Source organism: Zootoca vivipara, chromosome 14, assembly GCF_963506605.1.
Source record: "Zootoca vivipara chromosome 14, rZooViv1.1, whole genome shotgun sequence".
NCBI lineage: Eukaryota > Metazoa > Chordata > Lepidosauria > Squamata > Lacertidae > Zootoca > Zootoca vivipara.
Window position 1 is genome coordinate 4,472,771 of NC_083289.1, and position 144,179 is coordinate 4,616,949.

The following is a 144,179-nucleotide window of genomic DNA, read 5'->3' on the forward strand; positions in this document are numbered from 1 at the left end:
TAAAAAAAATTAAAAGACTAGGGCTTGGTGTCTGAATATGTGAAGTGATTATAAAAATGTCATTTGTTTCATTTATTCCTCTTTTTAAATTTACAGTACGTTTATTTCTTAAATTTCTATAGGCCTATACTGCACCATGAAAAGCTAAACTCCCTAGAAAAGCTAAACTGTGCCCCACCTTGTCCTTCCACCAGCAGGTGAAGACCTTTTTTTTTTTAAAAAAAAGGTTTTTATTAAAGATTTTCTTGGATTACAAAAGTACATACACTGTCTCTACTTTCAAATCATAGAGTCCAGTTGTACAGTCCAGTTTTTTCCAGCAGGCTTTTGAGAACTGACAGCTTTCAATGAAAGGCGCTGGTGCCATGCTGTTTTTCTTGATTGTCTGTAGTTTTTTAATATATAGTTTTAATTCTATTACTGTTTTATCTGTAAGATACCTTGAGGAAAAAAAGGCATGGTATAAAAATAAATAAATGTTTTGAAATTAGAATAAAAACTGCCAGAACATTAAGTGGAGTTTGCCCCTTGGAACATGTAACTCAAATCTTGCTCCGGCCTTGACTGCCATGTGTTAAATGGCAGCCCAGGTTTTAATTGCATCTTTAGACAGCAGTAGCAAAATGAGGGCATCTCAAGAAATGTTTTCTGTTCACTGGGGTGTACAATCTGGAGGTGCAGAGGCAGGCAGACTTCAGGAACCAACTTCAGCCTTCTGGCTCTTTGCTCCCTATGCCTCCAGGATTGAGGGTCTCTCACATGAACTGCTTGTGACAACATTAATGGCTGTAACTCAGTAGTAGAACATCTGCTTTGGATGCAGAAGGCCCCAAGTTAAATCTGCAGGGAGGCCTGGGAGAGACCCTGGAGAGTCATCAGTCAGTGTAGACCAGGGGTCAGCAAAGTTTTTCAGCAGGGGGCCGGTCCACTGTCCCTCAGACCTTGTGGGGGGCCGGACTATCTTTTGGGAAAAAATATGAACGAATTCCTATGCCCCACAAATAACCCAGAGATGCATTTTAAATAAAAGGACACATTCTACTCATGTAAAAACATGCTGATTCCCAGACTGTCCACACGCCGGATTTAGAAGGCGATTGGGCCGCATCTGGCCCCCAGGCCTTAGTTTGGGGACCCCTGGTGTAGACAATATGGCTGAATGGACCAAAGAGGTGAATCCAACTAAGACCTTGGAGTAAACACATTCAAATTAATTATGTCTATTAGCTTCAGTTGGTCTACTCAGAGTATATGCACCATTGGTCATTCCCTGCATTGGTGAGGCTCGTTTGATAAGGAGAAAGCAAGCCTGTAATGGCATCGGCTTAGTCCTGTGGAATACTCTGCCAATAGAGATTCACTGGGCACCTTCTGTGGCAACTTTTAAATGCCTGCTGAAAACTTTTCAATTCCAAACCTATACAAGCTATTTAGATTACATCCTTCTACAATGGTTAATTGATGCCTCATTTTAACTTTTTAATGACTTTTAATGGTTTTATTGTGTGGCTTTGTTTTTATTGTGGTAAACTGCTTTGATTTTTTAAAATGATGTAACACTATCCAAATATTTTTCTAACTAACTAACTAACTAACTAAATAAACAAGCCAACACTGGATACAACTCTATTTTCTTATGTCCTGTTTGAGGTTCACCTGACCATTTTGAGGTGCGGGCAGCTGAATACCAATCTAAGAGTTAAGTACAGGACTTGAAAGGAATGTTAGTAAGGGAGAAAAATGGGCTTTTACAACTTGATTATAAACTTATTTTCTCAGATACAATCTTGCCTTCTTTCTATATCTTTGCTCTCTAATCCTCTTACGGTAGGTACCTAGTGAAGTGTTTCTTTAACCTTTTTCCTGAATTAAAAATGATGTTTGTATAATCCTATTATCTTTCCTTTCTTTAAAAGGACATCAGGACAACATACATAGTTCTCCACCATGAGGTAGGTTAGGATGAAGGTCACCTAGTGAGCTTCATGGCTAAGTGGGATGTAGAATCAGGTCTTGTCCAACTGCAGTCTCTGAATCATACTGCCTCTCAGTTTAGAAGTACACTTGAGTTCTTATTCATGAAAATATATACTTCTAAGGAGTGTAAAATCAAGAACTGCTTGTTCTCAAGGCAGCTAACCTAACTTCTGTGTGATTAATGGATTTAGGTGTGCACAACAAGGAGCCATACCACACTGGTAGATGAGTTTGTGTTTCTTAGTACAGAAAGTATTGATCTGATGTGTAGAAATCTTTCCTATTCTAATTAATTCAAGAGGGTTCTGGAAGCTTCTCTGTGTTGAAAGAAACAAGCAGAATGTTCATGATGTTTGGGTTATTCCTTCAGAGAGGCTGAGTACAGCTGGTTCAAACTGGTTGTGTTATCTCTTTCTCATGCTGACTATAATAGTGAGGCCAGAAGGAGCCTGGGTTTCACTCTCTGTCTCTCTTTCCTTCTGGTGTGGTGTTCTGTATGTAGTGTTTAGGCTTATTATAAGTTATTGTAAGTTTAAGTTAGGTCTGCTGCAACTGGATTTCTTATGGACAATGCCAATCCTTAATGTATTGGATTTGTGAGCATTATACTCATTTGCCTTCAGTAGCAGTAAAGCTCTGCTGGATTAAATACAATTGCCTCTGTGTATGTTTTTTGGGGGGGGGGATCTTGCAACGTGTTTATGTTTTTACTCTGCTAATGATACATTGGAGTTCTGCTCTGGATCAATATGAGTAGAATTCCATGACAGCAGAGTGCTTGCTTTGCTTACAGAATGTCCCATGCAAGATTCAATCCAGCAATGCCACATAGGGCAGGGACTCACCTGAAACCCTGGAAAGTCACTGTGAGTCATTGTAGAGAATACTGAGCTAGGTGAACCAATGATCACATTTGATAAAAGGCAGCTTCCGATGTTTTTGAATGGAAGACTGGGAGATTATTCTGCAATGCATGTAGCCTCTCAAAAAGAGGGATAATTCTGCATATTACAAGTGCCTGAATGATGGCATTCAGAACTACAGCAGAATTATCCCCCCATATAGACAGTTGTTTTTGTCCATGGAGTTTTCTTGGCAGGGATACTGGAGTGGTTTGCCGGTTCCTGCCCCAGGTGGATCACGTTTAGTCAAAACTCTCCACTATGACCTGTCCGTCTTGGGTGGCCCTGCATGGCATAGCTCATAGCTTCTCTGAATTATTCAAGCCCCTTCGCCACGACAAGGCAGTGATCCATGAAGGCTGGAGAAGACTCTTGAGAGTCCCATGGACTGCAAGAAGATCAAACCTATCCGTTCTGAAGGAAATCAGCCCTGAGTGCTCACTGGAAGGACAGCTCCTAAAGCTTAGACTCCAATACTTTGGCCAACTCATGAGAAGAGAAGACTCCCTGGAAAAGACCCTGATGTTGGGAAAGATTGGGGGCACAAGGAGAAGGGGACGACAGAGGACGAAATGGTTGGACAGTGTTCTCGAAGCTACCAACGTGAGTTTGACCAAACTGCGGGAGGCAGTGGAAGACAAGTGCCTGGCGTGCTCTGGTCCATGGGGTCACGAAGAGTCAGACATGACTAAACAACAACAGAAACAATAGATAGACTGACTGGAAGGAAGGCAAAGCGAAATCAGTGAAGCAAAGACAAAACAAGCAGCCTCTTGTTGGTAGGTGCCTGTTTTCTAATCTAAGCAGTTTTCTTAGGGCATCCTGGGCTGCACACTGTTTAGGGATTACTGCTCCTGTCTTTTAGATCCTAACCCTGAGGGCAGGGTCCACTCACCACAGTCCAGTAACACTTAATGTACTTGAAGTGAAAAATGAATGTGACCAAGTTTTCCATTAGAAGCTGAAGTTTTATTACAGGAGAACAGTACATAAAGCACATCTAAAATTGATGTGTTCAATGCACTTAATAAAGGTAATGTAATATTAAAGGTACAGGTTCTAAGTACAATATAACAACATTCATATTAGAATGAAAATCAAGAGTATTTAAAAGACAACATTAAATCTCTTATTTTTACATTTGTATTTACAAAATGAATCAAAATACTTTGTTCAATATCAGAATAAAATAAATGAGTCTAAGCTGACAAGTGTAAGAGTGAGCTCTAAAGAAGATCTGATAGAAGTGAAAAAGTTGGTGATAAAGGGGAAGATATAATTAGTGAAGTTTTATTACAGTATTACTTTTAATATTCCTCTCAATGGCTTATGCGTTTGTCATAGCTAGAAAATGAATTTGTACATACTGTACACGTAAGACAACACATTTTTGCATGTACAGTACAGATTCATGATAATTTGTAGTTATTTACAGAAGACTGAGTATGTTACTCAGTGAGGTTGGTGATGTTTATGTGCTTAATCCTCAAACCAATACATATTTATAATCAGCATTTATTTTTATTCTTCAGACATTTAATAACACAAGAAACATTACTCACACAAACTTGCATAATTTATAAAACAATGAAGCCCAAACAATTAGGGAAAACATTACTGGTATAAAGTATGTGACACTCATATTAGACAAATCAAGAGATTCTCTGTTTAAGAGGTGGATTGTATCAATAAGGGACTAGAAAACAATCACGGACTTGCATTTTTAAAGAAGATTGTAGCTTTTCTTTTTTAAAAAAAATCAAATCAATTATCCTGAAAATGTTTGTATTTAAAATTTCTATTCTTTAAAATATAGCCAGGGTGCCGATAAATACATTTGTATTTATTTCCAGAATAATGGTTTGTTTGCTAAATCAAAATACAGAAGCAGTGCATGGAACCAGGACGTGTGGCTTTAATATTAACTATCCTCTATTATTAAAAAGTGCGGTAAACAAACAGCTTCTTAGATTTCTCAATTATTATTTTGCTAAAGATTTTACAGCTTCAGTAATAGTACAGAAAAGAGTTGTAATAAATATTTTAAAGGTCAGTTGTTCCCCATTTTAGATATTTGATATCCAGTAGGTTTTTGCAAAAGATGATACTGGTAATGAATAACAGGACTTGAATTCTAGCTGAAATAGTCTGATTATTAAGTACTTTTTTTAAAAGTTACTATTCAACTGTTGCAGTACTTTATGGTGCCAAATTCTGCTCAGAATTAGGCTGTGCAATTTGTGGTGCCATGGAAACAACAAGTGCATATTCCAGTTCACTCTTTGGCTCTAATTTTCTTAATTTATAGCAAATTTCTAGTCAAGAGAGAAATACACATTCCCAAGCAAATGTGCATATGATTGCACCTTTAGTATGACCAATGCTTAAGTTTCTCAAGCTTTACAAACTGAGACCAAACCTCTTTTGGCCGTGTGTCTGTTTTGTTGTATTAATGGTATTACTGCATGTTGTGGAAATTCTTTATTGCATATACTGATAATTATAGGCAAGGATGGGTCAGCCCTTAGATGTATTGGCATCCAAGTGCGCTTTGGAAGCCCAGGATTGCAGAACCAGCCTGCGGCATCATAGGCCACAATTCCATTGGCAACCCATTGGCCCATGCTTGTAGTGTTGTGAGGTTAAAATAATCCACAAAAGCTGGGGCAACCAAGAGAACATAACACAGTGTAGCCATGCTAACTGTTGTATTGGCGCAATCTAGAGCAACACAGAACTGGAAATACAGACATTCTAACTTTATTGAAACGACAAGTTTATTTTGGTAAGGTGCATACCTTCTTTGATAATTACTACTGATAACACAGTAATAGCTAGAGATTTTTTTGTATACTCCTTGGTAATATTGATTCTTGTTCAGACAGTGGTCAATCCCTGCACAACTGCTTGTGGGAGTGTAAGGGGTCACCAGTGGGCTAACATTGAGTCAATAATTGTATTACATGCCTCACTGATATAGTGAGGCAACATATATGACCCATTTATATGCACCAGTTCATACAATCAATGCCTTCTGGCAGTCCCAGGTGTAATATTATTGGGCCCATCAAGTGTCTTAACCCAAACATAAGGGTTCATTGTTGTGGATCACCTAGTGTTACTCCTAATTTGTTGCACCTAATTTGTACTTTTCTCTCCCAAGTCCTTGAATCAAGACAGAACCATCTTTTCACATGGATTCTCCTAGGGGCTCCACTTCTCCCCCTCCCAATAGAATATAACTGTACCCCTAGGGTAAGGTAAAGGGACCCCTGACCATTAGGTCATCGTGACCAACTCTGGGGTTGCAGTGCCCATCTCACTTTATTGGCTGAGGGAGCCGGCGTACAGCTTCCAGGTCATGTGGCCAGCATGACAAAGCCGCTTCTGGCGAACCAGAGCAGCACACGGAAACGCCGTTTACCTTCCCACTGTACCTTCCCTATTTATCTACTTGCACTTTGATGTGCTTTCCGAACTGCTAGGTTGGCAGGAGCTGGGACTGAGCAACAGGAGCTCACCCTGTCGCGGGCATTCGAACTGCCGACCTTCTGATCGGCAAGCCCTAGGCTCTGTGGTTTAACCCACAGCACCACCCTACGGTAGCCCTCCCCATATGATTCCAGAGATGCTGAATTGCACCACTGAAGAATTTAGAATGTTCTGTGGGGGGAAGAAGGACTACTTTTTAGTACTTTAAAACATTAAAGAAAAAAGTAGTTTGACACACAAAACTGAAACCATTGGGTTCTCCTTGGCATACTTTGTTTCAGAACTACAGTGCCAAAGGATAACCAAAATGTGTTGCGGTTACAAAGTAGATGAGAGAAAGAAGAATCAGTATAGGATATCAAATATCATTACTGAGGAGTTATTTTTTTCCTGATTAAATATGCTAGAGAGAACTTTATAGAATGATAGTATATATTCAGAGAGAACATGTCCCCAGTCTAGGTACTCTGATACAGGTACTTGATTGGCCATGTGTGTAAATGTATAGCACACAGATATTCAGTGAAATAGTACAAGACCCAAATGTGGTATTGCCTAGGAGTAAAATGGGAAAGGGAGATTTGTTCATAAAATTAACTTTTATCTAGCACCACACATCAGAAAAACACAAAAATAGCACACTCTAGTTCTAAACAGCTATTTCTAAAATAGAGTATATAGTAAAACAGATATTATACAGTGTAATGTGGTATTTGATAAACAGATAAATATTTGCACCGCATAGGCTTTTAAAGTAGTATATTTTATCTATAGAGAATGAAAGCAAAATAGTTATAACCATACAAAAGGTGAGCAGAACAACATTGAAGAGTATGACTCAGAAGCTGAGACAAAGATGACATAAGAATTAGAGCAAGAGAAAATGTGTACAGGCCATTACAAGTCCTTAAATTAGTAGTAAAACAAGGAGTTGGTTGATCAAGTTTAAGAAAGCAGTAAACAAGATATTTGCATTTACATGCAGATGTCTAAAATTTGTATTTCTTTTAAATCTATGCACAAAAAGTCATTGTTTTTATTGCTCAACATTCAGTTATGGCTAGAAATTTTTTTTAACCTTTATTTTGTACTTTGGAAACAAGTATATTGTTAAAGGTGCCATAAAATGGATAGCACTGAGAAAAGTTTGCAAATAAACCACCTAACACTGCAGTTCTTCTTACATTATTAAAAGCCTTGTCTGGGGTTTGTCATATGTTAAATATATTTAAACTGGGAAAATACATCATAGCTTGAAGCCTCCCATTTGGCTCAAACATCCATACAAAAACACATCTCCGAAAAAGGAGCAGGCAGACAATACAATTACATATAAAGAAGCAGCCAGTTAATGTCCTAATAGTCAAAAGAGTTACCACTGGGGCTTTTTTTTTTTTACAAATTTGTTGAGTCAAAATAGAAAATTTTGGAGTTAGGAAAATATATATACAGTACCTCTGTGGTTTGTGAAATAATATTCACTATATTGCTTATGAATTTTCTGCATTTCAATACGAGAATAGCAAACAGATTGCAGGGTCCTGTACATTTATGCATCTTCAGTAAAACTTTCTAAGGAGTATGGGAAAGTTCAAGTGTGCAAAGTAAACACATGCACAAAATAAGGATGTAGTATAAAGCATTCTATGTGCTCAATTCTTTTTTCCCTTTTAAAAGAAGTATTCTTAAGGGGCAACGGGACGAACAGTAAAGATAAAGTGAATGCCACAGCAGGAAAAATTAAAAATTGAATGACAAATAATGATTCTTGGCTTTCAGATTCACATTGCTTCAATGCACAGGAGCTAAAATTTTATATTTGGATTAAGTTTATTTATTGCTCTGAAGAGGAACTATTATGTCCTGCTACCAATATATGTGAAAATCTAATTGACACATTTATATACATAAAGCAATGTAAAGCAACATCTTCCTTTATTCCTAGATCTCTATATATCGAAATAGTTAGAAAAGTAGACAAATAAGCTAGTTTCAACATGACAAATTATAAATGTGACACCTGCACATTCCTCTAAGAATTCGCAGTATAGTAGTATGTTCTCAAATCTTTATTTGTAATATCATTAATCAATTAGTAATTAATTGGTTGATTGTATAAGGCTTTGGTTTGATTCCTAATCACCACTTTACCAGAAATATTAAATTGAAAAAATGTAAATGGCACAAAATTTAAATTTATTCACATTGTATTAACATTTGGATTATTTTAAAAATACTTTGTCATAAGACATCTGACTTCTAAATAGCCTGGCCCTGTAAATGTACAGATGAGTTTGATTAATTGTGTTTGACTTGATAAAAATGATTAATTGTGTGAAGACCTCAAAGTAAATGATTCGTCAAACACATTAACAGATCATCCAAATATTTTACAACAATTCTTCAAGTTTATAGATGTGTCTAAGGCAATAATCTGGGAATTGAAAACCATCCACAAATAGTTGCCTTGGACACCCACGTACAAGGAGCCAGCTTTGGCATTAAATCTGTAGTTTTATCTCCAAGGGAAAGAGGTGGCAGGAAACAATTATGATGTCAATGCTTATCCATATTTACATATATTTGGGAATCTTTTATTAGAGCTCATGGTTGAATCTTTCCAATTCTTTCCAAAATTATTGCCTTAAAACTGCATCAAGAATACTTTGCACTCAGCTTTGCCCAGAATGATCACATGGCAATCATGTGTCCCTTACTGGACACTCAAAATCTGGACAATCACATAACCAGAAAAAGCATACAATTTTGCATTGGCACTGGTCCATTAATATTTCCCAAGCTACATAAACTGCGCACACAGAACAGACACTTAGGAACAAATATAAAAATAAAAATTACCGTAGATATGCTTTCTAATTAGTTCAGCTTTATGGGATTATAATCTCTTCTAGATGTACATATTTCACCCTGTAATTTTCTGATCATCCGTTACACTTTACAAACAGGCTCACTGCTTTGAAAATATTGTGAGTACCTCTTACAAAGCTGTCTCATTTTGAAGGATTAAGCTGCTAATAAATCAGAAAGAAAGAAAAAAATACTTTCAACAAACAACCACTTTTTAGTCTTAGAAGAGAACCAGGATGTAAGCACAACAGAACATGCAATGGATGCTTTATATATACTTAACGGTGGTTACTTCTGTATAAAAATAAAAATGGTTTGCAATGTTGTAGCAATTAGGAAAGAAAGCATGCGTAGAACACATGATACATAAATGGGGGTGTTGCAGTTAGAGAAGGGCATTCAACCACTTAGCTGAGATGATGAAATCAACTTCTCTTTGGCCTGACTGTTAAACAGAGTGAGTCTTAAATTCTTACCTAAGTTCCGTTTCTTTTACTGCTTGTTCTGCTTTTAATAAACATGGAAAGAGGCATAAATGCCACCCATCAAGGAAAGCTTAGCAGAGCAATTCCAACTCTGGTTGGGGAGCAGCATGGCAGAATGGAGTGGCAGAGCTCATGCCAGCCAGAACAGAATGTGGAGGGACTACCTCCCGCCCGGAAACCAGTGTCCCCCACTGTGGAAGAACATGTGGATCCAGAATCGGCCTCCACAGTCCCTCACGGACTCATTGTTAAAACTGTTTATGGAAGACAATCTTACTCAGCTACGAGTGATCGCCAAAGAAGAAGAAGACCTTTTCTGCTGCACCAGGACCAGACTGGCACAGCAGTGGCCTTAATTGGGCTCTTTATTGGAGCAGTTTAGGATTCAACAAAACTTTGGCCAGCCCAGCTCTGCTCCACCCGCTAAATGTTCCATTTTGGAGCCCTCCATTAGCTGATGTCAGCAGTAGTGACCAGTGGAGACCAGTAGAACCTATTCCCCTCCAGAAGCAAAAGCATGGGTTTAGAACTGCAGCTTTCCTTCCACACTGCTATTAGGGCCTTTTAGAACATTTTAAATACTCTGCCCTATGGTTTGGCACTGTGGCAGCACTATACTACCTTCTACATATTTATAGTAATTACTGAATTATATGGGGATTGTTATCATGCAGCTTACTCTTCCTCCCAATTTTGGTTTTATTTTGTTAAAGTAAAGCACATTCACCAACAGTGGGGGAGTTTAATAACCTGTTCTGGGCAGAATATTATTCAATTTATTCTGAACTGCATGGCTCTCATTAAAACAGCAGCTTATAACAATAGTTTTTAAGGATAACATAAACTCAGTTAAACACTGAGGATTAATTCTGCACTGCAAAATACTGACAATAAACTACATAAAAATACAAATTTAGCTTCATTGTGTCTAAAAGTGTATTGGCACCCAATGTTTTTTTATTATAGAAATTTAGAAAATTTACAGCACATTTGCTTTGGAAAATAGTGTATTGCCAGCTTTTTCAGCGTTGTCTAAAATTCTGCCCCAGAAGCCTCTGTGTTGGCCGGAACCACAAGGGTCAAGATACAGGCCCAAGATACATGCTATGCTTATTGTATAATATGCAGCAATGTTTTTGTTACTTAAATTACAGATGCAGAGGAATGCAGGATTCCTGTCATAACACATAGTGAAAGGAGGTTTACTTCTTCTCTTCCCCAGCTTTGATCAGAATAGAAACTGCCCCTCCTATATGGCTATGAGTTTCAATGGGTGGGGTGGAGGATCCCTTTGGCACCAGCCCCTTGCCATGCATGAGGAGCAGTTCTCATAAGCCTTCTGTCACCATGTGGTACATTTATGTTTGAATTTATGCACTTCTTCGTGCCTGTAATTTAATTAACAAAAATCAAAGGTTTTTCACAGTAAGCATAACATGTAGTTGGTCCCAAGATGACATATAGAAGTATTGAAGAGTATGATTAAAACATTATGAACTGGCTATCTGAAATAAAATTAAAGTATTTTGTTTCATGGGCCAAAACAAGCTCACTTCTCTAATACATTGAACAAAATACTCAGAGCATTGGAATTATTATTATTGTCTTGTGCCAATCCTTAAAAGAGTTGAGCAGTATAGGGTCTGGAAACCCTAACAACTGAAATTCACTTGGATAAAAAATGTCTCTGCCCAGTTCAGTTGTGCAATGGAGGGATAGTATGAAACTTTTGAAAAGCAATTTGTCCCAGAAGTACTGGCCACCCTGTTGAAGAGTTCTACAAGATCCCTGAGCACATTTCTTTCAGACTTTTTAACCCCAACTTCTAAATGATCGGGCATCTATTATTGATAACAAGATGGATTGTCATTCACAGTTAAGTCAATCATAAGGTGCTTATATACCCCTTTTGTTCCCCAATTTGCACAAAGAACTGTCAGAATTTTTCATTGAGAATGGCAGGGCATGAATGATTACATGATCAATGTTTTTTGGCAGTGGCGTTAGGATTATTATCTGGCTGCCCCTTGACAACAACAAGTGATTCAATCGACATTCCTTAGCAAAAAAGAAGGCCAAAAAAAATTATGTACAACAAATAAGTATTTTTTCCCTGAGGGGTCAAGGTTTAAACCCGCAAGTGCTCTATGTACATATTGCACTATAGAGGAGTGAAGTACATGTGCAAAAAAGCAACAATGACTGAAGCTTACTAATATATATATATTAAGAAAAAAAATATTATGCTATGTCCTCACACATTATGGAATGTCGGTAACACAAATAGCTTTCCTGTCACCAAAAACTTAAAAACAAAAAACCACAACCCACATCTCTACTATGGCACATTCAATGAAATAAAAACTTTTCCAAAGACAAGTAGACAGATTCCATCAACAAAAATAATACAAAGTTGGTTTGTTTGTTTTTTCTTTTTCTTTTTCTGAAAAATTACATTGCTTTCTTTCATTGTTTCACATTACAAAATCTTTTTGTTTGTTAATCTTTACACAAATCACATTTTATTGCAGGAATATTTCAAGTGCCATCAAATATTTATAGAAGGGTTAAAAAAATAGAAGTTTCTCTAAGTGGTCCAGACAAGGCTTTATATAGAATATTTTTTTCCACCTTCTATTTTTGACTTAAATATCTTCAACACATTTTCTTTATTCTATGGACACTTAATGGCCAAAAGCAACCACACACATACAATGGTACACACATTCATACCTTGATAGCCATATGATGATGGTGATAGTCTAAAAGCTCCAAAAAAGAACAACCAAACTTAAAACTGTATCTCGCATCATGTCATTTCATAGTTTAAAAGCAGTATGAAAATCCTAGAGATGCAAAAGTATATCACCATGGTCTAAGACAGGCATCCCCAAACTTCTGGCCCTCCAGATGTTTCGGACTGCCAATTCCCATCTTCCCCGACCACTGGTCCTGTTAGCTAGGGATCATGGGAGTTGTAGGCCAAAACATCTGGAGGGCCGCAGTTTGGGGATGCCTGGTCTAAGACTAGACATTTATTTTAGAAATAAATTCTACCTTGAAATATTCCAACTGTACCAGATGTCCAGCAAAATGGGATTGAAGATGAAAATCCAATACAATTTTTAACTAACAGCTCTCTGGAGTGATTGATTCTAATACCTGTAGCTATTTTATATAACTTCATCAAATTATATAGTGCAGTCCCAAAAGATTCACAAACTATACATTTGAATTTAGTCTACAGCCTGCAAGTTTTCTAATGGATTATACTACCCCGTCATATTCAGATTTTAGTCCTTTTCTCAGCTTCTTTTCCCAGATAGGTTTTGTCCCTGCTCTAATACTGGCATCTGCATACTTTCAGCTACAGCTTGAGTTCTTCGGCGTGTCCTCTCTTAAAAAGGCATCAGCAACAGTTCCCACCATTTTACCCTTTTTCAAAGCATAATTTGCTGTTAATTGAGATGAAGAAAACATGGGCTAGTTTATGCACCAATTAATGGATTTTGGAAGAAGCTATAAGTGATAACGGTGTGTCTAATGTGTAGACCTAAAGTGCTTGGCTTTCAAGACAGGAGTGAATCTGGTGTCTGCTTTTAGGGATAAGATTGGGAATGATATGGCATTGCCTACAAGTAAGGACCAATTCAATATCTGAAGATATTTTGTGTGAGCAGATAAATGTAAAATATTTACTAACAATAACAAAGGCCATGACTGAGAGTCAATACCAAATACCAAAATATAAGTATCCCTTTTACTGCCACAAGTGAATACTGTTCATTTTCCATTTGAATCAACTTGATACATTTTGTCTGTAGTAAATGGCAGGCCTAAAGCAGGTGGTGGCTGGTAGATACTGGAGTTTTAATTTAGCTGAACTTTAAAACTGAATTAGCATTTGAGGGTGGTCACATTAAAAAAACCCTCTAATTTGCTAACAGCCTGGATTTAAGCTTGGACTGCATCTATAAAAAAGAACAGAATCAACATTTACTACCAGTTACTCCAATAAAATAAACAAAATTTATGAGAATGGCAAAATTCTGTCCATGTAGCTAGCAGGATTTTCATTCTTTAGAAACAGCTCCCCTGTACTGGGGTAGAGGAAAACTGAAGATTGGGGCTTTTTCAAAATTCCATTCACTGGATGCAATTAAAGTTTATTGTGATCAGGGGTTTCTCAGGCTTTTCTGGGAATCTATATGCTATCTCTTGGCATGGGTTGCTTATAGAAAGGAATGGGTATGCTTCTATATGTGCAGAGTGCCAAGAACATATCTGAGCCAGTCATGGCACTTCCTGTGTTTGTTGAAACTATCGTAGATGTCTTCTTACCAAGTACAGTGGTACCTCGGCTTAGGAACTTAATCCATTCTGGAAGTCCGTTCTTATACCAAGGTGTGTTTTCCCTAATGAGGCCTCCCGCCGCCGGTGCCCTTCCACCGTTCGGATTCTGTTCATAGACCGAGGTAAAGTTCTCAAACCAAGACACTATTTCCAGTTTTGCAGAGTTTGTAAACCAAATCATTCTTAAACCGGACTGTTCTTAAACCGAGGTACCACTGTATCTGTGGTCACTAGAAAGGGTAAATGGCAAGAGGACAGTATTTGAATTTCCAATTTATACATTCCCAACCTAAGTGCCTCAGGAGCATAGGGATCTGCTCTGCAAGCCCAAAATGGTTGTAAAAGGCTTGCATGTTCACTTTGGTTTGCACATTAGATCCTTTCAGAACTAATTACCAGTAGGCCTCGATTTCCCTGCTAACAAACTACCAGCTGCCCTGGGAGTGATAGAGATGAAAGATTCTGCAGCTATAAGTTTGTTTCCTGTCTGACTGAACTGGGTTTACAGTTCTAATGCCTATAGACAATTTAATCTTACGGTTTGCACTGGACATGTAGGAACCCTCAAATATGAGAATTTTCAGCTGTTTATACTACATTAAATGAAGACTTTGGGGCTCAAAACAAACAGGTCCAACGGCATAGTCCCTCATGCACCTTCCTTAATAGGAATTTTGTATTATCTTGAACACATGAATTACTACTACACTGTATGCTAGAATGCAAGAGTACCCCAACAAGTAAATAATTTTTTTCATACCTTGCAATAGGTCATTTTGAAATAAAAAAATACTTAAATAATCATAATATCCAATATAAGATGATTTTTTTTTTTTGATATTTTCTTTAGGAGCCTGAAAAATCCATGTTTAGACAGCTGGATGGTTGGTCTTTTGATGGAAACTTTCAGGCACTGAGACAAGAAGATTACATCCGTCTGTATGCTTTAAATTTAAATCATCAGGATGCTAAATATTGCTATATTATAAAATCTATTTTACAAAGAGTAATTTGAATAAGTTAGGTGTAGTTTGAAGAACTCCCTTGCTTTACAAGTTATCCTGAGAAGAATCTTTTACTCTTTGATGCATTTGCTCAATCAAGGGTGTTGGTGGAATGAGGGTTAGAAGTGTACTTTGGAATAACCGAGTTCTTGACTTGTCAACAGATAAAAAAATAGCACGGTTGCCACTTCTAGCTGAGTAGGATTTAGGATTCATCACAAAAACACAGTGACCTAAGACTGTTTAAGGCTGAATAAAATACTCCAGATGGTATGTAAATAATTCCTAAAATAATAACTCAAATTAGAACTCGGGTTCTAAAATGTTTAGGTTTGTACATAACTGCTACATTTTGAATGAAGCCCCAGTATGCTCCAGAGAAATCAGGTGGAGAGAAGCACTCCCTAGCCCTAATAAATATGTATGTCCTTTTAATTTTCTCTTCAGTAACAACAAGATTTCTCAAAAGGTGTGTGGTTCACTTATACTGGAAACCACATTTGAAACAACACTGAAATGTGTCTGCTACAGACATTACCGGTAACACTTGGAAAATTCAGTATCACATGTATACATTGTGGTAGGATGTGGCCTAATTCAAAGTCATGTTTTATGATCAATTTGCTACTAAGAAAGCAAACTCTGCTGAGATTTTTCTGTGTGGAAAGCCATCTGTGTAACATAGCAGCCACGTGGTTGGCATCCATTTTAACTACGCCAATGAAATGAGGGTTTTTGCTGTTTGTAGTTAAATTGGGCCCAATCAATATGGTGTGCCTTATTGGTGGCAATGTTATTGTTTATTTAATGTATGTGGGCCTGTCTTATTCCTTGGAAGGTGGGAAAATAAGAGAAGATTGAAAGGGTCATTTTAGAGTCAGATACTTCATTTGATTTCATAATCCACTATTCACATAATTGGGCATCCTGGACAGCTTATTGAGCATTCCTCTGCGGCTAAAAAGTGCAGCACTCAGTTGGAATCAAGCTTTAGGTTTTTTTTCTGTAGGTGTAGGAACCTGCTTAAATTGCACTGTTTAGTTTATGGAGTAAGTAGCCACATGTAAACCCACTCTTTACTAAATAAAATAAACAACAGTGCCACAATCCAGGAAACAGCTATTTAGTCTTAAATACTAAAGAGATTTGGGCACTCTTAACTATATACTGGATTTAAGCCAAGGGAGACAATCCACCAGGAAACACTATTACAATTTGGTTATCTCCCATTCATTTCAATCAGGACCACAAAAAGAACTTCGTGATGGATTGTACCCTATTCTGTCTCAACAGATGACTAATGGTGCACGTGCACTTGCTGGACACACACACACACACACACACTCACTCACACACACTAAATGTAAACAAAAGTATTAGGACCAATATTTCCAAAAGATATGTATCTAAATTTGGTTTTCTGAATCCATATTTAGTCATTTAAAGAATCGGCTGACTTTTCAAATTTTTCAATAGCACCTTTAAAGTGATTAAATATAGATTTTCTCTATCCCTATGTCAGCAATCTTTTTAAGAAAAGGGATTGTTTTGTTTATATATTAAAATGTCTTTAAAAAAAACACAAGCTAAAACTAGCAGTTTAGAAACTTGTCTTCCCCCCTCCCTCCTCGTCCCATTACACAAAATCACTGAAGGTATTTCATGATATGACCGGCCTCTCTTGAAAAGTAAATGTGGAAAACAGCAGCATAAACACCTTGCAGTGTCCCTATACCTTTCAAACCTCCCACAGTTAAACTTGAAGTTCTGGTGCACATGCAGCACAACAATGAACACGCTAGCATATAATTTAAAAGAAAAAAGGTGCAAAATGAAAGTGCCTTATCAATTCAACAATAAAAGCTATACCAGTAACTACATTTTATATTAATTAAAACAATATTATAAACAATATCTCTTTTGCTATATATAGACTTCGTGCCCATTTACCCTGTAATAGATTATAATGCTATTGTCACTATTGCTATGGACCCTTTTCATGCCATTCCGCCTACTGGCAATCAACGGTAGGGTGAAAAGAAATCGTCCTTCATGAAACAATGAGCAAGTTGTGCAAACTGATGCTGAAGCCTCTGCAATGCACACCAGTCGCTGGTTTCTAGCTGGAGATTCTGTTCTTACTAACAAAACGTCGTTCTGTAAAAGTCTGTGGGCAGTGAGTTTCAAGGAAAAGGAAACCTCCTGATTTTTAGTACCCTCATTCTGCATAAACAGAGGTCAAAGACAGAAGTCAAGACAAAAAAAGGGTCCGTATCGGTAGGGATCATGGAAATCATTTGTGTGAGAACAACAAGTTCAACTTTTGTGTCATTTCCCCCATTTTTTCTGCCTGACCCCATTCGCCAGAAGATGTGCAGTGTGTTGGCTCCCTAGGTCTATGCAGGACCATATAAAGTGTCTTGGTTTCTATTATCTTTTTTTCCTTTTCTTTTTTAAAGTTTGTACTTCAGACATTCTAGAAGTGCTTAGGTGATACGTTTACCCATCCATTTGCATTGCTGGCTCAAATTCTGAAGTGAACAACTCCTTGTACAATGGAGGAAAATGAAGTCGCACAATGTCTGGGTATATTGCTCTAAACGCCATAAGCTTTTCTGTATGTCGCCCGCACAGTGCTCTTAAAGTAGACACTTTGCATATTAGCTGTAAGGAGAGAAAAGCAAAATGAATTAGATGTACAGGTATGAAAATGCTTTGGGGTCTTTTAATTTTGTTCTTCAATGCAACAAATCCTAGTTTCCTTGTAAGGCTGTAAGAATGGGGCTAGAGAATGCCTGTCTAACAGCATCCACCACCACCATTAACCATAATTCCTTCTCTTCCATAACTTAGAAAAGCCACAGGGAAAATAAGAAGAGACCTTGTTGCAACTAAATTCTGCCTTTCAAAGTGTTCCATATGGCTATTTGTTAAGGGTGCCTTGTGAAGCCTGTAAAACTAAAGTAGGAACAATTATCCATTTTAAATTGTTCCCTTAACATCAGTAACAAATAACACGTACCTTAAGCCTATATTTTGTATGACTTAATATAATTTAAACATGTATCAACAATATCTTCCATAACGTTTCCACAATCAAAGCATCATACTTGCAGCCTAACTAGTACTTAATTTCTAAAAGGTGAGCTGTTGAAGTTTAGATTCTGCTTGAATGCCATGCACTCAAATCTGAAAGCCCTTTGCCCTAATCCCACATTTGTGCATGTGTGAGGGTTGGCAGCTGGCAGGCTGTAGTATTTAGTAGGAAAAGGAATGCACATGCTCAAATGTACCTTACTCCTGTAAGTTCCTTTGTTCCACAGCAAAGCTCCCATTGCAAACTGGTTCCTAAAATGAAATCAGTCCTAGCTTAAATTAATCTTTGAGCACTGATTCAGTACTTTATGTGGAATGAATGCATCAAGCAGAGGCAAACATACCGTAATCTATTTTTGTGAAGGTATGCGACTAATTTTCCTCTCATGTATGTATGTATGTATGTATGTATGTATGTATGTATGTATATTTATTTCCATTTATAATCCGCCCTTCACAATATCTCAGGGCAGATTACAACAGAGGTCAGAATAACAATTTATTCCATATAAAACAATCTTCTAAAGCTAAACTGTAATTTAAAACAACCATCAAAGTAATAAAGCACTGAAGAGAAGGGAAGATCATTTGGTGTTCATCCTCAGCACCAAAGGCCGGGGGGGCTATGTCTTGATCTGCTCCTAGAAAGGACAGAATGATGGGACCAAACACACATTGGAGGGGAATGTGTTCCATGTTACACCACAGACAAAGCCCTGCTCTCACATGCCACCACCTCTTGAGCTTCACAGGGTAGAGGCACCACCAGCAGGGTCTCTCCTGCAAATTTTATCATTTTTACTGCTCTAATTAAGGTGACTAATATTCACCAGAAAATGGCTGTTGCACACAACACAGTAAGCCAAACTCTTGCTTACCAGAACTGTGTAAATGCATGGGGTCCTGAGGAGGAGCTAGCAGCTGGCTGGCTTTTCCTTGGTTACAGCTTATGTGAAGTCATTGAAGACAGAGCTTAACCATGAGTCCCATTTCAGATGACATTCTTAAGTGGCAGTAAAAAAAAGACCAGGGAGGACACTTACTCTGTCTTGCAAACCAGACCATTGCCAGACTCTGTAGCTCTTACCTTTGTTAAGATTCCATCTTCTCGGTGGTTCTTCTGTAATACATGTTGAAGTGCTAACTGAATCTTCTGTTGGAGCTTTTCTATTTTTACTTTCTCCTGAAGCCATGATCGGTCTAAAATGAAAATTACTCGTGTTGAAATCTTACAAATAAAACATACAATATGATTAAATCTAGTATTCAAAATGTTTTTGAAACTACCTTCCACAAACTACTTTCTACCATTATTTCTTCTTAATGCACGACTACATAAAATTGTGCAACATTTAACAACACCCAAAAGGTATTCTGCACACTGGTAGGCATATTTCCTGTGTTACATGTGTACAAAATGAATGGGACTCTTATCATACCAGAGCATACTCTTGTGTACAGTGGGGTAAAATCAAGTCATGGTGACATTAAAAAGTGATGTATTGTCAAGCAGAGAGTTGTCAAGTGATATATATGCATGTGTGAATCGGCCCATAAAGTCATGTTTTCTGGTGCTTCTCCAAAGCAACTACCGTAGCTATACATTCCATACGAAGCAATTGCACAGCAAATCCTATAGTTGTCCTAGTGTTCACACACCAATCTGTTGTCACTTTCTTGTAACATGGAAATCACTTTCACTATCACAGGGATTGTTTCTAATCAGTAGTTAAAAGGTTTTCAGTACCAGACCTTACAGAACTGACTGCTGAAAGCCACCAATTATATTTCTATTCTTCTCCTTCCAACAGTTATAAAATACAGTGACCGATACAGTGGATCAAAACTATGTGTACCCTCTATAATCACCACCACAGGTTATGTTTTAAATTTGGTGTGAAAGAAATCTTAGATACAGCTTAGTTTATGAACAACTTGGATTAAGAATGCTGCAAACCTGGAAGTAGGTGTTTTGGTTTGTGAACTTTGCCTTAGAATAACAACATATTTTGCTTCCTGTTGAGTGTGTTTCATTTGTAAATTGAGTACCCTGCTGCTATGGGAAAACACGCCTTGGTTTAAGAACAGACATCCGGAACAGATTAAGTTCATAAACCAAGGTACCACAGTACTTGGAGACTCAGGCAAAAGTTGAATAAAGATTTATTATATAGAACAATGTGGATAAAACAAAGGAAGTATCAGAAGATAATGTTCTTTCAGGATACAGTCAACCTATTAATAACGATACTGAATCTAATGGATGCCACAGGCTTCTAATCAAGCACAACTTCTTTTAAACCTCAGTTAGATGTTACAGGTTTCTACAGTAGTTGGTAAATGCTTAGCTTATTTTGAGTTATTTCACTCCATTTCCTTAATTCAGGTGTTACAGCTTAATACAGTGGAACCTCGGTTTATGAACACCTCGGTTTACGAACGCCGCGGACCCATCTGGAACAGATTAATTTACTTTCCATTACTTTCAATGGGAAAGTTCGCTTCAGTTTATGAACAGACTTCCAGAACGAATTACACCCATGCTTCGGGTTAAGTACGCTTCAGGTTGAGTACTCTGCAGACCCGTCTGGAACGGATTAATCCACTTCCCATTACTTTCAATGGGAAAGTTCGCTTCAGTTTATGAACACTTCAGTTTAAGTACTCCGCGGACCGTCTGGAACAGATTAATCCACTTTCCATTACTTTCAATGGGAAAGTTCGCTTCAGTTTATGAACGCTTCAGTTTATGAACAGACTTCCGGAACCAATTGTGTTCATAAACTGAGGTACCACTGTACTTTGCTTCTTAAACTTTCTGTCAGCTACCCAACCTTTTAACAATCACACTCCTGGGGTACTTCAAATAGTATAACAGACCCCCAGGGTCAACCACACCCCTCTTAAGGGGTTTGGGAGTCTTCTCTTTCTAGAAGATCTCTCCCCTCCTGACTGGAATGAGACCTAAGTAGACCTCACAGCTTCTACTTCTCCTGCTCAAGCTCAGCCTCATAAGATGCTAAATTCTGTTGTTCACACTAAGCTCAGAGACTCCTTTCTCTAGCTGTAGATATTTTCATCAGAACCAACCCCCTCTCCTCACTCTAACTCTCTCCCTTAACCCCCCCCCCCCACGGCAAACAAAACCCTATCTCTATCCATATCTAACTCTCTCCCTCAGAAACGGCTCCTTTTATTGCATCTCCCAAAGTGCTAGCTGCACCCCCACCCCGTGGATAGATGCCTGTAGCCAATCAGAGAGGGGCTCCAGCCCTTGGGGGGGGGATTCAGAAGGACTGCATCCCCAGACTCTGGTCTGGCTCTGCTGCCCATCACACAGGACTAGAGTATGCTTTTAGATACTTAATTCCTTACCTGCAGAGAGTAAAACAAAAGCTGAAAATAATGCAATCTCATCTTCAGTAAGGTGCATAGAACATAAGCTTTTTCCAAATTCAAAAACAAAACTAATGAAATCTTCACACCCTGCCAAAGGGGGGGAAAACAAGCAGCAAATTACACAGGGCCTCTTTCAAAAAACAAAACACTACTTTTTTTAAAAAAACAACAACAGCGATTATATGGAGAATAAATTGCCAGAGCATTTATTCACATTAGAGTGGACTGTTAGTTTTACCATGACAATATCTATGGGTCTGCTTTCCATCACTGTAATTCACACAATGAGGCAGGAACAGCATGTCCACCCTAAATCTCATGTCATCTACATGTGTTGGATGTGCAGTCTGATTTAAGTAGCCCTACAGTCATTACTGTACCCAGGTGGCGCTGTGGTTAAACCACTGAGCCTAGGGCTTGCTGATCAGAAGGTCGGTGGTTCGAATCCCTGTGACGGGGTGAGCTCCCGTTGCTTGATCCCAGCTCCTGCCAACCTAGCAGTTCGAAAGCACGTCAAAATGCAAGTAGATAAATAGGAACCGCTACAGCGGGAAGGTAAACGGCGTTTCCATGTGCTGCTCTGGTTTGCCAGAAGCGGCTTTGTCATGCTGGCCACATAACCTGGAAGCTATACGCCGGCTCCCTCGGCCAATAATGCGAGATGAGCGCGCAACCCCAGAGTCGGTCACGACTGGACCAATGGTCAGGGGTCCCTTTACCTTACAGTCATTACACAGCACTGGGCCCTCTGAACGTACATATAAGAACATGAGAAGAGCCTGGTGTATAATGCCAATGGGCCATCCAAGCCAGCATCCTGTTCTCACAGTGGCCACATAGATGCTTCAAGCAGGACCAGAACACATGAGCACTCTCCTCCTCCTCCTCCTCCACCACCACCACTGCAGTTTCCAGCAACAGGTATTCAGAAGCATTACTGCCTCAGACTGTGGGATTGCTGCCTCTAAGCATGGAGTAAGATCAAAACATACAACTGAGCAGGACAAATGATAATCCTGTTACTGTACTTTTTTGCACACTGAGAATATGCATTTTAAAGTGGGTCCAAGGCTTGTGTGTTCAAATTGACTAAAGTATCTGAATCAATCAGATATCTTAATTATACGAAAATCAGCCATTTTCCAATGGTGTCTAATAAGCAGTTCCAATATTTCAAAGGCTAGCATAATTTTGCACCGAAAGTGCATAGAAACTACTTTGTGTATTTCTTGGTCTTTAAACTCACAGAAGGGCTCCTCATGGCCTCCATTATTCTCCTTAAAAAAACCACAACACTTGGTGTCACAAGCAGGACTGGAATCTTGGTTAATCAGCCCAATATGAAGCTTCCAGAATTCATTAAAGAAAAAGAAAAAGTACCTTATGGCACTAAAGAGAATTAATGTAAGCAGTGCCTTCAGCTTCCTTCCCCATGTTCTACACTGTTATAGCCAAGTGTCATTGGATCTCAGTGTTAATTAGTTAATAATTCCAGGCAGTTCTTCACTGCTGTACTGTCAACATCCACTTGCTATTACTTCCAGATATATTTAAGCTCATTATATAAAATTCCAAATGCTTCCCAGCATGAACACAAAACTGAGTAATTATTAGATTACAACAATAACAGGGCTTCACTTTTGGAATCTTTTAAAGGAACTTCTCAGTTGCAATCAAAGCAGATAATATTTTTTTCTATTAAGGAAACTATAATTTTTGATTAATGATAGAAAAATAATTTGAATTATCTCTTCGGAGGACCTAACTCTAGGTATAATAATCACGAAGCAAACATTTATTATGCTCTTATTTTGCAGCTTCCTCAATAGAGTCCAGATGACATGTTTTCTAGACTGCCTAGTGAGCTTCTCACTTTGAACTCCAAAGTGTTGAGTAATAATTAACAAGCTGTAATCAAAAAGTATAAATGGGTCTAGGATAGCCGTAGTTTTTAATCTTTTGAAAGGACAAAAAGTACGTTATTAAAAAATACAGGTGTAACTTGTTTAAATTACCAAAATATCCTTAATGAAAAATCTATTAAGTGATTTGCACACAATCCATTTATTGTAAGAAATTAATTTAACCAAATAGTTATTTTTAAAAGTATGCTTTCTAATTAATTACTTCATTTCCTTACCTAATGACTTGAATACATCGGGGCTAGCATATTTGCCATCGAAGTACACTGCGTTGTTCTGGGAGTCAAAGGCACGGCACATTCTGATAAACACAACCTCTAAAGACCCTATAACCAAAGAAGAAATAATTTTACAACTGAGACTAAGAAACACAGTGGTTCACAAACAACTGTCCTTATCACATGTCTTTCTTAAATAAACAATAGATGGTACATTTTCTTAAAAATATATTTCTAGCTTACAAATGAGGTTTATGTGCCCTCAGAAAACAGAAAATAAATTATATCTGTTAAGCCAATTTTATGACTTTGAATATACAAAGGAATATATATATAGAGGAATATGGCTCACACACTGAGCCAATTAAAAAAAAAACCTATTAAACCATAATTTAGCATTATAAGGATAAACTGCAGTGAGTCTTATGCTTGTGTATCTTCAGTGCTGCTCCAAGGAAGAGTTTGGAAGACTTTTGCTTCCATTATAGATTAACCACAGCTTGTCATGTCATCCAAACAATAAATTGCAGCTAATTTTTTTACTGTTTTGTTGACACAAGCCAGCTTCAAAGCATGATTTTAGAAGATGACTTGTTTCAACAAACCATCATTAAGTTTAATCACAGCTCTGGGCTTTGGTGTAATGCTAAACTGTGGCAAATCAAAAAGGGAAGCAGAGGCTTCCACTTTCATGGCTGCATTGAACCAGGAGCGGAGCGTGTATGACCTCAAGGCTTGCATGTATGACCTCATAAGTCTAAAGCATTACAGGGCCAGTATTAGGTAATGAAAGCTTTCAAAAACCCCTCGTCCTGTCAGAAATACTTGAGTGGCTGACACAAGTAAAGATTCATTCATTCATTCATTCAAGCTCATGTTTGATCCTGGAATCTTTATTTTAAAAAGAAAATATTTATTTCAAAAACAGAAAAACAGGAGGGGCACTGGAAGCCCAAAAGTAAGAGCGAAAGCCTCAAAATGATTTTTGTTCTAAGTACAAAATAAGTTGGAAAATATGGAATGTCCGACCCATTTCAACATATTGTCTTCAAGACAAAAAAAAGGTTCCACTTATTGTGCAGTTTGTTCAGAGCATTCACATTTTAAGGATCTACCCCCCCCCTTTTTTTCTGGCTTCTGTGCCCCTCTAGAAAACTGGGTTCTTGTTTCTGTTTAATGCCTGTGTTACCGTGTTTCCCTGTGTTTCTGTGTCTTATTTTGGGGAATGGCTTATATTGCGCAAATGTTTAAGAATCCTGCTACAGCTTATTTTATGACATGTCTTATTTTAGGGGGAACATGGTATCTTAAAAAAGATGTATTTATTTAACAAAAAAATTATGCTGTTAAGCGATTTACAAGAAATATCACAATTAACAATAAAAAAACTGTTAAAACAATTTAAAACATTTACAAAAAATTAAAATTAACAGTAGAAGAGATTAAAACAATTTAACATATATGTTTCTGAATAGTTTGGTCTTAAAAATGCTTTTAAACATGTGCCAAAAAGAGTACATCAAAAGCTATTAGTTCTCTTAGGGTGATTATGGAATTAACTTTATCAATGAAGGAAATGTGATGGCACATGGCTTACGTTCAAGAAACAGGCTATTCCTCTGACTTCTTCTACATTGCCCAACATTGGCCCATGATTCCCCAAGACTGAACTGTGCAACTTGTGGGCAGCATGATTATGTAATGAACGAAGCATTAAACATGTTTAGGTAAGCCACAATTTTGTGAAATACACTTTTTATAATGGAATTACAATGTTAAATAATAGAATGTGCACTTGACATTTATTTTAAAGGGTTCAATTTTGCCCCCCCCAACCCACATACCTGCTTTTAAAAGCACAATTTGATCATTTTGACACAGTTCCATAAAGCCATCAATGCGTTTGGCAAACTCCACCACGTACTGTATTGCTTCTGTTATTTTCACGGCACACAATTGCCACATTACCTCCCTTTGCTGTTAAAGACAAAAAAAAGAGTGCTATTTCCAGACTTGCTAAACCTTCTTAAGGGAATAAGTTATGTTTTTTAAAGCAAAACATTAATCATTAATCTGTACAAATGATTGCCTTGTGATTTGCATGTCAGGCTATGTTCCCATTTTGTTCAATTTGTGGTACGTGTGGTATGGCAATGTTCACAAATATTACAAAAATTCAAGGGGCTTATGGCAGTTTTATGCCTGCCTACAGTTTTTCTAAAGCTATACTATACTGTAGATATTAAAGGCGAGTGCTACAGAGAAATAATAATGACTAGTTTACATAAAATTCACAAATAGGCTCTAAGAATGACATTTTGATAGTAAAACGTATCTTGGATGCTTGGGTAAAACTCTTGTTCATTTCAGTGAGAGTTCTGTGTAGAATTCTACAAAATGTAGAACATAAAAGCAAAATCCACACTCTGCCCAGCTTCTTACTTAAAAATCAGAAGTTGTAAGTGGAATATGTTTTTCAGGCGTCCCCCCTCCCACTTAGGCGCAATCAACTCATGCGCAACTGAGTATTTGCTTTGCACCAGGAACTAATTAAATAATTCAATTCAAACCCGGAAATGGCAGGAGATAATTGGAGAGACTTCATGGCTTGTGAAGAGATCCTCCCTGGAGCCTGAATAGACTGGAGGCACAACAGGGCTTTCTTATGCTGCTCAGCTGATGTGCTGGGTAGCGCAGCAACAGCAGCAGCAGCCACATTCCCACACACCCCTCCTGCCTCCTGCTCGCCCCAGTGCTTCAGTTCTAGTTGTGAATATTTTTGGAATCAGTATGTTTGGTATGGATTGCAGAGAGGGCATTTGGAGTGTTTAGAGGGTGCTCCCCACTTCACACAATTTCACATTCATGCGGGGGCCCAGAATGTAACCACCACATAAGTGGGGGATGCCTGCATATTTATTACAACTCATCAATCATTAGCATATCTAATGTGTGCTTAGTGTTTTGAGACAAAATACAGTGGTGCCTCGCTAGACGAATTTAATTCGTTCCACGGGTCTTTTCTTATAACGAAAAATTCGTCTAGCGAATCCCGCAGGAACGCATTGAATTTTTTTTAAAAAAGTTTTGCCCATAGGAACGCATTAATTGAATTTCAATGCATTCCTATGGGAAACCGCGATTCGCTAGACGATTTTTTCATAAAACGCATTCGTCTAGCGAGGCAACCTCCGCTCGAAAAATCATTTCGTTAAGCGGAAATTTCGTTAAGCAGAGCATTCGTTAAGCGAGGCACCACTGTATTCCTTAATCCCATTGAACAATGTTTCTTTTACCAATAACTATCTGTTGTCTCTAAAATTACATTTTGGGAATGTGCTCTGGTGATATCGATGCAAAATATTTTTTACTCCCCCATTTGAGGTGTAATAGATCTAAGGCATGACAGATCTTGTGACATTACATTATTTATGCAAATATACAAAGCATTCAACATTAGAAATAAACTCTATATGGGTTTGAACCTTCAACAGAATGTAAGTAGCAGTGCTAACCATATGACGATTTACAAGGATGTGAAACTGAATATCTGCTTTCCTCCTTCCATATTTGTCAGCGCATTCTCTTCTTCTACCATAACCACATAACATTATTATATAGGCTTCGGAACCATTTGCCCAGTGCTCCAAAGTACAGCTATAACAACACAGTAAACGAAGGCAAAGGACCAAACCACGCAGGTGCATATTTGCTCAGCACACACTCACCATGTTGGCCATAAAGCAGAATAGGGGAGTTTGCTTTGATCACTAAATGGAATGTGGTCTTTAAGAAGAAGGAAAGTCCATTTAGTGATAAACTTAGACACCCCCCTAGCCCTGCTTTACAGTCCAACTGGCAGCAAGAGGTTGGCAAACACGTTTACATCTGACATGTAAACATCTGAATTGATGCTTTTGAATTATGGTGCTGGAGGAGACTCTTGAGAGTCCCATGGACTGCAAGAAGATCAAACCTATTCATTCTGAAGGAAATCAGCCCTGAGTGCTCACTGGAAGGACAGATCGTGAAGCTGAGGCTCCAATACTTTGGCCACCTCATGAGAAGAGAAGACTCCCTGGAAAAGACCCTGATGCTGGGAAAGACAGAGGGCACAAGGAGAAGGGGATGACAGAGGATGAGATGGTTGGACAGTGTTCTCGAAGCTACGAACATGAGTTTGACCAAACTGCGGGAGGCAGTGGAAGACAGGAGTGCCTGGCGTGCTATGGTCCATGGGGTCACGAAGAGTCAGACACGACTAAACGACCACCACCAACAAATAACCATACCCTCCATGAATTTCTTTAATCCCCTTTTGAAACTGTCCAGGTTGGTAGCCATCACTATATCCTGTGGTAGCAAACTCCACAGTTTAACTATGCATTGTGCAAATAAGTACTTCCTTTTGTCTGTCCTGAATCTCCCCATGTTGTTGCTGAAAGGATTTGTATACATTTTGAAAATAAAACACACCTTCACTTATCCATGATTTAGCCACAAATAATTATAAAAATAATGCTAATTTCTAAAGTGCTTTCATATGCCTATGAAAGAGATGAAATACAGTGGTGTCTCGACTTATGAATTTAATCCATTCCAAAGGCACCTTCGTAGGTTGAAAAATCAGTAAGTCAAAAAACGCCATTGGAAACGCGATTTCCCATAGGAATGCATTGGAAACGGAAAAATTCGTAAGTCGAAGCAACCCCATCTAAAAATTCGTAAGTCGAAAAAACCCTATCTAAAATCGCCGCGGTTTCCATTCAGATGTCGAGAAATTTGTAAGCATGCGGCCATTTGCCCCACTCGTAAGTCGAAAAATTCGGTTCTCGAGTCGTTCGTAAGTCGAGGTACTACTTTAAATGCAGAATTGCAAAGTACCTTGAAGGTATAAAGGTAAAGGGGTAAAGGGACCCCTGACCATTAGGTCCAGTCGTGACCAACTCTGGGGTTGCGGCGCTCATCTTGGCCAAGGGAGCTTCCAGGTCATGTGGCCAGCATGACTAAGCCACTTCTGGCGAACCAGAGCAGCGCACAGAAATGCCGTTTACCTTCCCACTGTAGTGGTACCTATTTATCTACTTGCACTTTGACGTGCTTTCGAACTGCTAGGTTGGCAGGAGCTGGGACCGAACAACGGGAGCTCACTCCATCGCGGGGATTCAAATCACCGACCTTCTGATTGGCAAGCCCTAGGCTATGTGGTTTAACCCACAGCGCCACCCGTGTCCCTCTTATATACCAGACCTCTTATTGAGGACAATGGTGAACATATAGCTTCAAATCAGCATAAGCATTATGTGAGAACTTTTTGCCCACCTTGGGAGGTGAAACAACTTCAAAACCCACCCAGAGTTGAGGTTAAAGCATTGTGGAGATATTTGGGGAGTTGATGTGTGTGACCCGAAGGGGTACATTTACATGTAATGTTGAATCATGTTTGGGCATTATGTGATTGAGTGTGGAGGAGGCTCATGTATAGCAATTAGTAACGTGTGATCTTTGTCTGCCTGTTCAGACAAAATAAGGATTGGAAATTGCTAATGGCTGCATGAAAGAGGAGCTAACTGCATGCGAGCTAGAGGCTTCTCCATACTTATTCACATGATACCAAACTCTGGCACCTGAATAAACACTTACCGCTTCACACCAGCTCAGGTAACAGTTTTGTGGACTATAGATGCTATCTCTCCCCACCAAAAATTCTTCTTGGGAAACAGTTGGGAGTAACAAATTACTTGTCTGCCCTCCTCACTGCTTCCCACCATCACAGGGAGAACTGAAATAGAGGCAGCCCCCCGTTTACACACATTCAATATGTGTGCGATCGTATATATGTACATCGCACCAAATCTGGAAGTGACCCAGAAATGTCATAAATACGTCACTGAAATGTCACTAAAAGGGCAGGGTGGGGTGGAACACGGTGTTTGCAGGCTTTTTCAATGGGGTTCAATTATACTCGATTTCACTGACGCACATCATAACTCCCACATAAACAGGAGGCTGCCTGTGCTGAATCTGGAGATACTACGGTTATTCAAACATAGGATCTCCTTGGACCCCGAGAGATTCTAATGGTTTCGTAGTTTTGTTTCAGTGATGAAGAAACAAACAGAACGCCTGTTATCGATCTCTTCCTGCAGTGGGTAGAAGAAGTGTACAAATAGGCCCTTTCTTTCAAGGAAGCCTAAACAAGATGCTGGTTATCCTGAGGCTGAAACAACTTGTGGTGTTGCATGAATCTTTTAAAAAACCAAAAAACTAAACAGTAACCACTGGGGGTATGTTGGAAATATGCGATACAACTCACTACACACACACACACACACACCAATCATTTAAAACTGATTAGTCCAAGAAGTGTTTCAGAATGGACAATTAAAAAAACGTTGTGTGCTATTTTAGCATGTTTACCAAGATAAATACCTTGCTCTGGTAGTTCTCGATTTCTTCCTGTAGAAAAGTTTGCCATGTTATTTGCTGCAACTCCTCCCTCAAGTACTGGCAAGTTTCCATGTGCGATTTGGAAATGTTCTGTGCGAGATGTTCTAAAACAGAATGAGCAAGAAGTGGCATGCATTTTAAAAAAAAGGCCATCCACAACTTTCATTGTACATGTTCTATCTAGCCAATCATTAAATTATAGATGTTTTCATCACTAAATTTGTACAGTGTTGAAATGGGATTCTAACACCCATTTCCATTTCCTTAAAAAAAAATAATAATCACTGATTCTCACCCCTGTAGGTGAGTGGTTACTAGCTTTGATCTGGATTCTCAGGAGATTATATTGGCTAAGTCAGTCTCTCAGCCTCAACAAATGAACATAGAAAGCCGCCTTATTCAAGAGTCAGATGATTCCAGTACTGGCAGTTCTGCCTTGAGGTGATTCCAACTAAGTGTTCAGAGTGGAATTTCCATGCTTTGTTTGCTCGTTTTAAGGGCGTACACATGATGCTATCATTCAATCATCCTGTATTTTCCCTATGTTTTTTCTGTTTTTTTCTCAAACTGCAGAAAGTCTGCCTTTTTAAAAAGCGAACTGGAAGAGTAGCAGAAGCACCACAGGTATAGATACTTTTTAGCACCACACTCCCAACTTTTTTTATATGGGTATTTACATGGTCAATGACTTTATGGGGAAATGAACAAATTAATCATAACATTTGCGGTGGATGACATTTTTTAAAACCTTTGTTTTTTAAAACAATGTTTTGGTTACCACTCAAAAGCTTTTCCATCTCTTATTTTCTGAAAATGAAAGAACTGTGCACCTTCTCTTTCATGAAAAAGCTGGAAATCTTTAAGGATTTTTTTAAAAAGGCTCGTAAAATGCCACCCACCACACGGGTTATAGTGAATATACGCTGAGCTGCAGATGACCCTTTTCACAGCTGCAACTGTCTCTCCACTTGAGTGGCCAGAACATAATGTGATGCACAATACTCCCAATAGTGTGGAAAGTCAGCTGTGATTCTGCTCATAGCTTACAATAGAAGAACAATGATTGGGTAGCACTTTGGGCCACTTGTCTAAAAGCAGCCTCTCTAAGGTCTCAGGCAGAAGTATTTCTCCCCCCAGCACCAGCTACCAGAAACCATTTTAACTAGAAATTCCAAGGCAAAACTATTGGAAACTGTGTTCTACCATAGGTTTTGAGTAATGGTCCCTGCTCAACTCAAAAGGAATGTGGTATTAACAGCACTTCACTCAAAGGGTTATTGTGATACTTTAAATATTTTCACACCTATCTATTATCTCATTCAATTTTTCTTTGGAAGACATTCTATGCAGCCAAAAAACCCAAAGAGTCTTGTGGCACCTTGAAGAGGTGTGTTCATATATGATATGAAATGTAAAACATAGGTTTGATTTCTGATTTATAACTGGAGTCAGCTAATTTTTTGCCTTTTATTTTTAGATCAGGCATCCTGATGTCTGGGCCAATTATCCAACCTGATCAGGGATGATGAGAGTTGTTGTTCATAACATGGAGTTGGGAAAGGCACTTTTATATCAACTGTTTCTGGGTAAATAAAAAAGCTTTTTGACACTTTTACTAAATATTTAATGAAACAAGGGCACAAACCTCTATAATTATCATTGCAACAAATCAATGTTTGCTTACTGAAGAAAGTCCCCACAGTTTTCTACACATGCTAGACATGAACAAGCGCACTTTTGAGGAAAGCACCCATTAGTAAAGATCTGTGAGCATACAGTGATCTATCATTTCTTGAAGATAAAATCCATCTGTGTATATGTATGGATAAGAATTCACAGTGCTTTCAGTTTTTATACACTGGGCTTTAGTGATTTTCAAAAGTTTATTCCTATATTTCAAAAAGGACATGGAAGTATAGGCTAACAAAGAACATGTACCGTATTTCCTTGAATGTAATGCACACCTTTTTTTTTTTTTGGCCAAATTTCGTTGTGAAAATTAGGGCTGCGAAAATTAGGGTGCCCATTAGCTTTGATGGCGTATTTACATTTGCCAGCAAATACTTTTTGGTTTCAAGGTTTTGAAAATTGAGGTGCATATTAGAATTGACGGTGCATTAGATTCACGTAAATAAGGTCCTTCCATATAATGTCTCTCGTGCCCACTAACTGTGTTTCTTTTATTTTCACCCCAGAATATGTGAAATAAGATTTCATTTTAGTGTGGAATAGGAGAGTGCTACTGCTACATTGAGACCCAAAAAAGAAAAGCACAAAAGAGGGATGGGTTGGTAAACTTTCCACTGCTTGTCATGCACAAGTGTTATTCAGGCACTTTCCACATATGGCAGATCCTTTTCACAACTCCCAACAAAGTGAACTTCCTTTAGCTATTACTTTGAGAGAGAACCACATCTAACTCGTCTTCAGCACGTACTAGACAAGTGACACCACAAATGGAGAAAACACAGTTTTGAGATTTACCCAGATTTACCCTTTCTTAAAACCAGGTGACTTGCCAGTTCTGGAGCTCTTAAGGGTAGCAGACAGACAGATCTAAACTTCTGGAGTGCAATTCTTTCCAAAGTTTTTTATGTGCAAGCCCAAGTAAATGAATAGGAGCCGTGCAGGAGTACAATAGTAAGTTACGTCTCATTTTAGTAGGAGAAATATTTAGATTTTTCACATCAGACACCAAATAGTCTTGGGCTGATGCTTGTTTCTGCTACCAGTGTTTTACATTTCATTGCCATTTAACTTATTGTTTTTTCTGCTTTACGCTCATGGCAGGTACTGTATATGCCACCTGAATTGTATCACAATTCATGCATCTGATAAAATGGACTTCAGCCCATGAAAGCATGTGCTACAATGAATTTATTCTTCTTTAATGTGTCAAAACACTCTTTGTTACTTGGTAAGTTAGCCCTCTTTATAAAATTATTACTTTCCTATTAAACATGCTTTACATCATTGTTCAGCTGTATACTGAAGCTGGCTATTTATTAAATGAATTAATGAATAGATACTGTATGCACTGGTCACCTATGGGGGAGAAATCATTATACTGTAATCAAGTGCAAAATTCATGTAACTTACCATTGTTTAGTACAGTCTTGCAGATAAACAATATACTAGCCTTGCTAACTTGCACAAACTTTGTAACTGGGTGTGATCCAGACCCAGATCCAGCATAGTATACAACAGTCTTTCTCAACCGTGGATCCCAAGAGGTTCCTAAATTACAACACCTATCATCCATGCTGGCTAGGAATGATGGGAGTTGCAGTCCAACAACATCTAGGGAACCCAAGGTTGAAAAAGGCTGGAATAGCAGTTAGACCAGGCGTCCCCAAACTTTGGCCCTCCAGATGTTTTGGACTACAATTCCCATCTTCCCCGGCCACTGGTCCTGTTAGCTAAGGATCATGGGAGTTGTAGGCCAAAACATCTGGAAGGCCGCAGTTTGGGAATGCCTGAGTTAGACTGTTGAACAAGGATAAGAGAGACCAGGATTAAAATCCCCACTCCAGCCATTAGGTTCACTGGATATACTTGGGCCAGTCACTCTCTCTCAGTCTAGCCTACCTCACAAGGTTGTTGCCAAGGTTAAATGAGACAGTCCTTGAAGGAAAGGCGGGATAGGAATGGAAATAATAAACACAATTTTTTAAAAAAGCCCTGTTAATCATCTCAGGTGACTGACTAACAGCAAGTCTGGTTTATTGGAATTCAGACCTAGACCAAGATTATGGACTTGATGAGGCACATCAGTGCCGCCTAAGTCAAGGTTGCAATGTACTTCCAGAAAGAGCAGCCTACATAGTTACAGCCATACACAAAACACAAAAGGTGACATGTAGTTTCAGTGATGAAAAGCCACAAAGTCATTGTTCTTAATCCAAAGGATAGCTACTACAGCAACTACATGGAAATTCCCCCCTCTTTTGTTATTACCTAATTCTGCCATGGACACAGTAGGAGAAGTCTCTCCATTTGTAAAAGAGCAATAAGGAAAGAAGCCCGATGCAGGTGTGTAGTCGCATATCGGTTCTGGTTTGATTCCATTAATATCAAGCCCCGACTGATCTGGAGAAGGCTGTATGTCTAAGTAGAAGCTGCTAACGGCAGAGTCTGCTTTGCTACCTTCAGGGGTATGCCCATCAATGTAATTACTGAGGTCATCGTGCAGTTCTGTGAGCCCATTGGGAGTGATATTGTATGTTGGCGTCAATGGCTCTGCCTCTCCGGGTTGCTGCTGGTGATCTCGCTGTTGTTGCTGCATCCGGTGTTTCTGCACTTCTGCATACAAGCTGTCCCTCTGCTTTTTTGACATTCGACCAAACTTTACAGCTGAAATATATCCATAAGCAATATATTTTATCACCACCAGCTGCAGCAGTAAAATGCTATGTTAGGACACATCATATGTAAGTCTAGGGTAGCTACTAAGCAGTTCACAACATCACCACAACACACTTTTGCTTGATCATACAGGTGCAGTCATATATTAGGTGAGAAGGTAGGTATTATCCTATGGGGTCAGCCTCTTGAAAAGGCAAGTCATGTGTAATATAGTTAGGGCATGTACGAGCAATAGAATAATTTGAGGAGATGGCTTTTAGGCAAACAGTCATCAAAAGGGAAATTTTAAGAAGAAAAATAATGAACATGATTAGATTTCAATCATAGGGGCAAATATATTTAATTTGCATAATAGTCTGTTCCATATTTGGGCTTCCTTGGTGCAAAATGCAGAGTTTCTTTTACTTAAGAGAAGTTATAACTTTGATGTCGGCCTGTCATCCAAGAGAGGAGTATTTAATCCTTACTACGGTGACACTGACATCTATTAGCAGCAGGTTTTCATAGTCTCTGTACCAGTAATGGGGGAGGAAGAAGGTGGAGGAAATATAAAGATTGGTTGGAGGAAGAAAAATACAGGACACCCATAATGTTGTATGAATGGAATAAGGAATGTGAAAGAAAATTAAAGTAGAGCTGGCCTAGTGACACCAGTAAGAAAGGCAGGCATTTACTCGGTGTGTAGTGTGACTGTGTAAGCAGCAGCAAAACAAAACCCTGGAAGCCACTAGCTGCATCAGTCCACAGTAAATTCAGTGACTTATGAGGCACAGTATATTTCAAGACAAATATTTTAAGAATGGGATGAGCAAGCAGAAAGCTAAGGAGTGTCACACATACAAGACAGCTGACCTGAACTAGCAAAGCTCACCATCTCGAGACATCCCCACAGCAAGGCATTTCTGTAAACGACAGTGTTGGCAACGGTTTCTACTGGTTCGATCAATTAAACAGTTCTTCTGTCGGGGACAGGAATATGTGGCGTTACTTTGCTGACTCCTCCTGAAAAAGCCCTGTAGCACAGTGACAAAATGCAAGAGGAAGATTTATTGATGGCTGAATCCATAGTGGTAGCACGTGACCATTGTACTGAAAGGACACCTTGCTTCAGCTAAATTATTATTGTCAGAGAAAAAACTACCATTATCAAGAGTATATTTTTTATTCCATTTTGTTACAAAATATAAAATACTTCACAATGTATCATATATTTGAATAGGTTCAGTAATAAAAATTATTTCAAATACTTTTAAATATATAAACTAGCTGGCCCTGCCACGCGTTGCTGTGGCTAATCCCTGTGATTGCCCCCACCCTGTCCCGATCCATGATCTATTCTGTTTGTGTCCCCCCCCCCGTTGGCTTATCCCTGTGAATCCCCCAACTCCCTCTTCCCAGTAACCCCCACCCAGGGGAGGTGTGGTTCCCTGGGTGATCCTGGTATTTGGGGTGTGGGAGGGGAGGGTTGAGGAAAGGTGAGGGTCCTTGGGTGGTCCTGATATTGGTGGGGGAGGGGAGGGGTGAGAGGTGAGGGTCCTTGGGGGTGGCGTTATCAGCGACGGCGGGATCCGTGGGGTGGGGTGGGGGTTGTGGAGGCGGCCTGGTCCATGGGGGTGGCGTTATCGGTGGTGGCGGGATCTGGGGTGGGGGTGAATCGGTGTTATCTCCGGGGCAGGGGTGGGTCCCAGGAGGTGTGATCCGTGGTGTGTGTGTGTGGAGTGGGCTTGCTCGGGGGGGGGGAGGTCACGGGAGGTGGTGGGATGGGGGTGGGATCCGTGTGTGTGTGTGTGGAGTGGGGTTGGTCGGGGGGAGGGAGTCGCTGTGGAGGGGCTTGGTCGGGGGGAGGGGGTCGCTGGTACGTGATCTCAGAGGCGGGCTTGGTTCCCTGAGGAGCGGCTTGGTCTCGGGGCGGTTTGCTTTCTGTGGGAGGCGTGGTCTCCAGGGCGTGAGGGATTGTGGGAGTATGTTTGTCCATTGTTCGTTGAATGTCCACTGGAGGGTGCAAATTTTGTGACCACAAATCCAGGTTTTTACCTGTGAAAGGTGTGTCAGCTGGTCAGTGTAAGTACATGATTACCTGCTCACATGTGACTCTGAGGTTGTGGCCAAATTTCAGGACGATCGGGTAAGTACTTGTGGGAGAAAAGTGGGGAATAACACACATGCACCTTCACCATTTATATATATTTATAGATAGATATGTAGGAATAATCTTATTATTAGAAAATGTTAGTGCATTTCAGCTGTATCCAAATGAGGGCTGGACAATCCATATATTTTCTCAACAGAATGTCTCCAAGTACTTGGTGAGAAATAACAGTTTTTAAGAGATGAAAGTGATTTAAAGAGGCATTGCTTCCCATTGTATCCACACAATTGTCCCAAAATGATTCTGTAGGATTTTGAAATTACACAAACAGCAGCAACCTAAAAGAGGCAAAGCAGTGATAAGCTCTCACACACCAGTGCTTCTTCCCCTTCCCTGTCATGCCGCTGTTAGCAAAGTCACTTAATGCAAATGGAGTCCAGAGAGAAGGCCTCACTGAAGAAACTTAACAAAATGCTGTATAATTTGAGGAGAAACACAGAGGTTTAGTCTCTCTTACCTCAGGCCTTCGACATAGCGGGAAGACTTATTCAACTCAACATACTGAGGATAAGCTCCCTCAGAACTACGCATCTCATCAGAGCACATGTTACTGCAGTGAGGAGTATGCCACTGACTGGCTGCTAATTGACACCTCTCCCTGTCCCACTCATGTGAACTGACTTGTGAAAGGTCAAATCCACCGACAGCCACAACACTGTTTTCACTACCAGAGCTGAGAGCAAAACTGGATTTTATTGGGACTGACAAATATCTGGCCAATTTAAGGGTATTGTGTTTTCGTTTATGTAACTACAGTGGTACCTCTGGATGCGAACGGGATCCGTTCTGGAGCCCCGTTCGCATCCAGAGCAGCAGGCTTCTGCGCACACGTGGGTTGCAATTCGGCACTTCTGCGCATGTGCAGGACGTCATTCGACGCTTCTGCGCATGCACGAACCGCCGAACCCGGAAGTAACCCGTTCTGTTACTTCTGGGTTCAGCACGTACGTAACCCGTGTTGTACGCAACCCGCAGCATTCGTATCCAGAGCTATGACTGTATAAATACTGAAAACATGGTATGAACAACACACAAATTAGCAGTAGTTTAGGCTGGAAAAAATACACAGCGATAATGCCCCCAGAAGATTAAATCTTACAAAGTGTGCCTTTCATTTCCTAGTCAGTCTGAATGAACAATTTCTACAAAAAACTAAATTTAATGGCATTTGTAAAGGGCAGGGAGTACAGACAGCCCCCTCCCATCCTGAGAAGCAGCTCCTCCACCAGCAGCGATGCCAGCGGGGAGGGGGAGGAGTCGAGTGAGGAAAGAGAAAGGAGGAGACAGGGCTCCGGCAGCATAGGAGAGCCCCTGCTACACAGAGAGGAGGAAGAGAGAGGGGGGGGAAGGGGGAGAAGGAAAACAGGGAAAGGAGACCCTTTTTCCCTCTGGTTCTGGAATTACGCAGGAGAAGGCGGGGAAGACAATTTGGCATGCCCAGACTCTTATGCTGGAAGAGAACGCGGAGGGCGCCATTCTCGGGTTCTGGTTCGGACTAGAAGGATGTATCTTGTATAGCTGGATCACTGTAAATAGACTGCACTTAATAAAACCTTAAAAGGCAAGAATGTGGAGAGTCGTTACTCTAGAGTAGTCACCACAACCCTCCTGTGACAGCATTAATGGGAGTTTTCATAAAAACTATAATAACGTCAGTGAAGGGTTCTGTTTAGTTTCCTTCCTCAAGGGAGGAAGGAAGAAATGTTCACCCATGTCTTGTGAGTGGCAGTTAATGCTCCTCTCACCACTGGTTTCTGAGCCTTGAACTACTGCCAGAGACTTGAACTACTAAGCTCATATTTTGTCTTTTGACAATTTTCATTTAATGAATTGATTCCTACAGTTCATTAACATGCCCACTTCTGTATACACATATGTCTTAATTAGCTGCTCATTGGCTGTTTAATTACAAGAAAACAGCTGACAGCTGCCTTGTTGCATCCTAATGACAGACACTCTGGAAGGGATACACACCAGTCTGTGACAGCAAAGATTTATTCATAATACCATGATTTATGGCTAACACTTACACATTTCCACGTATCATTACACTTTGCAATATTCTAGTAATTGCCAATTAGGAATCAGAGAATTGGTCTCCCCTGGCCACCCCCTGCCCTCATTCTTTTGCATTTTGTAAACTGAACTCACTGAACTTATTTTTAAAACAAGCAAAAAACCAAAAACACACACATTCTGACTAGAAATCTGGGTTCTTGCTCTCATAAATTTGGGATTATATAGCAAATAGTTTTTAACTCAGAATCTTTGATTCCAGGTGGGGGGTAAATCAGTGACTGTTTATTGCTGTGATTCTGGAGCAGCTTGCTTCAGTTTTGAATGGTGTTACTATTTTTACTAGTATCCTAGCTTTTGTCAGGCATTCAATATGTATATGTGAAAGGTCTGTGATGGTTTGTATGCATACAGACATATAGGGGTTAGGACTAGGCTGTCTGTCAGAGCCCCTTCACACATGCATGAAGAGGACTCCGGTGGTTCACTATTGTGAGTTTAACCTTTACAAAACAAGACTGCGTATATAAGTCATATCTTAATGTTTTGATAGTTAAGATACACAAACAAACAAACAAACAAACAAACAAAGTATGCACTCTTAAGAGCATAAGAAGTGCCTCCTGGATCAGACCAGAGGCAGTAACTGCTCCATCTTCTTCTCACCTTCTTTTATTGTGACATGGATCTCTGTAGACAATAGCCCGGCTCTAAGTTTCATGCAACAGATGGGCCAGGTAGGTTTCCTATGCATCTCTTATTCTCAATCCCCTTTATCCTGTGGAGCACTATCCATCAAATCAATATCCGTGGGATTGAAACCCTGAACTGGAAGAGCATTTTTTCCCCTGGCATGATCGTTGCCATAGACCAAATTCCAGGCATGTTTACAAACTATGCAAACAACAGACCTCCCAAGTGAAATGCAGCAAAAGACAATTTTACTGCCACAGAAGCCTAGAAAGGGCATTCCTCCTTGCCAGAAGAAATGGAGCATATTCTCAGATACCAAATAAAAAAACAGTATGAACAGTAAATGAGTAAGGCACCAAACTTCTAGAAACTAATTCAATGGTTCCCAATTAGGAGTGCAGCCCCATTCCTTGCCCCCCCCTCCAACTATTTTTTTGTCATTTTTGCATGGTAATATCACAGATTTTATGGTCTGTTTTAGCACTGTGCAATTTTTCAATATTGGCAAAAATCGGTTTTGAAATCACACCTCAGTAGCGATTTTGACCCAGCAATATGCAGGAATATATCGCTCCTCACGCGAAGGGGGGGGGGAACAGAGCAGCAGATTTCAAGGCACCGCCAATATCACACAATGATCTCAGCCAGATCTGAGCTGCCTTCCCTCGCTGACGTCACTTCAAGGCACCTTCTCCTGGAAAGCAGCAGCTACAATGGATGTGTATCTTCACTGGCTGCCCAGCTGTCTATCCCCCCCCCCCTCAAACCATGTTGTGGAGGTGACTCCGCTCTTCCGCCCCCCCCCCAAAAAAATCTCTCTGTGGCTGCTCCTTCCCTCATCCCCACACCTGATCTCCAATTTCAGACATTGTGATATAATGGAATATTGTGATGTTTTGCTGCTGGCATATCGCAATGCTGAAAATGAGGTATTGCTCAGCCCTACTCTGTTTTTCGTATACCTAAAATCCTTTGCTTATTAGGGGCTACCCCACATTTTGTTCAAAAAAATGGCTTTGCAGAGGTAACAACCATAGAGTCAGCACTGTAGCAAGCTGCTGGGGCGGGGCGTGTCGCCCATGGGGACAGGGCAAGCTGGGGCAGGGCTGCTGAGCGGCAGTGTGCATGTAGCCTGCAGGGCGTCTGCCCTCAGCCTCCCTCCAGCAGGAGGGTGCCCTTGGGGAGTGACACGGTGTGGAGGGCGGCGGAGAGAGAGGGAGGTGGCAGGTGAACGCAAGCCCCACGCTGCTTTTGGGGGGGGCAGCATGGTGCCTGCAGACGCCTGAGCCACTGCATCACTCCCAGGAGAGATAGAGATGCCATGGCTCGGGGGTGCTGCAGGTCCAGTGCTGCTTGCAGGGCCAACACGTGCCAGTTTCATCCTTCTCGGCCACCCTCTAGCAGCTGGGAGGGGGACGCAGCAGCTCAGCGCTGTGCTGCTTTTGGGAGCAGTGTGCTGGGCTCTGGGGTACTTGGACTTGTGCTTCACTTTGGGCTCCAGCGTTCTGCCCCCAAGATAAGTGCCACCCGGGGTGCCCCGCCCCCTAGCTATGCTAGTGCATAGAGTTATCAAAATTTTCAAAAGTAGGGGGGTCCATGGCTTGGCTTTTGAAAAATAGGGGGTCCTCAGTAATCCACAAATTGGGAAACACTGATCTAACCTACGTAGCCAGGACCTGATAGACTTACTGCGATTGACATGGTGAATAACAAGCCCCTCCACACCCCACATACAATCCTGCACATATATAATGCACTAGACCACAGGAAGCATTAAAGTCTTGCCAGGGGGAGGCTGGAGCAGGGAAGCAACACCGCTGTGATAACAGGGCACTCCTGTTCAGAAAGAAGTTTCAGGAGAGTGGTGAGGCTCCTGGGAAAACAGGAATCAAGGAAGAGGCAGAGGCCCTAACTTCACAGTACAGTACATTAATGATGGGATTAGTCAGTTTTTTTATTGTTTGTAACTATTGGCCATCACAAAATAAATCACAAACAGAAAGACAGTCCAAGAGTATGTTAAACATAAATTTTTAGAGCTGCAAATTGCATTTAAAATGGCAAAGCTGAAATCATCCAGACTTTTAAATAAACCCTTGACAGTGAACACTTTTAGTCTTATGAGGTCAAAATAAGTAGCACATAATCTTCTTGCTGCTACATCTACATCAGTCCCAAACCATCTCATTTTGAAATCATCTGACTGACTTAGAAAACATTGTAACTTTGAAATGAATAGTGAAATCTGTCCCTAGGTGAACTGTATAAAAGGCAATACAGGATATGCAATTTATTTGATGTGGCTTAATCAGCATATGTATCTTCTGGTCATCTTCTGGTCTGTTAAAGAATTTACTACTGGTCAGATACTTAAATTCTAAGCTGAGTAAAACACATGTCTAACAGGAAGAAAAGTTATTTCCAGCAGATAAGCAGCCCTTTTATTTCTAATTTTAATATGCCAGTTTAATTTTAATTGACTTCAAATATATGCAGACTTTTAAAGTCCATTTCGGCATCTTCAGCAAAAATTGCATTACTGATTTTAAAGTCATAAATGTCCTAAGATGACCTTACAGGGGGGACTGCACATAACTCAACATCAAACTGCTACAACATGCACAGCCTCTTCTATGCTACAGTTCTAAATGTGATTAGCAACCATGTTATGGTTTAAAATAATTAAATACCAGGTGTGGGAGAGCAATCGCAGCACAACAGGGAATCTCAGGTCTTCCCTCTCAGTGAAAATCCCCCCTATCCTGCAGCAATTAGCATTAAAACAAGCCTTCCACTGATCAGATAAAGGCAGTGGCAGTCTGGAAGTGGCGGAAACGTGTCCAGAAGAGGGCAACCAAAATGGTCAAAGGCCTGGAAATGATGCCATATGAGGAACAGCTTAGGGAGCTGGGTATGTTTAGCCTGGAGAAGAGAAGGTTAAGGGGTGATATGACAGCCATGTTCAAATATATAAAAGGATGTCATATAGAGGAGGGAGAAAGGTTGTTTTCTGCTGCTCCAGAGAAGCGGACACGGAGCAATGGATTCAAACTACAAGAAAGAAGATTCCACCTAAACATTAGGAAGAACTTCCTGACAGTAAGAGCTGTTTGACAGTGGAATTTGCTACCAAGGATTGTGGTGGAGTCTCCTTCTTTGGGGGTCTTTAAGCAGAGGCTTGACAGGCATATGTCAAGAATGCTTTGATGGTGTTTCATGCTTGGCAGGGGATTGGACTGGATGGCCCTTGTGGTCTCTTCCAACTCTATGATTCTGTGAAACAGTTAAGCTTACCATCCTTTGGCAGAAGAACCTTTCCCTGCTATAATGCAAAAAAAAAATTGCACAGGAACGCACCAAAAGCAGCTGAACAGAATCAGACAGGAGGCTGTACAACATTTTAAACAAACAAAATCTGGGTTCTCATTGTGTAAGCTGCAGTTACCGCAATTTTGTAAATTGAGCTGTAAATTGATTTTATTCACCTCTGCTAGAAAATATACAGTATATTTAATGTGTATTTTGGTGTTTTTAATTGTAATCATGCATTTTAATATTGCATTTCATCTCATTTTGTAAGCTGCCCAAGGAATGTGTGTTGAAGGATGGCCGTACAAGTCTAGTAATAAAGTATTTTTTATAGTAAAAAAGTACAAGGAGCAACAAAAGTACTGAAGGTCTTTACACATTTTGAGCAAATTTGTCAATGAGGAAACCTGCGAATTCAAAAATTATTTTCCCATGGTTGTGTCTGTTAGAATAGCAATGAACTTGAATCACTTTGGGAACCAGAATGTGAAGGCTATGTAGACTTAGGAATATGATTGAACTGGTCTCCACTGGTTATGAAAGTGTCAGCCAAACAAGCCTGAAGAAGATATTCCATAACCAAGACCACCACTGAAGGTCCCTGTGAATGTGGAGGTGCCCAGAGAAGGATCTCCATCCTAGATCTTGCTTTTTGGGCACATTCATAGAATTGTAGAGTTGGAAGGGACCCAAGGGTCATCTAGTCAAACCCCCTGCAATGCCTCTGCTTAAAAACCTCTGATGAAGGAGAGCTCACAACCTTCCAAAGGAGTCCGTTTCACTGTCAAACAGCTCTTACTGTCAGAAAGTTCTTCTATCCTGTAACTTGAATCCATTGGTTCAAGCCCTGCCCTCCACAGTGGGAGAAAACAAGCTTCATCAACTTTCAAGTACCCAGGGCTCAAACACATGTAGGGTCTCCTTTTGTTTTATAGAGCGTTGTCTGAGGAGGTACTAGTAAATATTGTACCCATGTTTTTTACCAAACAGACCACAACTGCAGGGTTGCATGCCTTCTTGAAAGCGGTTCCAGACCTAGATTACCAGAAACCTGTCTGGAGCAAAGGGGAGGTGGGTGCCCCCAAATCTTAAAGCTCCCTTATGTGCTTGCATTTTTTCTCCCTAAGATATGAATTGTGGTAGATATGTACAATAGTACTTAAAACGGGTCCTGCACAGGCTTCAACAGAGAGTTTTGCTTCTGTTGCAAAGGCTTAATAGTAGTAAAAGCAGGAGGGGGGGGGATCTTCAAAGGAAATCTCCTGAATTTGTATTTGGCTCTGTGCTCTCCATATCCTTTTTATAAAGGAAGAAATACAGTAATGGTCAGTACTGTTTGCATAGTTTTTAGGAAGTGAAACTCGCAGGACCAAATTTCACTGAAATCTCTCCATGGAGAGAGCACAAGATGGAAAAATCACAACACTCTGGGAGAACATTAGCCAGTGAAGCCCCCTGAAAGAAGTTAGAATTTTGAGACCCAGTTTAGGTTAGTGAGGTGCAGCCCATCTTTTGCCAGAAGTCCTTCCTCAAGGAAACAAGAGACCATGATCCAAGAAGCCAAACCTTTCCTGATCACACCACTTTCAATGCTGTTTGTGCCTGCATACGTTTTGGGGCAGTCACACCGCCTAATTTCCAATCAGTGGCTATCCGATAACTTCCTGCTGAAATCCAATTTATTTTTCCCCCCTGGTTTTGTTGTAATTTAGGCCCTCCAGGCAGCAATGCCATGGTAGCAGTAGGGAAGCATCACAGAACAAAGAGAACAAATCTACCACTAATGGACTATTATTGTGACAATATGCTACAGAATACACCCACAAGAAAGCATCAGTCTAGAGCAGGCATCCCCAAACTCGGCCCTCCAGATGTTTTGGGACTACAACTCCCATCATCCCTGACCACAGGCCCTGTTAGCTAGGGATGATGGAAGTTGTAGTCCCAAGACATCTGGAGGGCCGAGTTTGGGGATGCTTGGTTTAGAGGGACCCTAAGTTCCTAAACCGGTACCCATTTGGGTCTTTAAAGCTGTAAGAACAATGTGAATTTAGACAAGTGTCCTTTAGTGGAGAAAAACATAACAATGCTTAAAAATTTGTCTATGGTGGTTTATTGATAATTAGTGTCAACTAGCAAACATGTAATCTTGCAAAAAGACACGTTTCCAAGTCAAAGATTGAACACACTTTGTGGACTCTCATATATAACTTTTAATATAAATATAAAGCTTACCTTACAGCCTTCACAGGTAATGACACCATAATGGATTCCTGATGATTTGTCTCCGCAGATCTTGCATGGAATAATTTCAATTTGAGCTGCAACAGAAGCATACAACCAGTTAATTATATTTTCTTTTAAACACCTTCGAAAAGCATTCCCTGATCAGCATTTGTACAATGAAAACTAATAACCTGCTCAACATTCTACCACATTAACTATTCATTGCTGAACTGTGAGGGTCCCCCTAGGGCCTTGTACTAATTTATGGTTACTTGTTATATAATAGCTTTCAGGTTATTAAAATGGGTCATTTGAGAAAGTACTTAAAAACTCACAACGTCAGATTTAGCATTTTAAAACCAAGAGGCATTGGACCCAAGAGTTTCTGCTTTGGCCAAATAAAAAAATACATGCATTTCATCACACGGCAAGATTATGCATACACCATAAACCATCCGCCTGTCTTGGGAGATAGTGGAGGAGTGCGTCTTCAAAAGTGAAGTCAAGCTGTTGGTAGGTTGCAGCGTCTGCTGTGGCTGTAGAGTCTGACATGAGAGAGACATGGTATGTTGCAGCTGAAGCAGATTAAGGCATCCAGTTGTGCTGCTGCAGATGCATCGTGGCTTTTTCTCTCTGTGTGTGCTCTTCCCAGTGGTCATTTCTTCTCTGTTCATTGCTGTGGGCTACCTGTCTCCAGGCACTGAGATTATCTGGGATTCCCACATGGCAGGATTGACGTTGCCAGCCTTCATGTCACATTTGCAGACATTTTTGTAACACAAAGTTGGTCTGCCAATTGGCCTGCTGCCGGAAGCCAGCTCCCCCGTAGAGGATCCTTAGGGATCCTGTCATCTTCCATTCTGTGGACATGACCAAGCCAGCGTAGATGTCACCAAGACGGGAGTGTGAACCTGCTAGGGATGTGGGCTTGGGAGAGCACATCTTTGCCTGGAATTCTCTCCTGCCATGTGATACCCCAAATCCTCCTGATGCAGTGAATGTGGAAGGTGTTGGTTGTAAGTTGCCCACAACTCATTTCCATGAAGCAGCATGCTCAACACGCAAGTCTGGTAGACCTCCATCTTGGTATTGGACATTAGCATCACAAATTCTCCCATAGCCTTTTGGTGAGGCAAGCCATTGCCATAGCTACCTTGCCAATACACTTGCCCAGCTCAGCGATGATGATGAGATTGCTGGTTATGGTGGAACCCAGACAGTCAAAATTATCTACCACTTCAACTGTGTGCTCATCAAAGCTGATGTGTGTGATGCTGGTGACATCCTGGTCTTCATCAAACTGCTGGTAAGACCAAACTCCCTGCAGGCTTGGGCAAAACAGTTGGTGGGTCTCAGAGTGTGCTGTCAAGGCAGTGTCATCTGCAAACAACATCTCTCGGATAAGGATCCACCACACTTTTGTCTTGGCATGGAGATGTGCCAGGTTGAACAGAACCCCATCTCTCCTTGTATGGATGTATAAAGTAATCTATTGCAAGGCAATTCCTGATACAGGGTGGGCAGGCGGGTGCTGGCTGTTTCCCCCGAGGGGGAGGGATGGGTGCAGCATGGGCAGCCGCGCACCGACAGGGCAGGGGTGGGCGCATGGGCAGCGTCAAAATAGCTGCTCCCAGCATCTCCGGAGGAGGGCGGGTGGCGATCGACCAGAATTCATTGCAAGATCTACTCGTCGATTGGGATTGACGCGTTGGACATGTCTGCTTTTAAGAGATGTGGTGACAAGAATTGCAGACAGTATTCCAAGTGCAGCTGCACCATAGACTTGTATAAGGCCTTTATGATATTTCCAGTTCTGTTTTCAGTCATTTCCTAATGATCCCTAAAATCAATTCCCCCCTTTTACCGCTGCCACAACCTGGGTTAACTTCTTAATTGAGCTATCCACTGGGACCCTAAGTTCTTGGTCAGCCACCACCAGCTCAGACCTCATTAGCATATATGTAATGTTAGGGTATTTTGCCCCAGCATTCATCACCTTACACTTGTTAACACTGAATAGGATTTATCATTTTAATACTCATTAAAATGGGACGCGGGTGGCGCTATGGGTTAAACCACAGAGCTTAGGGCTTGCCGATCAGAAGGTCGGCGGTTCGAATCCCCGCGATGGGGTGAGCTCCCGTTGTTTGGTCCCAGCTCCTGCCAACCTAGCAGTTCGAAAGCACATCAAGTGCAAGTAGATAAATAGGTACTGCTACAGTGGGAAGGTAAACGGCATTTCCATGTGCTGCTCTGGTTCACCAGAAGCGGCTTTGTCATGCTGGCCACATAACCTGGAAGCTTTACGCCGGCTCCCTCGGCCAATAACGCGAGATGAGCGCCGCAACCCCAGAGTCGGTCACGACTGGACCTAATGGTCGGGGGTCCCTTTACCGTTACCCAGTTTGGAGAGATCCTTTTGGAGCACCTCACAGCCACTTTTAGTTAAAAACTACCACAGACAACTTGGTGTCATCAGCAGACTTTGCTAACACATCTCCTGGAAAGGCTAGAAAGATGTTCTGTCTCATGCTGCAGACTTGGGTTCACAAAGCAGACAACACACCAGGGCTGGGCGATGTCAGGTTTTCAAAATCACACTTTATCGCCAGGCTCTCCTGCCCAGCCAGTTGCAAAGCATGCAGCTGCAAATCTTGACCTGGGCACTAGGTGGCACCCCTCAGTTGCAAAAAGTGAATGGTGACGGGTTAATTTCGAACACTGCTTGCACTGCTTGCAGATTTGGGTGGCATGGAACAATAAATAAGTAAATAATCCTTTCCTGTATGCTCCACTATGCTACTGCTAAAGTTGTATTGTGGTCTGCTTTTCTTCCAAAGGGTTTCTGGTGTCCTTTTCCCTGGCCAGTTCCACAACAACCTGGGGTCACAAGTCATCTAATCACCCCATGCCAGATGTTCCTGCCCCCTACTATTTGCCTTGTGAATGCAAATACATGTTTCTGGTCTGATGAATGTAAAACTGCTTGCTACTTTTCCTTTTTAAAAAAACATCAGGAAGGGGTAATTAGGGTGCTTTTCCACTTATCAGTTTCATCTTTTGCATGCAAAGAAGTGCTTGCTCAAATCTTGTTCGCATGCAAACAAGACACAGTGAGAAATGCAGGGTCTGTTGAAAACAGGACATGGAATAGATAATGACAGAAATTCCCAGCTTTGTTTCACTATTACTGAGTTAGAGCTAATGGGCCCAAATCCGGCTCCTCCAGAAATGAGCAGAGATTGCAACACAGTACTGCTTAGTCAATCATACCTCAAGCAAATTGGTTTGTTATTATTGAAACAGTAAGATTTTCCAGGCTACACTGAGGATACTTCAATTGATAAGGCATAAATAAACATATTGCTTGTGTACTGTGTACTGCATATGAAACTTAATGTACCACTGGATAAGTTACTGTAGTTCTATGTTGCTCTCGTATTTACATGAAAACCAATAAAAGTTATTTGGAAAGAAATATAACTTCATTCTAGGTAAAATAATAATGATAATATAATGATAGATGATAATTAGCCGAATCATACCGGTAGTTCCAATATGCCTAGTTGGAGTACACGCTTATTTCAATTCACAGATTTTTTTTCTAAACATATATTTACAGAGGCACTCTCAGGGCTGTCTCAAGCCGGTCTGGCGCCGTGGCGCGGAGATCGCTCCGTCCCCCCCGCCCTGGTGGGTGGGCAGGCGCAGCTCGCAGCATGGCTTTTCCGCACGGCTTCGCCGCGCAGCGCCCTCCTGCCGCCCCGGCGCCCTGCCGCCCCGCACCACTGAGACTACCCCTAGAGCCGGGCCTGGGCACTCTCACACTACAAATCTTAGTCTTTATGCAATGGGGGCAAGGGAAATCATGAGATTCTACAGGACCCACTTGGAGTATACGGCTTACTCCTGACAAGGAGAGAGATGCCACCAGCCACTCACCCCCAAGCAAACCCTTACTTTTTCTTCAACAGAGAAAGAAGACACTGGACAATAGGGCTGTTCTCTTAAATACTGTACAGGGGGAAAGTGGCCAGATATAAAAGGCAGAAGAAAGCAAAACCTCCCATGTGCCTCACTTCCTTTTGCCTCTCTGCTGGACAAAAAAAAGCAAGGCGCCAGGGGGCTGAAGGAGCAACAGTCTTCAAAAGAACTACCCGCCAACAGAAACATTTAAGTTAGTGGTTAACTGTGGTAGGCTTGGGGGAATCCACACAAATGCAGAAAAAGCACAGGATGTGGTCCTGGGCTCAAAATCTTAGCTTATGAAGGTGAAGATAGCATGAAAGTGCATGGGCAGCGATCTGCATTTCCCAAATAGTAGTTGAAGGGAATTTCCTGGTGTGGTCCATTGATGACCAGCCCATGTCTTTTGCCTCCCCCCGCCCCCGCATGACTACTTTAAAGAGAAGAAAGGAGAGATAAATTCACATGCATGTTTTGGGATTCAGTGAAGAATTTGGGTTATCTTTCCACGGCATTGTAATTTTTATTTTCCCTTTAGCTCTGTGTACAACAAGCTAAGTGAGCTTAGATATCCCTGAGCAGGTGCTCCAGAAGTTTGCTCAGTCAGTCTAGAACAGGAGAGAGTCTCATAAAGTGCTGCAAGACTTGGCTCCTGTCCTGGAAAGCACTTAATCATACACTCCAGGCATGCACTGAATTTTATTTACGGTTTGAGCTAATCATATGGTTAGATTGAAGCATTAAGCAGATTGTTATGTAACATCCACTGGCCACACAATATCGCTATGCTGGAATGAGCAATCAAATATCCAGGGCCGGACCAAGATATTTTGACACCTGAGGCGAACCACAAAATGGTGTTCCCCCCAGCCAGGGAAGAAGAGGCGACTAAGATCTACATCGGGAACAAGGTGGGGAAAATGAAATGAACATTACCTGGTGGCTGAAGTGGAAATCAAAGGCTGTCATGGGAGCGATAGGGAAGGGGTCCACTCTGAATCATGCTGAGCAGGTGCAGACTTCAAAGGGCAGCCCCTGCCCTTTCCTCCCTAGGGGTAAGAGGAGACCAGCCGCCAAGAGGCTGCAGTAGAGGCAGCATTGGAGGCAGAGGGGGGGGGTGCTGCTGCCAAGGAGGTGGCAGTTCCGGCCTCCAATAATAATAACATTAATTTATTATTTATACCCCGCCCATCTGGCTGGGTTCCCCGAGCCACTCTGGGCGGCTTCCAACAAAACATTAAAATACAGAAATCCATCAAACATTAAAAGCTTCCCTAAACAGGGCTGCCTTAAGATGCCTTCTAAATATCTGGTAATTGTTGTTCTCTTTGACCTCTGGTGGGAGGGCATTCCACAGGGTGGGTGCCACTACCAAGAAGGCCCTCTGCCTGTTTCCCTGTAACTTGGCTTCTCGTAGCGAGGGAACCGCCAGAAGGCCCTCGGCGCTAGACCTCAGTGTCCGGGCAGAACGATGGGGGAGGAGACGCTCCTTCAGGTATACTGGACCGAGGCCGTTTAGGGCTTTAAAGGTCAGCACCAACACTTGTGCTTGGAAACGTACTGGGAGCCAATGTAGGTCTTTCAGGACCGGTGTTATGTGGTCTCGGCGGCCACTCCCAGTCACTAGTCTAGCTGCCGCATTAGTTGTAGTTTCCGGATCACCTTCAAAGGAGAGTGTTGCAGCCATCCCTGTGGCAGTGGCAGCAGCAGTAGGTGATGCATTCCTTGAAGGGCAGATCTGCTGTGCCTGTGGATCCTGCCACCTAGGGCAGTCATGTCACCTTGCCCCATTGGCGGACTGGCCTTGCAAATATCAGACCACAACTAGATCGACATACAAAGCCATCATGCTGTTCTCTGTACAAATTCAGTCCCAGGACTGGGTCAGGACCCATCCACCCACCCACAAAAATGTACAAATGGATAGCTACAGCTACAACAGCAGGCAGCGAAGACTATGTAGCTCAGGTGACACAATCCTTGTCTTGAGGACAACCTGAACAAGACTGTTAAGAATACATTAAACTCTCTCTTCATTACTCACATTGTCCTAGAACAGGGGTCGGCAACCTAAGGCCCATGGGCCACAAGTGGCCTACGGAGGTCGTTTAACCAGCCCCCGAGCCGCCCCCGAACTGAGCCGCCTGCTTGGCATGTCCCCACGCACTGCGCTAAAGATGCACGGCACGGCATGGCATGGGGTCTCACTTCCGCGGCACTAGAAATCGCATCTGTGCATTTTCTGCGCATGTGCACAGAAAATTGTGACTGTGAAGATGCAGACACCCAAAATCACGTCTGCACAGACACAGATGCTGGAAATTGCCACATCACCATAACTCTCCTCTATTTCACTGTTACCTTCACTGAAGGTAGGAGCAGAACAGATAAGCCAACAAAAGCTGTTGTCCTAACAGCTGATACAAAATATCTCATGCATACGGTAGATGGGACAGCCTTGAATACAGATGCATCACCAACTTCAGAATCAGTTGCATTTTAACAGCTCTTGTTTGAAGATTTGTCTCCAAAAGAAAAGCAGCACTTGAACATCCACCAGACCCAGAAAGTACCATGAGAAGTTGTCACACAAGGAAGCGATACTGATGGTGACAAAAATAAAGAAGATGGGAGAAAAATCTGACAGTCATTTGGAAAGCATGCTGGCCGTTTTGGTTTGCCGTAGTCAAAACAATATAAAAAAAAATTCCTTCCAGTAGCACCTTAGAGACCAACTAAGTTTGTCATTGGTATGAGCTTTCGTTCTGAAGAAGTGTGCATGCGCACGAAAGCTCATACCAATGACAAACTTAGTGCTACTGGAAGGAATTTTTTTTATTTGGACAGCAGTTTGGTAGCACAAGAAACTTCTGAAATAAGAAGGGATATATTCATAAGAAATGTTTCTTAAAATCTGGGACGGTCACTAACATAAACACATTCTGTATATAAACTGGTAAATGCTACACACTTAACCACGACAGCTAGAACTCACCAGAACTCAGTTCCAGCACCTCTCAGATGAGCGCCATTGCTAATATAAGGGAGGCATTTGTGGTGAGCTCCGGCACCTCTTTTTCTAGAAAAATAGCTGTCATCAAAGACTACCATTTTTCACAGAAACATTGCTCCTTCTAAGTCTATTGATTAAACATGCAGCTATACATAGTCAATGACACTCATACATATTTAGTAGCACAAACAAGAATTTGCATTCAAGCAGAATTAACCAAGGAATTATTTGAGTGCATAACATTCTAATCCCAGTGCATTTTCAGCTCCATTACCTAAATAATTTGCTCTCCTGTGCACCCTAAAGTAATTCATGATGATTAAGTATTATTCACCTAAATCATCTGAAGCTTACAACAGCATTATCATTTTGACAAGTTCCCAAATGCCAGGTTCACAAAGTGTTGGGGTGTTAGGGGTGGTGGTGTCTAGCTACAAATACACAAGCAGTTCATAACACAAACAGCCTCCTAGTCAAACACAGATTTATGGATATCTAGGAGGGCTGCAATGTTTAGTCAATTAATTGTTTAGGTTAACCAATGTTTTCAAAAATCAAATGACTAGAAATTGCCCCGATTGATAAAGCAGCAAAAAATGTAAATTAATTTCCAGGCAAGTAGTTAGGATTTATTTATTATTTCAACTGATGCCCCACCTCTCTGCATCTAAAACCAAAGGTGCCTAACAGCCACAACAATAAGTACAGTATTTTTTAAAAATTGCAGATGGCAAGCAGTATCTAAAGAAGAATTCTCTACTGCAAGAGAAAAAAGGAAGCACCTCTTCGATGTATAATTACATTGTGCTTTTTTCATTATAAATATTTTGTCACCCCCTTTGCCACCCACCCACACATTGGTGCAGATTTAGTGCATCAATTAATAAACTAGAATCCAATCAGCTAACAGCACACTCTTATGCATGTCTAACTCAGAAGGAAGCCCCATCAGCAGGGCCGTCTTAAGCACCTCTGGCGCCCTGGCGTCGTGGTGCGACGGATCCCTCCAGCACCCCCGCCCCCCGTTTTCCAGCGCGACAAGCGGGCGGGCTCAGCGCGCAGCGCGGCTGCTGACGGCGCTGCTGCACGACGGGCAGGCGGGCGGGCTTAGCGCACAGCGCTGCTGCCGAGGGCACTGCTGCGCGGCGGGCAGGTAGGCTTGGTGCGCAGCGCTGCTGCCGAGGGCGCAGCAGAGCGGCTGGTGCCCTCCCTGGCGGGCCGGCGCCGTGGTGCCCTGCGCCACCCAACCTGGCCGTAGGGCCACCCCTGCCCATCAGGTTCAGTGAGATTTACTTTTGAGGAAACACCTATAGGATTGCACTGCAGATGTCCCTCACCGGGTGAAGTATCGAATTTAAACTCTAGCACTATACACACATGGGGATGCAGGTACCGCTGTGGGTTAAACCACAGAGCCTAGTGCTTGCTGAGCAGAAGGTCAGCAGTTCGAATCCCCGTGACGTGGTGAGCTCCCGTTGCTCGCTCCCAGCTCCTGCCAACCTAGCAGTTCGAAAGCACATCAAAGTGCAAGTAGATAAATAGGTACTGCTACAGCGGGAAGGTAAACGGCGTTTCCGTGTGCTGCTCTGGTTCGCCAGAAGCGGCTTTGTCATGCTGGCCACATGACCCGGAAGCTGTACGCCGGCTCCCTCGGCCAATAACGTGATATGAGCGCCGCAACCCTAGAGTCGGTCACGACTGGACCTAATGGTCAGGGGTCCCTTTACCCTTACTATACACACAGCATCATATAGGAGGGAGCAGCCTTGGTTGATATGTGAAGCAAAGAGTAAGCATTGTTAGGCACATCCTAAAAAGGTAAAGGGACCCCTGACTATTAGGTCCAGTTGCGGACGATTCTGGGGTTGCGGCGCTCATCTCGCTTTATTGGCCGAGGGAGCCGGCGTACAGCTTCTGGGTCATGATTCATGTGGCCAGCATGACTAAGCCACTTCTGGCGAACCAGAGCAGTGCACGGAAACGCCGTTTACCTTCCCGCCAGAGGGGTACCTATTTATCTACTTGCACTTTGACGTGCTTTCGAACTGCTAGGTGGGCAGGAGCTGGGACTGAGCAACAGGAGCTCACCCTGTCACGGGGATTCGAACCGCCAACCTTCTGATCAGCAAGCCCTAGGCAATGTGGTTTAGACCACAGCGCTGCCCGCATCCCTTTAGGCACATCCTAGACATTTTGGTACCCAGGGCAAAATATTCACATAACATTCCTTCTTCCTTTAGTTAGAATGTTATTATTCATGTGCCACAGCTTCAATCTACTATTACTACAATTTCTTCTAAAATACACATCCTGCCTTTCACTTTAAAGACTTCCAGGACAGGTTACAATAAATATTAAAAACAATAATAAAAACAATAACACTAGAACAGATTTTATAAACATATACAGCAGCATACAATCAAATAAATAACCAAACCAAATGGTAGAAGCTTCAGCAGAGTAGAAGTTAAGTGGAGCAAACAAAAACCATTGCTTTTGGGAGAGCTTTCCCGAACTGATGTGCCACTACAGAAAAGGCAGTAATTTCACCTGCTATATGTGGGGGATGAACAGACCCAGAGAGCAGCCTTTGCAAAGATAGTCATGAACAAGCAGGCTGATATGAGCAGGCAGTCTACATGGCTCATTGCAGGAAAATGAAGACCCTATCCACCAAAAAGCACATCCTTGCCCAGAAGAGATTAAGTAGAAATTATATACATTTTAAAATGATTACTGGAATAATGGACAACTTGACACACTTTAATGGCCCCCCAAATTGGCTGCCTGAGGCAGCTGCCTTGCTCTGCCTAAGAGGGAAGACTGGTCCCGTGAACCAGACTCTCAGATAAATGGCCTCCTGCCACTCTGTACAGATTCAGTTATCTCAAACCTCAGGCACCATCTATACAGCTTTTTTTTGACGGCATTAGTTTGCAAACCACGAGCAGGGACTTGTTTGTATAGCATGAAGGTGCAATAGGAGGTACTTGATCAATAATAAGCCCTTGCACACATGCGCCAAAGTGAGGACACTCTTTCCCCCATGTGTTGCAGCAGGATTCCCAAGAGGAGATCAACATTGCAGGTAGCACAGAAACTTTCAGAAACTGGTAGCATATGCTTTTTGTGCTCAAAAAATACTTTCACAAAATAATTGTGTGAAGAATTGTGCAGGGAAAATAGCACATTCATGCAGCTCTTGAAATGGTTAAGGTACCAATCGCAAACATACACGAGAACAGTTGCGTTTTTTGTTCATTTCCCATTCATACATGCAGAGAGGAATGTTGCAAATGTGTATTAATGTGTTTCAATGTGAAATGTATTGCAGATCATCACAGCACCATTAAGACCTCCCCCCTGCCCCTCCCGATAGCTGGTTATGATAATTCTTTAACACTGTCAATGATACCAGAATGGGTTTAAAAGAAGCAGTTATTAGTTGTTTATTTGCTGCTTTTTAAAACGCTTGCTTCCACTTTTACAAGGGCAGAATGATTCAGCTCTACTCTTATTTAAGCCTCTGGGTGTAGTGCATGGAGTGCCATACACACACTTTTCCACAGCATTCCTTAACAAAGGATGGCATGCCCCATCCAAACAACCAGTAATACTGCAGGGGTTTCACTAAGTCAGCAGGACAAGGATCCCAGAGCGTATGAACATCTAGTGGAACAGCCATTCAAGGAACTGTGAACAAGCAACATTCCAATGCTCAATGAACAGGTAGTCTAGAGTGACCTTTGTGAGGAAAGTGACTTGTGATCAGGTGTCATCACAGCTATACGCACAAAATTCTATCCTATTGCACAATTCATTGTGTGGAGCAGCCATTAAGGCTGCTGTGATACAGATGCTACTATAGTTGTATCGAGTCTGCCCTGTGTTTCTCCCCATAGGATAGTAATTCCCAAACTGCTGTGTCCTGGCTCCTACCCAAAACACAAAGACAAAAGCTCTGGCTTGTAACCAAGAAAGAGATCTTTATTCGGACAAGTAATGGTACAGGCTCGGCAGCAGACATGGTGCTCAGGAGTCGCAATTCAGGAACAGGGCAAGTTCAGAACTACACAGAAGTGACAAAGATGTCCCAGCAAGTTCCCCTGTCCACCAAGTTGGAAAGATGAGGTGGAGCACGCTGACTTGTAAGACTCTCTTCCCTGGGAATGTCAAGCTTGCTGGCACCTATCTGCAAAGGCAACACCTGGTTATAGATGACAAGTCTGTGCCCTCTTGTTCAGCCAAACCTTAATCTGTAGTGGTACTGAACTGAAAGGGTGGTTAGAATGCCTGGGAAGCTCAGTATGAGGCCATAAGTCAGGCATCCCCAGACTTCGGCCCTCCAGATGTTTTGGACTACAATTCCCATCATCCCTGACCACTGGTCCTCTTAGCTAGGGATCATGGGGGTTGTAGGCCATGGAGGCCCGCAGTTTGGGGATGCCTGCCATAAGTAATGCCACTTTCCTCTGGGGATGGCTCAGTCTTTCTAAAAAACAAACTCCTAGCTCTTGTATCAAAAGTCAGGAAATCACTGCCCTCAACACACACACACACACACACACACACACACACACACACACACGGCCTCAAATTCTTACTGGCAGAAGCTCAAAAGCAGCATTCTGTTCAAAAGTAGCTTTTGGGTGCCCAATGCTGTAAGAACTGCAACACATCCCATCTCTGATACTACTGGAGACTAGATGCAATCTTTCTAGAACTGATGCAAGTGTCAGGCAGCTTATTCAGAGGATGAACTAGGTGTGTACTAACTCAGTGATAATCATCTTACATTGTCAAGAAAATCAATTGAAAAAGCTACAGAAATACCCGTTGAATCAGAATGACAGGAAAGATGGGAGGAAATTCTGTCCATGGCCATTAGGTGTCACTGCAGTCAACAGAGTTGGCTAAGACAAAAAAACGACAACTTAAATCAATGTCCAGTTCTTAGGTTTTAAGTGGTGCTTGGTCCTTATAAGACCCTCACTGCCTAATACAGTAGCAGTAAGACCACAGCAATTTCTAGATTTTGCACCACTCATCAATCACCCTCTTTTTTTGCAAAAGGGGCCTTTTTAGCCTTGTTTCCAAAGTGCCAAAGCCTAGCAGAGATAAAGCTTTGGGTAGTAACACTTCAGGTCCTGGGCATCGTACATTTAAGAGCAAGGGTAATTCATAGGTCTGGCTCGACATTTTACTGCTTCATACTGACTCATCATGTAACTCAAAAGCTGCACCTCAACACCTGTTATTTGGCAAGAGATTCTGGAATACACAATTCCAAAATCAAATGCTGCCCCAGAGGCAACCACTTGGATTTCCTATTGTCAGAGCTGGACTGTAAGGAAAGAGCAAATAAAGACAGAAGGGTTCTAGCCCAGGCAGAAGTGAGGGGGGAGAGCAGTTCATTGAAGGCCTCAGGAGCATTGATGGCAGTCAGGGGTTTAAGGCTAAAGAGACTGATCCAAGCAAGAGGGCAGGCAAAAGAAACCAGATCATGTGTCAGACTGGAAGTGCAGCAGGTAGGTAAGCAGCTACTGAAGACAAAACTAGAGAGCCATTCAGACATGACTGGAGTGTGGCAAACACCTAACCCTAGCTTGGAAGCATTCTCAGCCAGGCCAGGTGCGCTTCTAGAGCCATACAGTACTGGAACCAGGGCAGCCGATACTGGCTCTTTAGCCCACTCTACAGTCTTGAATAGCCCACCACAAGAGGAACCATGGCACAGAAGAGGCTCCTCATTCAAATTCGAACCTGATACTTGTGCAGTTAACTTGGCCCTGGCTGCACCAAAAGCCTAACTTCTGTCTGTTGTGGGTCTTCAATGACAACCAGGTGGATGCCAGGAGGGATTTATGATGTCCATCCGCCATCCAATTCTGTTCTTGCTGCTTTAAAGGTAAAGGTAAAGGGACCCCTGACCATTAGGTCCAGTCGTGACCGACTCTGGGGTTGCGCGCTCATCTCGCATTATTGGTCAAGGGATCCGGCGTATAGCTTCCAGGTCATGTGGCCAGCATGACAAAGACGCTTCTGGCAAACCAGAGCAGCACATGGAAACGCCGTTTACCTTCCCGCTGTAGCGGTTCCTATTTATCTACAGTACTTGCATTTTGACGTGCTTTCTTGCTGCTTTACGCTGGCTAAGACCCCATTTTCTTTAGCTTTTCTCCTCCCTCCTTCCTCAATTACTTAAAGCTATGAATTCGAAACCTCTTCAAGCAAGAATTTCATATTACAGTTGAAAGAAGTGCCTTAAGGCTTTGGAGAATTCCTGAAAATATGAACTCTAAAATACGAATGCAGTTAAAACAAAAACAAAATAATTATTTTTAACATTGATTTCCCATAATGTTTAAAAGCCTGGGGCTGGTAATGTCATAACGGTTTGACTAAGTGAAAGTGCCCATCATTTTTCAATCTCTACTTCTTTCAATAAAAGTAACTCTTCTGTACCCTCAATTGCTTGGAATGCTACTTTTCCTCCAACAGCAAAACTATTACAGAGGATTTTTTCTCTCCAGTTCTGAATTAGTTGCAATTTATAGCTTGTAAAGTTAAGCTTGTACCATTAAGCTTGCCCAGTTCCAAAATGGCCGCCGCACCAGAATAAACCAGGGAAAAACAAAAGAATCCGTTTTTTCAGCTAGGAACAGCTGGAAAAACGGGGATTTCCCGGGAATACAGGAGACTTGGCAGCTATGCTTGCATGGTTAGAATGTGCTGGCAGTTGAGAAGGGAAGAGTCGTATCCATTGTTCCTCTGATGACACCCACCACTGGCCCCAAAAGGTCGATCACAAGGGAATCCAAGTCCCCTGGGGTGAAAAAGATCCCCCCACCTCAGCTGGGAAGAAATCAGGTTGGTGACAAGAAGCATGTCTATGATTAACAGACTTGCTTACATCAGTAGTATACCATCATTATAATTAGTTCTCTTTCTTAATTCTGGAGGTTTTTTGTGTGTTGGCTGACAGTCCATTTTTTGTTTTTATTTCTAAACTTTCCAGGAAAAATGTGTAGCTAGGACTGTAGAACTGAAGACAGCATGCTTTGGCCCTAGTCATCAGCCAGAAGAATAAGGAGTGCTCTCTCTCTCTCTCTCTCTCTCTCTCTCTCTCTCTCTCTCTCTCTCTCTCTCTCTCTCTCTCTCTGTGTGTGTGTGTGTGTGTGTGTGTGTGTGTGCGTTTGTGGTGATTTCACCATTCTTTGTATTATTACCTCTTGTTTGTAAACTGCCTTGAGAATCATTGGATTGAGAGGCGAGGTATGAATATTTTAAACAAGTTAATAAATATGTGAATTCTTTGACAAATGCCACTGTGACCGCAGCAAGTGTTTCAGATGTTTGGTAAACTTTTCTTTTACCAAGTAAGTTAAAGTTAACTTTAACTTATTTAACACTAACTAAATCTGTTTAAAGTCTATCTCCAAACTGACAGTGGTCTTGTAATCTGCTTTAGATAAAGAAGTGCCAAGATTAGTGATTACATAAACCCATCACCAAGCAGAGAAAGAATAATCAGATCAACTTTTTTTTATTTGTCCGCAAAGGCTATTAGAATCAGCTGACTCCACGAAATCCAATTTAACGTTACTAAAAAACCCTTTACATAGAACCCGTTTGAGATGGGGCAAACTAGACACTTGCAAAGAGAATTGCTTTTGTCTCCTCAACTGTATTGCCTCTAGCCATCATTTAATAAAATCTGGACGGGGATAATACTTAAAACAAGAAGCTGAATATTTATTGCTGAAGGAATAATGCAACCACAATCTACTCATGTAAAAGCAGTAACACAACAAGTAACTTGTAAATATTCATTGAGTAGAGGCTTAGAAAGGAAGCAGAGTCATTTTATAGTCGCCTAAAGGCAGAAATAAATCATTGTAACTGGCATGGGTGGGAGAGATGTTCTAGCCAAAATTATTTTTGATTTGTGATACTTCCCATGCTTTCACTGAGTCAATATTTGTGGCACTGTGGCTTGCTATGTCATCATGTCAGTGGTCAAGGTACCTAGGGTTTGGTCCATGACCTACCAACACCACAGGCAGAAAGCATTTTATCATCATCATCATTTATTAATTTTTTTATACCACCCTTCACCAAAGAATTACAGAATGGTTTACAATATAAAAACACAAAAAATAGTAACAAACAAAAACAATAACCCACAAAGACACAGTTTAAAAGGATCAGCCTGCGTGGCAAAATAAACTCTTCTTCTTCAGGCTGCAAGAAGATTTGCATTTAAGGACATATAAGATTGCATGTAAGGACAACTATCGAAACCCTCATTAAAAGAGAAAATTTTAGCAATTATAAATCACACTATCCCTGGTTCTTTGGGCAAGATAAAATTGGATGTGCAAGAGCTCGACAGGAAAAGTCTTGTTTCCTTTACGGAAAAATATTTTCCCATCTATAGTCTCTCAACTGAAGAGGGACCTGCAGTGTCTAATCCCACCTATTCCCAGGGCTCAGGGTCCTTTCCCTTTGCCTCTTCTCCAACCTCTAACATTCAAACCCAAAGCATTAAAACAATTTAAATCTCCTTCCTCCATTCTGGCTATCTTGCCTCTTAAATAAGAAAGTTCTGCCCTCTCCTACTTCTCAAAACAATCACAACTCCCCTGACATGCTAGCTCAGAATAAAGCCCCTCTCACATTCTCTATTCCTGGCTCTCTTCTCTTCCCCCGGGGACCCATTGGTCTTTTCTTCATTTCCCCAATCAATGCTTTCCCCTATTATTAATACTGTACTCATTTTAGTGCTTTGCATGATTTCTATGTTACAACTGGTTGCACAGATCAATGGTAAGATCCCATGAGCTACCGCAACAGAGAGCAAACTGAACTCTCATCACGGCACAGATGCACAACAACAGCACCACAACCTTGGAGAAGGGATCTGGACCCCCTTCTGTTGAGTAACAACTGCACATTCTTTATCAATAAAACAGTAGACTGAAAAGGTCTGCTCTCACCAGAAATGATAGCTTTGACATGCCATCCAATGATACAAATAAATATGTATCACATACACACACAAAATCACTGTCACAAACATTCTATTGCCTTTAGCACAGAGCAAAGACTTAGTTATGGAAGAAGCAACTTTTTACAGACATCATTAGGAAGAATATATGCAATTGATCAGTGCACTCTGGGGGTGAGGGCCTCTTGCAGTCACCATCTAACCAGAGAGGTCAGCTGTGTCCGAAATAGGAAGTGGGCCATTAGTCTGGTGACAACTACCCTATAGAATCCTCTCCAGTTACATATTACACAGGCACCTTCTCTCTTGCTTTTTTGACGCCTGCTCCAGGCCTTCATCATTCAACAATTCTTTTAAATAGAGATCTCAATCCCACTCTGATCTGCTGTTTTTATATAAATTAGCTGTTTATATATAAAACAGATTAGCTGTTTTTAAATAAGGAAGTTTTTTAAAAAATGTTTTTATACTTTTTTGTTTTACAAAAGTCTTGGCTACACCCATGGGTACATGTACTAAACACAACCATGTGCCTAACTCTGCAGGTTTAAACCCCCTCACATTTGATAGGATAGGCATGAATGCCCCAAAGAAAGATCTGGCACCCAGTTCTTGAGTCCTGGATGCATTATTTGGCTTATAGAGCTCAACACCAGATCTAATTGCACATGCCATTAAGTTATCAGTGCAGTTTTTCCTGCCTATTTTACATTCACCCTCTCCAAGCATTCAGAAAAATGTGCCCGGTACACGCATAGGTAATTATATGTGTGCACACACATGTCACAAACTGCCAGTTACACAACTTAAGGCACACCCCCATTAAAGATGCACCAACATTTCACATTGGCAATCAACATCTTTCACCAGTATGGCACTGCGGGCAAACAAATGGGAATCCCAATTTGAATTTTTCTGTGGGAACGAATAGGTCTTTACATTAGCTAACACATCAGAGGTAAGAAATAGTTTTGTCTGTCTTATGCAACAAAGGAAGAATGATTGCTCCCCACCCACCTGCCATACTTTACAGCTAATAAGGAAATTCCCTATTATACTTTATACCTGGTCAAGGGCTTGGGGCCAATGGCTTGTGGTTTCAATCAGTTTCTCATGGAGAAGGCATGTATTTGGCTGTGAACAGAGACAGGTAACAACTGCTAATGTTTGTCAGAGAGCTTATGGAAGCGCCTTAGGCAATAAATCAAATATTCCAGGTCCAGTTCCTCCAACCTACCAAGAGATGCTATCCAGCCCAGATTCAAGACTCAATGGCACTTTCACATCCTGATGTCAAGAGATGTTGAAGTAAAAAGAGCACAGGAGGAGATGGCAACTAGGGCTGGGTGATATCAGGTTTCAAACATTGCAATATAGTGATACATCACAATGTCTGAAATAAGGAGAATGAAATAAGGTGGGGAGAAGTAGCCAAGATACATTGGCCAGCCCTAGGATCAGCCCCACACCTGGGGAGCATCGAGGGAGAGGAGATCACAACGCTGGGCAGGCAATACTGCCCCAGGCAGAGCACATCAGCCGGGATGCCACATGGCAACCCAGACACAAATGAGGAGTTCCGGACCACATCAAAGACTGCCCCACACCTGTGCGAGGCTCCTGCCTGGCGTGGAGGGAGGAGGAAGGAGCACCAGCCCTGGGCCATGGGACACCAGGGTGAAGCCACTGCCAGTTCTACCACCACCAGCACCCAGCTCACCTGCTCGTCTGGTGAAGGAAGTTAAGGTGCTGGCTGGCTGGCAAGCCCCACCCATGTTATACAGCTGGGTCAAAAAATCAGCTAAACGCCATCGCTTTCTGGCCCTCAAGCTGCTCCTGGACAATGTTTCGATACATTGCTCAAACGTAATGGCAACATGAACTCAACCTTTGTCATCAACTTATTGGCTACTAAACTATGTTCCTCTTCAACCAGGCCTTTGACTGATTAACAGTCTACAGTATGTCCTAAATGTGATGGGGTGGTGGTGGTGATTGTTTTGTTCTGTTCTTGTTCTTATTATGTACTTTTTTGTTTTATTCCGTATTTTATGCTGTGAACCGTCTTTGCATGAAGGGTGGTATGCAAATTTAATAAATAATAATAATGAAAACTTGAGATTCTGCTCTTCTCACCTCATCACACCTACAGAGACAACACACACAGACATGTAGAATCAGTCATAATCAACTCTCTAGTCAGCAACATGGAATTTGTTAAAAAAACAAAAACCTTCCAAACTGCATTTGAATTGCTCAGTACTAAGGTACTAACTTCCAACCACTTCAACTGAAGGAATTAGTATTCCAGTATTCAAACCAGGCAGATCACAAATGCATTGCCTCACATTACAAAACTATTTATCAAATGAATCTGGATGCCAAACTTCTGGCTAAAACGTTTAGCAGAACAAAATCTCCTTACATGAAAGGAGGGGAATAAAATGTGGTTCATTAAGAAACGGCATGGCTTAGTACATAAGGCTGATCGGGCAACTAAAATAAAAGTAGCAGGACAGCATCTATTTTGTAATTTCATTGGGGTAGAGACAAAAAATACATGACAATCTAAGGGTCTCCAACTCCTGTCAACAATTCTGAGGGATGATATCATCAAAGCCTGTTTTTCCTTCTATTTTCATACAATTGGATTTGAACTTTTTTAAAAAATCTAAAATAGTTTCATGCTTATTATTATTATTATTATTATTATTATTATTATTATTATTAAAAATGTGCTGAACACCATTGTGTAAGGCCATCAAGTCAGGCTTGCAAATAAATCCATAAAGTTTCTAATTTGTCATATACCTATGCAAGTCACAAGGGTGATTTGTGACACATTGATGACACACACAAATTCTGTTCCAATTTACAAAAGTTTCCTTGGTGAATTGTCTTATTTACCAAGGCAACTAAGTGAGGGATTATTCATAAATCTGTCCTAAGCACACTTTGTTTCACCGTCCTTGATAAAACCACAAGAGGTTTAATTAGATTCTCGTAAAACACACAACAAAACAACAACCAGTGCAATCTCCCATTATTGCTCATCTCTGAGGAACTTGCATTTCATCTCTGAAACCTGAAAAGGCCAACCACTAGGCCATTATCTTAGGGGTCTACCAAGCTAGGCCTCAAGTGTGCCTGGAATGATAATGCATATAGTTGGGCCAAGAGACAGTAATGGGTAGTGAATGGAATGCTATTCAGTTGTGTTTGTGCATGAGAACTCTGCATCCATAGCAACATAGGAAGCTGCAATATAGCAAGTCAGGCCACTGGCCCATTTGGCTCAGTACTGTTGAGACGACAACTTCCATCAGATCCAGCTAGCCTAGCCAATGGTTGGGGATGATGGGAGTTGTAGTCCAACAACATCTGGTGACTCCATGGTTGAAGAACACTGATCTATGCTAACTGGCAGTGGCTCTCCAGGATTTCTTTCTCAGTCCTGCTGGATTGTACCTGGGACCTTTTGCCCTATATCCACAGGGTCCAGAAGAGGCAGCATCTTCTAAATCCCAAGCATCTCCGATAGCCCAGTAAGAATTTGCATTTTACATCTTCAAAAGAACCAAGATTTTTTTAAAAAATGGTATTAACTGCGGCTCGCAATAACACTTTTAAACCTGTAATTATTTATACTAGCAGATTTGGAAAGTCTATAATTACTTCTTAAGTTCTTGCCAATGTCTAGCCTATTTCATAATTGCCAACACAGGCTCAATTGAAATGAATTAGCCACAGTGTTAAAAATCTGTTCTGCATTAGCTTCTGTTGGAACAAAAGTACACATCTCCAAGATGGAAGAGGAGGGAACCCCTCCAGGTCAAGCTCCCCTCTAGTGGGACTGTCAGTTTCTCTGGACAATTCTGTCACACTTCAGAAAATGACAGAAAATAACAAGGTTGTTTATTTACTTACCAGTACAGTGGTACCTCTACTTACAAATAACTCTACTTACAAATTTTTCTACTTACAAATGGAGCTCCGTCCGCCATCTTGGATGCGGTTTAGATAGGATTTTTTCTACTTACGAATTTTTAGATAGGGTTGCTTCGACTTACGATTTTTTTCTCCCAATGCATTCCTATGGGATTCGACTTACAAATTTTTCGACTTACAAATGTGTGTTCGGAACACATTGAATTCGTAAGTAGAGGTACCACTGTATATATATGATATATTTCCCTTCATCATATTTATCTCAGGGTGGTTCACAGATTTCAATGCAACCCGATTCAAAATAGCCCACAATATTACCTGAAACCCTAACTGCTCTGGGTGGTAAGAATAATCCATTCAGGAGTTTCTAATGCTACAAAGACTGCAGAAGGCTAAAGGTTCTCAAACCTCCTAATCACAGAATTGTAGAATTGGAAGGGACTGCAAGGGTCATCTAGTCCAGCCCCCTGCAATGTAGATGATAAATGGCAGGTGGTCATCCAACTTCTGCTTAAAAGCCTCCACGGAAAGAGAGCAAGAGAGTCCAGCACCTCTCATGGGAGTCTCTTCCCCAGTCAAACAGCTCTTCCTGTCAAAATGTTCTTCCTGATGTTTAGGCAGAATCTCTTTTCTTGTAACTTGAAGCCACTGGTTCTGGTCCTGCCCTCTGGAGTAAGAGAAAATGAGCTTGCTCCATCTTCCATGCTTGCTAAAGATACTAAAGATTACCCAATTAGCAGCAGGCTCAGAACTGAAAAGAGGAAGCAAGCACTTTGTCATTCAGAGACAATCAACTTGTGGAACTCACTGCCAGAAGATGTGATGGTGAACATTAGATAAAAATGGATTTTTAAAATTGACAAATGCATGAAGGATAGGTCTGTCAATGTGTAGCAGCCACAGTAACTAAATGGAACCTGAATAAGAAGACAACAACAGTATGGAAGAATGGCTTTAACACTCCATCTGTTTGTTTATTTGGGTTGGGGGATAAATGAGTTTGATTCAGCTCATGGAAAGATAACTGAAAACAATACGATATAGCTAAAATTTAAACAAAAAACAACAAAAATGGTGCCACCACTGAGAAGGTCCTGTCTCTGAAGTCCTGCACACACACCCCATCTTACAGGTAGCACAGATGGCAGTAACTTAGAGGCCAATCATGAAGGCCGATTAAGAATCCTGGCCTTTAAATTAAATTTAGCAAAATATTAAACATAATCCTTATTGCACTGGTGATGTAACCAAGGCCCGCCCCCATCTCTTTCCTGTTTCTAATAAGTCTTTAAGCATAAAGCATGAAGTATGCGCATTCTGTCAAAATGGAGCACAATATACAATAGTACCTCAGTTTAAGTACACAATTGGTTCCGGAATTCTGTACTTAACCTTAAGCGTACTTAACCTGAAGCGAACTTTCCCATTGAAAGTAATGGAAAGTGGATTAATCCGTTCCAGACGGGTCCGCAGAGTATTTAAACTGAAAGTACTCAAACCGAAGTGTACTTAAACCGAGGTATGACTGTATACAATTATCTGCCTGCTTTAAAATGGTGGAAGGGTAATAAGGGATTAAAAAACAAGGTATAAAATAATGCTTTCCTCATTATCAATTGCTTCTGTTTAAGCCACTATAAAAAGAAACGAGTTGGGTGAATTGGGAAAGTTTAAGAAGACCCCATTGTTCACAGTGGATAGTTTTGGCCTGTTATATAAGAGGTCAGTGTATGTCACCTGGTTGCAAGCAATTATAGGGTGCCACAGATAATTTGTGGGTTGACACCCACCAGCAATTGAACAGCTGTTGCCCAACTCTAGTCAAGCTGATGAGATATGATGGGCTAGTCCTTCCAACTATGCAAAAACTACCGTAATTGCACCACAGAGAGTCCATCCATAGACCTGCCAGGGATGCCTGGCAAATGGGACAAGGCATTTAGAGCTGCTTACACACATTGTATGCTAGAGGACACTTAATGCTAACATCCCAACAAAGTTTCCAACCATATGCAATTTAGCCTGGATTAGCACAGGGCTAATTGCTCTCTGCCCTGCTAGGATGATGTAAATTTAATCCAGGCCACAGGTTCCTGAAGTACAAGTTGGGCCTTCCCAGGGATCCACAAACAGATGCTACAGTAGGCCAGCACTCCAACAGGCCTTTCCCATAATGCATCTTAATCAGTGCTGAGGCTTAATGGAGTAACCATCCATCATTTTTTCAGGAGCCTTTTTTTTGTCCTGGCTCCCTGAAATATTGCTTCCCCACTTCAGCGATGCTCAAAAAGGGTTCTGCTGTAGGAGAGTTTAGACAAACCTCAAAACTGTGACTTTGGCTGAAGTGTGCACTTGGGGCAAAGACTTTCACAGGGATAGACCGACAGGCAAGCTCGAAAGAAAGAAAGAGCTTCATCTCCAGAGCAGATTTTTTGCACTCCCGTCAGAACTGTAGCACATAACACTGCTCCCAGAAAGAAAACAATAGTAATCACCAGCCTGCTGGATTGGACTGCCATTCTCCCCCCCACTTTGTGGCCAACCAAATGCCTCTGCGAAGCTCAGAAGCAGAATTACTGGAGAACGAAACAAATAGTCTTGCGGCACCTTAAGAAGCAGCAAGTTTTCTATGACATAAACTTTTGCATTTACAGTCCGCTCGATCAGATGCACAAGGTGTTATCCCGAGTATATGGCATGGGGTGTTGTCCTTGGGGTGAGGGGAGCAGAATTGGAAAGAGCGAAGTCAGAAGAAAATGAAATGCAGAAAGTACAAGCAGTGATAACCATCTGATTAAATCAGGGGTCTGCAACCTTTAAGACAAAAAGAGCCACTTGGACCCGTTTCCGAAGAAAAAAAATAAACTGGGAGCCGCAAAACAGGGACGTAATTAGAAATCAGAGGGCCCCATAGCAAAATTTGCTATGCCCAATAATCAATGCCCCAAAATGCCATAGAAAATTAATCAGGGCCCCAGTGTACCATAAATCATAATCAGTGCCTGATGTAAATAATAATTAATAATGAGGGCCCAATGTCATCCTCGTCATTATAAAAATAACTTTGAGTTTGGGCTGCCTTGATTACTGGGAATGGGCAAAACTCTGACTCCCTTATTAGGACACCTGTATGGTTTCATGTGTGTTGCTCCCATCAAGTGAACTTATAAAATTTCCTCATATTGAATCAACCCATTGATTAATACATCTACCTCAATCTCCTGACCAGGCCGGCAGGAGGCCACAGGCAGGCCGCAGGCAGGAGCAGCAGCAGCAAACACGCGCTCCGAGCCCACAAGCCTTTTCTGCTGCTGGGCGGGAAGAAGCGCGCCCGTTTAAAAAAATAAATAACTCCGCCCCGCCCCCCGTGAGCCTATTGGCTGCAGAAATGCGGCGGGGAGGGGCTGATGCAGGGAGGGGGCCGACCACGCTCCCCGGGCTGCTAACGTCACCTTGCGTCCTTTTTGCACAGCGCACGCGCACAGCGGAGTTGTGGACTCCGGCGGGCGCCATGCAGGGCACAGGCGCACAGCGTGCCGCCACAGCTTTGTGCTCCGGCGGCACTGGGCACCGCACGAGTGTCTGGCGGGTGTGGCGGGCGCCGCCGCATGGCTCAGGCGGCGCATGGCTCGGACGCCTCCTCCCCTCGTATCCGCTCTGGAGCTGCAGCAAAGGTGTAAAAGAGCCACATGCGGCTCCGGAGCCGCAGGTTGCAGACCCCTGGATTAAATAGTTGTCTTTCACACACAAAACACAGACATCTAGGCACAGGGGAGGGAGGCAATTACCGTAACAAATGTTGTGTAATTTTAAAAAAAACGTACTTTTGTCTTGATTTAGTCTTCAAGGGATAGCACTATACCTCTTGATGAATTGTATTCCAGCAGCAGGAGTGCCAAGTTGAATAAATTATTGTGGAGGCCCAGGTAAACTCCGCCCCACATAATCAATTACATGATGTATGTGGTGCATATACCCCATTTGAATGGCAAAGCCCATCAACTTGCGGGGGAGGCCCCCTCAAACATTTTATTTGGGAAATCAAATGGGACCTCAGCCCCCAGGAATCGGCTCCTATGCCCAGTGGGTTCGACACTGCAGTCTTCCTTTGAAATTTGTATGTTCCAGTATGACAACTTGGTCAGTGGTCCAATGCCCTGGGAGACAGAAAAGTTCCTCTACTGGGTGTTTGGATACTGCAATTTCTGAGGTCAGATTTGTGTCCAATTATTCTTTTGTATCGACCTGCAGAAGGGCATTCTAATGGAGATAAAGTAACAAAGAGAGGCTTCTCGGTTTTCCAGCCAAACACTACAGTATAGTTCTCCTTGTTACATGCAAACATTTCAAGGCAATCATGCTATGAAAAACTTCCCTCGTCAATTAAAGACCTAAGAGCAAACAGGTGTTTTTCTGACCAATTGTTAACCCCAGGTGGACGGAACCACCTCTCTGTAGCTTGCTCCAAACAGCAAGCAAATTTGATACTGTTGGAAGGAAGGAATGCTCCTGTTTCTGTCCCAGACACCTGTGAGGTTTAGCAGGGATCCAATGGCCTTTAGAATCCAGCATCTTTAAAAGTGAAGCAGGATAGTGTGCAGAACTATCAATTGCTGGGCTAATTTATCAACGTGTTATTTATATACGGTAATACAAGATGAGTTTGTTTCTATTGAAGACTTAGTGCAGGGTTTTCTTTTTTAAAAAAGATAGCTTCAGGTGACATGACATCTTCAAAAGCATCACCTCCCGCACAAATACAACATCAGTCAGAATAGGTAATAATGATGGTATTCTAAAGGCATATGAGACAGAAAAAAGCAAACAAATAAGAAAATGGAAAGCTCTTGACATGTTATTTAGATGCCTTTGCATGGCTGCAGCTTCTGCGACGCAGGATTTCATTCGGCTAGCAGCAACATTTCCATATAAACACCGCCTCCTCCAGCAAATACACCAGTAGTAGCCAAACTCAGAAGGACAATACTGCGCTGGCAAACAGCCATAAAGAGAGAATGAACTTGCCTGCCCTGTATCAAGTATCCTGGTAGGAACATAATCCTTTCTCTGTTCTGCAAATATCTAGGCATGGAGGGCAAATGAGGACATGTCTTACAAGAGACCAGAAGCGATTGTGGGGCTGGACTGCTACGCAGCTCTCTCAAAGCCTGGGTGCAAAGAACTCACTGCCTCGATTCTTTGGGTTCAGAAAAAGTCCAGATCAAATTTACCGCGCTCATGCTCCTTCCTCTTCAGGAGAATTTATGATGCTTTTTAAGAAAGACATCTAGCACAGAACCTCTAATTTATATCACCACAATCATCAGATGCCTGACACTGGGGAAATGTTAAATGAAACAATTACATTTATAAAACATCTGTTCTGAATCATTTAAAAAATAAGAGTTCTCTTTTGAAAAACAACAACTAATTTTAGATGGCAAAATTCTAGGCAAAGATATAGTGTACTAAGCTTCATAACTTTTATTTCGTTTCACTTGGAGATTTTGTTTGTTTAAGTCTTCATTCATGAGAAACAAAGTTCTGGAGGGAGCAAGGTCCAAACCAAGATGTCCACAGCAACAGCTAATGGAAGATGCACCACAAGATGGCCAGGCAGCTCCACAAGATGCCAGGAGGAGGTTTCGAACTGACATTTCAATTTGCTTTTATTCAGGGAATTTCCCACAAATTCTTGTATAAACAGACACAAGAAAAAAACAGAAGCAAAAGCTTTAGCAACAATAAAAAACCCCATACTAACAAACAGCACAAATCCTTTAAATGCCTGGGAGAAGGAATTTTTTACCTGACACAAGAAGGATGTTAATAATGATGCCAGGCAGATCTCACTGGGGAGAGTATACCATATGTGGGGAGATGAAAGCCTGAGGTTCTTGGGTAAAGATCAAAGTGTCTGGGTAGGTTCCTATCAGGAGGAGCACTCTGAAAGATATTGGGGTACAGGATCAGCATTTGGAACTGGGCTCAGAAATGTACAGTAAGTTAGTACAGCTGTGCCAGGATTGCTGTCATATGACTGGCCAGCCTCAAGCCAAGATATTGACCTGAACACAGCCCGGATTCCTGCACCTGGGGGGTTCTCTCTGTCCAGACAGGTTCATAGTTGGGTCACCATTCTAATCTAGTGGAAGGATCCCTGAGCCACTGAAGCCACCTTGTTTCTCAAATGACAACAGTGGATCCAGGAGAGACCCCAAACTATGAGACCAATCCTTTAGAGGGAATGTGGCCCCATCCAGAACAGGCTGCACCCACCCACCCAAAAACAAAACACTGAGTTTAGGAGTAGACCCTTGAAAACAATCTAAAACACCCTTCCAGCCTGCGGGCTTTGGATTTCAAGGCCAAACTGCCCTGGGAATTTTGCATTTTGAAGGGCAGTATAGAACTATTGCCGGGGGGGGGGGGAATGTGCAGTTGAAGAGGAACATGGAGGGCAGCACCAAAAAGCAAACACAATAGATTACAGAGAGGAAAGGACCTCAATAGGCACCAGGAAGCAAAATGAATGCACCATGTTCCTCAGGAGCAACAATTCAGAAGAACTAAAGAAAAATAGACAACCAAGCTAAATGGCTTTAGAAGAGGATTAGAGAAATTCATGGAGGAGAGGGCTATCAATGGCTACTAGCCATGATGGCTGCACTCTGCCTCCACAGTGGAGGCAGTAATGCTTCTGAATATCAATTGTTGGAAACCACAGGAAGAAAGAGGGCTCTTGTGTTCAAATCCTGCTTGCTGTTTCCCACACACATCTGGGTGGCCACTGTGAAAACAGGATGCTGGATTAGATGGGCCACTGCTCTGATGCAGCAGGTTCTAGTCTTATTTTCTTATACATGAAATTACAGAGTATTTATTATTATTAAATAAAAAACAGGGAAAACATATAGTCAGAGGAGCTGCATATGTTTATGCTGCAGAAGAGACGATAGAGAGGGAATATGATTGCCATCTTCAAATACCCGAAGAGCTGTCACTTGGTAGATGAAGCAAGCTTGTTTTCTCCTGCTCTGAAGGGTAGGACTCAAACCCATGGCTTCAAATTACAAGAAAGGAGATTCTGACTAAACATCAGGAAGAACTTTCTGACAGTAAGAGCTGTTTGACAGTGGAACAATCTACCTCAGGGGTCAGCAAAATTTTTCAGCAGGGAGCCGGTCCACCGTCCCTCAGACCTTGTGGGGGGCAGGACTATATTTTGGGGGGGAAATATGAAAGAATTCCTATGCCCCACAAATAACCCAGAGATGCATTTTAAATAAAAGGACACATTCTACTCATGTAAAAACATGCTGATTTCTGGACCATCCGCGGGCCGGATTTAGAAGGTGATTGGGCCGCATCCGGCCCCCGGGCCTTAGTTTGGGAACCCCTGATCTACCTCGAGAGGTTGTGGACTCTCCTTCCTTGGAGATTTCTTAGCAGAAGTTGGGTGGCCATCTGTCATGGATGCTCTAGCTGAGATTCCTGCATTGCAGGAGGTGGACTAGATGACCCTCGGGGTCTTTTCCAACTCTAAAATCCTATGAGTTTATAAAACGTGTGAGAGCTAAAAACACAATTTCTCGGCTTTCAAAGGTCAGGGTAAAGAGGTGTGACTTTAGCATTCACTGAAAGCTGTACAGAGAAGGTGCCAGGTGCACCTCTGTGGGGAGGGAATTTCACAACTTAGGGGCTGCCTCAGAGAAGGCCCTACCCCACTCTCCACAAGCTAACTGAGGGAGGTGGAACTACTAAAACACCCCCCCCCCTCACCAACCCTCACTGATCTTAATATTTGGGAAAGGTCTGTATGGATGTACAGACTTCAGGCTGCTGCAGGCAGAGGGGAAGATTCAAATTCAGCACCAAGCTGCATTCTTTTGCCAATATACATTATTGTAGTTCCCTTCTTCTGCATAATTCACTCTGCTTCTACTAGCCAAGACAAAAATAGAAGGTGCATTGCACTTTAACTGCACCCATGGGCACTGGAAACCTATCCTGACCCAAGGCGCTTCCCTCTGACTCCTGAAATCACATGTCATCACCCACACATTTTTTTTCATGCATTCTAGCATTAAATACCATATTGGCTCTTTGGCCTTCCCCAATCAGCTTGGAGAAAGCTGATTAAATAGGCCACATTACCTGCATCCCTCAGCCCAAAGCTATGACATATACATAGGGTTGAAAAATGTTTAGGGTTTTTTCCTTTGTTTTTGCACATGCTCAGGGAGTGGGCAAGCGCATAAATTAACTAGGTGAAAACTTTCCCCATCATTTGTGTCCATGCCCAGAAATGTTGCCTGCTTCACTTCTGTGTGCTGGGCTGTGGTAAAAGGGTTGCCATGCCTAAAATAAATATTTTAAATATATGTAGAAGATTGACCCAGCAACTTCCAGTTCTGTTCATTATCAAATGATTTGGCGATCTCTGAACATTTTAATTGCCATCTTTTAGCCACAGGGCAGATGGCCCTGTTGCCATAGGCTTCTAGTGGCATTCAGGAGCATTTATAGCTAGTTTTAGCTGCTGCAGGCCAAGGAATGAGGCAGCAAAACTTCCATTCATTTCAAGAAAGCCTTCCAGGAAGCAACTCCCAAGCCATGCTGTAATGAATGGAGAACACACAGCGGCAACACTTGGCAAAGCACCACCCTAAGAAAAAGGATTGCTTACATCAATCTTAAAATTAAAACAAAATTGTTCTGCTTTGAGTTGATGTCTCAAAAAAGAAGAAGAGCAGGTTCCTCCCACAAAAATGCCTTAAGTCTTGGACTGCTTGCCAGGCACGTAGCAAGGAAGGGGAGTAGGGGGTGGGCCGCCCCTAGCTCCATACTAGCTCCACTCGCGCAGGGGCAGCACCCCGGCCTGGCCCGGCCCTCACCTCCTCTGCCCAAGCAGGAAGGAAAAAAGTGCGCTATGGAGTGGGTTGCCGGGCGGTTGCGCCGGCAAACCGCTCCATAGCGTGCTCTGCTTCAGAGCGCACCGGCCACCCGGACGGACTGCACATGTGCAGACATGCGCAGCCCGTCACGGCGCACGCGTCACGACATGCGCACGCTGCAGAGCAATGCCCCACCCCCAGGGGGTGCTACCCCGGGCAGCCAAGCGGCACTGCTGCTGCTTGCTAAAACGGAATTTGGTTGAGAAGGGAAGCTTTAAATTTTTTACTAATCAAGTGAATTCAATTTGCATGCTAAACAGAAGGGACTTTGGAAAGGGGATTTGAAGAATCCAGTGCTATCCTTTCCAAGAGCTTGTCTTTCCAAGATTTAAGTAAATAGAGTCGCCAGATTCTTGCCAGGGAGATGGAGTAAACAATTTTGCTAAAACTTTTGTTTTCCTCATCAGTGTATCTTAAAAAGGAAAGGCTTGACCCAAATCCCAAAGTACCTTTTTAGCTAGCATGACACAAAGTAGATTTTCAAAAGGGGCGACGTTGTTCTTGCAAATGAAGCAGCGACTACCATCCACTCATTTCAAATCCTTAAGAAATTAGTATAATTGAGGCACTGAATTATTGAAAAAGAAAACTTGCTGGACACTTGTGCTCTTTTGGTGACTCTGAGCACCCTATTGCTTCCTATCAGCATCCCTTTTCTTCTTGGCTGCCCTTTCTACTCTCAGCCTCCTTTGCCTTCACTGGCCTTGGTGACATGCTTTGTTTGCAAGCGTCCATGAGGTCATCACATCAAACGTAATATGGCATCCACCAAAATGATGTGACTTTCAGTGACCTGATGGAACAGCAGTGAGGGGAAATGGGAGAAGGAGCAAAAGGACAGTGATGGCAACCAAGAAAAAAGTCACAGAGAAGCCAAGTAGCCAAAGTGGCAGCGAGCACAGAAATAATCCTTGTATGTTTCTCGGTATGTTTGCAAGAACTGTAAGAGGAGGAAGAAGAGATGAAAATTTCAACACTCATGAAAACAGTCACAAAGCTAGACAAATTGTTTCAACTCAGCTCCAGTTTCAATCTTTTCAAAAATCTGGGAATGGAAGGAACTAGGAAGGAAACGTAAATATTGCCCTTGGTGAATATCAAGTGGGGCTGGATATGGAAGAAAAGCTCCCCCTACCCTGCCCCAGTGAGCATATGGGTACCTTGTGGAACAACAACTGCTCTGCTTCAAAGGGCAGCGAGCCACATGCTTGGCAAACCAGAATTCTTAGGTGGGCCCGGAGCCTGGCAGTAGGTCCTGCCCCTGTCGGATGCTCCCTTTCCCCATGAATCATGCCTGGCAACAGTTTCAAGGTATCACCCCACGGTGGAAATTAGCACATCAGTGTCTGCACAAAAGACACTTCACACAACTCCACTGTCCACCACGGAGTGTGCTGATGCAACCACCACCACATGCAACTGCACATGAGACTCTGGAAGGCATAAACATGCAATCAGCACCCGCCCACAAGGCCAGGCAGCTCCGTGCTCTTGAGCTTTGCTTAGTAGATGGGTAGCACAATAGCCCCGCCCATGGAATGTGTTCCTCCACCTGGGTTTCAAGTACAAGGCGGCTACAGAAAGTCACTGTTGCATAAATCCCCAAAACCACTGCAGCACCATGGCTAAGAGCAGGCATAGGCAACCTCGGCCCTCCATATGTTTTGGGGACTACAACTCCCATGATCCCTAGCTAACAGGACTAGTGGTCAGGGATGGTGTGAATTGCAGTCCCAAAACATCTGGAGGGCCGAGGTTGCCTATGCCTGGCTAAGAGGCTGGGCTGGGATTCAGAAACTCCTGGCTCTAATCTCACTTTTGACATTTTGGCCAGCCCACACCCTCTTAGCCATGGTCCAAAGAAGACCTGGTGTTAAATGTGCCTTCATACTTTTTTTTAAAAAAATGGAAATGGCAGCTGCTGGCATGTGTGCGCATGATACTGGATTGCAACCAGTGCTAGGAGTGGGGAGTGCAATCCCTTGTTGCAATCTTGATGAAAGCCACTCCTCCAACCAACACTGTTATTTGCACTGAGAAGAAAGCTCCCATTTACTGTCAGTCCCTCATCTGAGAGGGAAGACTTGCCCATGGCTCAGGTGCATGAGCAGAGAGTTTGCTGACAGGTACAGAACTGAGGAGGCATGTGCAACTTTGTGGAATGCCAAGCTGGGTGCAGCCCCCATTAGCTGGGTTCTGGTAGTGGTTTTGCTACCTTCCTGGGACACAACGATACATAAATGGGAGCAGGGTTGATCTTAAGCTGCTGGCAGGTCTCATTCGCAAGTTGCAGAGGCTGGTTCTTTAAAGTTCAGACACTTGTCTGTTAATTTAACTACCAGAACAGGAAATCTGTATTTCTCTCTCTCTCTCTTTCCACACCCACACCATGCATTAGGAAGACTGAGTCAGCAAAAAAAGGAAAAGAAACACAGATGCCTCAGTTTCCATTCTGCAAAAAAAGGCAGCCAGTGTGGGCTTTGGTAGCGTAGGAGCCAGGCATATTTGGGCTGACTCTCGCATAATATTGGATGGAACGGTAACTAAGAAAGCATGCAAACAGCAGCTTTAGGGGGGGGGAGGCCTCAGGGTTTTGTGTGCATGCATTTTTTATTTTTTTACAAAACTGCCACATGGACATTCAGCAGCCATCTGAGATCTCCAGAGAGATTTTTTAGCATTTTTTTAAAAAAAATTCTCCAACCCGCAATTGGGCCAACAAACAAAGTCTAATGTGTAGACTTATTCTGGGATAGCCTCCTCGCCAGCTGCACCAAGGGCAGACAACTGGGGCTGCATCTGGCAAAGGGCATTTGGAATCTGTCAAGTCTGAATTGTTTCACCCTGAAAGTCAGACAAATTTTCCCTGCTCTTCATACCACTGGCTGGAGGAGAGAACTTCAAGCCAGGATGCTAAGACGATCTCCCATAATCCATGTGGAAATCAGGTGGCCCCAGATGACATCCCAAGCGACAGCTGCCAATATCTACTGGATTCCCTCCATGTGATCAACTTGTTGGTGCTGGACTATTTCTCTGGGGCTCCTGGCTGCCTCCCAGCCCCAGCTAACCTAGGGACTCTTCAGCAGAGCTGGCTCTCACAATCATATTTGCTGTTGCTGTTTAGTCATTTACTACTACATAATTGATATCCCACCTTTCCTCCAAGGAGCTCAAGGTGGCATACATGGCTCTCCTCACTTCATCTTATTCTCAGAACAACCCTGTGAAGTAGGTGAGGCTGAGTGCGAGGGACTGGCCCAAAGTCACCTAGTGAGCTTCACAGCTGAGTGGGATTCAAACCCTGGTCTCCCAGGTCCTCATCTGGCACTCCTAACCAGTGCATCAAACTGCCATTATTCCCCTATATGCCACCTTTTGCAGCATGCCACACCCAAGGCAGCTCACAATACAACATCCAATAGCAACAGCAACAAAGCTAAGAATGGCACTGGTGACATTATAATCAAGGATTTAAACCATGGGCCCCCAGAAGCACATCAAAGCCAATATAAAAAACCAAAGCCACTATAAAAATATAGCATCAGGATCAGGGCTCTCCTTTATTGGGCCAAATCCATTAGAAAAAAGTACTGAATTTTTAAAAACCTGTAGCACTGTAGCCACGCACACCTCTGTGGGGAGGGAATTCCACAATCTGGGGGCCAACACAGAGAAGGCCCCATGTTTCATTAGAGAATGTATTCCTGGTAGATGTCATTCTTCTAAGGATGGGCCCCTTCCATGCATGCGATCCTTGCCCTTCACGCCACAGCAACAACTGTGCCGGATTCAAGGTCTCCGCTCTCTTGCCTCTTGAACCGGGAGTTCCTGTCCAAACATGCTACAGGTGGAAAGGACAAGTGGAAAGGAAACATTTGGGCCAGCACTTGAGAGAATGCTGGGAAATGTAAGCAAAATCCCAACAGAGCTTCACTTCTTAAAGAAAGGATGCTGGAGCAGAAACCTACCTGGCCTGGAAGTCACTGACCCTATAAGATGTGGGCAGGTTATGAATACTCAACAAGAGGGTATTGCTCTCTTATTGCTTTGGATATGAATGATTCTATAGATGTTTCAGCTCCAGAGTGAAGCCCCAGCTAAAACTTAAGCCCTGGACAACATAGGACAGGGAAATAATGACAGCCAGACTCTGAAAGCTACAGAGCCAAGGCAGTAGGATGTAGTTTAGAGATTTTACAAAGGGTACAAAAAATGACTCAATTTCTCTCGCTTTCTGTTCAGGTTTGTTGTTGCCTTTCACACAAAGCCTCGAGAATAGCTTCAGAATCCCTTTCTTTAAATGCGTCTTTCCCTTTTGTCATAAGCTGAGAAAAAGCTGCACCAAAAAGGGGCCCATTTCCCAACTTTTCTTTTTTTAAGGTTTCTGTTCTCACCCTCAGGGACCCAGCTGGTGAAACTCAGCTGCATCCCTCCACAATTCTTTGTCCTGTGCCGATGCTTTGATGTATTTGCCTGCCACAAAGTGTGCTTTGCTCTCTTTGATGTCGAACTTTATGTGGCTTGATTACTACTACCGGTAGCAAGATGACAATGCAGCCAGCCTTCCAAGTCCCCTCCTGCCTAATACAGCAGATTCTTTGCAGACCCCAGTTGTGTCCATGCAGATTTGCTTAACACTTAGCACTTTGTTGTGACAGCCAAGCAGACATGAACTTTAGAAGGGGCCCCCAAATGGCTCTGAGGGCCAGTTTACACTATCACCAAACTCAAGCAGCGAAGCTAATCCTGGGCTATGCCCCTAAAGCTGTGTATGTTTGAATGACTCTTTCTTGAAAAGGGAACTCTGTGCAGGTAGAACAGTACTGTATCAGGAAGAAAGTTCAGCCTGCGTGTCTCCCTTAGTATGCTACTTTTCTATGTGCATGGAGTGCCCCTACCCTGGCCTTCAAGGGAAGAATTCAAACAAGCAACAGCCACTTGCAGGTTCAAGTGGTAAAATCAAGGATAAGCTTAGTGTAAGAGTGGTGGGGTGCTCTCTGCAAGAAATGGTGCTACTTACTCTGAGCCACACATATTTCAGTCTTTATTTACATATGTACAACAGCAGTAGACATCATTCAGCCATCCGTACTGTCGGACTCAGATCCAGGAAGTAACTTTTGGCAGCTTCTTCTCCAACATAAAAGCTTAGGGAGCCCTAATCTCCGCCTCTGCATTCTACGTTTCAATTCCTACCTCTTCCTAGCTCAGTGATGGCGAACCTATGACACGCATGTCAGATGTGACACGCAGAGCCCTCACTGCTGGCATGCACCCCATCGGCCCATTCGTGCTGTTGTTCTCTCTCTGCCCCCCCCCCCATTTGTTCTCCTGCTCCTCCTACAGCTTGTCTCCACTAGAGCTTGTCTCCGCTGTTGCTGGTAGCCAGAGATTGGTTTTTAACCCGTTCTGTGCTGGGTTTTTTTGGCGCTTTCGCAGACTATGTCGGTGCTGCATGTTAGTTCCAGCGAATGTATTATTCGTCATTTATTTCTGTTCTCTTCCCCTCCCCCCCAAAGCATCCCCCCAAAGAAACAAAGCAACTTTTGCACCCCCCAAAAAACCTCCAAAACTTTGGTTAGCAGTTCCCCCAAAAAAGCTCAACCACTCTGGGCACTTTGTGATAAATAAGGGGTTTTTGGTTTGCTTTGCTTAAATAATTAGTTTTTGGTTTATTAAATACAGTTATATATTACAATTACACATTATACATATAATATTGTGAAGGGACCCAGGTGGCGCTGTGGTTAAACCACTGAGCCTAGGGCTTGCTGATCAGAAGGTCGGTGGTTCGAATCCCTGTGACGGGGTGAGCTCCCGTTGCTTGATCCCAGCTCCTGCCAACCTAGCAGTTCGAAAGCACGTCAAAATGCAAGTAGATAAATAGGAATCGCTACAGCGGGAAGGTAAACGGTGTTTCCATGTGCTGCTCTGGTTTGCCAGAAGTGGCTTTGTCATGCTGGCCACATGACCTGGAAGCTATACGCCGGCTCCCTCGGCCAATAATGCGAGATGAGCGCGCAACCCCAGAGTCGGTCACGACTGGACCTAATGGTCAGGGGTCCCTTTACCTTTACCTTATTGTGAAATTATGATTTTTTCTCTCAAAGTGACACACCACCTGAGTTATGCTCGGTTTTTTGGCGAATTTTGACACACCAAGCTCAAAAGGTTGCCCAGCACTGTCCTAGCTGATGGGACCTGCGTAGCCTTCCCCTCTGTTCCCGAGCTGGTGGAGCGGTGTTGGGGCTCTGGCTCAGCATAAGCGAGCCCCTTCACTCCGTGGCTGCTTCCTGCCACACCCTCCCCTTCTCCTTCTGCCATTTCCTGTCCTTCTTCTCCCAGCTGTTCCTGCCTAGCCTCCTCCTCCTCCCTCTCTCCCCTCAAGGTGTTGCTGGGCAGTGCCATGACACTTAGGTACTTATTTTTTTGGATTTACAGTACATACCACTGAATATTTAAAGAAGAGAAGGATTTCAAGGCAGCTTTCAATGAAACACATTCAAAATAACAAGCAAAAAAAACTATCTAAAGGAACAGCATCAAGAAGGAGCAAACCAAGTGTAAGAATTAGCACCCCCACAAAAACTGCAAAAGAGAAGTTTTAATAGACAGGCATCTGGAACCTAGGGAGGGACACGTCCAAGGGCAGAGCCCATGAAGGACATTCCACACAGCTCCACAGTAAAGACCCAGACCCTATCCTCAGGGAGACCAGTCGGAAATATGATGGAACCTGAAGTCAACCCTTCGCAGGTGGCCTTTGAAGAAATTCACTTCATCCTCCTTGATTATATAAACTAGTCCCAAGTGCAAGAACTTTCAGCCATAAAACAACAGCAACACAGGCATAAAATTTGGGTGCAAAAGTGATGAGTTCCCAAGCAATCTTCACTCCTTGTTTGCTGTGCAGCTCTGGTGCTTACACGGTGTGGGTGAGCTGATTAAAGCTATATCCCGAAATGACTAAAATAAAAATAGTTGGCAGGATCAATGTCCAGGATGAGGACAGAGAAGAGCTGGAATTCCCACTGGCTGCTCCACTGCTAAGCCCCACTAAACAGCATGACTTGCAGTCAAGTCCTAAAATGATTCAGACAGACATTTCTGAATGTAAAAAGAAAATGTACTTTTCATTCAGATTTTCCAAGTACTGGCTTTCATGAAGCTTCTAACACAAACACTCACACTTTTTCCTAAGTAAACCTGGAGAGCCAAATCTGATAGGAGTGTGTGTGCATGTCTGCATGCACAGGTGGCTGCCTTCAAAAACTCAGGGAAAATAATACAGTTTGTGGTTTTTTTCAAATAGAAAATGAGCTTACTGATTTGCAGAGCAGCAAAAGGCAATTGTTGCACACAACAATGTACAGGAACAACTTGCTGCTTTGCTACTGATCTTTGCAAGCTGCTCTAGGAGTCTTTTCAGCCTAAGAGCATGGTAAAAAATGTTTTAAATAAATAAACATAAAACTTATTTTTGGACAATAAACACCAGGTAACAGACCCCATAAATACATACTAAATATAGGAAAGGTTACAGAAGTTCCCAGTCCAGTGGCAACACAGAGCAGAAACAACTCAAGCAGCTGTTTGTTCCCTTCCATACCGCAGCATAAATTGAATTTATACTGGGCTAACCTAAGCTGCGCCAGCCTTCCCTGAACTGTCCTGTGGTTTTGGACAACAGCTCTCATCAGTCTCACCTTAGAACAGGACTGGAGGGCACCAGGTTGCAGAAGGCTGTACTAGAGTGGGACAAGGGAGTCCTGCTCTGCTGAGATGAGATGATTTTGCCTGGCTAGAATGCAGACCTCCGACTGGACCTTGTGGTTTGCAGTTGCCTGGAGCTCCCTAGATATTCCTGGAGATGGAAAATCAAGAATTGGGCCACCTTCGGGAAATCCCTGTTCAGAAGAACATCTAAGCATCTTCCAGCCCAGTGGGAAGACTGATCAGCGGGAAGCCGCCTGTTCAAAACAGAGGTCTGCCTCGCTTGAATGCTCAGTACTATAAAATCCCCATGTCCTGTGCATTTTCAGTCACAGTGTCTTACCTGCCTTTAGGAAGAAGACCTGAATACAGGGTCATCTTAAGCGCCCCTGGTGCCGTGGAGCGACGGATCCCTCCGACGCCCCCCCGCCCCGTTTCCCAGCGCGGTGGGCGGGTGCAGCGCGGCTGCCACAGGCGCTGCTGCACGGCACCGTGGCAGGCGGGCAGGCACAACGCAGTTGTCGAACCGGTGGACCGGGCGGGCGCAGCTCGCGGCGCCCTCCTGGCGGGCCAGCGCCGTGGTGCCCTGTGCCACCGGGGGTCTACCTAGAGCCGGCCCTGCCTGAATAGGTACAGGACAGGAAGGGTGGTGGTAAATGCAAGGCAGTTCTGACCACTACACTACTGATAAGCCTTTATGCACCGACCCTATGTAGGTATATGATTCAGCTATGCTTTGTTTTCATAGCTATGTTCACATAGACTAAAGCCAAACACTGGCCACAAATCAGAACACGAATCCATGGTTTCTGGGTTTCACAAAGCATGGCTTCCATTAACTACGATTAAGTGTACATTTGCACCCATAAGCCATGACCAAGAAAACTGCCCCATCTTGCCAGCCTCTCTACTGGCATGGGAATGAGGAGGTCTCCATGTTGCAAACTGGATCACACCTTCCAGGGGCAGGGCTTCGTTAAGCCCGGCCCCCGCATGTCTGGGCTCTTAGTTAAGGTTAAAGCCACACACCAGGGGCACGCACTCCAAAGCATTAGTAGAGAAACTGTGAACTCAAAAGTCTTGGTCTCCATTTCGTAAGGCTCAGACTGAGAACAACAAAAGACTTTTGAGAATCAAGACTCTTTCATCCACCACAACAGCCTTGAGAGGCGAGAAGAGTTTCAAGGCAGCGGCAGAGGAGGTCTCTGAGAGACAGCATTTGCACGAAACGTTCCTCAGCTATAAATCTTCAAGCAAAAAGGCACATCCTGATAGGAGAGAGTGGGATGCTCACTTGATCATTTCGAGTTATCAGCTGCAAATGCTAATTGCAGTTTGGGAGATAAATACCAAAAAGGTGAATGCTTTAAAGCTATGCTCCGACTGCCAAAGTAGAGCGAAAGGAGGAAATGAAGAGAACCTTTTAAATAATCCAGATGGACAGATTTTATCATAATTTCGCTAACCGTTTCTAGAAGTCTCTTGGAGACTTATAGCTGGGCACAAAAAAATAATGTGCGTTTCTCTCCGGGCTCTGCCAGGATTCCAGGAGAGGAACATTCAGATTCCAATTTTTCTTTTTGTACCAGAAAGATAATAATATTTTAATATTGTTCTAACAAATTGTTGATACGGAGACTGGGAAAGGTGGGGGTGAATGAGGCTTTGAAGAGTTGGGAGGTAGGGAAGGACTCCTGAAAGAGCCATGCCTTTGTGTGACCCAGACAGGTCTTGACAGTGAAGGTCTTGACCACAGGGATGAAGCTGATCTTAACATCCCACTTCCTTACTCAACTCAGAACTACATTTATAGTTTGAACAAGGAATTGCAGTTTACACAGCTATGTGCCTCAAATCATACCATTTCAAGACCTGCCCTTTCAAGATCATAGAATCATAGAATTATAGAGTTGGAAGAGACCACAAGGGCCATCCAGTCCAACCCCCTGCCAAGCAGGAAACACCATCAAAGATGTCACCTCTCTGGCCACTGCTTGAGTGCCAAGACCCTGATGCAAATCAAAAGGCGGCCTGCAAGTTACACAAGGGCACTCTCCATTTTCCCTGCTCTCTTGCGTACATCCTGAATTTGTGGACTTCCAATGAAGCTGAATGTTGGAAACCGCAGGACAGATAAAAGAAAGGACTTCTTCACATAGCACATAGTTAAACTATGGAACTCCTGTCTACAGGATGCAGTGATGACTACCAACCTGGATGGCTTTAAAAGACAGCTAGACAACTTCATGAAGGACAAGGCTATCAATGGCTGTTAGCCACGATGGCTGTGTTTGGCCTCCACAGCTGGAGGCAGTAATGCTTCTAAATACCAGTTGCTGGAAGTGACAAGAGAAGAGAGGGCTCTTGTGCTTGGGTGCTGCCTGTGGGCTTCTACCAGGCATCTGGTTTGCCATTGTGAGAACAGGATGCTGGATTAGATGGGCATCCAGCAAGCACTCCTTACATTCTCAATATTTCTTAATGGAAAAATAGCACGCAGTCCATTGACTCGTATCCTGATCCTACACCCAGGAGCAAGGGTGAAACTGTGCCCAGTGTTCTTTACAGGGCTGTCTCCTGGATTGACTGTTTGATTTGTCCAGTCACAGTGGGTGGGGTTATCCTCCGTAGCATAAAAGTACGACGCCTTGGAAGGTGCAGGACAGAACGTGCACAGCGTCAAAGAACATTCCTTACATCTCCCATTTCACAAGGTAATCCCACCTGCTTCCCAAAAAACCACAAGAACAGCCTGGGTGCTGCCATTACCTAACATGCCTCTGAACTGCAGGTATTTCCAGACAGGTGTGCTCATTAATGTGCCATGAAAAACAACAATATACACACACCCCTCAGCCAAGGGCCTGATCCTGCCACATTACACACACTCAAGAGTTTTCATTGACGTCAGTCAAGCCTCTGTGGGTGGAGTGCCTACACCAACGTGTTTTGGGGATATTTTCCCCCTCTCTCAGTGTTACACAAGTTACAACAGGCTCAACATTTTCAAGTCATGAAACTGCCGAGCATAGCAGTGAACTCACACAGCAGAACATGCTCTCTTTTGCTGAGAGTTCTTCACAGGCAACGGAGCAGTGTCCACAGACATGGGGATCACGCGAGAGCTGAAACTCCTTGGAGACCACCAAGGGCTGGGTCAGAATGAGGGGTAGATCAGACTACTGGGAAGCCCTCTGACACAACCCCCTACTGAAATGTGATCTTCCACTTATCAGCCATAGTTTTTAATATTGGTGAATTTGGTAAACTGTGGTTGATATTAACCAATGGTTTGTTTGAAACATGGCCACTTCAAACCATGCATTATGAAGGTGGCTTGCTTCAACACAGTCCAGATTAGCCACAGTTTATAGTTCAGATTTATAGTATACCCCTCCCCACCCTCTCACTATATACAGTGGTACCTCGAGTTAAGAACTTAATTCGTTCCAGAGGTCCGTTCTTAACCTGGAACTGTTCTTAACCTGAGGTACCACTTTAGCTAATGGGGCTTCACGCTGGTGCACGATTTCTGTTCTCACCCTGAAGCAAAGTTCTTAACCCAACATACTATTTCTGGGTTAGCGGAGTCTGTAACCTGAAGCGTCTGTAACCTGAATCATCTGTAACCCGAGGTACCACTGTATAATGGTCTGGTGACTTCTGTTTCAGTGTATCTGAGGAAGTGTGCATGCACATGAAAGCTCATACCAATGACAAACTTAGTTGGTCTCTAAGGTGCTACTGGAAGGAATTTTTTAATTTTAATTTTATAGTTCAGATGTTTTATAGTTTAGATGTTTCAGAATTGATGCTTTTGAATTATGGTGTTGGAGGAGACTCTTGAGAGTCCCATAGACTGCAAGAAGATCAAACCTATCCATTCTGAAGGAAATCAGCCCTGAGTGCTCACTGGAAGGACAGATCGTGAAGCTGAGGCTCCAATACTTTGGCCACCTCATGAGAAGAGAAGACTCCCTGGAAAAGACCCTGATGTTGGGAAAGATTGAGGGCACTAGGAGAAGGGGACAACAGAGGACGAGATGGCTGGGCAGTGTTCTCGAAGCTACCAACCTGAGTTTGACCAAACTGTGGGAGGCAGTGCAAGACAGGAGTGCCTGGCGTGCTATGGTCCATAGGGTCACGAAGAGTCGGACACAACTAAATGACTAAACAACAACAATAGTTCAGATGTAACACTAAACTGTGGTAAATCCAAAATGGATTTGAAAGCCCACCAGCAGATTCCTTTGTGGTTGCACATGGATAGCTAGAGCTGCCAAGACAACACTGGCATAGTCTTGTACAGTTTCACATTTCATTGCAAGGGAACCTGTGGCACAGGAGTTCCCAGGTGTCTGTGTCCCACATCAGGGTGCATTTGCACTGAGTTTTGGTCCAAGGCACAGAATTATGAAGTCAGATTGGGCCTTGATCCCCTGCTCAATGCAGGAAATCCCAAGACAGACAGCGTCTGATACATGACTGTCTAGTCTCTGCCTGAAGCTGCCGAAGGCATCAAAATCATTGGCTCTGTCCTGCCAAAAGGTTCTCAGATAGAAAGCAAAGACCCTTATTGCAAGGTGTTGTGGATACTCACCAATTTAAATAGCTTTTAAAGAAAAGTGGGCAAATTCATGAGGATAAGGCTAGTACTGGCAACTAGCTATGATTCCTGTTTGCTACCTCCAGGATTGGGAAAATGCAGCTCTTAATACCAGTTGCTAGATAACAACAGTAGGGGAGGGCTACATCTCTCATGTCCTGTTTGCTAACTCCTTGCGGGCATTTATTGGGGGGGGGTATTGGGTTGTTTTGTGTTTATTATGTATTTTGTGTTTTTATATTGTGATTTTATGTTGTAACTACTCCGAGACCTGCAAGTATAGGGTGGTATACAAATTTAATAAATAATAATAACAATAAAAACAGGAAGCTCTGGACTAGACTACATAGATCTGTAGTTTGACCCAGATTGGCTCTTCTTAAATTTGTAATCTTTGAGAGGCTGAACTGCAGAGGCTTCTTGATAAGCATGAGAGCAGTCCACACAGCAAAGGTCCACACTTAAATCTTTGATAGCACGGGTGCGAAAAGAATTCCTCAGTGATACTCCAGGCTTTCTGGAATAGATGGACCAATGATCTAACAAAGCACAAGGCAGCTGCACCTATACATGTGGAATTGCACAGGGATCTGATGGCCGGTTTTCTTCTCTTCAAGCTCCGGGAGGGTCTACTCACAAGCCAGGAGGACTCTCTGGCACCCTCTCTGGCCATTTCCAGCTTTGACTTGAATTATTTATTTATTTCCTGGTGCCGCGCATATACATAGTTGCGCATGAGTAGAACACGAGTAAGACAGGGGGTGCTTGTATGCTTATGATTGCTGCCAAAGATCTTTGAGGAGGAGGAGATGGAAACGAAAAAGATTGCATGCTGTTATCACAGGATAACAGCTGCATGGGTATCCATGCAATTTTGGTACCCAAAACACTAACAGGCCCCCCAACCAAAAGTAAAATGAGAACAACAACACAACCCTCTTTGACTAATCCTCTGAAATCAGTACAGATATGTGCTGAATGAAATAAAACTACAAGGAACCTGGATAGCAGAGCAGCCTGTTGTTACTTTTGGGCACACCTCCATGACAACATCTTGTCTTGCTGCTCAGAGACACCACCACTCAGTATTTGCATAAGCATTATGTCATAGTGCTTCATATACATTGTCTCCAGGTGGCCTTAGGTAAGCCACTCTCTGGCCAATCCTCTGCATGAATACTCTGCAGTTAAGGATTACCTGTACAGTGGTGCCTCGCAAGACGAAAGTAATTCGTTCCGCGAGTCGCTTCGTCTTGCGGTAATTTCATCTTGCGAAGCACAGTTTGCTGCGACAAAAAAAAAACCACCGAAAAACTTCGTCTTGCGAAGCGCGGCCATAGAAAACTTTGTCTTGCGAGGCACCAAAAACATTGCAAAACGCTTTCGTCTTGCGAGTTTTTCATTGTGCGAGGCATTTGTCTTGCGAGGTACCACTGTATTAGTGTAGCTTGAAAGACTTGGAACCTGCTAAAGGGCTATGCAAACGTTTTATATTATTGCTATCATCACCAGGGGCTATTATTAGAATTAGTATTATTTGTGTACCACCCTTCATCTGTAGATCTTGGGGTGGTTATACTATTAACAACACCCAGTTCCACATAATCCTCACATGATCTCTGACTGATTAATTATAAAACCTTAACAGGTCTTCAGGGGGGTTGACTGAGGAGAGCTGCGGGACAAACTAAGGTAGCTGGTTGCTCAGGAATGTTTCCTCAGATGTTTTCCCGGAAGATGGCCGTGATCACCTCGAGTCTAGCATCTGAGCAGGCCCTGAACCCATCAATGGGCCCTTTTATTACTGCCCCTATTCCCCACATAAGAACATAAAAGAAGAGGTTGCTGGATCAGGCCAATGGCCCATCTCTTCTGATGGTGGCTGACCAGATGCCCCCATGGGAAGCCCACAAGCAGGATTTGAGCACAAGAGCATTCTCTTCTTCTGTGATTTCCTGCAGCTGGTATTCAGAAGAATGTCTGCCTCCAGGAAAGGCAGAGCAGAGCCATCCTGGCTACTAGTCATTGATAGATGGCCTTAGTCTCTGTGAATTTATCTAACCCTCTTTTAAAGCCATCCAAGCTGGTGGTCGCACTGCCTCCTGGGGGAGAAAGTTCCACAGTTTAACTATGTGCTGCAATAAGAAGGACTTTCTTCCCTTGTACACAATGGTCCTGTTCGTGCTTTATGAAGCAAGAAAAAAGTATCTGACATAAGGCTACCAGTTCACGAACCATCTTTGGTTATGAAGCTCATTTGTTTGAAGGAAGAGTGTTAACAGGTTTCTGACTCCCTATTTTTATTTTAAGACCACGGAAATTTGTATATTTCACTTTTGTTCTCCTTCATCTTCAGAGCAGTCATAAATAATTACATCTACTCAAAACTCCAACGATGGCACCAAGAATAAATAAAACATCATAACCACCTAAACCTATTTCTGCATCTCCCTCCGATGTATTTCAGTTTACCATTTTTAAAGTGGCTTTCCCCATTGCTTTCTGGTCTGATTCTGTTGGAGCAAACCAGAGAGAATCCATTCTTTCCCAGCAGCCAGAGGTCAGTGCAACACAAGAGGTATGGGGTTTTAGGAAGCGCAGGAAAGGTGGGGGGGGGGAATCATAATTTTCACAAACCTATTTGCCAGGGAGACCTAAGAAGGCAAAAAGCAAATGTAGCCAAGCTTCACTCTAGCATACATTTCAACTACAGCATTTGAAATGAAATGAAATGAAATGCCAGATTGTAAAAGTGTCACAAGTCAAAACTGAAGATAACTAAACACTGACATTCACAGTAATTGCAAGAGATCAGTTGTCCCCGGTCATGGCATGGCAGGCGGAAAGATCTGCACCTAAATGCACTTAGCGAGCCCAGGCAAAAGCAGCGTATCAAAGACTACATCCCGCAAAAAGCTTTTGCAGGGATCTTGACAAGTCATGCCACTGGCACCAGCATCTTTCTCCTCGCCCCATCCATAGGCGCTCCGTTTAAACCCAGTCCTCTCTCATTGTTTCCATTTTATCAAGCAAGCCTGGCCCAATATATTTCCCACGCATTAATACAGGAGCTGGCGGAGGTGAGCAAGCCAATAGAAACAAAGGGGATACATGCACAAGTGATGCTCTAGTGCAGAGGTTTTCAACCTTTTTGAGTCCACGGCTCCCTACATTCTTTCTGCGGCACCCCTGTGAGTCTCAGGAGCCCAGTTATGTCACCCGTTGCCTACAGAGATGGCAGCCTCTCACCCTTTTTCAAACACCTTCCCTTGTGGAATAGTCCCTCAGCCTCCTCTCTCCTCTCGAGAGTCCTCCAGGTAGCCGCCACAGCCACCCCTGGTCTCTGAGATGCCTCACCTCCTGGCAAACAGCACCCCCTGGCCAGCACCAGAGCCACCATTCGCCTGGGGAGCTTGTAGCCAGGGCTGCTGCAACAAACAGCTGCGGAAGCCTTTGGGAGGCAGGGATACAAGAGGGCATCAGAGGGAGGGTGGGAGGGAAGGAAAGTGCAACAGAGGCCAGTGTTTCCCGCGGCACCCCGGACCAGCATTCAAGGCATTCAAGAGTGCCCCGGCACACTGGTTGAAAATCACCACCCTAGTGCATTTCCCATTCATTTCAATGGACTTGAACAAAGTTACAGTACTTCCCAGCGGATCATGGATCATTGCTCAGACTTATGTGACTCTCTTTCTGTCTCCCTTAATAGCACCCCAAATCTGCAACCTCACTGTGGCAGGCAGGGGTGCACGGTGGGATCAGCTGTGCACTCCGTGTTACTTAAATAGCTCAAAGCTCAGAGGTTTCTGCAAGATTCCATTACTGAGCCACCCTGGCTGTACTAAGGCTGCAGCCCTAAATGCAGCTTCCGAGGAAGTCGTTCCCTACTAATTCAGTAAGGTCTGATTCCAAGTCAGCCTGCTTGGGATTGGGACGTATTTTAGGAAGTGTTTCCAAACAGTTATGAATAAATACCGGTAAATAAAATAGGTTAGCACAAGAAGCTTTAATTCAATGTATGTTAAGTGACTAAATAACAATACCAGGAGATCTTTAAAAAACATTATTGACCTTAATTTATAAATGAGAGTTGCATAAGAGCTTGTCTAATGACAAATCCTAGGCATGTTGTGTTTAGGGGGGCTTGCTACCAGATGGACTTGCCTACTGAACTCAATAGGTTTTACACCTGAGTAGACATGCAAAAGTTTGGGCTGCACTGCTAAAAAGAGACTATCATTTTTTTGTAATTTCTTGTGGCATTTTTCTTAAGATAAGATATCTTTATTGTCATTACAAGCAGGATACACATTGAGATACACTTCTTAAACTTATGCAACAAAATAAGAGTTAAAATAACTACCGTACTCTGTGCCATATTTATACTGGTTTGCATCTTGATTCCACCCTTTCCTGGAAACCAGATCCAAGGTTCTAATAATGACTGCAGTGCCTCTCTTTCGGCTGATCAAACTTCTATTACACCCAATGACAAAAAAATGTATAGGCCAAACTAGACTTTACTGGAATGTTAACAGTGTTCATTTAGTGCTTTGCTCCATAAAAAAGCAACAAATATGCCAATCTGTTTTCAGAAGAATCATCATGAAAAAACACACCACAGAGCCATCATTAAGTGCCCTAGTCAGAAAGAGAAATCCAGACTGTGTACTTTTTTCAGAGACACAATATCATGAAAATTGTATGACTTGATAATAAGGTATATGTGTGTGTTTCTATAGAATTCACTATCAAGATGGTCACATTATTTCAGTTTAGTTATTTTTTAACTATGTGAAATTGCAAAATCACTTTGTTATACTGCAGAAGAGCTAATTGAAAACATTCCACAAAAAGTTTTGCATTTCTTTCTCACACAGACAAAAATGCAAGCCTTCCACTGGTTTTCTTGAAACCAAGGCAACTGAGGACAGACACTGACTGGGATTTTAAAAACCTCTGATTTTCCATGATCCAATCAAGGAAGGTCAATCCAGTTCTTCCTTTTAGCTCCTCTTTTAAAAATGGATATGATTCGGAAAGCTGACTATTTTTGCCTGTGCTGGCTTTTCATAGCAGAATCCCAGAGACTTTGTAGAAGTCCTGCCAAATGGGATAAATCATATTTTCGAGACCAGACATGAGGAACACAGCCTGTCCCCTGTGCAACTTTAGTAAATGTTACACTGAACCTGTGCTACAGAGGAGTTGAAAATAATCTCTTCCCATTTAAGTTTGTGGGGAGAGCATAAATTGCCTTCTTGCCTTTGAATAACAGGAGATCCTGCAGAGCCACAAAGGCTGACCTTTGACAGATGTCTTGGCTGAGCTGAATTCAGAACAATAAAATATAATAAGTGTAAAGACTCTTCTCGCACTGGAAACAAAATCAACACAGCAATTGACAACAACTGATAAGCTTTATAGCTGGGGAAGGGACACTGTGGAGAACATGGTGTTAGTGCGGATTATGCCTGACTATTACCAAACAGCGCAGAAGACAGTATTTTGGATTAATGGTCTTTTGGACCGGCATGCAAAGGGTTTTGCTCACAGCTGTCGGTCACAATTTTCCTTAGCCTAACATCTCCTTTCCCAGCTTAAGGTAGTTATCCTCAAACACTTTCATTCAGACCCAGTTCAGTTTCTTGCTATCATTTTCAAGCGACAAAGATTTCCTTGCAACCCCAAAGTTTACCCACTTTCTGCCACATCCGCTGGTCCACTGAGGCTGTAGTCCTATGCCCTGTTTCCTGGGAATAAGCCCCACTGAAAACAATGGAATTCATATCCAAGTAAACATGCACAGGATTGCTGCACGGCAAAATAGATCATCTGGCCAGTTCTGGGTCCTATCAGTCATTTTCAAATCCAAACCCAGCCTCATTGTTAGGAAGTAAAATATGAGGGAAATGGAAGGTAACCACAAAACATGTAAGGCTGAGAGGAGAACTTGTAACTCTGCAGTTGGGCACATGCCTCTGGTGTATCTCTCCATCACCACCCCACGGAAATAATATGTGCTTCGAAGTTTCCCCTCAATTCAATATTCTGTCTGTTCTGGGCAAGGAGAATGTTTTTGAAGCTATGCATTCCCCTCAATATTTAACAATAGGCAATGATCACATCTAAAATAACAACCACGTTTTAAAGACTTCAAACTTTGAAGGATAAATAAGTTACAGGTCCTTCTACCTCAAGTGTCCTGCAGAGTCTATGTCTGGAAAGTTTGGGGGGGGTCCATGTGGCATGTAAAGTCCAGCACTCTGCAGACTTCAGAGCACAACTGGGTTAGTGGCACACAAAAACACAAAAAATTAAGCAGACTCACTGCCAAGGGCAGACCGGCCCTCTCCGAGGATAGGGCACCTGCCCAGAGGTCAGCTCAAGCGGGCCCAGAGGCCCCTTCCTTCAGACGTTTCCGCCAACAGGCTTGCACCCCGAGCCAAGGGGTGTCATGTGACGATGGGATCAACTCCGGGAGGTAGATTCCGAGCGGTTACTTTACGTAATGCAAAAGAGCCCTTTCGTCCTCGCGGACCCGGAGTTGCCTCTCCCACGCCCCGTCCTGGCACCCCGGATCGCACCCCTCATGTACCCCCACCCAGCCACCCATAAATGACAGGCAGAAAAAGCAGTTGCTCCCCCACCCGCGCAGACACCGACCCCCGGCAGCTGCGAGTGCCTGATCGCGCTCGGAAAGCGCCTGGGCTTCCGAGAGCGCCGCTTCCCTCGCGGGTCCCGCGGAGCCGGAGAAAGCAGCGCCGCAGCCCGAGCGGATCAGGCGCCGCCGCGCGGCTCACCTTTCATCGCGGCGATCACCAAGCACAGCATTTGGCGGCGGCGGCGGCGGCGGCGGCTGCGCTCTCGGGGTACGCCGTGCGCCTCCTGCGCGCTCTCGGGGCAGCGTCCGCCTCGTCAGCAGGCGCCTGCCAGCAGTCCCGACCGGCCCTCTCCGCAGCAGCAGCAGCCTCCGCCTCCTCCGGCGCGCCTCGGCCCAGCTGAGCCGCCATGTGACCGGCCCGCCCCCCCCCGCCAGCCAACGCGCGCCGCCCCGGCTGCCGCTGGAGGTGGGGCAGGGGGACCGGCGGGGCGGCCGCTGCTCCAGCCCGCCCGCAGCCGCAGTCGGCGCCTCCTCCTCCTCCTCCTGCTGGGGCCCGATCCGAGCCCCCCCCCCGGGGGGAAGCCGCCCCTGAGCTGCGGCAGAGCCTTTCAGCCGGCTCCCAGGCGGGCCTCCTCGGCACGAAGCGCCGCGGACTTCGGGGCCACGTTCTCCCGAGGCAGCGGACGCCGCGATGGCCACTGGCCTGGGCAGCAGGGCGCCGCAACCCGGGGATCCGGACGAGACTTCCCCGGCCGGGGAAGAGTTTGCAGTTTGGGGCCGCCTGCGAGGGGGCGTCTGCGCGTTTGCGCGTGTTTTCAGCTCCTTGCAATGGAAGGGAAGGCGATTTCTCGCAGCAGTCGTTTTTAATGGTTGTTTTAGAGATTTATTTATTTATTTATTTTAAAAAAACTTCTAAAACATTCTTTTAAACGTTAACCTTCGTCTGATTGAGCTGCCCAGAACCCTAGCTGGAAGGCCAGTAAGCGGAGGTTACTTTCGGGGAAATGGGCTTAGGGTCGTCATCAGCGTTTTGGCTTACTCTTGTGTCACACAGGGTGACAACCCTGAAGTCTCACACACAATCAGGGGGGCGAGAAAGAGCCCTGACATTTCCCTGACATTCAATGCACGCATTGAATGTGTATGACCCCCCCTCCCACAGTCTGGGGCGCTGCCACTGGCCCCAGTTCAGCTCCATGACTTCTTCTGCAGGAATAAGGAAGCCATGTGGGTTGGCCGTTGAAACTTGCTTCAGCACTGGTGACAGTCCTCCATGTCATTTTCTGTTGCAGCCTAGTCTGTCATATATGATCTCCTCTACAGTACTTGAGATTCCTCCTGCATTGCAGGGGCTTGGGCTTGATGACTCTCGAGGTGTCTTGCAACCCTACAATTCTATGAGGGTAGGTGCCTTGTCTAGGGGGGTGCAAGGTAGGCCAAGTGGCATACACAGCTCTTTCCTCCAGCAGAGGGAGGCAGTTGGGGCATAGGAAGAACAACCAGGGGTTCTCTTGCCCCCACCACCCATTACCCCCTTTCCTTCAGCTTCTTGTATCATCTCCCCTGTGGAGAATTTTATACTCTGGACAGGGACTTGGGCAAAGCTCATGGACGACACTGTGAAAAGATGTCAACAGCACGTGGTCGGCTTAGGCCACTCAGGCCTTGTTTTCAGCATCAAGGCTCAGCTCCGAAATGGGTGAGGAGGAACAACACTTGGTGAGAAAAGGTGGGACTTCCCAGCACCCGCTACAATCTTTGGAGGCCACCTGCTTCTTAACCATCTCCTTTACCTAGTCAGTGCTTTCAGGTGTTTTGAAGCACTGCACCCAGCTCAAGTCTGCGATAAAACAGTGGACAGCCATATGTACCAATATCCAGGGGTTTGCCTAGGGGCTGGGCTGGTTGGCTTTCACCAAGGGTGCTAGCCTGGGCTGGGGGCAAAAATTACACCTCTCTGCTCTGGCTTGCAGTGGCTAGGAATCCACCTGCCTGCCATGCACTCACTCCCCAGGCTGCTCCTCCACTGCTCTGGGCAGCCAACATCACCATGCCAAGGGCACAGGGAGCCTAGGCATGTCTCTGACCACATCAGCCCATCCATACGCACCATTGGCATGTGAGCAATGCAGGCACTTGGACCCCCCAGTTGCTTTTGCAAATGGCTTCATGGAAGCCACACCCTTCAACACATACGCCCTGCTTCCTGGTCCCAGATACAGGTGCTGTGTAGTGGGTCGGAGTCATTATCGCCAGTATCCTAGAGCCATCCAATCAGCTTTTTAGCTGCTGCAAAGAAGTCTTCTCACCCTTTGTGCTGATTGGAGCCAGTCAGTCCATCAGTCACAGAGGATCGGCTGCAAGGGTCACACTGCAGATGGCACATGAGGAAAACGCCAAGGAGGAGTTGTTCTACATGTGCCAAAGCTAAGCATTCAAGAACACTGAAAATGCAAGGGGTGCTTCTGTTTCAAGAGAATGTTCCTCAAGTTGTTACTTGAAAGGCAACACATGAAGATCTGCATTGATTGTTATAATGCATTCCTAATTATTATTATTGTATAGCTGCAAGATTATTGAATAATCTTACAAGGTGTGTGGCTGTGACTATGATGAAGATACCTTCCACTTCTGATTCTGCCGCTATGCTGTTGGAATGTGAATAGGCTAACATGTGGCCACACAGAGCTTGGAACAGAGCGCAGTGTTGCAGGGTGAAGGGGTGTGCAGAGGGTGCCTGTCTCTTGTCCTCTGCACTTACAAAACTGAGTATTGTGTCTCTGCTGTGTTGTTACATGTTGTTTGTCTATTATATGTTGAGTGGGAAAGAGTACATGGATGTGTCATTATGTTTGTGGCATGTACAGTCATACCTCGGGTTAAGTACGCTTCAGGTTGAGTACTTTCAGGTTAAGTACTCCATGGAACAGGAAGTGTTTACTTCCGGGTTCTGCTGCGCGTGCATGCGCAGAAGCGATCTGCACGCTTCGCGCATGCGCAGAAGCAATCTTCACACATGCACAGAAATGCTCTATCAGCGCTTTGCGCACGCGCGCTATCGTCGCTCAGATTAAGTACTTTTCGGGGTGCGAATGGCACCCCAGAACTAATTAAGTACTTAACCCGAGGTAAATGTTAATTTTTTCCATCTACAATACTGTCTTATTTATTTTATAGTACAGTACATTGATTATTGCCTTCATTTTATGGATCAATGGTCTCGTTAGACAGTAAAATTCGTGTTAAATTGCTGTTTTAAGGGGTGTTTTTCATCGTCTGGAACGGATTATTCCACTTTCCATTACTTTCAATGGGAAAGTTCACTTCAGGTTAAGTATGCTTCAGGTTAAGTACAGACTTCCGGAACCAATTAAGTCAGGCATCCCCAAACTGCGGTCCTCCAGATGTTTTGGCCTACAACTCCCATGATCCCTAGCTAACAGGACCAGTGGCCGGGGAAGATGGGAATTGTAGTCCAAAACATCTGGAGGGCCAAAGTTTGGGGATGCCTCAATTAAGTACTTAACCTGAGGTACCACTGTATATCTAAGAGTGGATAAGTGCAGGCCCATCTGTTTCCCGTGGCTGCATATGAAGGGCCTACAGCATCTGGAACCATTCCTACTTGTACTTGCAAGCTGTTTAAGAAAAAGGGTGTCTCTGAGAATGGCACTCGTGCAAGCACAGCTCTTGCATCTGGGAACAGGAAGAAGGGCCTCCATGCTGAAGGGCATGTCTTCCACAAAGGAACAGCAAGCCTTTTGCAGAATCCATTTTCCCCCCTTCATATTTGGTTATTGTGTTTAGTTGCATTTTGCTGGCCTTGTGGGAGACGAAAGCAGTAATTATTACATTTAAACCGAATGAACTGCAGATGTTCTGGTCTCGGAAACTGTATTTTACTTTTGGCAAGTGCTTACATAACGGAGAAAGAATGAAAAGCAGGAGGGGAAAAGAAAAGGAGCAAAAAGCTCTCTGTCTGGTTACCTTGTGAGCTGCCTCCCTCAGGAAAATCCACATTTTTCTTCTCTTAAATATGAAGGAGACAACAGAGCAAAGGTTTAAAGGCATTTCTTGTGGCGACAGATGTGCACAGGATTTTACCAGTTCTGCGAAGGGGAGTGCCATCTCTTAGATGGATTATAGATATCTACCGTATATATTTTGGAAAATGTTTGACTGTCTTTCTGCTTGTTATTGATACATTTGGACACCTCTTAAGATATTGCTACCAAATCTGTCATGATGGTTCCTGACAGTGAGGAGGAGAATATGATATGCAAATGTTATGCAATTCAAATAAGTCAAAATCAGTGCCATTTGGATAGATTTGGTGTGCCATTCAAAGTGTCATCCAGCTGTAGCTAAACATAGATGAAAACTTGCTTCTTGATCTCAGGAGCCACTATGCCAAATTTGATGACAACATCTTAAGAAGTTCCCAATCAGTGTTGCTTTGACCGGTTTGGTCTGCTAGCTTTATTCAATGGCATCCAATGCTATCCAAACATTGAGCAAAACCTGCTCCTCGTTCTCATGAACCATCATGCCAGTTTGGCTCTGTTGTATTAAGAGGTGTTCCAGTGCATAGAGACAGACAAATCACTTTCCAAAATACAGTATATAGCAAAATAACATTAAAACGAGTTTAAGATATTACTGTTCTTTGCATTATTTATTGTAAGAACTAAGTGCACCATTGAAAAAGAAAAGATGACCAACTGAAAAACAAGAAAGTGTATAATCTGAAGCTCTGACTGAAACCTATTGGGCAGGAATCTAGAAGTTTGCCTAGTGGGAATCTAGCTGTGTTTTATCTCTTTTGTGATGTTTCCTTTTCCTTCTCTTTAATTGGTTTGAAGTGTTGTGTGGTTAAGTGGTGAGAGACTGAGGTGAGCAGGTCAAATCTGGGAGGATCCCACTCTCTGCGGAGGTGGCTTTCTCTAAAGAATTAAAATAGAATTCTTTAGAGATGCATCCAAATCAAAAAGCTATTAATATCTGCCTGGGGGTGAGGGGAGTATATTAGGAAGACCATTATCTTCTGCTTCTCTGGTAATGGGAAGAGAGAGACTCTCACAAGATGAACCCGCAGAGCACCAGAATGATAAACTGCCATGACTTTTATGTGGCTCAGTGACACTATCAGTCCACAAAAAACTGATATATTTTTTAAAGCAAAATCATGAAGGGTCAGCCATAAGAAAGGAAGGGCTGCATGTCAAAGACAAAGACCTATATATGAAAACACACTATTGCTTCTTCTGCAGTGCTATTATTCTAGAAAGAGAGGTTGCTGGAACTTACCATGAACGCCTCTCTTGTTTTCTTAGAATGGCGATGGTGCCCACCTGAGAGGTGCCAGAACTGAATTCTGGTGAGTTCCAGAAAAAAAGAACACCTTGGCAAAGACTATAATTCAATCAATGCTTTCTATGCAGAAGGACCCAAGCAACATCCCTAGTAGCATCTTCGGGTAGAAAGATATCAGGTAGCAGAAGTGTTGAGGAAGGGACATCTGCCCTATATCTTGAGACCGTTTCATAATTTTCTTTGTTTCATAAAATGTATGAAATGCCCCCCAGATGTTGCACTACCAGCTCCCATGATTGCCTCCCTTGTTTTCTTTCAATGACAATGCCACTTTTACCCAAGAGGTGCCAGAACTGAGCTCCAGTGAGTTCCAGATGAAAAAATGCCCTGGTGCTAAGTAATGATCGTAACATATTTCCATAAGCGCTATATTCAGATATATAGCTATTCCCCCACCTCCAGCTCACCCCACATCATTCCAATGGTCTCTTTTGTTTTCCAGGCCTGCATTTATTCCTTTAAGAATTCATCCAGACCTCCCTTTGTGCCACATTTACAGGCACCAGTCTGTGCTTAAAAGCACCATGTCCAAGACCTTTTTTTTTTTTTTTTGCACCGGAGATCTCCCCCACGAAAACCTGCTCTTTACTGCTGAATCAGAGCAAATGGCAACCCATGGAAAACACAAAATGCCATTTGTTCCAATTCAGCTTTAAAGACTTCAGGGCGAAAGGTAAGTGTGGGTGAGCCCTAAATCAGGGAAGGGGAATCTGGTGACCCTCCCAATGTTGGGCTATAACTCTCACTGTCCCTGACCATTGGTTGTGCTGCCTGGGTCTGTTGAGAGTTGTAGCCCAAGAACATCCAGAGAGCCCCAGTGGAAAGCTGATCTAAGCACCTGTAAGATACCATGCAGTGTACAAGGAAGCCCAATAGGGGCAGTGAGTGGTCTGTGTTTGCTTAGTGGGTTAGAAAATTCCACCCTGGAAAATGGATTAGATTATCATCTGTCTAGGACTGCAGAAATAATATGAAGGGTCAATTTGCAGTTAAAAGGGTTGGGGGGGGGCATAATGTATGTGGACACAATGCCTAATGTCTCTACCACTATGAGTCTATGGTTGCTTTGCACTAACTCAGCAACGCAGTACCCTGACATTGAGATGCACCAAGATTCAGAAGGGGTGGGGGTGGGGAGACTGGCTTCATGTATTTTAATGCAGGGTTAGCTCACCCTCCGCATCTCCTTATGACATGGTGAGTCATCTCAGGCCATTGGTTTGAGCAGTGTCACAGCCCATTAAGTCGTCTCTGATTGTCAGATGTTTAACCTTAAGGTACATAGCCTTGAATTATTATTGATCGGTATTTGTTTCCAGCCTGGATGAAGAGAAAATGGTAATCAGGGGTGACATCTGATGCAGTGGGCTGTTTGTGGCAGTCAGTCTCCAACAGATGCAAATGCATACACACCCCAGACGTACAGTATATCTAAAGAAGATGCTGCCACCAGCATTTTAAGTGGACAATATGGTGCCTGCGGGCATATGGCTGTCAAGCCTCTGCTTAAAGACCTCCAAAGAAGGAGACTCCACCACACCCCTTGGCAGCAAATTCCACTGTCGAACAGCTCTTACTGTCAGGAAGTTCTTCCTAATGTTTAGGTGGAATCTTCTTTCTTGTAGTTTGAATCCATTGCTCCGTGTCCGCTTCTCTGGAGCAGCAGAAAACAACCTTTTCCCCTCCTCTATATGACATCCTTTTATATATTTGAACATGGCTATCATATCACCCCTTAACCTTTTCTTCTCCAGGCTAAACATACCCAGCTCCCTAATGCCTCATAAGGCATCGTTTCCAGGCCTTTGACCATTTTCGTTGCCCTCTTCTGGACACGTTCCAGCTTGTCAGTATCCTTCTTGAACTGTGGTGCCCAGAACTGGACACAGTACTCCAGGTGAGGTCTGATCAGAGCAGAATACAGTGGTACCATTATTTCCCTTGATCTAGATGCTATACTCCTATTGATGCAGCCCAGAATTGCATTGGCTCCCCCCCCCCCTGCCATGGACAGCACTCTTAAAGCACCAGTGAAGTAACATAAGTAAACTAACTGCCTTGGTCAGAACCATTTTAAATAAAAGCACACATTCTACTCATGTAAAAACACGCCGATTCCCGGACTGTCTGTGGGCCGGATTGAGAAGGTGATTGGGCTGCATCTGGCCCCCGGGCCTTAGGTTGCCTACCCCTGCCCTACAGCAACCACCCCCCAACCCAGTGCCCTCCAGTTGTGTTGACCTTCAGCTCCCATTAGGCCCAGCTAATGGGTCAGAGATGATGCAAATGGTAGCCCAAAACATCTGGAGCAGCTCCAGGTTGGGGACGCCGGCCCTATGCCATAGAAGTTGCTTCAGCACAGCACATAAACTAGGTAAGATTAAGGAGTGTGGATGTGAAAGAGACCTTAATCACTTCTTCTTGCTTGATTAGAATTTTTTTTTTAAAAAAAAATGTGGCTGGAAACTCATTAGCATCCCCTTTCTATTATTGGCAAGAATCCTTCAAGGATGTGTCATGCAGACACTTCGTTCTTGATTATTTCAGCTCAGCCCCAAATCACTGTTGACAGGGCTACTCAAAGGCTTGTCAGGGAATAGAGAAACATTATGACATTCTTTCTCCACATCACCTTCCATGCCATGAAATATAAGGGTCAGGTCACAATGGATAAGGAGCCATGGGAGATGCTCCCGCATAACGAAGAACTTATCTTGAGCAGATATGCTCTGCGGGGCTTAGGCTGAAGGCTGCCTGCCTCTCTCTCTTGCCCCCCCCCAACCCCTTCACCAGCACCACTGGGGTAGGGAGGTGACTTTTAGCAAAGCATGAACTTGGATTCACAATTCAGAAACCCTGCTGGCAACCGGTATCAAGGGAATAGACAGCATCTGGAAAGGGGAACACTTTGGTTTTTATGGGCTCAGGGACCAATCAGCTGCTCATGGTCACCTGGTGAACTGGTCCAGGAGCTACTACCACTGCATAGATGCTGAAGCTAAGCATTCAAAGACTGGATGGGTAAACTGGGATGGTAGATGAGTGGACGCCTCATGTAAGAAAGGAAAATAAGTGTCGTATTCCATTGTGCATTAAATTTATTATCTACTAGGTGGCCCTGCGACACGTTGCTGTGGGTCATCCGTGTGATTTCCCCCACTCAGTGCTGATCCATGACGTATCCCACCCCCTCCTTCCCCCACCCCCAGCTTATCCCTGTGATTCCCCCCACCCTGTCCCGACCCATGACGTATCACACCCCCTCTTCACCCCACCCCCCGGATCATCCCTGTGGCTGGTCCCACTGTGTCCTGACCTATCCCATCCCCTTCTCCTCCCAACACCCACCCAGGCAAATCAGTACCTCCATTCAGCCTACTCTGTAAAGGCTTCGACCTAGTATGTAAATGGGAGCCGAGGTGCTGTTGAGAGGGAAGGTTTTATAGGTGCAGTACCAGTGTAGCTGCCGCTAGAGGGCGCTGGTTTGCAACCTGGTTCTTTTCCCAGCATGCATTTTTGTCTGAGTGGTGTGTTTTGAAACATGGGATTTTTGGGGTTTTACCAGGCGGAGGTGTGACATCTGTCTTAGCAAACTTTCCTATAGCCTTCAGACATTCACATGTGATGATATGTCAAAATTTGACCTCAATCGGTCAAGCAGTTTTGGTGAAAAGTGGAAACACACCCACATGCCCAGTTTACATTTATATATATATATAGATCTGCTGAAGTCCATCCTGCTTTCTTGACCTTTTCATAGCTTATTTTGGGTGGTGGAGTGGTTATTCTGAAATACAAACCAATAAAATCATCACTAAGCAGCAAAATCCTTTGCTGAACAATGAAAGTTTTTATTTGGTTTTATCTGTTCTTGGGGTTTTCTGTCCCCCTCTAATATTTTAATTCTTCTTATTGTGACTTGCTCTGAGGCCCTCTAGATGACGAGAGGGAAATAAATAAATGGTTAATTGATACATTTCTTGAATGTATAATAACACAAAAGCTGCAACTCTTTACTTAGGAGTATACCTAATTAAAATCAATGTGAACTACTTCTGAGCAGACATGGATAGAATTGTGCCATTAGCAACTTTCTGGACCTCCCGCCCTGTTCCCTCCCTGTACATGAGTGGGTGCGAAGGAATGCGCCAGCCTAGCCCCCCCCCCTCCTCCCAGTCACACTTCCTGGTTGCCATGAGGCCTAAGGAGGGGTCATGCAGCAGGTGGATGGACTCTGAGGAGGAGTGGGAGGAGCTTGGATAAATAGATATGGACTCTATTTATACCCTGGGGAGGGTTCCCAGCAAGGTGAGAGTTGCAGATTCTGAACCCCAAGAGATGTTTGATCCCAGGGGGTGTCTTAGAGGCTTAGGGGGTGGTGATCCATCCTCCGAAGAAGACTCAGGCAAACTCTCAGAGGTGCTTCCTGTCACCTCCCTTCCAGAACTGCTCCCCAGAAAACAGATGGACCTGCAACCCACATTAGATTCTATCCTCACACAGTTAACTCTACAGGCAGAGAATTTGTGCAGCTTCAGTCACCTATGGTGCAAAAAGCTCCTTTGTTTGCTCTTGGTGGAAAGGTGGGTTTTTGATATGCATGGTTATATAGTCTGAGCAGCAGAAAAGACAAAGGATTTGTGGACAGAGTTCATGACATTGAATAATTCCTGGGAATCTGGATGTGTTACATAACCAAATGAGGTGGCTGATGAATCTCCCTGAAGGGCGTGTGTCTGCCCTCCAAAGTCACTCTCCAATTATGTGGGTGTGGCTGTGTTATTAAGATTGACGTCCACCATCCAAACAATAAATATGCCTGCCTCCTGCTGTTTAGGATTGATGCTTAGGGTGGCCAAGGGCTAAACACTACCTTCAAGAGGAGTGATGCATTTGCAAATCATGATATCATAAGCTACAAGGAAGGTGACAGGAAGAAGGTCCCTGTTTCTCTTTGGCATCTCTTCTGGGAACCCACCTGTACATCCAACAGCTCTTGTGCTGCTCCCTGAGATTTCTGAGGGATTTCAGTCCTTCTGAGATTTCAGTAAACCATCTAGGCATTCTCTTTGTCAAAGAAGAACTTCCATTCCCATTGAAAATATGCTGGAGGACTACGTACCGGTACCATGATGTGCAAGTAACATTCCCTTCCCCAGCCTGCAAGGCCCTCAAAAAAGAGGGGGGGGGTTAGTGACTCAGTATGTGGTTTGTGCTTAACCACTATTACTTCCTTCATTTACCATCAGCGGTTCTCAATTTTTTTGGGGGGGGGCAACCGCTCCCTTGGTTCCATAAACTCATGCTCAGTGCCCCCATCCTACTCTATTAAATGCATTATAGAATAGGGGTTTGCATGATACACTAAGGCAGGCATGTCCAACAGGTAGATCGTGATCTACCGGTAGATCACTGGACGTCTGTGGTAGAGCACTAGTGGATCAGTGGCTCCCCCCCCAAAGAAGCTAAAAAACTTTGGCTCCCCTAAAAAAACTCAACACCTTTGTCCTGCACCCCTAAAATGACCTGAACCACCAAAAACAGGGCTTTCCTTCCTAAAAATAAAAAGCTCAGTCGCTTTCCTCCTTCCTAAAGAAGCTCAAGAACTTTTACGTGAACCCCCAAAATCAGGGCTTTCCTACCTTAAAAAACCCTCAACAACTTTGACCTGAACCCCCCAAAAGGGGGTAGATCACTGCCAGTTTTTAACTCTGTGAGTAGATCGCAGTCTCTTGGGAGTTGGCCACCCCTGCACTAAGGAATATAAGAGCACAAAAAAATTGAAACTGACAGTTGTAACATGGATTCAAAATCCAATCAAAACTATTTAGTTTAATTAATTCATGAGAATTGATTTATTGATCCAGTGATACCAGCTTTTCAAAGTCTGAAAATCATTTACCTCCAGCATCCCCTGGCCACCCCTCTTAGCACTCTTTGCCTCTTAGCACTCCCCTAGGTAATCCCACAGCACCCCAGGGAGTGGTATCACCCACTTTAGACTCTGATTTATACCCTGATTTTCCTCTAAAGAAGCTTGAGGTGGCAAAAATACTTCCCCTCCTGCCCATTTTACCCTCACAACAACCCTGTGAAAGAGGCTGGACTGAGGAAGAGAGGAACTGGAAAACCCAGAACAGAACCCTGATGAATTCCCCCAGAACTCATTGCTGTCTACTTATTCATGTTAAACTTCACGAAGATAGACGTCCCTGTAGCTCTCATGCCCACACCTAAGTGATGCCTAGTTTCAAGAGGAGCAGAGCTGGAGAAAACAGGTTGTCCCATCTGGTTCACGAAAACACCCATTATGTCAGGTCTTAAGAGGAGCATTTCAAAGAGTCATACATACACCATCTATGCAAACTTTTATTGGAGCACCACCTTCCTTTAAATCCATAGGCCTGGTTTGCTTTCACACACCCACACCATTAGCAGAAGGGTAACAAACAACCTCCATTAAATTTCGGTACCTTTTTGCGCCGTTCTCCTAAGGAGCTCAGAGTGATTATGGGCTGCATCAATAGGAGTATAGCATCTAGATCAAGGGAAGTAATAGTACCACTGTATTCTGTTCTGGTCAGACCTCACCTGGAGTACTGTGTCCAGTTCTGGGCACCACAGTTCAAGAAGGATACTGACAAGCTGGAATGTGTCCAGAAGAGGGCAACCAAAATGGTCAAAGGCCTGGAAACGATGCCTTATGAGGAACGGCTTAGGGAGCTGGGTATGTTTAGCCTGGAGAAGAGAAGGTTAAGGGGTGATCTGATAGCCATGTTCAAATATATTAAAGGATGTCATATAGAGGAGGGAGAAAGGTTGTTTTCTGCTGCTCCAGAGAAGCGGACACGAAGCAATGGATTCAAACTACAAGAAAGAAGATTCCACCTAAACATTAGGAAGAACTTCCTGACAGTAAGAGCTGCTTGGCAGTGGAATTTGCTACCAAGGAGTGTGGTGGAGTCTCCTTCTTTGGAGGTCTTTAAGCAGAGGCTTGACAGGCATATGTCAGGAATGCTTTGATGGTGTTTCCTGCTTGGCAGGGGATTGGACTGGATGGCCCTTGTGGTCTCTTCCAACTCTATGATTCTATGATGGCTGATGGGGCTTAAACTTACAGGGCGGGGGGAGGGGAGGAGGCAGAGATGGTCTCTGGCCAGTAAGAGAAGTTCTTCTAGCTCAGGGATGGGTAACCTCAGTCCCAGGGTCCAATGGGGCTCTCCATAGCTCTCCACCTGGCCCTTGAGACCAGGTCACCCACCCACCTGAGTCACACATCTCTCCAGCTCTGTTTTGCACGCTCCTTCGGTGAGTGCAGAGAGGGATGCGTGAGCCTCTCCCCCCCCCCCCCCCGGCTCCATGACAGGCAGACTTAATTTGCTATTTTGAAAGCTAGTGTTTCATTGCTTCCTGTTTGTGGTCCACTTTTATGTGTTGTATAAACTTGTGGCTTCTGCGAGGGCTGTCCTGGTAAATTTCCTTGCCCACTCCCCAGCTTCCTCCCACCCTGAAAGCTGATTATATTTGCCTGGGTCCACCCATTAGGTAAAGGTACCCCTGACCATTAGGTAGTTGGGGTTGTGGCGCTCATCTTGCTCAAGCCGCTTCTGGTGAACCAGAGCAGGGCACGGAAACGGAGTTTACCTTCCTGCTGGAGTGGTACCTATTTATCTACTTGCACTTTGATGTGCTTTCGAACTGCTAGGTGGGCAGGAGCTGGGACTGAACAATGGGAGCTCACCCCGTTGCGGGGATTCGAACCGCTGACTTTCTGATTGGAAGCCCTAGGCTCTGTGGTTTAGACCACAGCGTCACCTGCTTCCCGCTGCACCCATTACACCCATAGCTGTCAACTTTCGGATTTGAAAATAAGGGATCAGCAGCAGCCTCACCTGTCCCGGGGACAGTCTATGGTATATCTATCAATCCAGGATAGCAGTGGGAAACAGCGCTGGAATAAGGGAATTTCCAACAAAAAAAGGGGAGGGTTGACAGCTATGATTACACCTCTTTCATTTGATGTTGCCATGTCAGGCATTCACAGGACTGAAGAGGCAAGCAGCACTTCAGCTCAAGTTTTAAAATGTGACTTGGCTCTTTGGCCCATAATGGGAACGTTAAGGAAACCTTTGGCTCTTTAGCATCTTCATGGCCAAATGGGGCAACTGACTGCACTCAGATGATAGTTTAAGATTGCCTTGTTTTGATCAGTTCATTGCAGTTTTATTGTTTTTTCACTAGCCATAATAAGAATTAGAGAAAACAGTCATATAGCACAACACAGTGATGGAAAAAAGGCTGCAACATCCCTCTGCCTGCTTGCTCAAGAGATCTGCCTTACACCACATTATATCCTCGCAAGTCAAATTGGCTCAAGCAAGCGAGCCATGCCACAAGGGAATCATAGAGAGTTGGAAGGGACCCCAAGGGTCATCTAGTCCAACCCACTGCAATGCAGGAGTCTCAGCTAAAGCATCCATGACAGGCAAACAAAACAAAATGAAGCACGTGCTCACCTTTGTCCCATTGAAATCAATGGGGCTCCAATGTGCTTGGCTTTGATTGGAGCATGCCCATACATAACTCCAGGAAAATCAAGGCCACCTGCAATTGTCACCTGTTTTTTAGGCAGGGAGAGAATGATGCAGAAATGCATTCAGTGGGGAATTTGCTCCTTTAAGAAACCCCAAACCAATGAAAAATATAGACAGTCATGGATACTTTCAGCTGTTGAATCACCTGGGGGCAGCTCTTGCAGGAAATAATAATAATAATAATAATAATAATAATAATAATAATAATAATAATAAATTTATTTGTACCCCACCCATCCAGCTGGGTTTCCCCAGCCACTCTGGGTGGCTTCCAACAGAGATTAAAATACATTAAAATGTCACACATTAAAAACTTCCCTAAACAGGGCTGCCTTCAGATGTTTTCTAAATGTCAGGTAGTTGTTTATCTCTTTGACATCTGATGGGAGAGCATTCCACAGGGTGGGCGCCACTACCGAGAAGGCCCTCTGCCTGGTTCCCTGCCTGGTTCTAATGCATATGATGCCACCATGTACCATTATCATATCTGCAAACAACACCCTCAAATTTCTCTTTTCCATATAAAAACCACTTCCTTTTATTATTTGATTTTGCAGAGGCTGTCCCCAAATACCACGAAGCAGCAGCCCTTTCAGAGTGTGGTGTCTGCAAACCACAATGTACCATGACAGTTGCCGGGTCAGGGTGAGGTGGGGGCCGGGAGACCCTCTCTCAAATGCCAGTTTAAAATGAATGTTGCCCGGTGCCAGAGTTGTTGCTGCTGCCAACAAACACAGCACCGAGAAGAGATTTTTTAAAGCTGCTGAAATACATTTACAAATCAGTGACACACAGAGAGAAGAGGTGGATGCTGTCAAAACAGTTTGTTTACAGCCCAAGAGAGAACAGAAGGAAGCAGGAAGTACTGCAACATACTTTAAAACGCACACAAATGCACACACACCCTTTTTGACACGCACATTTTTGAAAAAAATGTGGTTTCCTTTTGGCGCTAGAAAGAAGCTGCCGACAGCAGAAATGAAGGATTATATATTATTTAAATAAAAAATGAAAAAATGCTTCCACGGCTCAGGGAGGATTACAAACAAATTTTAAAATCAATGTAATTATTCCTCAACACCCTCCTGATAATGAGTGTGAATGTGGGGAAGTGAAGTGACGACCCCTGGCAAAAGCTGCCTACCCCACCCTTGTGACTGCGTTTTAACTGGCAACCAGCGTCACAGGGTTAGGTGCTCTCTGAAATATGCAGTTCCCCAGCCACTGAGGGCTTTAAAAGTAAAAAAAGAAAAAAAGACATCTAGGATTTGGCCCAAAACCCACCAGAAAAGAAATGGGCATGCTTCACAGACTATTGGAATGGGCAATATGGAAATATAAGGCTTGGTAGAAATTTGACTATGTAAGCTTTGAAAATTGCAGCTTAGATAACTTGTTATTCCATGCATGGGGTAGTTTTGTATCGAATAGAAAGGGCCAGGAGGAACCTCCCAGCCTGCCAGGGCAACCACCTTCCCACCAGTCCAAGACCAAATGACACATCCCCCACTTGTTCAGCTCTTGGGTATTTTCTTATTAATTGTGCGTGTAGCTACTGGCAGAGGAAGGGGCGTGCGGTGGGGGCAGTCTACCCTGGGTGTCATCCCTGAGAGGGGTGACATCGCCCCCGCCCCCTGGGATGCTTGCTGCAGGCGGTACCCCCCAGGGATGCTCGCCCCGCCCCGGGTGCATCGCTCCAGGTGCCAGAGCAGCAAGCTCCGCCTCTGCCTGTAGCCCATTACACGGATTGTGTGCATGATTTTCCCTTGTTTTATAAGATGATGCATCTGCATGTGTTTATCTGACCACAATTACTCACATGCCCATTTCCCTTTGAACAGGCATTGTGTAGGCCACCTCTGCCAGCTTTCTGAATGAAGATTAACTGTTTGTACTATTTGTTTAGCGCTTGAGTTGAAGAGTTGAATAAACAGGTTGACTACTCCCAGTCTTATTGCTGCAAGCAGTCACCCAAGTCACCTCCCACAAAATCAAGCCCTCCTTCCCAAAGTGGTCTACAACTTCCCAATCGCCTTAAGGATCACACTACAGATAGCATACTACAAGGGTATTAGAGTTAATTTGTTAATTTCAAAATAAAAGAAATTCAGCTGCTGCAGATGGAGCTTGCTGTCTTGTAATTTTCCTTAAAACGCTCAACTCAGACAAAAAGAGGCATGATTCTGAACTTACTAGGTGCTACAAAAATGGAGCTAACGAGACATTGGAAACTGTGTGTAGTTCCAAATTCTGCAGAATGTGTGGAAAATCTCAATGATGGTGAAGAAATGGAAAAAATTGGCAACATAGAGACCTCCCTGATGTTAGGATTATATAAGTAACTACTTGGTTGGAGAATTTCCATTTGGGTTACATTTTGAGACCCCAGCTACCTATAAATTTAAAACTGGTTCTGAGATTTCTATGGCAGTTGTCCATTGAGGTCTTTTTCAGGAAACGGCAGGGACTCAAGACCTGACTTACACTCACTGCCCCTTTAGTCAAACTGGCGTTTCCCAAACTGGTGCTCTCCGTATGTTTTGCACTGTAAGTTCCATTTTGGCTGGAGGTGATGGGAGTTGTGCTCCAAAACATCAAGAGGGAACCTAGTTGGGGAAGGCTAAGGCAAACACACTCACTTCCAGAGGCAGGTGTTCAACTGAGGGGTGATCCTAAAGAACATCTGAAGGATGTCTATTTGAAAAGGAGAAGCTTTGTATGGGATTTTATGGTAGTCTCCAAGTTTGCCTGGCCCCTTCCTGATAGCAGGGAGAGGGCCTGAATCTCCACGTCAGCAAGTGTGCTTTTTTTTTTTAAAAAAAAGTGATGATGATGATGATGATGATGATGATGATGCATGCAGCTTGCAAGTTTCAGCTTGGCAGTAGCTAGCTGCAATTATACCATCAACTCTCTGGGGCAGCCAACTCTCCTCTGCTCCCTTCTTCCCTCTCCCAATTAACCTCTGTCTCCAGGGTTGAATAGTGGGAGGGAGCACGGATGAAGAATCATCAGGGGCTACCCCTGTGACATCATTGAGGCCCGCCCCTAGGTCTCAAATTGAAGCCCAGCAATCTCAGGGTTTATGATGCGCCTGACTTGGCAACCCTATACTCTAGTCTTTTCATAATGCTTTGCTACTCCTGCCTCATAGCCTGGGAATAGGCCAGGGTCGCCTGCAATGTTGGGCCATCACATCCGGCTGGCAGAATGAAGACTCTGCGTTGGGCAGGATTAATATAGATGCTTAGAGCCTGGCTTCCAAGCCTTGCATCATTAACAAAGCACAACCTGTCTTAAGCCCTAGAAATTGACGCCAGAAATCCTAGGTTAGTGACTCCAGTTGTTCCAGGTATCCAGCCTTCCCCTGACAGCCACAAATTTGTGGCATTGCTCATACGGTACACAACTTGCTGAAATTATCCCTCCAAACATCAGCACATTGTGGCAGTGGTGTACGATGACGGAAGATAAATATGCAGTATATATTTAATCAGGGTTTTTCTTTTTTAAAAAGTCCCAACCCCAGGGGTTCCAGCTGAGCTTGCGGTTACACTTCATGTGGCTGGCATAAGTCGGCCTCTACGTGTTTTACCGAATACATATTACCAAGTTAACATAAGCTAATGTGCCTATTTTGAGGAGGGCGACACAGCAGAAGGGTGTGCCCAAGTGCCAGAGTCAAATCCTGGCATATTAGGTTTCCTTCTGGAGCAAGTTTCCCCGAGGTGTCCGGTTTCACTTTCAAGACTGTTTGCCTGAGGCTTCGCTGCCCGTAATTGATGGAAAGTCTTATGTCTGGGTTTTCAGGCTGGTTCCTGAAAGGCTCCCCCCCTTTTCCTCTCCCCTTCCTGGTTATCTGGGGATGCCAGCTGACGTCGATGGGCATTGCCACAAGAAGAGAGCCTGTGAAATTTTCCAGGAGGCAGGCAATTCCTGCGGCCACTTGGTCCTGTAGGTCCAAGCAACAGCCTTGACAGTCAGAAGCACGTGCCAGGGGCGAGCTCTGCATCACAAGATGTTTCAGGGACGAGGGCTTAAAGAACTTTAAGGGCGGTGGGGAGAAAGTCTTTAGCTTGGCTGGCTAAAGAGGCAGTGCTAGGCCAGGAGGAGGGCCGGCTTTTTAAGCTTCTCAATGAATCTTTTGTGTGTGCCGAGCTGAGGGATTCTGGCGGGGAGGAGCAGGCCATGGAGAAACAGGCAACAGCTTATTGGTAGAGCACCTGCATGGCACAAAGAAAGCCCTCAGGGTCAACTCCTGCCACCACACTTTGGAGGAGGAGTCACAGGAAAGATCCTCTACCTGGGGACCTGAAGAGCTGCTGCCAGGCAGAGCAGTCAGAACTGAGTGAAGGACCTGACTCAGCATAAGGCAGCCTCTTATAATGCCCGTACGTAGTGGAGAACAACACCTGTATTTATTTTTATTTTAAACATTCACACCCCCCCCAGCCTTTCAGATTATACAAAACCTCCAGCCAACTTGCAGACAAACTAAAAGGAAAAAAGGAGGGGGGAACTTTAAAAGCAGACATTGGGCTGTGCACAAAGGAATCGGGGTGGGGGAGAAAAATGCTAGTGCTACTGAGATGAATTGTTTCAGTCACCAAGTGTGGCTTTTGTTCATCCGCTATGACTGTAGACTTGAGCACATTTCCCTGTGTGGCTAGCAACTAAACTGATTCAGATATGACTACTGATTCAGCTATGCCTGGCGTGCTCTGGTCCATGGGGTCACAAAGAGTCGGACACAACTAAACGACTAAACAACTATCTGCAGATGACACCAGGCGCTACAAGTGTAGAAAACCATGGTGACGAAAGGCTATGGATCTGATGTGCTCCCCCCAGCAACTCGTCATAGACTGGCAAGATCTGTGGCAGCCCAATCAGACCCCCACATGGCTGTTGTGGAGGGGAAAGGGCAAGGGAATCAGATGGTTCAGAAACATTTCCATGCACAGGGACAGAAGGATACAGATCCTGCAGCTGGCATTCAGGAAAGCAAATTGAGAGGTGGGGGGGGGGCTAGTTGCCCTGCTGGACGCCCCCCCCCCCACTACTCAGTATGCTCATGGAAGTCTCTGTCCTCCCAGTGATGTTCCAACCAGGGGCGTCACTAGCCTTCTGGTTGCCAGGGAGCAGGTAGTCCGCCGCGCGCATGCGTCGCGCTATGGGGCGGGTTGCCGCCGCTGCTCCAGCACCCGGATCCCGATCCTAGAGCGGCGGCTGCAGCAACACAACCCTTACGGGGGGCGCTCCCAAAGGCCAGGCCCTTAGCAGGCTCCGCGACATGCAGCCTTGGGTCTCTGATGGTGGCCCCGAGTGGCACCCCCTCCAGGGCGGTGCCCGGGGCAGCCCGCCCCCCGCTTGCTCCGCCCCTGGTTCCACCCCCCCAAAAAAACGGAGTTCTAGGGGGTGGCTAAGGATTTGCAGGACTTTTAATTCTCTTCTTTCCCCCTTCTGCCAAAGGGCTGTGCAAGTAAAGGAAATCTCCACCCCTCCCCCAGCTCCTGTCTCCTGTCCTGGCCAGAATGAGCCCAAGAGGCTGTGGATATGGCAGGCTGCTCTGCCACAGAATCTTTGCTTTGCCTAAGAGGGGAAAACCCCATGCTGGCTTAGCCTCCCACCTTGAGTTTTTTTTTGAGGGACTCAGCCCCCCCCCCAGCACCCCTAGATGGCGCCCTTGAGGGGAGAACAAACGAGGCAAACAATGCTTGTGAAAACTCCATGCATGTATGGTAAAAAGATCAAAAGATAAATTCCGAGGTCCTTGCAACTCACACGATTAACCGTTTTTATAATTTTGCATGTTATTTGTTTTGCTAGCTGCAAAGAACAGGGTGCTGCAGAAGCCCCACCCCAAGCCACTGGGAAACCTGTTTAGCAACTCTTCTGCCTTCTGAGAAGGAGCAGCTGCCCACACACTCCGTAGCACAACTGTGCATTCATAAGGACTAGCAACTTAAAAAAAACCCAAGGAAACCCAATTCTGCATTCGAAAACATATTTTGTCTTTCTGCTGTACTGCGGGGCCCAAACACAGCTCAGCTAACATGCTCTTTTAGTTTTGTGGTTTGTTTTTTTTAAAAACAGGATCCTAGCCCTCATGGTTCATGAACAGCCAATTACTCCCAAAGAGTGCAAACCTTTTCTTTTTAATGGGGCCTACTCCCCAGTTAAACATGCAAAAGCTCTGCAGCTCCAAGTGGGAGGAGCCACATTTGTTTATTGACACAACTGTGCCATTCACAGTTGAAATGGTGTAAGAGGCATCAACTTTTTGCATCAAAGGAAGCATAATAGTAAAAGTGAGGCAGCTTGGAATAAATGTGCCTGCAGCAACATGAGCAAGGAAGGAGAAGTTTTAGGACCATGTAAAATTTACAAAATCATGCACAGAGTAGAGAAAGTAGAACCCAGGCCTATCCAATGGATTGTACCACCAGCAGATTCATAGATTCATAGAATCACAGAACCACAGAGTCAGAATCATACAGTTGGAAATGATCCCAAGGGTCTCTTATAAACCTCCATGGAAGGAGGATCTACCACCTCCCAAGAGAGACTGTTCCATTGTTGAACAGCTCTTACTGTCAGAAAGTTTCTCCAAATGTTTAGTCAGTATCTCCTTTCTTGTAACTTGAAGCCATTGCCTCGAATTCTACTCTCCGAGGCAGGAGAAAACAAACTTGCCTTTGAGATATTTGAAAATGGCCATCATATCTCCTCTTAGTCTCTTTTTCAGGCTAAACATACCCAGTTCCTTCAAGCCCTCTTCATAAGTCTTGGTTTCCACACCCTTGATCATCTTGGTCTCCCTCCTTTGCACATATTCCAGCTTGTCAGCATCCTGCCTAAATTGTGATGCCCAGAATTGACCACAGTACTCCAGGTGTGGCTTGTTTTGCTCCTGCATCATCAGGGCCGTCTTAAGCATATCTGGCGCCCTGGCGTGAAGATCCCTCCGGCGCCCCCACACCGCATTTCCCACCGCAGCTGTCTGGCGGGCGCAGCAGCGTGACGCCCCCCTGGCGGCCCGGCGCCCTGTGCCACCCAGCCTTGCCTTACAACCGGCCCTGTGCATCATACTGTGGACTCATGTTCAGATCAAGACCCCCTAGATCTTTTTCACATGTACTGCTAGTAAGCCCTATATTTGTGCATCTGGTTCTTCCTGCCTAAGTGCAGAACCTTGCATTTGTCCCCATTGAAATTAATTTTGTTAGCTTGCACCCAGTTATCCAATCTGTTAAGGACATTTTGAATTCTGACTCTGTCCTCTATTGCATTAGGCTACCAGGTATGGGACGCGGGTGGTGCTGTGGGTTAAACCACAGAGCCTAGGGCTTGCCAATCAGAAGGTCGGCAGTTTGAATCCCCGTGACGGGGGAGCTCCCATTGCTCGGTCCCAGCTCCTGCCAACCTAGCAGTTGGAAAGCACGTCAAAGTGCAAGTAGATAAATAGGTACCGCTCTGGCGGGAAGGTAAACGGCATTTCTGTGTGCTGCTCTGGTTTGCCAGAAGCGGCTTTGTCATGCTGGCCGCATGACCTGGAAGCTGTACGCCAGCTCCCTCGGCCAATAACGCGAGATGTGCGCCGCAACCCCAGAGTCGGTCACGACTGGACCTAATGGTCAGGGGTCCCTTTACCTTTACCAGTTTGGTACCTGCAATTTTGATGAAAATCTTCTCAATTCCTTCATCCAAGTCATTTATAAAGACTCTGAACAACAATGGGTCTAGGACAGAATCCTGTGGCACCCCACTTGTTACTTTTCCCATGATGTTGAGGAACCATTAATGAGTACTCTTTGGGTTTGGTCAGTCAACCAGCTACGAATCCACCTAACAGTGACTTCATTCATTTTATTAGGACACAGAAGTCTGTGCTTCTGGAATGAGCTGCCAGCAGCTTAAATGATGTTCAAACAGTAGTAGACAAACTCAGGGTTCAAATCCCCACTTGGTCATGAAATACACTGGGTGTGACCTTGGACCAGTCACCTCTCAGCCTAACCTACCTCACAGGGGTGTTGTGGGGGCTGAATGAGGAGGGGGTGAACCATGTACATCACCTTGAGCTCCTTGGAGAAAAAGGTAGGATAAAAATGCAACAAATGCATAAATAAATGCCCTGGGACATCTGGGAAGCTAGCCAATGTTGGAGATGATTGGCCTTTCATATCATACAACAGAACTCAACGCAGAAACTGTGTTTGATGTTCCCTTGTCTTGGATGTGAACAGAGAAGGTATGTCTGGCTTGACTCTTATGTGGGTTGCAAGGTTAAGTTTCAAGCTCAGCCTGGAACCCCTAAGAAAGGCCGCCTGTCAAAGCACAACACCACAGAATGGGAGCAGAGGAAGCAAAGGAACCTGTCTCACACCAACTCCGGCTCAGGGCTCAGTTCATCCATTGTTGCCTGACAGTGTTGCCTGACAGTGGCTCTCCAGCGTCTCAAGCAGAAGTATTGAGCAGCTCTTCTTGGAGATGCCAGGGATCAAACGTGGGACTCAGCCTCAGAGCCACAGAACAGCATCAGCTCAGGCCACCTGACATGAAACCCTGAATGCTGCAAGAACAAATGATACAGGGATCGCAGCAGAATCGCCATTCCCTGGTGGGACAGGATTAAATTATTGTTTAAGCTTTTACATTGGAATGCCAAATTAGCGGCAAGGTCACTTGTGTAAACAAACATCAATTAAATTACAAAACAGGGAGATAAAATCTGCTCCGATTCCTTTTGGGAATGACTCCTCTTGCTGTAGATCAAATGACACAGGAGAGGAAACAAAGCAGACAATTCATATTCAAGGCACATCATGCATTTTGTGAATCCGTATTTTGTGCAGAATTAACTGCATGAGCTGACCTGTGTGTTTTAGAAAAAGAAAGAGGATGGGAATGGGGGGGGGGGAGTGCAGGTGCCAATCAGGTAAAATCCAGTTAAGAGAACCAAGGATAGAGTTCTAACGATAGAACCTTCAATTCAATACCTGGCAGTTGATCAAACAAGTTTTAGTTCTAACGTCTGTGGCTCTCATAGTCTAAAATAAAACATTAGAAGCCTGCATTTAGGCAGACAACATGTCTAATGGTATTATGGTGCCTCCTTAAAACTTATTTGTTTAATCATGCTTCTGCTGGTGTATACATCTAGGCTGTGTCTTTTAATTTTAATTTCTGGAATGTTTAAAACAGTGGTTCTCAAACTTTTTTCTCTGGGCTACACTTTCAGGATAAAAATTTGCTCACACCACATCATTTTTTTATTGATAAAAAAAATTATTGATAAAAAATACATTGTGAAACACAACTAGGATTGTCCTTAGTGTCACTTGAAGCTCTTGCTCTTATTTTGAAAATATTCATATTCTGCAAAAATACATATTTCGATGCTATACTACACTGAAATGTTTAAATGTTTCTTTGATTCTCCTTGAATCTTCCTGCCACACTTGTCATCCTCTCCCGCCACACCCTTTAAGCTAAAAAACCTCAAATGCAGCAACGTTTATTCATGGGGGAGTCGCTCCATCCCCTCAATCATTTTCGTTGCCCCTTTCTGAACTTTTTCTAACTCCACAATATCATTTTTGAGATGAGGCAACCAGAACAGCACACATACAAACCCCCCAACATTTCTCTGATGAAAATATGGAAATAATAATAATAATAATAATAATAATATTTATACCCCACCCATCTGACTGGGTTGCCCGAGCCACTCTGGGTGACTTCCAACATATTAAAAAAACATTAAAAACTTTAAACATTAAAAAACTTTCCTATACAGGACTGCCTTCAAGTGGCTCGGAGGTTGCATAACTCCATACCCTCCAACGTTTCTCCAATGAAAATAGGGACGTCCTAAGGAAAAGCATGATATTACAGGATTAAATCAGAAACCAGGATAGCTCCTGTAAATCTGGGACTGTCCTTAGAAAGTAGGGACACTTGGAAAGTCTGACAGTAAACTTTTGAGAACCACTGGTTTAAAATAAAGGTTTCTCTTTTTTAAAAAAACAACAACCCCCAGAAGCTGGGGAGAATAGGATGACACCAAAAACTATATGTCTTCCTCCCAGAGGCCACATCTGATAATTCTCTTCATAGTGCTCAGAATAGCCTGGCTTGTATGTAACACTAACCTATGGCTTCTTTAGCCAAAATAGGGTTGAATAGTTTGAATATTTGAATCTAACCACCAACCATGGTTTGTTTTCTGACAACCAGCCACATAGCAGAGCCATTCTTTGTTGTTGGTTTGCAAATGTGTCTTGTTTCAACTATGGTTTGACACAATTTCCAAACCTGCCAGCTGTGCTTCACCATGGTTTGTTTAGCCACCCCTGATGCTTTGCCAAAGCAAGACCTTCTGTGAAACAAACCAAAGTTTTGGAGAAACCAGCTGCAGCTTGGTTGCTTGTCTGTAAGATCACCCATTAAACAAGTGTGCATCTGTGTTTAATTCAAGTTAGGAAAATACTGCAAGAGCATTCTCTGAAGCAAGAGGTGGTGTGCAGGGCCGGCTCTAGGGGTAGGCTGGGTGGCATGGGGTGGCAGGGCGCGAGGCCGGCAAGGGGGCGCCTCGCGGTGAAGCCACGCGGAAGCCATGCTGCACGCTGTGCCCGCCCACCAGAGCGGGGGCACCGGAGCGGTCTCCGCACCACGGCGCCAGGGCACCCGACCTGCTTGAGACGGCCCTGGTGGTGTGCCGTCTGCCCTAACCATGTGGGCTTCTGCCTACACTACTATGGGAGCGAGAACAGAGCAGCCAGCAGCGTCAACACTGGTTCTGTGATATGTAAAACAGAACTAAGTTTACAGTCCCATGCAAACTTACCTGAGCATGAGCCCCAATCTTACCTTCCAAGTCCCGGACTGCAGAATCCGGGACCGGCAGCCGTGTGACACCGGAAGTTGCGTCGACGTAACTTCCGGTGTCGTTTTGCCCTTCTATGGGCACCAAAAATGGCCGCCGCCGGCTTCAAAAGTCGCTTCTACGCATGTCAGGAAGTGCGTTGACGCAACTTCCGGTGTCGCTCTGCCCATCTATGGGCACCAAAAATGGCCACCGCCGACACCGGAAATTGCGTCTATGCACTTCCAGACATGCGTAGATGCGACTTTTGAAGCCAGCGGCGGCCATTTTGGGTGCCCATAGAAGGGCAAATCAGAAAAAAATGGCCGCCGGCAGGAGAAAATAACGGAGAAAAACGGGAGACGAAGTGATACGGGGGACCACCGGGAAAAAGTAAGTAAAAACGGGGGTTTCCCGGGGAAAACGGGGTACTTGGCAGCTATGGCCCCAATGAAAGTGTGGGACTTTCAACTCAATAAAGATGCCTAGGCATGCAGTGTTAGCAAGGCATGCAAAGGTTTCGCTGCTGGAGTAGATAACCCCTTTTGGCTAAACTATCTGGAGGTTGCATGCCAGGAGTAGGTTGTGTGACCACCCCACACTTTTGCACTTACACTCTCACCCATGCATAGACACACAGACCCAGGCAGGTCAGCAGAGAGTTGTGTGTGTTACTTTCCTCTCCCTGCTCATCAATTGATTAATCGCTGACTGGGGAGGGGGCAATTGGTACCCTCATGAGGGTCTTGTACTGGGCAGAGAGGGTGACACCTACAACCCACTGCTGTGCTATGTCTACTTTCAATGCTCTTCTTTGTGCTGCTGCCACCAAAATTGTTGATGTCTGGAAGGAGCAGAATAATTTCCTTAGGCAGGGGCTGATTTGTTCCCCCTATTTTAGTGAGTAGGTCCACATGCCAATACAAAAGGCTGGCCTGCAAAAACTGTATTTTGTTGGGAAACAATTAGCTACTTAAGTGTACACCAAAGCATTCCAGGCACTCTGCAAAATAATAAGGCAACCTCCCATATAATTTCATGGCATTCTCAGCAAAAGGTCAGGGCAGATGAGGCCATGTATGTCAAGGAGAGAGGCAGAGGGCTCCCCAAGTTCTTTCTGTGGGTGGTTTCTGAACATCACAAGTGGTTGTGGACTTTCAGACTGTGACGTGCTTGTGAGCGTGAGGCCCCAAGGCCTCTCTCTCCTGCCATGGGGCCTTCCAGAAAGAGTGCAAATTCCAGCAGAATTGGGCAGGAAATGGAAGTGGCTGGTTGGATGCAGTCTGTGCATCAATCATATCATACTGTACCAGCACATAGGGTGGAAACAAATATAAGTGAAAAAAGTGGCCACATTCTGGGAGTCAGAATTTGGGGGAATTTGTCCCATAACAGACAGGACAAAACATCATTCACTCCTGGGGGAGGGTGTCCTCTGCTCAACCCTTTTATTGGGAGACAAAATAAAACATTTCAAACAACTTATTGGTTTGTTCCTGTTGCCAGCTAGTCACAACGTATTAGGGTTGTTGCAATGTGGTCTATGTAGGGCCACCCCTGAAGATCTCAGAAACTTCAGATGGTCCAAAATGCAGCAGAACCAGATTGCTGGCTGGAGTTCCATTTAGAGTTCCATTTTAAAACAGCTGCACTGGTTACCAGTCCATTCCTGGGCCCAATTGAAGTTGCTCACGTGTCAGGGACTAGCTGGACGAGGAAAACTGGTGGCAGCCAGTGGTCCAGGAGGAACCTGACGGGGAATGGGATTTTGAACCAGGTTCAGACTGGTGGGAAAGGGAGGAATCATCGGCAGAGAGTGAGAGTGAAGGGGAGAAGCTTGAGGTAGCCACAGACGCTGATAAGGGTTGCATCTCTGAATCTCCTGCTCTGCAACAGAATCCTGATTCCGCTCCTTCCCCTCCCCCACTCTCAGCACAGGAAAGAAGGGTTGAGAAAAGCCTAGAACAATTAAGAAAAGCTGAGTCACGGTGAAAAAAATGTAAGAAGAGTGGTATAAATAAGGGGGGAAGAGGGGCCAGAACTTTAGCTTCTGCAACTGACACGCTTATCTGATGGATGTACTGTGTGCTGACTTGGTTACTGAGCAATACAGTTCATTACTGCAAGCACAGATGGAAGGGCTTTTCTGTCAGCCTGACATCACGTTAGTGTTTAAAGCCCTAAACAACTCAGGTCCCAAATATCTAAAAGACTGTCTCCTTCTCTGCAGCCCTCTCAGGTGCTGAGATGGGCAGAAGGGGCCCCTCTGGGTAGTTCCTCCATCCTCAGAGGGGACCTGTGAGTGAGAGGTGGTCCCTAAACTGTGGAACTCCCTCCCCATAGAGCCAGCATCCTCATTATATATAGGTGAAACTCGGAAAATTAGAATATTGTCAAAAAGTGCATTTATTTCAGTACTGTAATGCAACTTATTTTATTTTTATTTTTACAAATGCTTTCTTTTGGAAATTCCATATAGTTTCCGGCTATATGGACTCTGTTCTGAAACCATATGCTATCAGTGCTCCCAGCTACGTACGTGACACCACAGATTTTCTGAGGAAAATACAATATTTGAACAATCTTCCTAACAATACTATACTAGCCACTATGGATGTGGAATCTCTATATACCAACATCCCACACAATGATGGTTTACAAGCCATAAGGAACACCATTTCAGATAAAACCACAGCGGACTTTGCTACCAAACTCTGCCACTTTGTCCTTACCCACAACCACTTCAAATTTGGTGATGACCTGTTCCTCCAGATCAGCGGCACAGCCATGGGCACCCGCATGGCCCCACAGTATGCCAACATCTTCATGGCAGATTTAGAACAACGTTTCCTTAACTCCTACCCACTCAAACCTCTCCTGTACCTGCGATACATTGACAATATTTTTATTATCTGGACACATGGACAACAGACCCTGGAAACCTTCCACCAGACATTCAATGACTTTCACCCCACCATCAACCTAACAATGAACCAATCTATGCAAGAAATACATTTTTTGGACACTACTATAAAAATACAGGATGGACATATAGACACCACCTTATACAGAAAACCAACTGACCGACAAACATATCTACATGCTTCTAGCTACCATCCCAAACATACCAAACAATCCATCGTATACAGCCAGGCCTTACGTTACAACCGCATCTGTTCCAACTCTACAGACAGAGAATCTCACCTAAGAGATCTACAGCAAACCTTTTTAGAACTAAAATATCCACCTGATGAAGTTAAACAACAGATCAACAGAGCCAGACAGATACCTAGAGAGAACCTGCTGCAAGACAGACCCAAAAAAGAAAATAACAGAACACCACTAGTCATCACATACAGCTCCCAAGCTAAAACAGTACAACGCATCATCAGAGATCTACAGCCTCTCCTGGACAATGACAGCTCCCTTTCTCAAGCTCTGGGAGGAAGACCTTTCATTGCCTACAGACAGCCACCCAATCTTAAACAACTCCTCACCCACAATAATACAACCACCAGACTTAACATGGACACTGGTACCAGAGCCTGCAATAAACCCAGATGCCAACTTTGCTGCCACATACACCCAGACAACACCATTACTGGCCCCAACAACATCCAACATACCATCTCAGGACTATTTAATTGCTCATCCTCTAACATTGTGTATGCCATCAAATGCCAACAGTGCCCTTCAGCTCTCTATATTGGACAAACAGGCCAAACCCTACGCCAAAGGATAAATGGACATAAATCTGACATCAGGAACCAGAAGACAGAAAAACCAGTAGGAGAACACTTCAATCTCCCAGGACATTCTATACAAGATCTCAAAGTAGCTGTCTTACTACAAAAGAATTTCAGAAATAGACTGGAAAGAGAAGTTGCTGAATTGCAACTTATCACCAAGCTCAAAACCATGGAGGGACCTGGTTTGAACAGAGATATCGGATTCTTATCTCATTATACATGATAAGCGATCTTCAGCCATCTCAACCCTTGCTTTTTCATGCAAAACCATTTGCAGTCGTTTGCGGTCATCAACAGCTATCAGTCAGTCAATCACCCATTTCCACCACCCTTCTGAGTGATCCCCCCTCCCCATCCCCACCCCTCCCCACCCCTTCTCTACATAAGTGCCTGGAAACTTCCATTTCACTGTATCTGAAGAAGTGTGCATGCACACGAAAGCTCATACCAAAATAAAAACTTAGTTGGTCTTTAAGGTGCTACTGAAGGAATTTTTTTTATTTATTTTTTTATTTTAATAAAACAAATAGTTACAATAATACAAAAATAAACATCGCTATTACATTTAATTAATTACATTCTGTTTATAACTGACCCGCCTAACAACAAATAATTACAATTACAACAAATAAAGGCTTGGCATATCTTGCTTTGCACGCCATGTCTCTATCTCATATATTGGTTTCACCTTTTAAGTTGCATTGCTGAAATAAATGCACTTTTCGACGATATTCTAATTTCCCGAGTTTCACCTGTAGTTCCTGAAGCATGCTGAAGAGGCACCTCTTTACCCCAGCTTTTGACACGTATTTTGAAGACCCATCTTATTTCTGTGATTGTATGCAGGGCCAGGGCACAAGAGAACTCCCTCCCCCTCCCCCTCCCCCAGCAGTTTCCAGCAACTGGTATTCAGAAGCATTACTGCCTCTGACCTTGGAGGCAGAGTGTGGTCATCAAAGCTAGTAGCCATCCATAGCCCTCTCCTCTATGAATTTGTCTAATCCTCTTTTAAAGATGGCTGCCATTGCTGCCTCCTGCCAAAGGGAGCTTCAGAGTTTAACTGTGGTGAATCTTCCGACACTCAGCTTCAGGGAATGCCCATGAATTATACCCAGCCAGGTGGGCAGTGTATAAATAATAAAAATATTATTACTAGCAGTAATAGTACTATGAGAGAAGGACAAAAACTTTTCTCTGCCCTTGTTCTCCATGACTTTTTATACATGTCTCTCATGTCACATCTCACTTGCTTTTTTTCTAGACAAAGAAGTTTCAAATGCTGCAAGCTTTCATAGTAGGGAAGTCTGATTCCTGCATAAGTGTTTACTTCTTAATGCAAATTGGCCCCTTTCATCTATTAAGCCGGCATGGAATAATGATAGACCAGAAAGTCTCCTAAGGAAGGGAGGGATGGTACTCAGTGACGTCAGAACATAAATTAAGTTTCAGCTGCCAAGTGGTGGTTCACAGCCTCTCATTGTGACTGGGTTTCTGCCTGAAGGATGCAGCACAAAATCTTTTAACTCTGGGGACTCGATAACCATCTCCCTGTTTAACCACTTGGTGTGTCTAGGTAACTGATACTTTGGTTAGCGAGTCCACAGAAGAACTTGAATGTACAGTACATCATTGCCTTTCCATAACTTATATTAAATACTAATAGGAAACTCATTTGCCAAGTGTGGATCATTCCTTAGCCAAAACAGCACCAGGGGAGGGATCACAAGGCATGGGGGTGAATCCGAAGATTTGCATGATTACAAAAAGACTTGCCGGGGGGGGGGGGTCCTAAGGAGTAACTGTGCACATTCAGCATTCATGAAATGCAGTCTGACTAGTGGGGTGGGGGAAATAGAAAACGGGGGTGGCATAAGGTGTCCTAGAAATGGATATGGCTGACTGGCAGGATTCCTGCACAGAAGCAAAACAACATTCTGCTGCAGGTCCAACTAGTGTTTCTCTTTCTATAACCCAGTCCTCAGTATTTGGTCACACATGACCAAGAAAGAGAAACCAGGGAGGGGTTATGCAGATAGGAGTCGGCTCAATTCGGCAAGGATGTCTCACCCCAATAGTATCTTGAAATATACTCAGAGTCGAGAGTGAATTTCATGCTCTTCATTCAGCTTGTAGTACATAGCAAGAGGAGAAGAAGAGAAGAAGAATGGCTCTTTCCCCAAAATGTCTGCTTATATACATTATTTACACAATGGGCCTTGTGTGACTGGCTACTTCAGGGCTGCACCTGTAGGCCAATCAGGTTGCGGATTCACTTCTGCCAGCAGCCTGATTGGCTGCTCCTGCAGACCAATCAGACTTTTGCATTCTGGATCCTACTGTTCTAGGATTCAGCTCAGTACATAACATATCTCTAAGGGCACCTCTTTGCTTTCTGACATATTGCTGCCTCCCAACCCCCTGCCGCATGCTGTTAAACTACTGATCACATGCTGTCATGGTGCTGAGAGTTTTGCTCTTTCCTGCACAAACGTCACTCATTTTTATGAACTTCTGCACCTTCTTCCCACTTGTGCAGCCAGGGGCATACCCTGGATCAAAACTGGGGGGGGCAAGCCATGCTCGTTCAGGGGCATGGCCAAGGCACGGGTGGGGAGGGGCCACAAATTGGGAATGTGGGCGGGGCTACAGGGCCAGCAGGCTCGCCAACACCCAACACCGCAGCGGTGGCAGCTACCCTGCTTGGCCCGAGAGGACGGGAGGCAGTGCCATCCTTCCTATTGGGTTGACTGCCGTGGTGCGCCAGGCCGCCCGCCCAGCAGGGGGCGCATCAAGGGGGTATACAGAGCTGCCCGCGCCTCCGCCCTGCTCCTTTTCTGCTGGGCTGGCGAGTGAAGGAGACGCGGCTCCCCGCATTGACTGCTGCTGCTCTCGCTCAAGGGCGGTGGCAGCCAGCGGACAGAAGCAGAGGCGCCCCCGCAGGGGACGGGACGGGACAGCCGGCTGCTGGTGTCTTCTCCGCTGCACTGCTCTCGGCTCCTGCCATGCTCGGGCCGCACAGACGGAACTCTCCCCACTTGCTTGCTCGATCTCCAGCCTTTTGTGTGTCATGGCGGCAAGAGCGGGGCCCACCTCCCCCAGCAGCCATCCGGCCGCCTCCCCTTTTCTGCTTCTGGGGGGGGCAGCTGCCCCCCTGGGTACGCCCATGTGTGCAGCTGAGGAGAGGGCGATGACCTTGAGCTCCACTCCACAAACTCACGATTTTGCACTTGCCATTTAAGATAGAGGTGGGGAGCATGGGGACCCAGACTGCACCCCTCACCAAAGACCACCCTCTCACTGACTTGCCTTGGCTCTCCTTCACTGCCTTTGTGGGGCTGGAGTGTAGCTAACTGTACAGAGGTGAGCGTCACATCCATTACTCTGCCTCCTTTTACCTCAGCCCCAGCCCACTTCTCTCTCTCGTCCCACCCACCAGTGGGGTGTGGCCTCAGAAAGGGAACATGCAAAAGAGGCCCCTCCTCCTTGCTTCAATGAGAGCTGGGATTGTGCTCCCTGATCTGCTGTTTTTCTACATGCAAGGATTTCATTCCATTTCTTTTTTTCATTTTATGTAAAGCAGAGGAGCATTCCTGTCATTCCAGCCGCAACCCCAGCCACTTGACCACCTCTGGGAGAACAAGGCGCCATTTAGGTCAGTTTGACACAGCTGGAAAGGGGAAGTTTGTAAGGTCACCTCTGGCCCCTCCTGTCTTCCAGCTCTTGCTGTCCCTTTGGCTTCTCCCATACACCTGAGCAACGATCCCATCAGCTTGCCCTACTTCTAAACCTTATGCAACATTCATTAAGCAGTTCTAGGGAAAGCAACTGAAAATGAGTAATTATTCCTTGCAGGAGACGAAGGGTCAGCACCTTGAAGGTGACAAGCAACATTTTCTTACTCTTCCCACACACAATGGAAAAACAACAACATGAGCATGTGACTCCCCTATCTTTGCCTCATTGTGTCAAGGAGTCAAAAACATACAATTTCCTCCACCCTGTTTAAAACATGGTTTTACCAGAGGAGGAATTAAATCATGACTTCTACAATAAGAGCTTGCACCAAAGCATCGCAGCACAGAGTGTTGCGTGCCAAGGCCCCCTGACCCCACAGTTCCCTGGGGAGATAAATAACCACACTGGACAACAGCCTATTGGGCTTTGGGTTCAAATGAGGCCACAACTGTATTGGTTACAGTAGTGAACGGTTTGGCACAGGCATTGGCTAAAGCCATTGCTGTTCCACTCCAACCTATCTGCTGGAAGTGCATCTAAGGGTAAACCACATTTTGGAGGGGGTTCCCTAGGTCCTACATCAAATAGTGGGACCCCTTCTCCTTGGGGTCCCCCTTGGAGGAGTGGTGGCCCTAGCCCCTGCCTGGAGCCATTCCTCCCAGATGCTTTTAACAGGATACCCTTTCCCAAGGAGGAGCAGGCAGAGGCTACAACCTCCCCTCCAGAGTGCTCCTGTCCTCTACTGATGCACTCAGGATACTCCATTTCTTTTTTTGCTCCCAAAACCACATCCAAATTTCCAGCCAGGAATGCAGGGCTGTCTTAAGCACCTCTGGCGCCCTGGCGCCGTGGTGTGACGGATCCCTCCGGCCCCCCCAACCGCCCCATTTCCCAGCGCGATGGGCGGGTGGGCAGGCGCAGCGCTACTGCCGAGGGTGCTGCTGCGCGGAAGAGTGGCCAGCGGGCGGGTGGGCACAGCTGCGGTGCGCCCCCCTGGCAGGCCGGCGCCATGGCGCCCTGCGCCACCCACTCTGGCCGTAGCGCCGGCCCTGCGGGAATGGTCTTGTCCAGCAGAAATCTGGGACCACCAAGCATGCTCTTTCCTTCTCATTGGGTTTTTTTTTGGGGGGGGTGCTTTTGTGGATTTTTCACTGGGACTGATGAGACCTGTAGTCCAAAACATTTGCAGAGCACTGGGTTAGGGAAGGCTGCTTTCTAAGGGAATGAGAGGAAAGCCTGTTTTAACATATTGGAAGGAATCAACCAGTGACTGAATATGGAACTGAAATACTTGTCAGGGTGCGGGAAGGAGGTGGAAAATGACTAGAGAGAATGTTGAGAGAGAAAGCAGAGAGAGAAAGGAGAACAGCTTACATACTGACAAGTGAAGCTCTCTCAGCGGAAATACCAGTAATGACAACTTTCGTTATCAATGAGAATAGAAGTTGGAGGAAAGTCCATTGCACCTCACTTACCTCTTTTTGGAGGTGGGGAGGGGACCTTCACCCCCAAATAAAGCATCTGTCTGCTGCTAGATAAGGTTTATTGACTGAATTATTTGCTAAAGTATCTGTCTGCTGTCTCTCCCCCCGCCCCGAACAGCCAGCAAGTTCTTAAATGAAGCACAAAGTAAAAGACGCTACAAACCATGTGGACTTTGGGTTTGGGCCCTTAAATCTCATGGTCTGGAGCTGGTAACGCTACTTGGGGCAACCACAACCAATATATCTTGCATCACTGGCAAAATGTTTGTAGGCCCTCCCCCAGTTGAGTCTGGCTTGATGGAGGGCATGTGAAAGCAGGACAGGGGGAAGGGGAGAGGGTGGAAATATATAAGCAAATAAACCCTCCTCCCACAACAAAATCACCACATCTGGGACCAACAATAATGAGATGCAATGAAAGTGATTTGAAGCCAGCACTTCCTGCAGCTTTAAAGCGCCAATTTGAGTCACCTAAATCTGAAAATGACAAATTTACTCCTTTGCTTTGTGTAACAATAAATATCCAGTGACACCCCAAGGGCTGGGATTTTTATGGCCCATTAAACTTGTCTGCTGGTGGACGGCTGTCATTAACTATGGTTCACACAGCTGGGAGTGAAGTATTAAGACAGACGTTCAAACGTTGGTGATATCAAATGGAAAACTTACGAGAGCTGCCGCAATCGCCTCTCGCACCAGTTACATAGATAGATATGCAGTGAAAGTGTAATATGGGAATATGACAGACACGTGCTTGCAAGCTTTTCGTGTGTCTTAGGGTACATTTGTTGAGCAAATGTAGTTTCTTGCAGCTTCCTGTTGAGTGCAACAACAGGAGTCAGCTTTTTTAAATTGCCAAGCCCAGCTTCTGAATTTTTTTCATGAATGAGACAGATTTATTAATGGAGCTAGTTGCTACTTAGGAGAGTGGTTAATATTGAACAATTTAATTTTCTCAGTAGATTTTTTTAAAATAAATTGCAGTAATGTTATAAAAGGTCCATAAAAATGTCTAACAGTTTTAGAATGTTTTGATTATGTTAATAAAGTCTGGTAAGCTTCAGCTTTGGGCCCCACACATTTGTTGTAACTACTCAAAGCATCATGTCATCTTTGGCTTTCTCTCAGTAAGATGAAGTTTTAAAGGACTCTCTAATTCTTACCAGTTCTGCAACACACATGTGACCAAAATCCCTGGTGTGTGGCCCCTGGTATTTGTTTGACAGACATGTGTTACTTTGGATTTCTGAGTGCCAACTACTTCTATAAGATACTGGCAAAGTAGGCAGTGTTGGCAAAGAGTGTTGAGTCTGGGGAAAAACATTGCAACACAGTTCTTCCATCAGAAAAAAAGCCAAAACACAGTTTAAAATGCATATTTAGAGAGAAAATTATTTGAAGCATTTTAATTTTTTTTAAATCACATTCTTTAGTCAAGAAGACTCCCAGAGTGACTTAGAAAGATTATTGGTAAGGGATTCATTCCCTTTGATTTTCAATCAAAAAGACATGGCACACAAGGAGAAAGGAATGGGGAGGGCAGAGGGGAAAGCAAGCTCAGTTAAAAATCCTTAAAGTTACCGTTCTTTAATTGTCCATGGTAACTAGCACCCTGTTTTTGTGCAGATATTAAAAAAAATTATGAAACATTTAGAAAAATAGTGATAATGCAGATTAATGCAGATATGGAACAGAACAGAACAGAGAGAGAGAAGAATGTCTTTGTCCTTATACTGCTTTTCTGTAACAAGTTGCAAAAAGCCAATAGATGAGATTTTTAAAAGAAAGAAAAGAAGAGAGTCCTTAAAAAGAAAGAGAACACCCTAAGTCTTCAAATTTATTTCCCCCCCCTGCCCCCCGGGATACTGTAATTTGAAACATTTGCTCTCAACGCTTTCTGCTCACTCCCTGTGAAGGAAGAAGCGGCTATTCCAACTGGGACAGAAAATCCATTTCCTCTATCTATGTGAATCCTCTGGCTACCCTTCCAGCTATGTATCTGGTTTAATAATGGTAACGATAAGAGATAAGGAATCAGCTTATTGAGAGGGCCTTGAAAGAGAGGCGCTGGTCACGGGGAGCAAGACAACTCTATCTCAAAGGGAATCTGAGCACGTCTTCATGTGCTGGCTGGCCGCTGCCTTTATCAATGTGGTGATTCCCTCACAGATTAAGAAGAGCGAGCTTTACAAACTCCAGATTATGGCACTGAGCATTCTCAACTAACAGGAGGATTAGATGTCGGCGTATCCCACGGGAGGCAAATCCAGGCGCTGACCTGCAGGATAAAATGGCCCAGCTAAGTGTATGCTAGTTAAAGGCCAGGTGCCAGGAGGGAGGGAGAACACCAGTCCTTTCCTCGACCATATTAGAGTCTCTTCACCTGTCAAGTTATGTAGGTTTAATTGCTGAAGGTGTCAAAAAACAAAATGTTGAGTTTCCTACTGGTAATAATAATAATAATAATTTATTATTTATACCCCGCTCATCTGGTACACTCGTCAGAAAGCTGGGATTGGTTTCCATTGCCTGATCAATGAGGCCAACCCAGTTTTGCTGCGGCATAATTTGTGAACCAGATCAGCGCTAAGGGCATCTGCTGAGGGCCCACACTTGATCAGGGGCCCGTTAAGACTTTCTGCAGCAAGAGGGTCGACTCACTGGGGGGGGTGTCTGTGTGTTTGTGTTGCCCAAAGAGTTTCCCTGAACCTGGAGTGTGAAAAGGCATTTCTGAACACAAACAAGCAAAGTTCCCACCCACAATTTGCTATGAAATTAGCATGAAAGCAAATAGCCATTCAACGTAAGACTGCAACCATCAAAGAATTCAAGCTCAAATAATATCACACAGAACCGTTAATAGCTAAAAGTACTAAACCAAATTCAGAGGACAAAAATAAGTGTGTGAGCTGACTCAACTTCCAAAAGCATGCCAGAAAAAGAAAGGTTTTTAACTTGTTTCTCAGAGGATTAAGTTTATTTATTTATATATTTATTTCATAAAATTTATACACCTCTTGATTGTAAGAACAACTCTCTTGATTGTAAAAACAACTTCCAAGCAGTTTGGAAAAAGATAAAAGAATAAAATTATCACTAAGAAGAATTAATAACAATTATTTAAGACTTTCAAAAAGTTGAAAACTAAAAACAAATTAAAACTCTCATCAACTTGCTAAATGTCTGGTAGTCATGTCTAAAGAAAAATGTTCGTAGAAGGTGCTGAAGACAGTACAGTGAAGGTGCCTGCCTGATATCAATAGGCAGGGAGTTCCAAAGTGTGGCTGCTGCCACACTAAAAGACTGAGTTCGTACAAATGCGGAACAGGTATTATGTGACACCCATAAGAAGCTGATATATGGGCTCGTGTGTGCACTTGACTGCCCTCTGCTGATTACAACTCAAGTTGGAGATACTTCAGTTATGTGGCAAAGAAGTTACAAACTGTGAGGCATTTGTAGGCATTCTGAATTAGGTCTTGGATGTTATGGCCGTGGGCAAATTAACTCACTTCATGTGTTTGCAAATACAGGAGAAGTTGTTCTAAGCAGAGTTGGGGAGCATTTGGAGTCTGTTGAAAATTCACACCAAGAAGATATTGGTTGCTGATCACCATTAAAGGGGCAAGGTAATGGCTGGGTGAATCTAGTGCACCGTGAGCTTGATCTGTCTGTGGCCAGGCAGAAGCTGCCATGTTACTTCAAGTGATCCACCACTTGAGGCAGAGGCAGCCAATTCGATGCCCACTGGATTTTGTTGGACTCCGCCTCCAATCAGCGGCAGCCAGCACAGCCCGTGGTCAGGATTGGTGGGCGTGCTGGTCCAATCACATCTGGAGGGCACCCTGTTGCCTATGCCTGACTCTAGACAGAGAGGCAGTACATGCCAGCCAGCCATTAAAGCTAGAACTCAGCTGGCATGTCAGAGGAAGGAACAAAGGGTGATAGATGGCTGGATTATGGATGAAAGACAAATAAGACACCTTTCACTTTAATGGCTACTGGAGGAATTTCGACTCTTCTAAACAGCTGGTGTGGAACAGGTGTTCCTTCCCTCCCACCAAGGGGGGAAAATCAATTGTAATATACCGGTAGTAGTTTATAAAAAAGTTTGAACCAAGCAAAGGAGAGAGAGAGAGGGAGCATGGTTGTCTCAAGAATTATTTTACCAGGGCAAACAGTGCTTCAAGGACAAGCAAGAAACTTGCTGCTATTTGAGGCAACTTCATTATAAAATCATTTTTAATAAGCAATCTTAGCAAAGAGAGGGAGCAGTCTTGCAGAGAAGCCCCCAAGGGACCTCCAGGCTGCCCGGTTAAGTTATTAGGAAGAAACACACGAGGGACCAAACAGCTATTTCATTGGCCTCGGGGGACAGGATTCAGTTTTCTCCAGTTCTCCAGAGGCAGTGGGGCTAACAGCCACACACCGTTAACTATCACTCCAGCAAAGTTCTGACTTTTAGAGGAAATTGCGTGCTGTAAAACTAAAAACTAAAAAACCTCCCTTGACTTCACACTCAAAAGACAAACAGGAGAGGCTCTCAGATTTATTCTGAGCCACCTGGAAATACGAGCCTGGAATCAACTCTGCAGTTGGAAGAAAGAAAAGGTCAAAGGTCTGTCTAGCCCATCATCCTGCTGCCACAGGGATCCCCACCAGAAGCCTCTAGGAAGTGCAGAAGCAGGACAGGAGTGCAATAGCTCTTTCCTACTGTTGCACCCCAGCAACTGGCATTCAGAGATGGACTGTTCCTGAGTGTGCAGGTTCAGTTGGTGGTCATTATGCTTATCATTGTGCCATTGATAGATCTGATTCTTCCCACCAGCCAACTTACTTACCCCTTCCTCCCACTCTTGAACTCACCTCCTCCATTCTCAATACCTCCTGTTTATTCCTAATCAAGGATGCTTTGCTTTGAGGTGAATCTGCTCAAATAAAAAAATGCAGGTCATGCTCAATGCAGCTGCTGAGGGGAAGGAGACTCAGTCCTCCCCAATACTGTGACATCATCATGCAAGGAACTCTGCACCACTGGCTGCCACTGGCTGATGTCACAGGTAAATGGTAACTTGGTCTGTGGCTGCAATTTTTTACTGAGCACTTTGAGTTCCTCCACCTCCAATAGCTTCAGTTCTTACCACACTTATGTGAAAGCAACTTCCACTGAATTGATTGTGCTTCCTTCCAAGGAAACACAGGGAGCTAAAATGGTCATGGATTCTGCTCTCGGTGCTCCTGCTGGTCTGCGCTTTCCCTTGCCCTACATAAGCAGATGTCCAAGATCAACCCTGCTTCAAATCTGAGGTCCCCTCAGAGGAGGAACAAGGGGAGCAGGACCCTCCAGCAGATCTCCATGCAGCCAGTGAGGATCCATCGAATCTGGACAGCTCTGCCCCAGGACTGGAGAGCTCCACACCAACGCCCTGGGTTTCCGGTCTCTCTTCTCCAGAGCAGAGGAGATGGTGAGTCAGGCAGGAATATTGAAGCTGCTGGGAAAGTATATGTGAAGCTATTTGGGAGGAGGAAGAGGAGGAAGCGCATGGAAGCACTTGCTTGGGTTGAGGCCTGATTCAGAGTCTGGAAGGGGTGACATCCTCCAATGCCAGTACTAAAGCATCCAGTCTGAGCTACTTCATTGCTGAAGCAACACCTGACCATTCTGCTCCAAACTCCAGCCTTCCTGATCTGGGGAAACGGTAGCTGGATTTCATGTTTGCTCCACAGCAAGATGTAGAACAGATTAGAACATACAAAAGTTGAAAGGCAAGTGGTAGTGGTGGGTTTGGGAGGAGCTGCAAGAGTCTCAGCTGCTTAGGGCTTATCCACAGTTTCCTTTTGCCCCATTCTCTCCAGGCAGAGAACCACACTTTAATGCTCCCTGTCCAATCACTTTTTCTTTTGCCCTGAGTTTCCCCCCTGCTCTTTAAAGTTGAATCGGAGCAAATGAGTTTCCTGTGGATTGACATTTGCTCCAATTAAGCTTTAAAGAGTGGGTTTTCACAAGGAAAGCTGTGGAGCAAAAAAAGTAAAATAACAGGATGCTCAGAGACAGAGCTTTAAAATGCAGACTATGGCCACAAAAAGTGACTTTAACAAGCAATGTGACACTCCTTCGATTGAGACATCATTTAAACAGTTTCATGAATGTTGAGGAAATGAGATTGCCCATTTGCACTGATGGAGAGTCTAGAATCAGATGGCACATCTCCGATGGCATTGCACCAAGCGAGTTTTACTATCCTGACAAGTCTGTTGATAAGCTTTTCTGGGATGGAGGCACAGTCTGAGTGATAACCCATTTCTGCAATGTCTTTACAGCTGTTTTACTCTGTTGATAAGGCAATAACAGCTAACAGAGTCATGAAACAAGAGCAGATCCACCATCATTTCATTTCCAGGTTTGGGAAACGTCCAACAATAATGTCCTTGGAAGTGACTGGTGGTGCAAATCCACTTGGGCTTATTTTCACTTGATTCGGGACTTTTGTAATTTGGACTTTAGGATTTTGCCATTCCCTTTTCAGGCTTATCTCTGAAATAATGAACACTGGGAGGTAATTTAAAGTTATTAAGGTTATTGTGCAGCTTGTGCATGGTGAACAGCAAGTGTCACTTCATTATTTCCAACTGACAGAAGCCCACAAGAACCTGCGGTAAAAAAACAGTCACCGGGCTAGTAGAGAGGGAGAGACTTAGCACAGCAAAGATTAACATGGGCATTGTTCTGCCTCACACCAGAAAAACAGCAATTATTTCCTCTTACTTCAGGTTGCATTTGTCAAGCATAGATATGAAATTATGACACTTCCAATTCCTAATCCCAACCAGTTGCTGAGACTCCTCAAATGCCTTGCCTGAATCCCACAGTTACGTCCATATCACTCTGTTTCTCAAAGATTGAACACTGCCTTGGAGATAAGAAGCTCTTGTAGGGATTTCACCCAAGTCATGGGTCTACTGATAAGTCAAGCAAGAGCTCTGTCTCCTTTCCAACTCCCCTGCCCTCCAAGCTTATTGGTTAATGGAGGACCCAACAAAAAGGCAACACTCATTATCCCACCAATGCAATTGTCCTGTGCATAAGAGAAAGTGACCAAATCAGAAAGTCTTACTTACATGTGTGGGTCTTCTTTGTTACAGAAATACCTAGAGGGAAAGAGAGGAGAGTCACTGTTAGCAAACTGATGGGGACCTTCCCACTAGCCATAGATGGAAGTCATTTAAAAACTAAACCCAACAGCACCTTTGAGACTAATTAAAGCTTTTGCTTCTTATGTTGTCTATTTCTTCACACACCAAGAATGGAAACTTTGGCAGCAAGCCAAAGGAGAAAGTTTTTATTTATTTATTATGATATTTTGTTGGGTTTATATCCCCCCCCCCATGAGATTGAAGTGCCATGAATGGTTCTCCTCTGTCCTCATTTACACCCCACAATAACCCTGTGAGGTAGATTAGGCTGGGAGGCAGTGATTGGCCGGAAGTCACACAGGGAGCACAGCGGAGCAAGCTGATTGGGCGCCTGGGGTGACGCACGTTCCCAGCGCCCAGGGGCGGGGCCACCCACCATGGGGGCAGGGGCAGCCAGGGCAGAACGCTCTGTGGGGCCTCCAAGGAGTCTGCCTGCCTCCTCCCACTCAGCCGCCCTACAGCTGAGGGGGAGGCAGTGGGCAGACCATTTGATGCAGCACGGAGCCTGTGGGTGCCCAAGCCACCACATCACTCCCAGGAGAGACGCGTGGCTCAGCCACACTGCAGGCACCGCGGTGAGTGCCGCCCAGCATTTTGTCACCTCCCCCTAGTGGTGACATCTGGGTCGGCCCGTCCCTACCGCAACTCTTCCTCCGCACCTGCCAGGGAGTTCATGGCCAAGTGGGGATTTGAACCCTGGTCACCCAGGTCCTAGTCTGACACTCTCACCATTACATCACACTGTCTCTCAATAAAAAAAGAGGAGGCAACACATCAGCATCCCATGCCCTCATCCAAGCAGCACAAGAAGGCACACCAAGGGTTTATATCCCACTTTGACCCTCAAATGGGTCTTATGAGGTGGGTCAACTGGATCCAAGATCACCTAGGGAACTTAACAGCTCAACAAGGAATACAGCCCAGGTCTATACCAGCACACCACAATGAAGAACTGAACATAAGGTTATCCTTTTTGTAAGCACTCAGCATCAGGAATCAGTTCATTTGTATTCAGAGCTGAGATGTTTCTAGAATGAGTTCAGACCACTAAAAATTATTCCATGCACTTCAATAAGGAGAAGCCACAGCACAGAGAAAGCCACATCTGAACAAAATTACATCAGAACAAAATTTTGAGAACCACTGGCTTAAAATTAAGTTTATTTTAAAAACAAAACAAAACCCAGAAGCTGGGGAGAATAGGATGACACCAAAAACTATACAGTCATACCTCCGGTTGCGATCGCTGCGGGTTGCACGTTTTCAGGTTACAGACGCGCCGAACCCAGAAGTACCAGAACGGGTTACTTCTGGGTTTCGGTGCTTGCGCATGCGCAGAAGCGCTAAATCGCGCCACGCGTGTGTGCAGACACGGCGCTGTGGGTTGTGAACGTGCCTCCCGCATGGATCACGTTCGCAACCCGAGGTTCCACTGTATGTCTTCCCGCCAGAGGCCACACTTGATAGTTCTCTTCATAATGCTCAGAATAGTCTGGCTTGTGTATAATGCTAACCCATGACTTCTGTAAATCCAGGCGTGTCCCTGGAAAATAGGGACACTGGGAGGGGCTGCTCCTGTGTGAGCTGGCATTCAGAAGTATTACTGCCTCTTGCCATGAAGGCAAAGCATAGCCATTGTGGCTAGTAGCCACTGCTAGCTTCCTCCTTCATCTAATCCTCTTTTAAAGCCATCCAAGTTGGTGACCATTACTGCCTACTGTGGAAGCAAGTTCCTTTGTTTAACTCAGGGGTCCCCAGACTTACCTGGCTTTGGGCTGGTGCCCGTTGCGCCGATCCCGCGGCGGGCCGGAGGGCAGGGGACTTACTGGCGCGGTGGCGTGCTTCCAGGTCGGAAAAATCGCCGAAAATTGTTTGTGCACATGCGTATGGGCCTCCCCCGACCCGGAAGTGCACCGGAAATGACCTCTTCTGGGTCGGGAGAGGCCCATACGCATGCGCACAAACGATTTTCGGCGATTTTTCCAATCTGGAAGTGCGCCGTCGCGTTGTGCGCCGTAAGAGCGGGTGGTGGGCAGGCAGCGGGGGTCGTCACGGGCCGGATTGGGAGGCCAATTGGGCCGCATCTGGCTCGCAGGCCATAGTCTGGGGACCCCTGGTTTAACTCTGCAATGTGTGAAGAAGTACTGCCTTTTATCTGTCCTAAATCTTCCAAAGCTCAGCTTTGTTGGATGTCCATGAGTTCTACCATTAGGAGAGAAGGAGTCACTTTTCTCCATGCCATACATAATTTTAAGAAATCATCTTTCTTAATCTCCTTGCATATGTTCAAAGAGACTCAAGCAGAAATATGGTCTCTCATCTCTAAGCATATGTAATGACATGCAAATAGCATGCAATCTCCATGTTTTCATGCATTTCCCCCCCCAATCTTCGAATATTCTTCTAAACTCTATTTTGTTGCAAACAGACAAATTAGATTTGTTATAGTAACCTGTTAGCATGCATACTTGTTAAAAAATGTAAGCTGCAAAAATGGGAAAGTTGCTTTAAACCAATAGGCCCTGATTATATATAAATGACAGTTCAGTGTTTGCATTCAAGACTAAGCTCCTGCAATCACGTCCAAGCAATCTGTGCTGCCCAAAGCACACAGTTCTCATCACACTGTTATCAGCAAAAGGATCCATGCCATCTTGCTAATTCAGACCAACTCCCTGACATCAGTGAGCAAGTGTTCAGAGCAAAGCAAAAGGAAATGTCATGAAAATACCGGAACATAACAAGGCCACGTCTATCACTGAGCAAATGTTTCAATATCGCACAATCAATCTTTGGGGCATTTGCATCTGACATTACGGATCAATGCAAATAGATATGTGTATATATCTGAGGCTGATTAGCTTCTTAGAGCACAGAATAATCTGTTGTGAGCAACTATTTTGTTTTGCACAGAAAATCTATCAGGGTTCTCCCACACACAATATACATATGGTGACATTTACTACCACTTCAACAACAATAGCAACAGCAGCAGCAGCAACAACAACAACAACAGGACAGTTCACTCCCCAGAAAAGTCACAGTTTCATTTAAAGAAGTCATTTCTTGACCTTTGCTAAGCAACTTCAAAAAGCGCTAGCCATGCTATTCAATTTTTCACTTTAAAATAGACATGCACACACAAAGATGCCTAAGTTCAGTCCTATTCCACTCAAAAGTAAGTCCCACTGAGTTCAGCATTTCCATCATATATGCTGTATAAAAGGTATAAAATTGAGGTCATATTCCGGCCTAAGCCAGCATCACATAGTCTGAAATGACTTATGATCAAAAATGGCCACAGGTGCTGAAATGGGTGTGTAATGGGGTAAACACAGGTACCCCTGCAAACTCTTGCCACTCTGAGATTGGGGTGTAGGAAACAATACATTGGAGAACCAGTTGATTCAACGAGGATGAGAAATCCTGTGCCCCCCTGATCTTGTTGATTTCTGGGGCCACTGGGAGTTGAAGTACAGCAACAGGTTCCTCACCCCTGCCAAGCAACAAACAAAAAGGGGTCTACAATAGCCAGGCTCAGGTGTTCTTTCCATGTTACAAGGTTTGCAAAGGGGCTGATTTACAACAGCAGTTCTGTGGATCACAAAAGCAAAAACTCAAGGAGCCCTCCTTGGCAGGCTGAAACCCAAACTGAGGGCACAGTGAAAATATGCCCTTGCTCAGGACAAAAAGACTATTATTAATCATCATCAGCCTGTATTACTCAAAGTGCTGCAAGTCATTTTAGTCATATATATATATATATATATATGGAGGGGAGTTGTTAATGGACACTAATGCTTGTAGTTCATGCCAAAGGGGGATAAATTATGCAGAAGGTGGCAAGGACAGATGACAACAGATTCCAGGCATCAAAGAACTCTTAAAAATATCCTTAATTTTGAATTTATTTTAATTTACATTTTACCATGCTCCATGTCCCTTTAACTGTTTTCTAGTGCTCAGTGGTAAAAGTGCAGCTGTGACCAAGATGCCACTTTCCCACAACACATCATGATTTCTGGTGCTTAGGTCATGGGACGTTCAGCTGCTCACCTGGCTTTCTGAGGGGACTGATGAAGCCAGCCTTCCCCACCCTGGTGTCCTCTGGGTGTTTTGGACCATAACTTGTTTGTGTAATGTGAACAATGGGTTAAATGCCACAGTGTGTGGTCTCATGACTTGAGGATGTTCTGAGATAAGAGTGTCAGGTGCACTGGGTTACTATAGCAACACCAGTGAGGCCAAGTGTATGCCGAGTCATTCATTCTCCCATTGGTTGAGGAGATATGCTTCCATGTATAAGAAGTCCTGTTGCATGTTCTGATGCTGTACTGTTTGCATGTCAGGGTTGACTTCTGAATCTCTGACAGTCAGGGGAAGATGCTGTGGGTTTTATGCAACAGCATTAGTTAGCATGGTGATAGTGTTATCGGATCTCTCTGTACTTATGTATTTTCAAAGACCAGAAGAACTGTATACTGTATAGTAAATAGTAGTGTTTAGCTTTGTCTTGTGTCTGGAGGCAATAAACACTTTGTTACTTTGAACTGTTCAGGAGAGGAGTTCCCCCTACTTAACCGGGGACTCTGGAAGAACTGTTGGGGGTAGGAAATCTCTGAAGATTCTGCTGGGCCTCCACGTTTTCTGCTGATGTATCACACTGGATGAGTCACCAGCACAACTCCCATCAGCTCCCAGCTGATCCAAAAGGAAATTGAGGGTGCCAGGTATGGCTTAAAGGTGCCCTATTGAAAGTCACAACATTTAAGCCACCAAAGAGACTCTGACATTGAGATTCCCCGCTGGGTGGTTGTACTTTAGCTCTACCAAAACCATGAGCCTCCTCGTGTGTGTGTGTGTATCTAAATTCTTAATCCTCCTGGTAGCCATCATTTTATGGAGGCAGCAGCACCAGTGACAGTAAAATATTGCCACGCGTGGCGAATGCCCTCTGTACAAGCTGTGGACGTTTTCTTCCCGGTGACATTCAAAGAACAGAAGCTCCTTCAACGGACGCCGTTCCCTAATGGGAACAATTCATTTAGCCTGTGCTAGATTCTGTACAGAGCTACCTGGCTGTAAAATGTGCATCTTCCTGAGGGGAATCAATCCACCCAGTCGGCCTTGCCTGCAATTTGATTCATTGTATCTGGCACAACACTTTCTCTTTTACTTTGAATGACTTTAGACAAAAGGAATATGAAAAGGAAAAAAGAAAAGAAAAAAGGGGGGCAGGAAATAGTCTTGCATCACTGGTCCTTTTTAAACAGAATTCAGCCCCGTATTGTCATGAGCCCCAAAAGACATCATGGAGGGGTTGATCAGATCAAGACAGGGGGTCCCAGTAGTGTAGCCCCCCCCCCGCTCTGCTTTGCTCTATCCCAGGGGTCAGCAACCTTTTCCAACCGTGGGCCGGTCAACCATCCCTCAGACCTTGTGCGGGGGGGCGGACTATTTTTTTGGGGGGGGAGGAGGAATGAATTCCTATGCCCCACAAATGACCCAGAGATTCATTTAAAATAAAAGCACAATTCTACTCATGTAAAAACCCCAGGCAGATCCCACAAATAACCCAGAGATGCATTTTAAATAAAAGGACACATTATACTCATGTAAAAAGACGCTGATTCCCGGACTGTCTGTTGGCCGGATTGAGAAGGCGATTGGGCCGCATTCGGCCCACGGGCCTTAGGTTGTCTACCCCTGTTCTACCCTGTCATTAGGAAAGAAATTGAACATTGGGAAAGCAAATGCCAACATCATAATGTTGGTGCGCAAATCTATGGTACAACCGCATTTGGGAGTACTGTGTACAGTTTGGGTCGCCTCACCTCGGAAAGGATATTGTGCAATTGGAAAAGGTTCAGAAAAGGGAACCACGGCTCCATTCCCATTCTCAAAGGGTCTGGCAGGCGAGGATGGCAAGTGTAGTGGGAAGAGTCAAGGACAACCAAAGCAATATTTAAACATTTCAGTGCAGTATGGTACAGTATCAAATCAAAAAATAATTGCAGAATATGTATAGATACCTTTTCAAATGAGAGCAAGACCATCAAGTGATACTGCAAGCTCACACCTCTCATGGAGTGTGAATACTTAAGGTACATATGTAAGAGGTTTTTTTATAATTATAATTTGGAAATGATTCATGTTATTCTGTAGCTGTTTTATACTTTCTGGAATCCTATGGTCATATTGGTACGGATTTGGGAAGGGGGACCCTCCCCCCCCAAAAAAACCTCTAGAAATTAATAATTGGTAGGATTTTGATTATTTGGGATATGAAGGCAGAATACAAGCTGCAGAGGAATTCCTGGGCTAGCCTATGCAAAAAACGACATGGCCAAGTGAGGGTCATTAGCAAGACAAGAGACCTCTCCCCCCCCCTTTACCCTGAGGAGTGAACAGAGGCTGGGTTTGGGTCATTACCAGGGTAACTAGGTGTGAGGTAACAGGAAAAAAAGAGTTTTGAGCAATGGATGCTGAAAAGAAGAAGCAGGAAGAAAGTTGGGAGATCCATCTTGGGCAGGCAGGCTGAAGGCTGACTGGGAGAGATGCCTTGGATTCCAGGGCTGCACTGCTGTGGGGTGCAAGCCCTGCTTGAGATGACCATGCTGCAAGATCTGAACTCCCTCCATGCAGAATGAAGGTATAAATAGGTGAATAAACCATATTTCCTAAAGCTACGGCAGTCCCTGCTGTTTCTCAATTCTCCAAAGGACCACAGACCCTGGGTGAGTGCCTGGAACCCCATCGGCCCTTGCCACCGCTCAGCAAAGAGAGGAAGAGGCACTAAACTTTTGTAAGAATATTATGCAGTAGTTTTGTTCTATGTTAGAAACCAAGCACTGCTAGGAATTTTCCCCCCCAATGTATTTCTTATCAATAAAAAAAGTGGTGTGGTGCAAGCAAATTTTTATTCTGACCTGGATAAAGTGGATAGAGGAAAGCTTTTCTCCTTCTCTCATAATGCTATGAGATTCCAGCTCCTATCAGCCCCAGTCAGCAAGGGCCAATTGGTTTAGCATGATGGGAGTTGTAGTCCAGCACTGACTAGAGCAGGCTTCCTCAACCTTGGCCCTCCAGATGTTTTTGGCCTACAACTCCCATGATCCCTAGCTAGCAGGACCAGTGGTCAGGGATGCTGGGAATTGTAGTCTCAAAACATCTGGAGGGCTGAGGTCGAGGAAGCCTGGACCCATCCCTGATGTACAACTTATAATGACATTGTGTCTGTTACGTTGTCTTGTTAGTGACATGGGAAGATAATGAAGCTGGGCAGCCACCAGCAGGGATGGGGGAGGAATCTGATTCAGTTCTCGTTTAAAGACAAATTTATCAAATTTTCACTTTCTGAAACAATACGAAAACCGAAGCGCAGTCATCCTTTGAAATTTGCACTTCTCTGAAATTTACTATACCGTTCTTCAGCCAACCAGTATTTACAAAAATGCATACCTTAGGGGGAAGCAGGTACAGAAAATTATGTATTAGTCAAAACAGCATACCAGAATGATTCCTTTTAGGAATAACTGCTTGCAAAACGTGTGTCTTAGTCAAAACGTCATACAAAAATGTGTTTACCCGGAGAAATTAACACTTGATCACTGAAGAATTTTCATGAGGATCTTTTTCTTCTAAAAGCAAATTGCTGTAGAAATGTGGAGAACTGAATTTAAGATTTAAAAAGTGTGAAACTGAGAGAACCGAAATGGATTGATCCATCCCTTCCTCAGCCCATCATGCAGGAAGGAAGGAGAGGATCAAGACCATTTATTTAGCCTCCTGTTTGTGCCAGAGGCTTTAGCAGTTGCATCTGTTTTCAACACTTGCCTCAAGACATGCAAAGTAAGAATGGACCAAAGTGCCCCTGAGTTGGTACAGAGTGCTATTGTCCCTCCTCAGTGAGTAACTTCAAGAGTCCAAACATATCAGGTATTTCCAGCCATCTCATTTGCTAGAAGTTAACTACTGGGTGAGTGTAAAGTCTGTGGCGGGGTTGCGGGGAGATCCAGGAACCCAGCCTGGTATTATTCATCTGCTCAAATGCACTGGAGAAAAAGCAAGGCCATCCTTCTGCCACATATTCACATTTCCCCTGCTCCAATGACCTGCAAAAGCTAGTGCATTAAATTAGGAAACAGACAGATTCAGAGGAGCCTGTCATTTCCGCTGATGTGATAAGAAAATTAGTGCTGTACTCATTAAGCAGCGGAGGTTAAGGACTCTTGCACTTGACCACAGAAAGGACTGTCTTTGAAAATGTTCTTTGATCAGAACTGCAGTCAGACACAAGACCCTTTGTAACATGTAGAGAAACATGGATGGACTGAAAGCCAGTCAGTGACATTGCTGGTGAACTCCCAGTTTGGTGCAAGCAGACACCCAAAAGCAAGGGGCCCCAATGCAGACCCCATTGTATTTAACAGAGTGAAGAGTGGGGGCTTCAGGGGCTTCTTTAAGAGAAGGTGTTTCCCCCCATTACCCCCTTTCTACGCCTAGTGCACCCTTGGACCCCTTCCTCTGGGGAAACCATGGTCAACTCCTTTTAAGTGCTCAGGAAAGCAGCGAAGGCTTTTATGTTCTGCAAGAAATCTTTATTTGTTTATTGCAGTGTCCTTCACAGCTGTTTGTGTTTGCGTGTTTGTTTCAAAGTTGAGCTGATTAAACCCATTCCTCTTTTTCGACTCTTCCGTGGATTCACTCTGACCTGCATTCCACTCCTACATTCCCATTGAACCAGAGGAACATCTAAAATCTGTGAACCATAGTGCCACATAATATGTAGTATGCTGATGTGTGCTTTTATCTGGTTTGAGCTCATTGTTGATTTTAATTCTCTTTTATTTTTTATTGTTTTATTGTTTTGTTCTTTTTGTAAATGAGAAACTGAGGGAAACACAAACTGTCTGGTGTCTTCTTCCCTAGCTGTACACAGATCCATACAGTGGATCCGCAATGTACCAGGAGAAGAGGCGTGAACAAATGGGAAGAATGGAAAGCTACAATGAACAAAGCCCACAAACCACCCTAGACAAAATTAAGAAATGAAATCAGAGTTGGGGGGGCGGGATGCCCAGTATATCGGTTTCACATCCAGAAATTTCTGAACTGTGAAATCTGGGGGATAAATCTGCAGAGAACTCTGTGAGCATCCATAGTTTGTTGCTTTTATTGTTCATACTGTGAATAGCATAGCTGTTACTTTGTAAATCACCTTGGGTACCATTGATAGAAAGTCAGGATATCAGTGGACTAAATAACTAACTGAAAGCTCACGCAGCTCTGCTTACAATTATCTTTTGCAAATCTTCCACAGCAGTGCACGAATGCCAACAAACACAATCTATTGCTGTTTATTGAGGTTGGAGGATTTTAATTCCTTTTGAGGACTTTGTTTCCTCTGGAAGCACTGAACAGACTGTTTTTTTTTTTGGGTGCTCTCAAAAAGCAAAAGTCTTCAGGCACAGGACAGGCTCAGAACTCTGTGTTCTTGGGAGATTCAAAGCTTTTAGGAGCTGCTTGCTTAAGAATCTCTCCAAAGAGAAGCTTCTCACAACCTGCCTGCTGAATTGCACCAGAGTTGCTGCAAAGGGGTAATTAGTGATTATGAAGCAAACGAGCAAGAGAGGGGAAAATGAATAATGTGAAATTATACTCTGTTCTTACTACTATGCAGTTTGAATTCACAATTATGTGTAACAACAAATTAAAATTATAAAATCATTGTATAATTATATGCCACTGTTCAAATGCTCCATAATAGTGTAGCAGACTTAATTGAAGGAGGTGAGTGGGTCGAATGCAGGGATCCCTGCTTCTGTCATCCTAATTTTTTATATATAAAAGGGGTGGGAGCAAGGGGGAAATTAAGGTGACAGAAGAATAGATCCCTGCATTTAGACTGACTACCTCCCTTAGCAAAGGGTCTGTGGATTTCGTGCACAATCAAAGCCAGGCAGACATAGGTAAAACTTTGTTTTAGCAGTATAATTTACTGTGGAGTCATCTTGTTGCTAGTATTCCAAAAACAAACAAACCTGGAAGTCAGAAATCCTTGCTGATCTACTGTAGAACACTTTAAGGTCTCCCAGTAGATCTAGACATACCTCATTTTTCTCACTCCTTGACAGAGACGTGCAATGGAAAACTTTTTTTGTGTTCAGTTTCAAAGACACATTTGTTTTATTTCCTCTTTCCCTTCACTTTAAAGGACACTCATTTGGTCTTCTGCTGCCTGTGTCTTTGGTGTTTTCCATGCAACAGCAGCAGCAAAAAATGTGGCTAACTTGATAGCCTACAACTCCCACATGGCAGCAGATCTGTCAGGAAGATTGGACAAAGGTTCCCCCTTGATAGGCAATTAAAACAGGTGCACAGACACAGGACAACAGCTGTCCACAGCTAAAGAGCTTAGGAACATAGGAAGCAGC

General features: G+C 43.9%; 1 protein-coding gene and 1 long non-coding RNA gene across 4 annotated transcripts; one reads left to right on the top strand and one right to left on the bottom strand.

The window, feature by feature from the left end:
• Positions 1 to 529: 529 nt before the first annotated feature.
• Positions 530 to 93,154, bottom strand: RORA (RAR related orphan receptor A). Of its 3 annotated transcripts, none has more exons than XM_060282633.1 (10): positions 92,944 to 93,154; positions 44,934 to 45,019; positions 35,384 to 35,544; positions 34,124 to 34,519; positions 30,149 to 30,270; positions 25,561 to 25,693; positions 23,717 to 23,824; positions 21,553 to 21,663; positions 19,265 to 19,377; positions 530 to 17,745 (listed from the first exon to the last, which is right to left on the bottom strand). In XM_060282633.1, exons 3-10 carry the CDS (start codon positions 35,403 to 35,405, stop codon positions 17,581 to 17,583), a joined length of 1,170 nt encoding a protein of 389 aa, XP_060138616.1. In that variant the 5' UTR covers positions 35,406 to 35,544; positions 44,934 to 45,019; positions 92,944 to 93,154; the 3' UTR covers positions 530 to 17,580. The 3 variants fall into 3 exon arrangements, with proteins under 3 accessions (XP_060138616.1, XP_060138615.1, XP_034988025.1); XM_060282632.1 differs by having other exon boundaries at positions 34,313 to 34,519; positions 35,403 to 35,544; positions 92,944 to 93,151; XM_035132134.2 differs by having other exon boundaries at positions 35,403 to 35,544; positions 92,944 to 93,151.
• LOC118093207 (uncharacterized) lies at positions 30,264 to 35,527 on the top strand. Its single transcript, XR_009558545.1, has 2 exons — positions 30,264 to 31,752; positions 32,957 to 35,527. It is a non-coding gene; the product is annotated as an uncharacterized LOC118093207 (long non-coding RNA).
• Positions 93,155 to 144,179: the final 51,025 nt, after the last annotated feature.

Bases quoted from the DNA above. Each gene is read 5' to 3' on its own strand.
- RORA (XM_035132134.2), bottom strand. From the start codon at position 92,974: ATGCTGTGCTTGGTGATCGCCGCGATGAAAG. The intron at 23,825-25,560 runs GTATGTGGGTTG...CTTTGGTTATAG, and splicing joins AATTGTGCTTTTAAAAGCAG to GGTCTTTAGAGGTTGTGTTT. The intron at 19,378-21,552 runs GTAAGGAATTAA...TTTTCATTTTAG, and splicing joins TTTTGTTTTACTCTCTGCAG to ACCGATCATGGCTTCAGGAG.